General features: G+C 42.4%; 3 protein-coding genes across 9 annotated transcripts in view; 2 read left to right on the top strand and 1 right to left on the bottom strand.

The window, feature by feature from the left end:
• The window catches only part of LOC119496980 (collagen alpha-6(VI) chain-like), a gene marked incomplete at its 3' end in the record, with an annotated part of 47,703 nt that extends 6,949 nt beyond the window's left edge, over positions 1 to 40,754 (top strand). Inside the window, exons 4-41 of the mRNA XM_037784680.1 lie at positions 21 to 575; positions 741 to 1,361; positions 2,695 to 3,249; positions 4,083 to 4,634; positions 5,601 to 6,170; positions 8,178 to 8,717; positions 8,749 to 8,775; positions 8,869 to 9,215; positions 10,563 to 10,641; positions 11,393 to 11,538; positions 12,177 to 12,266; positions 12,514 to 12,567; positions 13,891 to 13,962; positions 14,138 to 14,164; positions 14,330 to 14,374; positions 15,357 to 15,410; positions 15,696 to 15,758; positions 17,160 to 17,225; positions 19,455 to 19,508; positions 21,218 to 21,253; positions 21,856 to 21,918; positions 23,706 to 23,768; positions 24,671 to 24,733; positions 24,968 to 25,030; positions 25,138 to 25,188; positions 31,921 to 31,956; positions 32,052 to 32,114; positions 32,198 to 32,260; positions 32,352 to 32,387; positions 33,981 to 34,017; positions 34,164 to 34,175; positions 35,075 to 35,565; positions 36,162 to 36,252; positions 36,767 to 37,420; positions 37,861 to 37,954; positions 38,602 to 38,762; positions 39,421 to 39,462; positions 40,441 to 40,754. Coding sequence (XP_037640608.1) covers positions 21 to 575; positions 741 to 1,361; positions 2,695 to 3,249; positions 4,083 to 4,634; positions 5,601 to 6,170; positions 8,178 to 8,717; positions 8,749 to 8,775; positions 8,869 to 9,215; positions 10,563 to 10,641; positions 11,393 to 11,538; positions 12,177 to 12,266; positions 12,514 to 12,567; positions 13,891 to 13,962; positions 14,138 to 14,164; positions 14,330 to 14,374; positions 15,357 to 15,410; positions 15,696 to 15,758; positions 17,160 to 17,225; positions 19,455 to 19,508; positions 21,218 to 21,253; positions 21,856 to 21,918; positions 23,706 to 23,768; positions 24,671 to 24,733; positions 24,968 to 25,030; positions 25,138 to 25,188; positions 31,921 to 31,956; positions 32,052 to 32,114; positions 32,198 to 32,260; positions 32,352 to 32,387; positions 33,981 to 34,017; positions 34,164 to 34,175; positions 35,075 to 35,565; positions 36,162 to 36,252; positions 36,767 to 37,420; positions 37,861 to 37,954; positions 38,602 to 38,762; positions 39,421 to 39,462; positions 40,441 to 40,754 — 6,950 coding nt within the window. The remainder of the gene's footprint in view (positions 1 to 20; positions 576 to 740; positions 1,362 to 2,694; positions 3,250 to 4,082; positions 4,635 to 5,600; positions 6,171 to 8,177; positions 8,718 to 8,748; positions 8,776 to 8,868; positions 9,216 to 10,562; positions 10,642 to 11,392; positions 11,539 to 12,176; positions 12,267 to 12,513; positions 12,568 to 13,890; positions 13,963 to 14,137; positions 14,165 to 14,329; positions 14,375 to 15,356; positions 15,411 to 15,695; positions 15,759 to 17,159; positions 17,226 to 19,454; positions 19,509 to 21,217; positions 21,254 to 21,855; positions 21,919 to 23,705; positions 23,769 to 24,670; positions 24,734 to 24,967; positions 25,031 to 25,137; positions 25,189 to 31,920; positions 31,957 to 32,051; positions 32,115 to 32,197; positions 32,261 to 32,351; positions 32,388 to 33,980; positions 34,018 to 34,163; positions 34,176 to 35,074; positions 35,566 to 36,161; positions 36,253 to 36,766; positions 37,421 to 37,860; positions 37,955 to 38,601; positions 38,763 to 39,420; positions 39,463 to 40,440) is intronic.
• An 11,549-nt stretch (positions 40,755 to 52,303) lies between these two features.
• col6a4a (collagen, type VI, alpha 4a) lies at positions 52,304 to 120,512 on the top strand. 6 transcript variants are annotated; one of them, XR_005208741.1, is made up of 43 exons: positions 52,304 to 52,383; positions 63,596 to 63,664; positions 77,609 to 77,711; positions 80,288 to 80,896; positions 82,399 to 82,986; positions 84,040 to 84,609; positions 86,219 to 86,833; positions 87,719 to 88,279; positions 88,559 to 89,116; positions 89,733 to 90,311; positions 91,029 to 91,607; positions 91,703 to 92,058; positions 93,485 to 93,563; positions 93,695 to 93,840; positions 95,120 to 95,212; positions 97,350 to 97,403; positions 97,589 to 97,660; positions 97,765 to 97,791; positions 97,896 to 97,940; positions 99,844 to 99,897; positions 100,960 to 101,022; positions 101,379 to 101,444; positions 103,092 to 103,145; positions 103,616 to 103,651; positions 103,748 to 103,810; positions 103,892 to 103,954; positions 106,483 to 106,545; positions 106,702 to 106,764; positions 108,063 to 108,113; positions 108,194 to 108,229; positions 108,989 to 109,051; positions 109,152 to 109,214; positions 109,493 to 109,528; positions 109,645 to 109,681; positions 109,769 to 109,780; positions 111,955 to 112,448; positions 113,906 to 113,996; positions 114,458 to 115,111; positions 115,541 to 115,628; positions 116,059 to 116,235; positions 118,447 to 118,496; positions 119,192 to 119,611; positions 119,789 to 120,512. XR_005208741.1 is itself a non-coding variant. In XM_037783929.1 (42 exons), exons 3-42 carry the CDS (start codon positions 77,636 to 77,638, stop codon positions 119,240 to 119,242), a joined length of 8,007 nt encoding a protein of 2,668 aa, XP_037639857.1. In that variant the 5' UTR covers positions 52,304 to 52,383; positions 63,596 to 63,664; positions 77,609 to 77,635; the 3' UTR covers positions 119,243 to 119,707. The 6 variants fall into 6 exon arrangements, 4 of the variants coding, with proteins under 4 accessions (XP_037639857.1, XP_037639856.1, XP_037639855.1 ...); XR_005208740.1 differs by having other exon boundaries at positions 119,730 to 120,512; XM_037783929.1 differs by lacking the exon at positions 119,789 to 120,512 and having other exon boundaries at positions 116,059 to 116,213; positions 118,449 to 118,496; positions 119,196 to 119,707.
• Positions 120,513 to 122,421: 1,909 nt separating this feature from the next.
• On the bottom strand, positions 122,422 to 143,046 carry pik3r4 (phosphoinositide-3-kinase, regulatory subunit 4). 2 transcript variants are annotated; one of them, XM_037783935.1, is made up of 21 exons: positions 142,736 to 143,046; positions 140,840 to 141,578; positions 140,218 to 140,351; positions 139,365 to 139,578; positions 138,890 to 139,288; positions 137,554 to 137,688; positions 137,252 to 137,473; positions 135,981 to 136,154; positions 135,417 to 135,562; positions 134,416 to 134,619; positions 131,436 to 131,637; positions 130,070 to 130,164; positions 128,391 to 128,613; positions 127,649 to 127,814; positions 126,725 to 126,889; positions 126,433 to 126,644; positions 125,821 to 125,952; positions 125,595 to 125,695; positions 125,368 to 125,456; positions 124,385 to 124,505; positions 122,422 to 123,626 (listed from the first exon to the last, which is right to left on the bottom strand). In XM_037783935.1, the coding sequence occupies exons 2-21, from the start codon at positions 141,555 to 141,557 to the stop codon at positions 123,456 to 123,458; spliced, it is 4,023 nt and encodes a 1,340-aa protein (XP_037639863.1). In that variant the 5' UTR covers positions 141,558 to 141,578; positions 142,736 to 143,046; the 3' UTR covers positions 122,422 to 123,455. The 2 variants fall into 2 exon arrangements, with proteins under 2 accessions (XP_037639863.1, XP_037639864.1); XM_037783936.1 differs by lacking the exon at positions 142,736 to 143,046 and adding an exon at positions 142,583 to 142,712.
• Positions 143,047 to 144,179: the final 1,133 nt, after the last annotated feature.

Genomic DNA, 144,179 nt, shown 5'->3' with positions numbered 1-144,179 from the left:
ATGTTTGTGTCTGCTTTCAGCTTTGGCGAACAGGTTTGAAGATATTTTCTTCCTGGTGGATAGTGGCATATCTCAAGAACAGCTCAACATATTTAAGAATGACCTTGTCTACCTGATCGATGAACTTAACGTCTCAGCATCCACCTATCGTGTCGGTTTGGCCCAGTATGGTCAAGATACGCAGGTTGAATTCCTTCTCAATACTTATCAAACTAAACAGAAAACCCAGAATGCTGTCAAACGCTTCAGCCTGCGCCCACAACGCAACCAACCACGTAACCTGGGCAGTGCTCTGCAGTACGCCAACACACACTTTTTTACCCGTGAGGCGGGGAGCCGTGTGCACCAAGGCTTGCCACAGACCCTGGTCGTCGTGAGTGGAAAAAAGTCTGATGATTCGGTGTCAAGGGAAGCGCTAAAGGTCAGATCAGCAGGGGTAACCGTTTATGGGATGAGTGCAGGTGCCTCAATGGAGGACATCGACTTATTTGCCAGTCCTCGGTACGCATTTGATACTCCCAGAGTACTTCTTTTGAAGGAATTCTTCTTGAAAAAAAAGGACAACGTTACTGAAGGTGAGAAACAACAATTTTATGCCGTTTTTTAACATTTATAATCAAATCACCAAAATTATGCTTACTGGGTCGGCCTACATAATGAGTGTTCCTGTAATATAGCAAATATATTTGAATGGTTAAGTAGTGGATGGCTCAAATGAACTAATTACACTCCTTCCACAGATTGCAAAGGAGCCAATGTGGCAGACATCGTGTTCATCGTTGATGAGTCGGGAAGCATTGGAACCCCAAACTTCCAGCTGGTGCTCACTTTCCTTCACTCGATTGTGAGCGGCCTAGATGTCAGTCCATCTAAAGTCCAAGTGGGCATCGTGATGTATAATACCCAGGCCACGGCAAGGGCCTACCTCAACACCTTCAGTGACAAGGACTCAATCCTCCAGTACATCAAGATCCTTCCTTACCATGGAGGTGGTACGAACACGGGAGCTGCCTTAAACTTCACTCTGGACAAAATCTTAACTGAGAAAAAAGGCAGCAGGAAAGAAAAGGGCGTCCAGCAGGTGGTGGTGGTGATCACGGACGGGGAATCCCAGGACAACGTGAGTGAAGCGGCACTCAATCTCCGTCGGGCCAATATCACTGTTTACGCTGTAGGAATCGGACAAGCCAACAAGGCCGAACTGATGGTGATGGCGTCTCACCCCCCCGATAGGCATGTTTTTACTGTGAACAATTTCACCGAGCTGACGCCCCTGAAGCACAGCCTGCGGAAAATCCTGTGTGAAAACCTCATTAACCAAGCCATCAAAGTCAATACAAGAAGAACTGACGTCAAACAAGGTCAGAACCAGTGTTTGTTGATAGTGTCTTTGGTTCCATGAATATTGACAACTTTCAAAAACACAAAAAGTCGTCAGGTTTAAAGATTGTATAGATCCTTTTAGTGTTGACGTCATGATGAGGTCACGGTGTTAGCCGGAGGCTAAACAAAGGAAAGACTGGAGGCTAACACTAGCAGTGGACTAAAGTTACACATCTAAAATGTCATCTTGCTGTATTGTTGGGTGCCAGAATCCAGATATCACATACATTTGAGATGACAAACTGTGATTTGAGGCTCTGCCATTGGCTTCGGTTAGCAGAAGGCTAAACTATTAGCAACCCTTTCTCTCCATCTCTAAAACGCTTCTCCGATATTGTATGACTCTCTTTTTGACTGACTTTACTGACGGATAGTTAACTAACTGCAACACAGAAAATTAGGTGAACAAAGTTGTCCCTCATCTGGTGATAGCACTGTGCTTTCCTACATTGTGACAAGAGTGTGTGGATGAAGAATTAAGTTGTTAAATTATTAAATTGTTTAGCGACTGGCTAGTTAGCTAGCTATCTTGCTAATTCCACCATGCTACAGAAAATGAGCCCAACAGCGGACAGCGCTGGGTCACGGTCCCTCTGCCTCACTCCTCGCCGCTAGGAGACTACTTCACCGGGAGGAGAGCAGGCGTTAGCTAGCTAGCTTATCAGTCTCCGGACAAACTAGCTAGCTAACTAGCCAGTTCAGGAGACAGACAATCTAGCTAGTTAACTAACGTTAGCCAGCCGTTTACTCCTCCTGAAGGAGTCTCCAGCGGTGTAGGGGTCGGCTAATCTGGTCTCATTGGTTAATGTTAACTTTCTCAACTAACACTCTTGATCCTGGAGAGTGAGTGACAGAACATATTGAGAGAAACTACTATTTTCTTCGGCCAATGTTAAAAAAACAAACCAACAATACTTGCTAGCCAGCGTTAACTAACGTGTTCAGACAATTATTCTGCCTCCACTTAACGCTCCGCCCACTAAACACCTCATCATGGTTACTAACAGTAAAAGGGGCCATTAGGATTTATGTTAATGTGCAAATGAAATTAATGTAAAGACATAGTAAGCCTAAAAAAACTAAAAAGCTTTTGTTCCCAGAATGAGCAGTGAAAGTTAGAAATCTGTAGTTGGTCATAAACCAACAGCCATGTGTTTGTTGGTGCTCTAGTGAGGTAAAATTGTACTTTACGCTTGTTGAGTATCTGTTCTTTATGTTTAGCCTTAACTCAAACATTCCCTAGAGTTTGAATGTTCATGTTTAACCTTCCTCTCTTTGACTATATGAAAAGCTCTTGCTCTTCCTCTCCAGCATGTGTACAAAAGAATGAAGCAGACATCTACTTCCTGATGGACGACTCAGGAAGCATTGATAACACAGGCTTCCAAGAAATGAAGGACTTCATCATCAAGTTTCTACAGACCTTCGATATTGGGTCAGAACATGTCCGCGTGGGGCTTGTGAAATACGCAGATAAGCCAACTCCTGAATTTGAGCTGACAACCCACTCAGATGTCGAGACGTTGAAGAAAGCCGTCAATGATATTAGCCACAATGGAGGTGGGACAGAGACAGGAAAAGCGCTGGAATTCATGGGCCCACGCTTTGCAATGGCCTCTCGTGATTACAAAGTCCCAAAGTACCTGATTGTCATCACCGATGGGGAATCCACTGATGAGGTCAAGGCTCCTGCAGAAAAGCTGAGATCGCAAGATATCATCATCTACGCCATCGGGGTGAAAGAGTCAAACGAAACTCAGCTGCTAGAGATTGCCGGCGACCCCAAGAGGAATATCTCTGTCAATAATTTTGAAGCTTTGAAATTCATCAACAATGACATCATCACAGACATCTGTTCTGAAGACGGTAAGTAAAAGTTAACTATACTGGACTTTAAAATGCATATTTGGTAAATGGAGAGCTAAAGGGAGAGTGGATCTTCTGGATTATTCTCTACAAAAAAATTACATTGACATTTGTAATATCGTAAAATACTAAAAATACAGTCTTGGAACATAACCCTCGTCAACAGTATGTTGTGTTGTTCAGCAATATAACGGCTTCAGTTCCCCGACAGAAGTCTGACAACGAGGTAAAAGGCTTTCTGACGGCGAGGTAAAGGGCAGTCTGACGGTGAGGTAAAGAGAAAATATTCTCAATATAGCGTACACTTAAACTGATATAATTTTTTTTAGGTGTCTAATATCCTTTTCTCTGCTGCTCCCGTCCACAGCCCTTTACCTCGCCGTCAGACAGCCCTTTACCTCGCTGTCAGACAGCCCTTTACCTCGCTGTCAGACAGCCCTTTCGGGGAACTGAAGCCGTTACATCGCTCTTTACAAAGCCACTAGACTACATTGACTAAACCAGTAATTTTACCTCTCAGAACACAGGAGTATACATACAAACCCACTTCAGAAAATCCGAACCAACTCTTTCAGTTATTTGTGCACTAATTTGGGCACAGCGTTCATTTGAGAAGTGCTCTTTTAAGGAAAGCCTTCCAAAGGTATCAATTTGAATTTAGTGTTTTTAACATTGACCAGGAAAACATGTGCTTTTAAATAAACTAGTCATGAAAAGTTCACACCCCTTGTAGCTTGTCTTGTTGCCCACGATCTCAATGACTGGGCTCTTATGCAGAAAGAGGAGGTATAACAGGAACACCATGTTAACGTTTCTGCGTTCTGTGTCCTCAGCTTGCAGAGATGTACAGGGCGACATCTTTTTCTTAACTGACAGCTCTGAAAGCATCTCTGAGGAAGACTTCCAGAAAATGAAAAAGTTCATGAAATCTGTCATCAGCAAGTTCCCCATCGGGCAGAACAAGGTGCACGTCGGTGTCATGCAGTTCAGCACCAAATACAAACTGGAGTTACCCCTCAACAGCTCCAACAGCATAGATGACATTTCGAACGCCATCGATAAAATGCAGCAGATGCGTGAAGGCACGGACACAGGAAAGGCCATCACAGAGGTGTCGCAGTACTTCGATGCAACCAGAGGAGGGCGTCCTGACCTGAGTCAGAGGCTGATAGTGATAACAGATAGGCAGTCCAGAGATGAGGTCAAAGGCCCTGCCGAGGCTCTGCGGGCCAAGGGAGTGGTGGTCTACGCCATTGGATTGGTGGAAGCCAAGACTATCCAGCTGGTAGAGATCAGCGGTTCAAAGGACCGTGTTTATGCTGAGAAGGACTTTGATGCGCTGAAGGACCTGGAGAGCCAGGTGGCCTTGGATGTCTGCAAGAAAGGTAAGAGCAGGTCTAGACTCTCCCAAAATATAATTTAGAGTAACCAGAGTATGAGTTTATTGAGGTTTTCTCACAAAGGAGTCTGTGTTTTTACCAGTTAGCGGTTAACGGTTGATCAACAACCACTAAGTGTAGTTACTGTATGCCACATCTCAAAAGTCCTGTCGCTATTGGTTGCCAGGTTTGAGGGCTGCCATATCAACAACTACATCCAACATAGAAATAAGATAGCTTAGTCTTTGTGCTAATACTTCCTAGACATATCTCTGTACTGTACACACAGAGGTTAACTTGATTTTATCTTGTCATCTTACTTCTGATTTGACAGCAATCGCATGTATTGTATATATCCAATACATCATGAAAACACAATAAAGCTGGGGACACACCAACCCGACTTAAAAAAACTAGCAGCGACGAAGGCCACCCGTTGTGTCGCCTCACGTCGTCTTTGTCTTGGCCAAAAAGTTGCACTCGAACACACTGCAAAGACTACAGCCGACGGCCGACTACCACGTACATTCTGCGCCTGCGTGAGAGGAAATAACTCTCCACACCAGCAGGTGGCGGTAGTCTGTATTCATCATTCAAAAAGAGAAACCTGAAGACAGAGGACGGCGGATATACAAGCCGTTGTTATGATACGTACATGAAACAAAGCGGTGTCACTTAGCTTCATTCCAGATGTTCATGTGGTTGTGAAAATGTCCGTCTGTTGGAATGATCTTCCATTTCCCTTCTCGTGCAATGATTCGTTTAAGCTGAACAGCCAATCAGAGTGATTTCTCTCAACGACGGGCAGATTCAACATGCTGATTCCGTGTCGGAACATGCTGATTCCGACACGGGCAGACTAGAGCCGGCTTGGTGTGTCAGGACCTTAAGACCTAATCAGTTCTCCCTTTCCCTGCACCCCCCTCCCCCCCCCCCCCCTTTGTTTGCTCTTTGTCTTTTTTCTTCAAACAGAATGTAATATAGATCAAGCTGACATTATTTTCCTGGTGGACAGCTCTACAAGCATAGATTCATCAGAATATGAAAGCATGCGGAAGTTTATGGAGTCAATAGTGAACCAAACTACAGTTGGCGAGGACCGGACTCGTTTTGGGCTTATTTCCTTCGCAGATGAACCCCAGTATCATTTTACTCTAAACTCCTTTTACTCCAAACGAAGAGTTCTCACAGCAATACCAAATGCGAAGCCTTCAGGAGACCTTACCTACACAGGCAAGGCCTTGGAGTACTCGTTGCAGTTCTTTAACATTGAAGCTGGCGGCCGAAAAGGACTCGATGTGCCTCAGATTCTCATGGTGATCACAGACGGGGGTGCCACCAACCCTTACAATTTAAAGGAGCCATCGGATGCACTGCGAAGGAATGGGGTCACCGTCGTCAGTATCGGAGTGAAAAAAGCAGAAAGGAATGAGCTGATAATCATGGCTGGTAACGACACATCCAAAGTTTTCCAAGTGGACAATTTTGAGGGCCTAGAAACTCTCTACACCAATGTGTCTTCTGCCCTCTGCATTAAGCCAGGTAAGAACGTGTCATGGCACATTTGTGGTGCTGACATGCACAGTATAGTTCTAAATCTGTCATTGTGTCATGAAACACAGAAAATGAGGTGAACAAAGTTGTCACTCATCTGGTGATAGCACTGTGCTTTCCTACGCTGTGACAAGAGTGTGTGGATGAAGCATTAAGTTGTTCAATTTTACTTAGCGACTGTCTAGTTAGCTAGCTACCTTGCTAATTCCACCATGCTACAGAAAATGACTGGCTGAAGTTAGTTAGATATCTAGCTTACCAGTCTCCGGACAATCTAGCTAGCTAACTAGCCAGTTCCAGAGACAGACAATCTAGCTAGCTAACTAACGTTAGCCAGCCGTCTACTCCTCCTGAAGGAGTCTCCAGCGGTGTAGGGGTCGGCTAATCTGGTCTCATTGGTTAATGTTAACGTTCTCAACTAACACTCGTGATCCTGGAGAGTGAGTGACAGTACATATTGAGAGAAACTAGTATTTCCTTCAGCCATTGTTAAAAAAACAAGACAACAATACTTGCTAGCCAGCGTTAACTAACGTCTTCAGAGAATTATTCTGCCTCCAGTGCCCATTAAATACTTCACAAAAATACATATTTTACACTTGAACTACTTCACCATGCTGTCAGTTGGAGGTAATTTATTTTTGTCTAGGTAGGACTATGACTCAGGGAACCAATTATTAAGTACACAATTTAGGGGTTATATTTTGGCACAAATCACATTACCACCTTTTGGCGTGATTGTACTTCATAAATATATGAACGTATAGCAAAACAGTATTTATATTTGGTTGCTCAATGCACTCAAAAAAACTGCCTTCCAGATCTTGATTGGTTGAACACACCTGATCCAGCTAATCAGATGTGGGTAGAAAAGGCAAAGATGGAAAACATTCTGGCATGCCAGATTACCCTGCAGACCACAACAGGTACATTGTTGGTCACAATTTGTTACTCGTTAATCTCAAAAAATGGCTGCAGGTGCCCTGAACAGGTAGGAATCACTGGGGCAACAAAAATGAGAACGTCCCTGACCGACTTCCCGCCAGTGAACATTGGTGATTTAGGTCACTGGAACACACAAAGCTGGACATACTGCTACCGGTCTCTGAGATGGGTGAGATTTTGCACCTGTCTCACTTGTGTGTCCAACTTGATCAATACTCGTTTATAGGGAATGGGAATTGCAGAGAGTTCTGGGACGCGTCGCCATTTTTGGAGGGTAGCGTACAGAGCTATGGACTGTCATTATCTGTCACCGGTCTATTTATCTGTCAATCGTTCATCATAAGAAATGTAGCAAGTATGTGCAAAAGACAAATGCCCATATAAAGAGAAGCTGACGAAGACAAAGTGGCGATATAACAAAACTCAAGTTAGTTTATGACATTGAACCTTACGAATTAGGAGGATCTTGACAGTTTGCACTCATTACAGTCACTGATGTGTTGTGGTGTCAGTGAACACCTGTCAGCAGTTCACAATATGTAAATCTTTGGAGGCCGATGTTACAAACGGATAGGTATTAGACTTTAAGATCTACAAGCCAAATGCCAACTACACAATCATCCGGACAAAGATAAGCTAGCTAATGTTATGCTAACGGACTACTAACAAAACGTCGGCTAATTCTGCATATTTAATCTACCGGTATCTTGCTAAATGAAACCCATAACGTTAGACTACCTTTGCGTCTGACTGTATACTACAGTTAGTCTGTTGAATCTCGTTTACTGTGCAGTGTGTTATCTTTTGGCACTTGCAGTTAACAGCCAGCAGATGGCACTCTCATCCTTTATCCTCCAAAAAAGGCCGACTTGCTGTCGTCACATTCCCATTTCCTATAGCAGGGTATGGAGAGACCTAAAACCACAGTAAATTAGGGAGTTGAGAGTGTGGTGTGGCCAAAAATAAATTAGGCTATACAATGATAATTTCACTGCACACTTTATTATTAGTAATGTGGACAAACATCTCTCTTTTGCTTTGCTTTGACAGCTTGCAAGAAGGCTGACCTGGTCTTCCTACTTGATCGGTCTGGCAGCATCAACTTAGACCAATACAAACTCATGATAGACTTCACGATAGACGTAGTGAACAGCTTTGATGTAGGTGAAGAGTTTGTGCATATTGGACTTGCACAGTTCAGCGAAGATCCTAAGGATGAGTTTTACCTCAACAAGTACATCAAGAAGGAGGAATGCATCTCACACATCCGCAATATGGAATACAAGGGTGGAAGCACCAACATCGGAAGGGCCTTGAACCGCACTAAACATTACTTTGAGGTGTCGCAGGGCAGCCGTACGGGGATCCCCAAGAACCTGGTGTTGATCTCAGATGGGGAATCTGATGATGATGTGGAGGACACCGCTGACGTTCTCAGGGCTCTGGGGATTGAGGTGTTCGCCATCGGCGTTGGAGACGTTCACGTTCTGCAGCTCTTACAGATCACCGGCACCCCGGAGAGACTCTTCAGTGTGGGGAACTTCAACGGCTTGGTAAATATCAAGCAAAAGGTGGTCAACACCATGTGCGATGATCCCAACCCCCCAACCCCCCCACCAACCCCACCCCCCCCCAGCCCCCCCAAGTGGTGAGTTGAAAAGTGTGACTTTACCTCTTCTTTCCCACCATATTCCTGTATCTCTGACTGCCAAAGATAAAGACATGTTTCCCTTTCCTACAGACTGCAGCATTGATATCGCCATGGGATTCGATGTTTCTGGAGCTCGTGGTGAGATGCTGATCAGCGGACACCCCAACCTCAAGACCTTCCTGCCATGGATCACTAATTCCGTTTCTTCGCTAAAGAGCCTGTGCTGCGTCGGTCCTGCACCTGTCAGGACCAACATCGCCTTCCGAGTGGTTGGTCGCGATGGACGTTCCCGGGACGACTTCAAATTTGAGGGCTACAGCGGGGACGTGGTGAACAAAGTCATGACTTTGACTTTGACAGAGCCCACTTACTTCAACACCGCCCTGCTGAAATCATTCGGGGAGAAGTTCAAAACTGAGTCCAAAGCTAGGGTGAAGGTGAGAGTGACGCTGGCAACCCTGGAAAATCTTTAGTTTTAGTGTTTTCATTTATTCAGTAAATAGAGTAGAAGAAGAAGTAGAGGTTGAACTGGAAACTAAACAAGCCGGCTTGGTCATCTATCTACAAGAAAAAAAAGGAGAGAGGTCTTCAGGAATTAGTTTTAATAGTTCTTTCATGTCATCTGGTATTGGCCATGTTTCATGTTGTCTGGAGACAAAGACAATATATATATCTGGGAAGACGCCGACAGCAGTAACAGCTAATCAGTCATGTGAGGTAAATGTTCGCTACGTCAGAATTTTTTAGGCAAAGGTGTTTCTATACTCAGCATCAACTCTTTAAAGACAAAAAACACCTCTAGATAGCGTAAAAACTTTTTTTTGCAGTTGATGAGGTTTTATTGAATTTTTCGCAGCTTTTTTAATACGATACTTCAAAATGCAAATATAAATAAGTGAATGGAAACACGGCTAATGGGGGTACGAAAGCAATTTTAGGGGTACCAAATATTTTATAACTGTTACATACCATCACAACCACCATGGTGGTTGTGCTTTTTTAGTTCTTCAAAAGACTAACGATACACATTTAACAATAAACACAAGAACACTCATTTAGTGCTAACGTACATTTTATTTATCGCTGCCCATCTCTGGGGATAATGCTGCCTTCAAATGAAACTGGCGAGCTTGTGTTTACAACATGGAAAGTCATGTAGACGATATTCGTGACGTTCAAGTGGTTAAGTCGTGAGAACACCGCTGCTAAGCAACGGCAATGTTATTGTTACTGTTTGAGTCTAGACGCCACAGAGGCTAACAATTTAGCAAGCCAGCTAGTGGGTTACATAATGCAGGAAATGCAAAGGCATAATGACAGAGGAAAAAGAAGAGGCCATTGGGAATATCAACATTTTCCTCAGACATATTATAAAATAACCAAGAAAAACAATTTATGACTAAAATTACAATATATTCACTTATTATGTACCCAAAATGGACTTCCGTGGCCTCCGCCATTTCTGACAACGTCAACAAACACGTCACAACTTGTGAACTCTGAACTTTCAGAAACTTTCAGAAACTTTCCACTGACGAGGTTGTGAATACGACATGAGGGGGCGTTCATATGGACTCTTCTGGTCAACACGGTAAACAGCACCACATCTGAAGGAACCATTTATGGGTGGTGCTAGAGCAAAAGTCAGGGAATCATCAAAGTTATTAGGATTCATCCTTTGGCCCAAAAAACATGCAAAATGTTTCCTCGGTTTACATAAACGAGGATGTTTTACTAACTGTCCCCCCACTGTGAATGATCTTAACCTCTGACTCCTCCATCAGGTGCTGGTGATCTTCTCAGACGGACTCGATGACGACGTGATGAAACTGAAACAGGAATCAGAGCTGCTGCGACAGTCTGGTAAACACTGTTCTGATAAGTAGAATAGATGAATTATTCCTCCTTTGCTATACTTTATTTATTTGAGTCATCCCAAAACTCTGCTAACGCTTCTTTTCCCTGCTTCCATTTGTCCATTCTTTCTTCTCCTTCATTTTTCCTTTGCTCTTCTCTATTTGTTATTACAGAGTGATGTGAAAATGCGTTGCAGGAATACGGAAAATCTGTGTGCGAATTTTCCACATTGAACCATGCACACCGGTTCCAGTGCGATTTATTCTCCTTGTTCCCTTTTAGTAAAAGAGGCCAAATGAGTTTCCTCCTAAATAGTGCTGTGTCCACTCCACAAAACAAAAGCACAGACAGAGAATATCTAAGAGGCTAATGTTAATAACTATTAGGGCTGTCAAATAATAATATGCGCAATAATAATGCGTTAACGCAAATTAATTTTAATTTCTTTAACACATTAAGGCAACTTGTGATTTTTAGGTTGTAGCGGCTCAGTTTTAAAGCTAGAGTGAAGATGCTTGTCATAGTAAACTAGAAAACCTAATGAATCCATTGGTACCAACCATGTCATACTAGCTTGTCATGAAGGAGGTTAAATAACGCTCCAAACTTACACTAAATTCTGTCGAGGAAAAACTGTCATGTCCATTTTCAAAGGGGTCCCTTGACCTCTGACCTCCAGATATGTGAATGAAAATGGGTTCTATAACATTCTAAACAAACGGCCTCAACAGTCTGTTGATGTGTTTATGGTCTGCAGGAGTCAGCGCTCTATTGACGGTGGCTCTGGAGGGTGTGCATGACCCCGCCCAGCTGCAGATGGTGGAGTTTGGTCGAGGATTCGACTACAAGGTTCCTCTCAGCATCGGCATGCAGAGCGTCAGCAGCACCATCCTCAAACTGATTGTAAGTCCTTCATGTTACTGCTGACCACAGACTCACACCCTCCGTCTGCTGCAGCAAAATACGTGGAAGTCTCTGGAGGTCTCTGGAAGTCTCTGGAGGTCTCTAAAAGTCTCTGGAGGTCTCTGGAAGTCTCTGGAAGTCTCTGGAAGTCTCTAGAAGTCTCTGGGGTTCTCTGGAAGTCTCTGGAGGTCTCTGGAGGTCTCTGGAAGTCTCCCTGATCAACTTGGTGTCTCTGTAGTTTCTCATGAATCGTACAAACGTGAAAAACATCTTCCAGACTGTCTCTCCTCGAAGACATTCATGGTGTTGTTCTCTCACACAGTGACAGAAGAAGGTTTGTGTTTAATGAAAGAAGAGCTTGAACTTTCACACCTGCTCACACCTGCTAATCACCACATGAGCTCCGAATGGTGAACTGTCAGATTGTACGATGAAACCGCCTCTGATTCGGTGGTTTTTAACTTTGGATTTACGTCTCCTGCTCTAAATTGGACAGATCTCTGATTGGACAGATCTCTGATTGGAAAGATCTCTGATTGGAAAGATGTCTGATTGGACAGATCTCTGAATGGACAGATCTCTGATTGGATGAGTATTTCTGTTAATGGTTTTATCCTCTGCTGTTTGTCTCTCTGCAGGACTCGGTGTCAGACAGGGAGTGCTGTAACGTGTGTAAATGTTCAGGACATGAAGGCGCCCCTGGCTCTCCAGGTCCCCCGGGGTCAAAGGTGACCTGAACACAAACACCTTTATACTTTATACATGATGTCAGGAACACTAACGAGAAGTCTGTCTGAGCTGAGAACAAGCTGACGCTGGTAGTGAGGTCATAAAGTCACAGACTTAAATAGTTAAATATACACATGTAGTACTATAACTGTTGTCTCCTGGGGATATTTGATGTATTCAGAGTGCAGAGAGGACGGCGGTAGTAGAAGGTCACATTCACATGTTGTTGTTGTGTTTTATTAACAGGGTCCGCCTGGATCAAAGGGTCAGCTGGGATTCCCCGGAGAGGAGGGAGGTGCTGTAAGTACTTATATATTTATCCACACACTGTTTACTCCGTCACTTTATACCAATGGTGGTCAAGATGGGAGGAAACCCAGAGGAGGAGGAGGAGGAGGAGGAGGAGGAGGAGGAGGAGGAAGAGGGGTGAAAACACTTGAAGCCTGATGCAGCTGGAAACACTTCTGGAAGAAAATCAGTTGAATACGATCTTCTCCTTCTAAAAGTCTGGGTATTATTTGGTTGGAATCAATGAAAATATTACAGTTATCTGCTTCCTGTCCACCTGAGGCCTGTACTACGAAGAGAGTTCATCATACCCAGAGTATCTTCTCCTTATCTGGCTTCACTAACCCTAACAAACGAGACCACACTAAGCGGTCTTACAACGCTGGTTATCAACTCGGTAAATCAACCCAGGGTTTCTCTATCTGGATATGAGCGCGTTCACTTAAAGCGGCGGGGTTAACAGCATCTGACCAATCACAGACATGGACAAGTCTACTGTCAGCAGAGCGCCACATTTTATAAACTATAATATTAGACAAATACGAAGAAGTTAAACACATAATCAGGCTAATAGTAACACAGTTGAAGCTGCCAAATCCAGGAAGGACAGCTGGTGAAAGAAAACATTACAGATATATTTGTTTAGATGGGGCAGTAAGATATAAATAGTTTCAGAGTATAATGGATGAATAGATTATAGTGGTTTATATTAAGATATTGATAATATCGAGGCGTTTGTGACTATTTCAGCCTTCTCTCAGTTGTGTCCCGTTTCCAGAGGTGTGAAACGGACTTGAGAGCAAATAAAAAAATAAATGTAAAAACATAATTCAAAGTGGTAAACACCCACAGTGTAAAGCCAGCTGTCCTTCCTGCATCTGTCAGTTTAAACTGTGTTGTTTTTAGCCTGGATTATGACTTTAACTCCTTCATCTGTCAGTTTAAACTGTGTTGTTTAAACTGTCTTTGTTTTGGTCAGTAGGCGGTGCTTTTATAGAGCTGATCTCTTATCTGGAACATAACCTGGAACATAACCTGCTCCGGAGCTGCTCAGGTGTTCACCATGGTAACCGGTAAGAAGTGAACCACCTTCATAGGACTGAAGACCCTGGTCCAGGCCTCGAATGTCTTTTAATATGTGTGACCATGTTGTTGAGATATGATGCTAACTAACTAACTAATAGACCAGTGGGACCAAAGAAAGAACTCCAGTGATGTCTGAAGTCATGGATTATTATTTGTTGTCCACAGGAAGGACTGCTTATCTATTAGAGATGTACAGTGTGAACCAGTCTCCTCTGCTGGGTCACTGCTGCTGTTGTTGGCTTGTTGCAGGGTGAACGAGGACCTGCTGGACCAGGTGGACCTCAGGGCATCGAGGGCTGTTCTGGACCCAGAGGACACAAGGTGACTAGGAGTTTTCACTCTGTTCACGGTGAAGTACCAGTTTGGTTGAGGCCTCAGTTTGCTGTTATTCATACTCATCAGACACATAAACAAACATGACATTTAGTTTCCTGTGAGACGGGACTGAAACATGCTGCTAATGATGATGGAATATAACATGTGTTTGTGTCTGCAGGGCTACCGGGGAGTCTCAGGCAACAGGGTGAGTGACTCTGGACTGATGGTGTTTAAAGTCAGAAATAAAGTGCATTAACTGCAGAATGTGTTACATACTACAGACTGTAGTTTGATGAGTTTAACGGTAGTTTAAAAGTGAGATGATGATGATGATGATGATAATGATGATGATTCTCCTCTAACGCTGCAGGGCGACGACGGAGACGACGCACTGGAGGGAGTCAACGGAGAGCAGGTACCAACATCTCATCAGTAATAATCAAAAGATGCAGACATCACAGTGAATCTGTTTCTAATGATTTTAATGTGTTGAATCTTCATATTCTGACTCTCTGAGGAGCTTCACAACACAGAGCAACATGCAAGCAGCACTCATAACAACTCTTTTCTCAGATAATTCCTACAACTCATAAACACTCTTTGACTTTAGGATTATAACGCTTTTATTAAATAAGGGATAACCTACAGTGATCGGGTCTGACAGGACGATGCAGCACGTCACGTCGCCCTGTCAGAGTTTATATTATCACAACAATGACCCACTCGCTGTACATTATCCTGCTTATTATACACTAACTTACTCAAGAAATTAATATTTTTTTATAGTATATATTTATATATCATACAGAAATCAACTTCAATAAAAATAAATAACTGATATAACTCGTGCAAAATGAATATTCTGTGCATATCATCGAGAGTTTTTTATTTTTAGACTATTTGTTTATTGTCATATTTCTTTAATTCTCTCAACCCGACAGCTGCTGACAGATGTTATCAGCTGTAATCAGCTCTATTTAATATCAGAAAATGTTTCAAGGGTGAGGACTAAGCAGTGTGTTTGTGTAACGAGTTCAGAGTTTAAACTTCAATCATTTCTAACATAACAAAATGATAAATCATTATAAATAAATGTAGTTTGCTAAGTATGTGCTACTCGTTGGCTTTATTAATAATGCTAGCTTACTACTGTATTAAACTAGAGACGCCATTAAGATATAAAATATATATGTAAAGAATGCTGTAAGGGATCATCTAAGGATTTTTGTAACAGAAATATGGTGATAAAAGCAAAAGGTGTGGAATAATGTGAACTTATTGGTGAGGGTGAAAACAAAAAACAAGCTACGAACACAGTACATCTCTAGTTCAGTGTAGTGGCTTGCCATGAGGCTGTCAGTACTGAGCTAGTTGTGGTTCTGATTCTGTGTCTGCAGGGACTGACTGGACCAGATGGAGCTCGAGGAGACAGAGGAGACCCAGGAAACACAGTAAAACCACTAGAACCTGATTATTGTCTTCATATTTACCAAACATTCAAGTATGATGACGAGAATAAAATGAATAAATATAATAGTATTTATAATAATAGTAATATAATAGTATTTTATACTGGCATTATCATTACCTGTATTTAATATTATGATTCCTCTGTTACTGTTCATGCACATGCTATTGTTGTTATGAATATTGTAATTGTAATAGCCCTTTATCCATCCACACTGATCAGCTGGCAGGCGTTGACCTCTGATCCCTGGTTGAACTGTCATCCTCAGGGTATCCCAGGTATCAGAGGGGAGGCGGGGCTCAAAGGAGAACGAGGACTGAGAGGAGATCCGGTGAGTCCTGATCCCTCACTGGCTTCCCACTCATAGAGCGTGATTAGGCTGATATATATTATATATATATATATATCTATATATATATATATATAATATATATATATTAAAGTAAATATCAATGAATGAAATGTGTTCGCTCTCAGGACAATTTACACGTGTTTTGAGATGTTTTTTATACGGTAAGTGTTACTGGAGTTTTACCTCTCCAGACCTACAGGAAGTAGGTATCCTACCCTCGTTGCTTCAGACTGAAACCAACGTATCCTCATACAGCGGTTCGTATGATATCTTACAAAAAGATATTCCTAATTTTTCGGGATTTTTTTATGTTTAGGAAAAGATGGTGGTTTGGGTTAAAATACAGAAGTTACGTGACAAATAAATCCACGTTGACTTGTGGTTTCACACGGGGCACCAACAGCAGTCTCCTGGTGAAAGTCTGGTGTTTTCTGACCCATCCACCCCGACCTCCTCTCTCTTTATCCTTCCTTATAAATGGTACGATTACAATTACAAATTGATTTTGTGGGATATATACAAATTACAGTGCATTGCTGTTGGTAGGTGTAGCTACGAATTGTGTATGAGAACAACGTGCTGAAACTAAAGCTGGGTTTCCGTCAATAGTTCCAGGACTTTTAGTCCCTGGAACTGCTTTTCAAGAAACTAAAAGGTTCCTTCAGCTCACTGTTGTCTGCGTTTCCAACGCGGTGGAAAGATTTGACAAATTAGTCTGCTGACGTATGAAGAAGCAACATGGCGTGACGAGGACTGCTGGTGGTCACAGCAGTAATAAACACACTCTGCAGCCTGACGTTCACTGTGTCGCCTGGTTACTCTGAAAAACACATTGGAAAAAAATAAACATTAGGTTTTTAGGGGCTAAAAAGTCCCCAGAACTTAATGTAGACCCTGGTCCCTACAGTGGAAACACAATGAGTTCCTCAAACGGTTCTTAGTTCCTGTGTTGGAAAACAGAGCTTAATGTGATTTGATCAGAAAATCTGTGAGCCTCCCTGAATCCAGGTCACAGGTCAGCACACTGCATGTGGGTGTTGCTGAGAAAGAAGGAGAGTCTTTACTCACTCTTACTCTCACGATTCCACTTAACTAAACAGAAGAATTTAAACGGCTTATGAAACCCCAACATCCGACATATCAGATCAACAAACCATAAATACTAAAAGCCGAGTCCAGCAGACCTCAAACAAACCCGTCTGCAACATCTTGAGAGAATTAGCCTCAAGACAAACAATGGCTTTAACATCCATATCCTCTAATAACAACTCTGTCCTCTGTTAGAGAACAGCTGGAGGCTTCACTTGAGGAAACTATGTGGAGTTTATCTTGTAGGATGGACGGAGTGAACACTGAAGCTCTTTTTTTTTTATCTGACAGGGTGAACCAGGAGCTGATAATACCAGCCCAGGAGCCAAAGGAGAGCCGGGGAACCCAGGTCTGCCGGTAAGAACCAGCACATCTGGATCAACTTCAAGTCCCAGAAAGCACTGCTGTAATACTGTGTTCACACTACAAGCAACAAGATACGAGTCATTTTCAATGGAAACTACAGAATGACGCCCGACGCTTGTCCCTTCGTGACGTGCTACAAATAAAGTTGAGCTGGTCTCAACTTTATTCAGCGGCAAAGCATCAACTGATCTTCTGTTCTGTTCCATCTAAAAAACTAGCGTTAGTCAGTCCCCAGTGCTATTTAACCACATAACTACATCAACGAGCGCTGGAGTAACTCTTCAACGGCAACTCGCCAACGATGTAGCTGGCTGTTCTGTGCTTTTGTTGCTCGTAGGGTGAACACAGCATAAGAAACATCCAATCGGATGGTACGATCCTGTCATGATCACCTGACGAAGGTGCTGACCTGAGGTCGTACGAGGACACCTGAGCAAAGAGGCCCATGGGATACATCCAATCAGAAAGCTTCAGACAGCTGATAATAGTGGGTTTGAGTTAGAGGTTGTTGGATACATCAGACCGCCACATACGGTACGTCACTAAAAATCAAGGCCACGCCCCCTTTAGAAGATCTCAGACTTCAATGTGTCTGACGTATGTTTGATTGTAACATTGACAAGTTTATATTCATTCATCTCTTGTTATACAAACGTTTGTTTTAAACACACCTCTAATAATTATTTAGCGACCTTGCCTGAACCTGAGCGTTGGTGATACCTTAATATATGAAGGTTGATCGCCGCCATGTCCCTTCAGTCTTCCCCCGTCCAACAAAGTGGTGGACATTGTTTATCCAGACTTCTCTACATATCTGATTGAATCCCGTTTGGCTAAGTGTTGTCTGTTAATAACCAACGTGTTAATAACCAACTGTTTGATCTATAGGCTGAGATTTAGTTGGAGACAATGCTGCTATAACATTAATGCATGACTGTATTACTGCAGCAGCCTCACACTCAAGCTAACGTTAGCTAGCCATGCTAGTCACTGTCACCAGCATCATTTAGCCGTTTAGCACACTGACAGTGAATATTCACGTATTGTATGAGCCTCGGATCTCAGTGTGAAAGCCTTGTTAACCCGCTACACAGCAGCTTGTCATCATTTTCTCTCCTGTGATGGCGAGTTTCTTTCCCCCAAAAGGGAGCGCAGCCTCGGAGATGACACCATGCTGGTCTGGTCTATAGCTTGGAGCCATGACGCCATTCTGGTCTGGTCTATAGCTTGGAGCCATGACGCCATTCTGGTCTGGTCTATAGCTTGGAGCCATGACGCCATTCTGATCTGGTCTATAGCTTGGAGCCATAAGGCCATGCTGGTCTGGTCTATAGCTTGGAGCCATAAAGCCATGCTGGTCTGGTCTATAGCTTGGAGCCATGACGCCATTCTGGTCTGGTCTATAGCTTGGAGCCATGACGCCATTCTGGTCTGGTCTATAGCTTGGAGCCATGACGCCATTCTGATCTGGTCTATAGCTTGGAGCCATAAGGCCATGCTGGTCTGGTCTATAGCTTGGAGCCATAAAGCCATGCTGGTCTGGTCTATAGCTTGGAGCCATAAGGCCATGCTGGTCTGGTCTATAGCTTGGAGCCATAAGGCCATGCTGGTCTGGTCTATAGCTCGGAGCCATAAGGCCAAGCTGGTCCGGTCTATAGCTTGGAGCCATAAAGCCATGCTGGTCTGGTCTATAGCTTGGAGCCATAAAGACCCTCTATTAGATCTTTTTTAGGACATGGCAGGGGAACAAATCAGAGATCAGCGTTTCGTGATTTATTGTTGGTTCAACCAACTACACAGCTATGGCGTTATTACTATTAGTGGTTTGTTTAAAGCAGAAGTTTGGAGGCATGTTTCAACTTCTTCTGTTTACTATGTTACCGTCTATGAGGGACATGGGATTGGTTTCCCCCAAAAGTGGGAGTGGCCATGAGAGCTTACTCTGGATGACGTATTGGCACTCTGATGTATAAATCATCAAATAAAGCATTGTGGGTACTGTAGTATTTAAAGGCGTTCGACTAAACACAGATGGTCATTAAATGGTCCCATACAGGAGATCTGTGTTCACCTGTATTACAGGTTTTTATTCAGCTCCAGTAGTCGACACATCTGCACCCAGGGTTGGAAACGTTACACACTGTAGAACATCTGAATCTTAACACATCGTATGCAGTTAAAGTAAATGTATTGATCCTTAATCCCAGTTTAAATCCTCAGGGTTTATCTGGACTCAACGGGGAGCCAGGAGACGATGGAGGAACTGGAGACCCGGTGAGACTTCTGTCCTTTTATACACATCCACACTATACTGTGTTGTTTATATCTATATATTTATTTATATATAGTGTTATACTGTATATACATGTATGTAGCTATGACCACTGGTGGAAAGTAACATTAAGCACAAGTACAATGTTCAGATACTTGAGTATTTCCATTTTCTACTACTTTATACTTCTACTTCACTACATTTTAGGACACTTCAGGTAATTTTTCCTGACAATAATTCTGTTCTCGTATGTGGGTAAAGTTTTGAATGCAGGACTTTTACTATACTTGAGTATTTTTACACCATGTTTGTTGTATTTTTTTAAGTACAAGGTCTTAGTACTTCTTCCTCGTCTGGCTGTGATGACTTCTGACTTTCTTCTCATAATATTACAACTTTCTTCTCGCAGGCTTTTTTCTGCGTCAAGCAGAGCCCGACACAGCCTGATAACCAACACCCAACCATAATATTACGACTTTCTTCTCGTAATATTATGCCTTTACTCTCGAAATTTCAGATTTATTTTTTTTCCTCGATGTGGCCCTAATACTCCGTCGTACTATAGGGCTTAACAGGTTAACAGTAGCACATTATTCATGCACATTTGTTTTTGCAGTTTGTGTTAATTGGCTCCAAACTGCTACTAAACTGACTGAAACACTCAGCCGCTAAAAGACCTAAAAGATGGAACAGATCCAGAATGAGAGTCGGTTCCAGCGTCCTCACCAACCTCCAGACCTCAGAACTATAGGATTTCTAACCTGGAGGTCCTCCCTTGTTTCCTGCATTCTGGCGAATTTTAAAGAATCCATCCATTATCCGTAACCACTTATTTCATTCGGGGTCGCGGGGTGTCGCGGGGAGGGGGGCTGGAGCCAATCCCAGCTGACATTGGGTGAAGGCGGGGTACACCCTGGACAGGTCTCCAGACTATCACAGGGCTGACACATAGAGACAGACAACCATTCACGCACACATTCACACCTACAGGACACTTAGAGTCAACAATGAACCTAACCTGCATGTCTTTGTACTGTGGGAGGAAACCGGAGAACCCGGAGAAAAGCCACGCTAACACAGGGAGAACATGCAAACTCCACACAGAAGGACTCTCTAGCTGTGAGGCGACAGTGCTAACCACTGCACCGCCGTGCAGCCCACTTTTAAAGAATGAAAATTGCAAAATAAAAATAATTATGAAGTTCACTGCAACAGCATTTTTATGTTAAATACTTTTAATTTGACTTTTAATTGTCAGGAACGATTACAGAGTAACTGGCCCCTCTGGTGTGAACTTGTATGAATCTCTGGCATCATTAGTTTTCATTCATTCATTAATTTATTCATTCATTGTCTTATTCATTATTTACAACGGTTTGCGTCGCGCCACGACGGCTTTTTGCTGCGTCGAGCAGAGCCCGACACAGCCTGATAACCAACAGCCAACCAGATCAGCCAACCTGATACTCACTGTACAGAGACAGGAACAGACAGAAACCAAAAGGAACAAGGGTGTGAATATCTGGATAATTGTGACCCGGGAGGAAACCTGGTCAAATCAGGAGGGTTGGTTAGTCTGGTTCCAGTGTTGTTGTTAGTAGTTTTGTTCCACTTGAATCATCTTAGTGTCTTTAAGTGTTCATGTTCTGACCTGCATATGAATCATTAAATATCTTTAAATGTAATGATGGACTGTTGTTCTGCTGTTCAGGGTCTAGATGGAAGAAGAGGATTGTTCGGTGAGAAGGTAGGAGAGGAAGATTTATACATCATAGGGCTGCACGATTATGGCCAAAATTATAATAATATAAATAATAATCACCATTATTTGGATCAATACTAAAATCACGATTATTCATAGATTTTAGGGGCAACATATTTGTATTGCACTTTTACATTTAAATCAACAGAGCACTGCTTTTACTTTAACTTTGGAATACATTCCTGCTAATGTACAAATCTTTGGATCAAAATCAGACTATAACTAAGGTTCAGAGAGCAGACGGGCAACACTAGTAATATATATATTATATTACTTACTATATATATATTATATTACTCTTCTACTCTGGACAGCAGCAGCAACATTCAGGAAAGTCTTTCACAGGTTGCTGCTGTCTGGTGCTAAAACATCTGAATGGCCGGCTGGTGGCTGGATGTTAGTTTGATTTGATGTGCAGCAGAGTTTTCTATGAACGGAGCATTTTAAACCTCAATATCACAGTCGATCATGTTCATTTAATTGTGGGAAGACAAAATCGTGATCAGGATTAATATTAGATTAATTGTGCAGCCCTAACATATCTATTACACAGTGAAATGCTCTTTTTAACCTGCGTGTCTTTGAAGGGTATACCTGGAATCCCGGGAGACCCAGGACTTCAGGGCAACCCAGGTGCTTCTGGTCCTCAGGTGAGTGATCAGATAAACGCTCCTCTCTCCTCCTGATCAGCTCTGCATCCAACATCTCATCCACATGTAGACGTCTGAACCTTTAAATCTGTTAAAGTTGGTACCAAAGAGAGGATGAACGTACTGTAGGATGTGCTATTGCTATATAGAAAACATATAGAAAACTCTAATTTTTTGCTTTGTTATTGGCTATTACAATAACAGTAATCAAGGATATGTGTTTAAAGTTAAGTTAAAGCTCTAACTTTCAGCTTCAATCTTTATGTAACAGCTACACATCGACAGATGTTAAAGCTCTAATTTCCAGCTTCAGACCTTATTGTGACAGCTACACATCGACGGAGGTTAAAGCTCTAACTTTCAGCTTCAGACCTTATTGTAACAGTTACACATCGACAGATGTTAAAGCTCTAACTTCCAGCTTCAGACCTTATTGTGACAGCTACACATCGACGGATGTTAAAGCTGTAACTTTCTGCCTCAGTCCTTATTGTGACAGCTACACATCGACAGATGTTAAAGCTCTAACTTCCAGCTTCAGTCCTTATTGTGACAGCTACACATCGACGGATGTTAAAGCTCTAACTTTCTGCCTCAGTCCTTATTGTAATAGCTACACATCGACAGATGTTAAAGCTCTAACTTTCAGCTTCGGTCTTTATTGTAACAGCTACACATCGACGGATGTTAAAGCTCTAACTTTCTGCTTCAGTCCTTATTGTGACAGCTACACATCGACGGATGTTAAAGCTCTAACTTTCTGCCTCAGTCCTTATTGTAACAGCTACACATCGACAGATGTTAAAGCTCTAACTTCCAGCTTCAGTCCTTATTGTGTCAGCTACACATCGACGGAGGTTAAAGCTCTAACTTTCAATTTAATTGTTTGAGGATGTTCGCATGTTCACCAGCTCCCTGAACTCCAACAGACGCTGAACGTCAGCGGTTTCACTCTCACCGTCTTCTCTTGTAATCCAGTGTGATGGACTTTAATATCCAGACACAGAGGCACCACCAGCAGCTGCTCACAGTTCTGTCAGATGTTTCTCATTAACATATTTACAGATGAAAAGGTTTGTATATTGTCGTACATGAGGATTAACAGAGAGGGATGTGGAATCTGGACTGTTCTGGCTAATTAACAGACTTCCACAGAAATTCAGAGCTGAGTTGTGAAAGTGAAACCATGTGTGAGAAAATGAAAACATGAAACTATGACACCAATGAAAATGACTGACTAATTCTATTTTAAGCTTTCCTGTTCTCCCGTTAGATGGTTGATTTCCTCAAAATGAGCTGGAGTCATTAATGAAAACATTTCTGTCTTTTGAGGAACAGAAAATAATCTGCAGCTATCGCTCTTTTGCTTTAACTTTTACACGGAGAAACTGACTCTTTACATCCACCACGGTTAGTAATCAGCTGTCCTATTAATTATCTTCTTCTAATATAATATATTAACTATAATAATACAATAACTATTCTAACAGATAAAACGGAATCATTCAGACACTAAAGGTTTTATTTACATGTGAAATAGTTTGAATGAAATGATTCAAACTTCCATGCCGTGGATGTCCCCACAGTAGGTGTGGGTGGAGGTGGAGGTGAGGGTGGAGGTGGAGGTGGAGGTGAGGGTGGGGGATACCCCGTCAGGTCAGTATTAAGGTGGAGGTGGGGGATACCCCATCAGGTCAGTATTAAGGTGGAGGTGGGAGATACCCCGTCAGGTCAGTATTAAGGTGGAATAACAGACGTCCAGTCTAACCAGTCTGGTGTCTCTGCAGGGACGTAGAGGGAAGGTCGGTGATCATGGACCAAAAGGAGTGTCTGGTTTTCCTGGACCTCAGGTCAGTTCATCACCTCAACGCCATCCTGCTTTATTGGTCGGGTTCACACTAACACCAGAATCCAGGTTTAGACAACAAAACGACTTAGTTAGGTTTAGACAACAAAACTACTTAGTTAGGTTTAGACAACAAAACTACTTAGTTAGGTTTAGGCAAGAAAACTACTTAGTTAGGATTAGACAACAAAAATATTTAGTTAGGTTTAGGCAACAAAACTACTTAGTTAGGTTTAGACAACAAAACTACCTAATTAGGTTTAGGCAACAAAACTACTTCGTTAGGTTTAGGCAACAAAACTACTTATTTAGGTTTAGACAACAGAACTACTTATTTAGGTTTAGACAACAGAACTACTTAGTTAGGTTTAGGCAACACAACTACTTAGTTAGGTTTAGACAACAGAACTACTTAGTTAGGTTTAGGCAACAAAACTACTTAGTTAGGTTTAGACAACAAAACTACTTATTTAGGTTTAAGCGACAGAACTACTTATTTAGGTTTAGACAACAGAACTACTTAGTTAGGTTTAGGCAACAAAAATACTTAGGTTTAGACAACAGAACTACTTAGTTAGGTTTAGGCAACAAAAATACTTAGTTAGGTTTAGACAACAAAACTACTTAGTTAGGTTTAGACAACAAAACTACTTAGTTAGGTTTAGGCAACAAAACTACTTAGTTAGGTTTAGGCAACAGAACTACTTAGTTAGGTTTAGGCAACAAAACTACTTAGTTAGGTTTAGGCAACAAAACTACTTAGATAGGTCAACGTCTGCCAGCCAATCAGGAACAGGTCCTCTGGTACGAACAGGTCCTGGTTACAGGTCCAGAGTTGGACGTGAGCGTAATGATCGCAGTAACAGTTTGGTAGTTCAAGCTCTGACTCTGTTGGTTTTCCTTCAGGGAGGACCAGGACCAGCTGGAGGCCCGGGATTAGAAGGACGGCGTGGTGCTAACGGACAGAAGGTGTGTGACATCACTTCCTGCTGCCTCGTCTTGTGATTCAACAAACACGCCGTGTTCAGACAAGATAGACGGCTGTGATTACACACACATATTAGCTACACGGTTATAAAGACACATTCAGATATTTTATCAACTCAATATGATAGAAACACAGAGGACCCAATCAATCAATCAATCAATCAATCAATCAATCACCCGGCCCATTTATTTATTAACCTGTTGTTGTTGTTGAAGGGTCAACCAGGAGAGCCAGGTGTGAAGGGTGCTCCGGGTTCACTGGGACCTAGAGGGATGCCGGTAAGGATTTATAGTATGTATACGACTAATACTGTGTATTTATAGTATATAAACTACTAATACTGTGTATTTTAAGTTGAACCTCTGAGCGTCTGTCTGTGTCTCAGGGTCAGGACGGCAGAGATGGGTATGGATCTCCAGCACCCAAAGGTGCCAAGGTAATTAAATCTAATAAAATATGACTGAAGTCTGGTTTTGTGTGAATATCAGTATAATATCTATAAACCACTGGTTGCTGCCATTAAACCACCGCAGAAGAAGAAGATGTATTAATGTGATGAAGCTCCACTTATCTCATGTTTTCAGTGTGAAAAACTTTTTATGATATTTTGACTTTCTCTTTTATTACATACAAAGTCAATGCAAAGAGGCGAATAGACGCAAATTTGCACTGAGCGACTGACCTGTGTTTGTGTTGCATCATTCACGGGAGTTGAAATATTTCAACTGGAGTGATAAATGTGCGTGCCGCTGTGTGGTGAAAGCCTCTCAGTGTTGAGATTGTCCTCCTGTCGTCACTGATGTCCTGATGTTGTTGAATCAGAAATGGAGGAAATAAATCTTGTATGTGTCTGGTCACCCAGAGCTACGATAGTACATCATATCTGTACAGAGACCGGACCAAACTCCGTGTAGAAAACACAAACTGTCTATGGTAGAAACAACAACGTCGCTGCCGTATTTATGCCTATATGACTTTGTGTTGATTTTGTGTTGATGGAGCAGCTGCATAACCTGGCGCTGATCCATCCAAACTCCAAACAAGCCTTTTAAAAGTTGTTTGCTTGTCGTCTTGTGAACAGACCTGACAAAGCATGAATTCAGACTTTTTCCTAATCAGCATCATTATGTAGTTATTTCAGCATCATTTTGATCTGTTCATTGATATTAAATCACAGCACAATCTGTTTATTTTGGGTTCATGCCTCAGTAGCGACGTGCGGCTGCTAGATACAGACAGCGCAATGACACTGTATGTAAATACAGCTTGCCGCCGGGTGATGTTATGAACCCAGACACGACGGCGTTTGGTTTTCTGACATATCTGGGACTTCCACAACATGTACAAAGCAGCAACAGTGGTTATTTCTTCCATGGTTGATGGAGGAGATGTAGTTGGTATCTATGGAGACAAGCTCCTCCTCCTCTCCGGAGCGTCTAGAGAGAATGAACACAAATGATACCAGCGGTCTGACTAGTGCGAGTAAAGTGAGGTGAAAATTCACTTCACTCTTAGTGTGAACACAGAATAATAGTCGTTGTGCTTTCGTTAGCTCAGAATGAGTCCTTCATATCTACATAGAGAGCAAGTCCTCTTCACAGAGTCCTCCATGTTTCTCCTCCATGTTTCTTCTCCATGATGCTCCTCCGTGTTGCTTCTCCATGTTTTTCCTCCATGTTGCTCTTCCATGTTGCTCCTTCATGTTGCTCCTTCATGTTGCTCCTTCATGTTGCTCCTTCATGTTTCTCCTGTATGTTGCTCTTCCATGTTGCTCCTTCATGTTGCTCCTTCATGTTTCTCCTCTATGTTTCTCTTACATGTTGCTCCTTCATGTTTCTCCTGTATGTTGCTCTTTCATGTTGCTCCTTCATGTTGCTCCTTCATGTTTCTCCTCTATGTTGCTCTTCCATGTTGCTCCTTCATGTTGCTCCTTCATGTTTCTCCTCTATGTTTCTCTTACATGTTGCTCCTTCATGTTTCTCCTGTATGTTGCTCTTTCATGTTGCTCCTTCATGTTGCTCCTTCATGTTTCTCCTCGATGTTACTCCATGTTGCTCCTTAATGTTGCTCCTTCATGTTTCTCGTCAATGTTACTCCATGTTACTCCTTCATGTTTCTCGTCAATGTCACTCCATGTTGCTCCTTCATGTTTCTCCTGTATGTTGCTCTTCCATGTTGCTCCTTCATGTTGCTCCTTCATGTTTCTCGTCAATGTTACTCCATGTTGCTCCTTCATGTTTCTCCTGTATGTTGCTCTTCCATGTTGCTCCTTCATGTTGCTCCTTCATGTTTCTCCTCCATGTTACTCCATGTTGCACCTTCATGTTTCTCCTCTATGTTGCTCTTCCATGTTGCTCCTTCATGTTGCTCCTTCATATTTCTCCTCTATGTTGCTCTTCCATGTTGCTCCTTCATATTGCTCCTTCATGTTTCTCCTCCATATTTCTCCTCCATATTTCTCCTCCATGTTTCTCCTCCATGTTTCTCCTCTGTGTTGCTCCTCCATGTTGCTCTGGCTCTAGAGAGAGACTTTAGCTGTTTTACGTTACCTGAAGGCCACTTGGACAGGAGGTAGGAGGACTCAGTTGGTTGTAATCTGCAACCTCACCACTATGTCACTAAATCCTATAGACTGGTCCTTTAGATTTCCATCATTTCCTTATTCATTTAATTTTTTACAACCTATCACAAAGACATGACTAAAACCATTGTGTAAAGACAGATATCTTAAGTTGTGTCAATAGTGGATCTGTCAGTCGATTAAAATATTTAATCACAAATTAATCACAGATTTTTATTTGTTCAAAATGTACCTTAAAGGGAGATTTCATGACAAGCTACTATGACATGGTTGGTACCAATGGATTCATCAGGTTTTCTAGTTTCATATGATACCAGGATCTGACTTTTCTTCTGCATTTCTTTCAGACATTATTCAGACTTTTTTGGACTTTTCTTTTGACAATTTTAGGAAATTTTTCAGACTTTTTTCGGACATTTTGGGACTTTTTTCAAACTTTTTCGGACATTTTTCAGACTTTTTTTGGACCAAAACCCTCACACATTCACATATCTTGAGGTCAGAGGTCAAAGGTGTCGTGGTGTGGGGTGAATTTAACATGGAACCCAAACGCAGAGTAACAGGCAGGAAAGTATTTGAAATAAAAGCGAGCTTTAATAAAACTAAGCTGAATATTCAAACAACAACCAAAATGCAGGGAGGGGAACAAAGTACAAGGAAACCACAAAGTACAAATGAAAACACACCAAAAAACCAAACTGAGAACAAAACGAAACTACAAACCAGAAGATACGAGAAACACGGGCAGGAGGAACACTAGGACCAGAGTAGGAGGAAACAAGGAACACGGAAGACAAGGTAGACGGGGCTGGGGAGACAATCAACAAAAGGCGGGAAAACAAACAAAGGAGGGAAGTAAAACCAGACAAGACACAGGAGGAGTGAACTACAAAATAAAACAGGAAACAGGAATGAGAATATAAAAGAAACCAAAACACAAACCAAAATCACATAAACATAACTAATAAAGACTGGCACAGCCAGAACATGACAGAGCCTCCCCCTCAAGGGACGGATCCCAGACGTTCCACAAACAGAACCGGGTGGGCGGAGGGGGGTCCGGAGGAGGGACTCCAGGAACAGCGGGCACCGATTATCTCAGGCGGACGGCCCGAGGGCAAAACCGGGACAGAGTCGGGGAACTCGGGCGGACGACCCGGAGGCAGAGCAGAGACAGAGCCGGGAAACTCCGGTGGATGACCCGGGGGCAGAACCGGGACAGAGTCTGGGAACTCGGGCGGACGGCCCGGGGGCAGAACCGGGACAGAGTCTGGGAACTCGGGCGGACGGCCCGGGGGCAGAACCGGGACAGAGTCTGGGAACTCGGGCGGACGGCCCGGGGGCAGAACCGGGACAGAGTCTGGGAACTCGGGCGGACGGCCCGGGGGCAGGGCAGAGTCAGAGCCGGGGAACTCGGGCGGACAGCCCGGGGGCAGGGCAGAGTCAGAGCCGGGAAACTCGGGGTCTTGGAACTGTGGCCCAGCAGTCACAGGAACAAGGTTTTTGGGCTGAAACCCAGGCGAAACAGGAGGTGACGGTTGCGGCCCAACCGGCGAACCAGGCGAAACAGGAGGTGACGGTTGCGGCCCAACCGGCGAACCAGACGGAACAGGAGGTGGTGGTTGCGGCCCAACCGGAACAGGAGGTGACGGTTGCGGCCCAACCGGCGAACCAGACGGAACAGGAGGTGGCGGTTGCGGCCCAACCGGCGAACCAGACGGAACAGGAGGTGGCGGTTGCGGCCTAACCGGAAAAGCAGGTGACGGTTGCGGCCCAACCGGTAAAGCAGGTGGCGGTTGCGGCCCAACCGGAACAGCAGGTGGCGGTTGCGGCCCAACCGGAACAGCAGGTGGAGGTTGCGGCCCAACTGGAACAGCAGGTGCAGGTTGCGGCCCAACCGGAGAAGCAGGTGGCGGTTGCGGCCCAACCGGAACAGCAGGTGGAGGTTGCGGCCCAACCGGAGAAGCAGGTGGCGGTTGCGGCCCAACCGGAACAGCAGGTGGAGGTTGCGGCCCAACCGGAGAAGCAGGTGGCGGTTGCGGCCCAACCGGAACAGCAGGTGGAGGTTGCGACCCAACCGGAAAAGCAGGTGGCGGTTGCGGCCCAACCGGAACAGCAGGTGGAGGTTGCGGCCCAACCGGAGAAGCAGGTGGCGGTTGCGGCCCAACCGGAACAGCAGGTGCAGGTTGCGGCCCAACCGGAGAAGCAGGTGGCGGTTGCGGCCCAACCGGAACAACAGGTGACGGTTGCGGCCCAACCGGAACAGCAGGTGGCGGTTGCGGCCCAACCGGTAAAGCAGGTGGAGGTTGCGGCCCAACCGGTAAAGCAGGTGGCGGTTGCGGCCCAACCGGAACGGAGGTCGGCCAGACCCCCGACAGGAGACGTGGAACGGAGGTCGGCCAGACCCCCGACAGGACACCTGGAACAGGAGTCGGCCGAACCGCCGACAGGACACCTGGAACAGGAGTCGGCCGGACCGCCGACAGGACACTTGGAACAGGAGTCGGCCGGACCGCCGGCAGGACACTTGGAACAGGAGTCGACCGGACCGCCGGCAGGACACGTGGAACAGGAGTCGGCCGGACCGCCGACAGGACACGTGGAGCAGGAGTCGGCCGGACCGCCGGCAGGACACGTGGACCAGGAGTCGACCGGACCGCCGACAGGACACGTGGTGCAGGAGTCGGCCGGACCGCCGACAGGACACATGGAGCAGGAGTCGGCCGGACCGCCGACAGGACACGTGGAACAGGAGTCGGCCGGACCCCCGACAGGACGCTTGGAGCAGGAGTCGGCCGGACCGCCGACAGGACACGTGGAACAGGAGTCGGCCGGACCGCCGGCAGGACACGTGGAACAGGAGTCGACCGGACCGCCGACAGGACACGTGGTACAGGAGTCGGCCGGGCCCCCGACAGGACGCTTGGAGCAGAGGTCGACCGAACCCTCGACAGGACGCTTGGAGCAGAGGTAGGCCGGACCCCCGACAGGACGCTTGGAGCAGAGGTCGGCCGGACCCCCGACAGGACGCTTGGAGCAGAGGTCGGCCGGACCCCCGACAGGACGCTTGGAGCAGAGGTCGGCCGGACCCCCGACAGGATGTTTAGAGCAGAGGTCGGCCGGACCTCCGACAGGGCGCTTGGAGCAGAGGTCGGCCGGACCTCCGACAGGACGCTTGGAGCAGAGGTCGACCGGACCTCCGACAGGGCGCTTGGAGCAGAGGTCGACCGGACCGCTGACAGGACACTTGGAGCAGAGGTCGGCCGGACCGCCGACACAGGAGTAGGCTTGAATTCGGGTTGAACACTGAGAAACTTAGGAGGACGCCGCCTCTGAGACCCACGCTTCCTTCTGGGAGATCCAACCCCTAGCATGGCATCCGGCTTGAAGCTAGTGTCCTGGATGCTAGCATGGCGAGGATTAGACTGGAAACTTAGTGGGCCTCCCAGGGCAAGGCGGGTTCCTAAGAACAGATCTGGGGCTGATGCTAGCTTAGAGCTAGCTGACTGCTGGGGCATGGGCTGGAAGGTCAGGAAGCCAATGTTAACAGTCTGTAGTTGAGAATGGTGATTTGTAGGCAGAGAGAGCTGATGGGTGTGCATGAACTGGTTTAGTCTCTTTGTTACAATGTCTAAGTGGGGCACAAAATGGCTCACCCATGGCTTCTCCTTAAAATATAGCCTTTGCACAGCAAGCTGTTCCAAAATGGGACTCCAAGCATCAGAATCAGCAGAAAAGAGTCTTTCCACAGTCCTTTCAAAATTACAAACTTTCAAAAAAAACATTTGCAGCTCTGCTGGGTCCATTTTACTGGTCGGTTCGTTCTGTCGTGGTGTGGGGTGAATTTAACATGGAACCCAAACGCAGAGTAACAGGCAGGAAAGTATTTGAAATAAAAGCGAGCTTTAATAAAACTAAGCTGAATATTCAAACAACAACCAAAATGCAGGGAGGGGAACAAAGTACAAGGAAACCACAAAGTACAAATGAAAACACACCAAAAAACCAAACTGAGAACAAAACGAAACTACAAACCAGAAGATACGAGAAACACGGGCAGGAGGAACACTAGGACCAGAGTAGGAGGAAACAAGGAACACGGAAGACAAGGTAGACGGGGCTGGGGAGACAATCAACAAAAGGCGGGAAAACAAATAAAGGAGGGAAGTAAAACCAGACAAGACACAGGAGGAGTGAACTACAAAATAAAACAGGAAACAGGAATGAGAATATAAAAGAAACCAAAACACAAACCAAAATCACATAAACATAACTAATAAAGACTGGCACAGCCAGAACATGACAAAAGGACCCCATTGAAAGTGGCCACCAATGGATTCATTAGGTTCTGTAGTTTCATATGATACCAGTATCGTCACTCTAGCTTTAAAACTGAGCCGCTACAACTTAAAATCACATTGCGTTGACGCGTTATTAACTTTGACAGCCCTGGTCAATATATTGTATACCTGACATCCATTTTTGTTTTGTTCTGTAATAATAAAATGAAAAGTGATAAAATAAAAGTTAAAACAGGAGGATGGAAACGCAGTAAAATCCTCCTGATGTCTTGTCTTGTCTCTACAGGGAGAACCTGGTTTTCCTGGGTACCCTGGTCTACCGGTGAGTCCAAGAACTGAGATCTACATCAACCTACAGAGCAGTCATGAGATCTATCAGCATGTCGGAGTTTGATATGTTGGATGTGTTGTGTTCAGGGAGAGGACGGTCAGGGGGGAACTGAAGGATACCCAGGACCTAAAGGGAACCGAGGCCGACCAGTGAGCAGCATTCCTCTATTGATTTTACATTACATTACGTTATTGATATGTGACTCTGTTTATTTGTGGTCTGATGGATCCAGGGGAACTCCGGCGGGCCAGGAGAATCAGGCGGTCCTGGAGACCCGGGTCATCAAGGACACCGGGTGAGAGGCTCTGAGGGTTTAAACCTGGTCTGTTATCTCAGTGATGATCACAGTATTAATAATAACCAGCATCCGTCCTGTCCTCCATCAGGGTCCCAGAGGTCCTCCTGGAGACAAAGGCATGACTGTAAGTACTTTTACTCAAATACTCTACTTATTACAGATACTTGTTCTCTACTGGAGTATTTCCATGTTTTGCTACATTATACTTCTGGTCCACTACTTCTCAGAGGTAAATCCTGTGAGGCTGTTCCCAACCATTACTTTCATTATCTATTAATCTGTTAATTATATCCTCCATTAATCGATTAGTTATTTGTCTCTAAAATGTGGATCAGAGTTTCCCAAAGAACCAAGATGATGATATTCAGTTTACTGTCACAGAGGAGGAAAGAAACCAGAAAATATTCACATTTTAGAAGCTTTATTTTCTTAACAAATGAGTCAAACTGATTAATCGATTATCAGAATAGTTGGTGATTAATTTGAAGGAGCAGTATGTAGGATCTGGTGATCTGGTGACATCTAGTGGTAAAGTTGTGGATTGGATTCATATATATTACAACCTGAAAGCTCGAAGAACTGCTGTTGGGTTGATTCTTATAATCTATTCATATTTTATTTGGATTATGTAGTTGGATTTATTCTTGTACTGTATTTTTATTTATTTGATATTCAACATATTTTTCTATTATATATTTTTATTATATTTTTCTACGATATCGGAGTTCATTTTTCTATGGTATTTTTACTGTATACTCTTGAAAAGGTTTTTACTGTCTTACGGGGTCATTCAGCTCTTAATGATTCCCTCTATTTTAGGTTTGTTTTTGTGTTTTTAGGCAGTTTCAGCCCACGAGCCACTGAGCATTCATCAAGTTATATTGTACAGTTTGTAAGCATAGATTTCATTTTCTAATATCTTCCCTCTATAGAGGCTATAGATGATGTATATCATTAATGTATTATGGTTGAGTGTGTCTCCATGGTCTGGCTCCTGTCATATTTTTCTGGTCTTGGTCTTTCTAGATATTCTGTATTGCTGGTTGTTTCTGACGGTTGTTGTGAGGCGCTGGTGTCCTGGCGGTTCATTCACAGATGAATCCTATCATGTAATCATGTCGTCTCTTTCCTGATTGGTGTCTGTGCCTCACCTGAACGTGTAAAACACATTGTCAGAGTAGTGGAGGTCATCTGGAGCAGAGTCAGTGCTGATGGTCGTGTCCACAGTGGCGAACGCTTTCCCTCGTGGGCTGCTGCTCCCAGCTATCAAACCGGAACCAACATGGCGGCTCGTTTGGAAACTTTTTTCTCTTATATCATGAAAATAGTTCACGAGACGTGTTTCTGAAAACATGTTTATGTAGAAATAATCCATGCAGTGGATGAATATGTTATTTTAGATCAACGGTTAGTTTAAAAGTTTCTAGAGAGTTTCCAGAGGCAGCGAGTCGCGTCAGACGCCTCTGATTTACGTAAAGTAGCCGAGACCTCAACTTTATGCAAATGAGGAGCGGGCGATGTGCAGTCAGGTTTTGAATGCAGGACTTCTACTTGTAGTGGAGTATTTTCTCACTGTGGTAGTAGTACTTTTACTGCAGTAAAGGATCAGAGTACTTGTTCCCCCTCTTCTGTAATACCACCTTAAAGTCAATTCACCTGCTGACCTTAAGGTGAATATTAAATATATTAATAGTCAACATGTGTCTTGTTGTGTCAGGAGTGTCAGCTGATCACCTACATCAGAGACAACTGTGGTGAGTTTGTGATTATTGAATTCTAATATGAATATTACTTTGTGAAAGCTTCATATTAGTTACTTGAATTTTTATGACAAAAAGTAACCAAATATGTTCTGACCTGCGTCGTGTTAACAACCCGTATATGTTCTCCTCTAACACAGTGTGTTACCACGGTACGTATACCTCACAACAACATGGTGAGTACAACACAATGCCTCTTAATCATCACACAATCATTAATTCACCTTTATTATACCTTATATCATACCTTTATTATACCTTATATTATACCTTTATTATACCTTATATCATACCTTTATTATACCTTTATTATACCTTATATTATACCTTTATTATACCTTATATTATACCTTTATTATACCTTATATCATACCTTTATTATACCTTATATCATACCTTTATTATACCTTATATTATACCTTTATTATACCGTATATCATACCTTATATTACACCTTTATTCTACCGTATATTCTACCATTATTATACCTTATATCATACCTTTATTAAACCTTACATTACACTTTTATTATACCTTATATTATTTCTTTATTATACCTTATATTATACCCTACATTATACCTTATATTATACCTTTATTAAACCTTACATTACACTTTTATTATAACTCATATTACACCTTTATTATAACTTATATTACACCATATATTACACATTTATTACACCTTTATTATACCATATATTATACTTTTATTATACCTTATATCATACCTTTATTATACTTATATTACACATTTATTATACATTATATTATACCTTATATTACACCTTATATTGCACATTTATTACACCTTTTTTATACCTTATATTATACCTTTATTACACACCTTTATACCTTTATAATTAGGACCACAGTACATTTCTGAGTTTCAAAGATGATTAATCATGTGTGTCTGGAGGGTTTCTGGGTCTTTACGGGACCTTTAGAGGTTCATCTGTTGGTTCCTGTTGATGGAGAAGCTCTACAGTCAGAAACCTTTCCAGGTTTTGGTTTGTATCTATTTCTTTCTTCCCACTATGACCTCCTCTAGGTGGATCCGGGTGCCCGGCCTACCCCACTGAGCTGGTGTTTGGTCTGGACATGTCGGCGGACGTGACCCCGGTGGCCTTCGAGAGGCAGCGCTCCGCCCTCCTCACCCTGCTGGAGGACATCACCATCTCTGAAAACAACTGTCCGACGGGCGCTCGCGTGGCGGTGGTGGGTTACAGCGCCTACACCAAGTACCTGATCCGCTTCGAGGACTACCGCCGCAAGGCACAGCTGATCGAGTCTGTGAAGAACATCGCCCTGGAGAAGACGTCCAACCGGCGCCAGCTGGGGGCCGCCATGCGCTTCGTGGGTCAGAACGTCTTCAAGCGAATCCGATCGGGATTGATGATGAGGAAGGTGGCGGTTTTCTTCTCCTATGAGCCGCGACAGGATGTTGACATCGTCACCGCCATGATGGAGTACCGCGGCCTCAACATCGTCCCGGTGGTCATCTCGCTGAGGAGCGCCCCTGCTATTGGTCGAGCGTTGGAGGTAGGTTTGATGTATTAGCAGAGTCGAGGAGCTCAGCGGCCTTCAGACTGACCTCTGACCTGTAGTGTTCTGCTTAACGCCAAAGATCAGACTCTTCATTAGATCAGCGGATTCTGATCTTCTGATGAAGTCAGAGAGTAAAACACAGAGAAACAAACTACATTGAACATTATAGATTTGCTGGATGTACCGAGGTGATCAGGAAGAAGGCGCCTCGCTTCCACCTGATGGCACCAGTCACGTTGTTCCTGTTTGGCTTCGCCATGTTTAGTTTTACAGTTGAAAAGCTCTTCTGTGCTCCTGTCGCTCAACGCCAAAGAACAAATCGTAGAAGGTGTCGATCTCGCTGAGAGAACACAGAAAATACCGCAAATTTAGCATTTCTGGTGAACTCGTTTGGCCTCCAAACACATAAAATCATTCCAACTCCGTCGCCGTCGAATAAATCATGATGTTGGAGAACATACTGTACTTTATAGTCTGTCTATAGTCTATAGTTTTATTGATGTCAGCTGTAGTTTTTCTGTATGTCATTAACTGTTATTTTGTCAGAGTAAAGTGAGTGATGACTAACGAGAGCTGCTGTTCGTTGTCAGGTGGACGACTCAGGACGCTCCATGTTCATGGTGCTGGGGAGGAACATGACTGCTGAGCTGAAGAAGGTCCAGAACTGTGCTATCTGCTACGGTACGCTGCTCTGAGCCTCCTGATACTTTCACATCAGTGATTAGTCTTATTATCAGGAATATTTACATTGATTCAAGTATGAGATTAAGTAGAGAATTAGGCTGATCCCAGATCAGTCTAACTCTCTCTGTCACTACTAATGTAGATCTGTAAAGCTCCCAGTAAAACATACATATCCCAGACTAACCTACTGGTCGACATACCGCTGTCACATCCTGTTATTCCTCACTGGAGGCAGCGACCAGCTCGCTACCTGAAGGGGGCGGTCCACCACTCGGAGGTTCTGACTCTAATGGGCTCATTAGAGGCTGGATCACTCCCTTCACAGTCCTGGTCTGATTACTGGGAACCATCACTCATATCTGTCAGTTCTATGGATTCCTCACAGTTGTTCCACGTTAATGTTTTAAACTGTTCTGTAAAACGAGGCCGGTCGAGTTCTTTCTAGACTTCTTCTTCTATCATAAAGATCAGTGAATCCATCGGAGTCCTGATGGTTCTGTTGTTCCTTCAGACCCCTGCAGACGTTTGGATCAGTGCGCCTTCATCCAGAACCCGGCAAAGCCTCAGGAGGTTGACGTTGACCTGGTCATGGTGGTGGACAGCTCCAGGGAGATGCAGGCTGACGAGTTCGCCGGCGTCCAGCAGCTGCTGGGCTCTGTGGTGGACCAGCTGGCGGTGAGCCCACAGCCCCGCAGGGCCGGCAACCAGGCCCGGGTGGCCCTAGTCCAGCAGAGCGGCACCCAGGTCACCAAGGCGGAGTTTGGCCTTGGGACCTACCAGAACAGCAACCTGATGAGGAGACACCTGACCCGGAACATGACGCTGCAGGGTGGCTCGTCGGCGCTGGGACAGACGCTGGAGTTCACCCTGAAGGAGGTTCTCCTGAAGGCGAGCCAGCCCCGGAAGAGGAGAGCTCTGCTGACCGTGGTGGGCACCCAGACGGCTTACGAGGACCAAGCCAAGCTGCGCTACATCTCCCAGAAGGCCAAGTGTGAGGGGGTGGCGCTGTTCGTGGTAACGGTCGGCGAGCGCTATGACCGGACGCAGGTGGAGGAGCTGGCCAGTCTGCCCATCCAGCAGCACCTGATCCACATGGGCCGACTGAAGGCCGACGAGCAGGGCTACACCCAGCGCTTCTTCAGAGTCTTCCTCTCCGCTCTCGCCAGTAAGAACACACTCACAGATTCACATTTAAATACATCAGTCTGTTTTAGAAATATAGAACATCAAGAAGGTCAAATTCATTCATATTGTTTCTAAGCAACATGATATTCTTGGTGGTTCTTGTTAGCTGCTTTAATTAAATTCCTGTTTATGGTTCAACTTTTCAAAAGAAAATTAGTTTTTAGGACTTTTTGTTCCACGTTCATTTGACAGCTACAATAATACATATATAATCATAAAATATATAATCAGCCTATAAACTGGGATTGTTATGAGTTCCATATTAAAACTGGCTCCACATTAACATTTACTGTATGTTAATGAAAATACTTAAGTAGGATTTTAAATGCTGTACTTTTTACTTGGAATGAAGTATTTCTACTTGAGTTAAGGATTGAGCACTTGTCCATCACTGCATGAATGTATGTGTGTATATTTCAGAGGGAATGAACCCGTATCCTCCTCCTTCAATAAAGCAGACCTGTGACCAGCTGACAGAACCTGACGATGCTGAAATATTCAATTTTCAGGACGGGTAACACTCACTTTCTACACATTTACACACAAGCTGAGAGGGAACGAATGAACGATATTTAACAACGCTTCTGTCACATAACATTTACACATTTTTGGCTGATATGAGGCCGACAGAGCTGAGCAGAGATGAACTTTAAGACTGGAAACAAAAACAGATAATGATCCAGAGTCAGCTGATCCTGATACAGAAGCTGATCATCACAGTCTGTGGTGATGAAGATGAATCCAGGAAACACTCATTTGGTGATAGTATTTGTTTCTCTTCCAGTAGATGTGTAGATCAGATATAAGCTGGATATGAAAGGTTTAGAATTACTGAGGTCCAGATTCCTGCAGCGCCGCTCCTCAACACCAGAACTGTCTAATAATACAAATGTTTTCACATTTTGGTACTAATGGATTCTTTAGGTTTTCTAGTTTCCTATGATACTAGTATCTTTACTCTAGCTTTAAAACGGAGCCGCTACAACCTAAAAAATCACAAGTTGAGTTAATGCCTTAAAGATATTAGTGGCGTTAAAATGAATTTGCGTTAACATGTTAATGATAACTGAGGAAGAATGCGACTCCCTGTCTTTACCACATGTTGTGTTGTTCAGAGGAATAAGAGGATGACTCGGGTAACCTGTGTGCTGTGTGTGTCAGGGGTCAGGGGTCGGCGAACCAGCAGGACGAGGCCCTGGAGGAGCAGGAGGAGGAGTTTAGAGAACAGACGGGAGGACGGACTCAGTCCAGACAGCTGGATGTCTTCAACAGTGTGACCATAGGAGACGGACAGAGTTTCCTCTCAGCAGATCACCTCCACGGTAAACCACAATGACACCGCAATGGAAGAGATGCTCACATCACAGCTTGCAGCGCCCAAAGTTGGGTTTTGCTTGACATAGTGAAAAGCTGTCGTGGCGCGATGCAAACTGTTAGAAATAATGTTTCAGAGGTCAGTGGTGGCGATGACTCGTTATGTCTGAAAGGACTTCAGTGAGAGACGGAGAGAGAAATAAGAGAGAGAAATATTGAAGCAGGAGATAAAAATTTATTAAAAACTGATGAATATTAGTTCATGTCAGAGATTCACACCAGAGGGGAGAATTATGCCTTTCCTGAGAATTCAAAGTCAAATTAAAAGTAGACCTATTTAACATAAAAATGCTGTTCTAGTGAACTTATTATTTAGTTATTTTCACTCTTTAAAAGTCTCCAGAATGCAGAAACAAAGCCTCTGAAACTCAAAACTCCACTTTGGGTTATAAATCATCTCTGGAGGTTTAACGGAGCGTTGGCTGCTGCTCACATTACCGAGACATTATACTCTTCATGGTCATCATCACTGTTTGCTCACTTCCTGCTTCTGTTTACTTCATGTTACTGTTTGAACCTGCTCTGACAGAACATACAGAATATATAAATGATAAATCTGAGTGATGTTTCTGACTGAATATCTGAAGCTGTTGTCGTCTCTGACAGATCCAGACATCCTGATGAAGCCGAGCGTCTTCGTCTCTACAGGTAAAAACTACTGAATCACGATCACCTGATCTTCTTCATGCTGCATCACACAGTGATTCACATTAAAGCCACTATGCAGTTTATATCTGAAGATCTCAACTATTGTACATCTATGCCACTATGTGAGAGATTATTATGGTGATGACTGAGATGGAGGACTGATGAACTGAACATTATCTCTCTGCTACGTGGAAGGAACAACAAAATACATGAAAACATGAACGATTTCTAGCAACAAATATGGAGGACACCAAGAGTAACATAAATAGTAATAGAGCATTTAATTCATTAATAACGAACTGTACAATAAAAATAGACATTAATAAATGTGTTTACAAATTAATTTATTAATCTATGAATAAAAAGACAAAATTACAAAGTAATTCATTATTTGACATTTTAATGGGCAATAAAAAGAAGAATTATGAAATAAAGAATTTACAAATTAAATATTAATCCATCAATAAACAGTTGCCCTTTTAAAAGTCTGATTAAAACCTGTATTCTTAATTCAATTTGTGAATCCAGTTATTTATTTATTCCCTTTTTAAACTGCATTTTCAAAAAGGATTTTAGATTTCATTATTTATTTATGAATTAATTAATGTATTTTTAAATTGTGTACTTTTTGACCATTTTATGGTGATTTGTTGAGAATGAAAATTGCAAAATAATTATAATGAAATTCAGATTTTATGCTAGATGAGGATAAAAAATCTTATTTTTTTCCCATATTTCATCTCCATTGTAATCTCCATGATAATATAGTTTAGTTTACTCACAATTTATCCATATTCATACCTTTCAGAAGAGACCAGATATATGAATCTAAGCCTGATGGTTGAGGAGCTGGTCCCGATGCATTATGGGTAGTTATTTTAGGCGTTTTTTCCGAGGAATAGGGCTAGGACGCAGGAGGTTAACCCAAACAGATGAGTGACATGTTTCCTGTGTGTCTCTGTCTCTGTCTCCGTCCAGACGCCTGTCTCCTCAGCCAGGACGCCGGCAGCTGCCACAACTACTCCCTCATGTGGTTCTACGACAGCGAGCAGGGGAGGTGCTCCCGCTTCTGGTACGGAGGCTGCGGCGGCAACGGAAACCGCTTCCACACTCACAAAGACTGTGAGAAGCTCTGTCTGACGAAGAGTCAGTTAGGAGCAGGAGGAGGAGGAGGAGCAGGAGGAGGAGAAAGAGGAGCAGCACCAGGAGGAGGAGCAGCAGGAAGAGGAGGAAGAGGAGCAGCAGGAGGAGAAAGAGGAGCAGCACCAGGAGAAGGAGCAGCAGGAGGAGGAGGAAGAGGAGCAGCAGGAGGAGAAAGAGGAGCAGCACCAGGAGAAGGAGCAGCAGGAGGAGGAGGAAGAGGAGCAGCAGGAGGAGAAAGAGAAGCAGCACCAGGAGAAGGAGCAGCAGGAGGAGCAGCAGGAGAAGGAAGAACAGCAGCAGGAGCAACAGGAAGAGTCCCAGGTCATCGGCGTCGGTTGAAGAAAACTGTGGCGTTTGACTAACCATGAACGAGGGAAAAGTTGCAGCATCTTGAGGGAGCAGATTGGTGATGTGTCAGCTGGGACATTTAGACTGCAAACCGGAACCCATCAGGGAGAGTTTAAACTGTTCCAGAGTTTAATCATCATCATCATCATCATCATCATCATCATCATCATCATCATTATCATCACTATGGCTGTGTTTCCTTCAACCTGCAGGTTTAGTTCTTCCCAAAGAAGAGCACTTCCTGTCAGAGAATTCCTCCTCCTGGAGCACTGCTTATTAGTCTTCCTGTTGGATGCTGGCCCTCCGTTTACTGTAAACCACCTGACTGGTGCTCAACGCTTCTGTCACAATATTTGTTTTTATATATTTCTGTTTGTATTTCTCGTGAGATCAGGTGCTATGTTGGAAAGAAGGTCACACGGTTCATTTCTGCAGCAACAAATTGTTATATTTTGCACTAGTTTCTGATTAAATATTCAGATAACACCAAAACTCAAGCATCGTCTGTCCTCATCTACCTGTCATCTATCACTCATTGATCACTCATTGATCACTCATTGATCCCTGCTGCTGTTGCTGTGGTAATTATTAGAGAGGTGTGTATGATTTATTAGAGGATAAAGTATAACACTCAGTCAGCTGATCCTCATGACATAAATCCTATAGTAGACATACTATTATTTCTAACCAAAGTAATCTACAACTCTCAGCAGGATCGTCATTCTGACACAAGGTGGCGCCAAATCGTTAGATTAGAGTCTGCAGCTGGTGTCCTCACCACAGATATAACTTATATTATATTATATTATATTATATTATATTATATTTGCGTCGAAAGGAGCCAGTTGAGGTGGTTCGGGCATCTAGCACGGATGCCTCCTGGGCGCCTCCCTTGGGAGGTGTTCCAGGCACGACCAGCTGGGAGGAGGCCACGGGGAAGACCCAGGACTAGGTGGAGAGATTATATCTCTACTCTGGCCTGGGAACGCCTCGGGATCCCCCAGTCAGAGCTGGTTAATGTGGCCCGGGAAAGGGAAGTTTGGGGTCCCCTGCTGGAGCTGTTGCCCCCGCGACCTGATCCCGGATAAGCGGTTGAAGATGGATGGATGGATATATTATATTATATTATGTAATATTATATTATATTATATTATATTATATTACATTATATTATGTTATATTATATTATATTAAACTATATTATATTATGTTATTATATTATATTGTATTGTATTATATTAAATATATTGTGTTAAATTATATTACATTATATTGTATTATATTATATTATATTATATCATATTATATCATATTATATCATATTATATCATATTATGGTCCTCAGTGTCTGGAACTTCAGGATTTCTCACATCTGTGTAGTAATATACAGTGGTGTAATCTAACTAAGTACATTTACTCAAGTACTCTATTGAGTACAGTTTGAGGTACTTGTACTTGCTCCTCCCAAATATTGTACTTTTTACTGCACTACATCTATCTGACAACTTTAGTTACTTTTAATTTTATAATGTACATGTGATCAATGATTAAACTTTTTTTTAATGGAGATTGGCGCAGTGAAAGAATGCTACTTTATGAATCAAAAGAAATGTTAGGAGATATTCTGCTCTGTGTGTAGCTTCACTGTGAGAAAGCCGACATTAATGTGCTGCCCATTCTTCCCAGAATACATTCACACATGGCTAATTATTATGCAGAATGACGTCACCGGATGTTCCGGTCTCTGCCGTTGATGTCTTCCTTCATTGGTTGCTTAGGTTTAGGCAGGAGGAGTGAGATTAGTTTGAAATCATAGTTTTTTAAATGAAGTTTCGTAAGGTGAACAAACGCTACCAACGCAAGACTGTTGAACACAAGTAGTAAGTAAGTTAGCTAACATGGCACCAAACTAACCAAATCTGGCTAACTAGCTACATTACATTACATTTAATTACATTAAATTACATTACATTACATTACATTACATTACAATACATTGCATTACATTAAATTACATTACAATACCATACATTACATTACATTGCATTACAATACATTACATTACATTAAATTACATTACATTACAATACATTGTATTGCAAAAATAAATGGATAAGTGAAATGATTGATTATTTCCCCACTGGAACACCGGGGTCATGGCGGTGTGAGGGCTCTGAAACACCGTTTCAACCTTCATGTAGGAAAATATAAAGAGTAGAACATTTAACTGAACCACTAACTGCAAATAAAACAAGGATAGGGTTCCTTGTATTTATGGGCTCATCCCTATGCTACTGTGTACTTGATAGAAACTAACATGGTAAGCGTTTAAAAGTGTCAGATGGTGTACCACCGCGGTTCAGTGGTGTGCCACCGCGTTGTACTTCAGCGGTGTGCCACCGTGGTGTACCACAGCGGTTCAGCGGTGTACCACCGCCGTGGTTCAGCGGTGTATGTCGGTCCTGTTCCTCCTCCATGTACTGTTTCCTAAAAGCAGGTGTCTCTTGAAAGTAGTCGGTCACTATGAGACTGTCACACCAGCACTGGCTACTGATATTTCTGTCTTTATTAAAGGGACTGTTTGTAACTTTTTAAGCGTATAAATGTACCGGGTCGGGATCCCATGCGCGCTCGCTCGCATATGCGCGCTCGCGTGTGGCCGGAGTCTCGTCTCCTCTGCCTGCCCGCCTTCACTCACACAGCGCGCGCATACATTAATGTTCTGCAATGTGGAGTTTTATATAATGTTAGGGCTATTCAAATAGCAGACCAAATAAAGAAACATGAATGTTTCAGATGCAGTTTGAATGGTAAAACTCTGTTAAGTCACTGTGGAGATATTAATGTCTACAGAAGAAGAAGAAGACTGTCTGAGGTCGTAGGTTCCCAGTGGTAAAACACCAGCAGGCTGTGAGCTGTGGCTGATTTCAACATGTTGATCTTTAGGGAAACACTGAATATTTGACCTTTAGGTGAGAACATAAATCCCTCTGACAGGTCTCATTAATGAGTCATATCAACATGATATTATCGAGCCTCCTGACTACTGTAGGACACTAAATCCATTGTAATGTTCTTCAATTCACTGTGTAAATTCTGAGTGACCTGATACTAAAACGAAGCCCTCTCCTGGGTGTTCTCCAGCTACTCCTCTCCCCACTCACTCCATGGGAGGAACTGGATCCCATTTTACCAGATTTTTCCCAGTAAAACCTGCTCATTGGGAGCCAGAGGAGTTCCCCAGTCAGCCGCTGACCCAGTGGAACAAAAGTAAATTCCTGATACGACTCTGATCACTAATAGTTATAATACAGAGAATAATGTGACTCTGCCTGATGTTTGGTTTCATTGTGTCACAGCTGTGAAAATGACCCGTGATCTGCAACACCGACCAAGACCATGACTCTAATTTGGCTCCAAGACGGTCCACCTGCAGACCCCAGGACCCCGGCTCCAAGACGGTCCACCTGCACACCCCAGGACCCCCTGACCTCCCTGAGCCAATAGGAGGGCTGTAAAGGTTCCCAGGAGGGAGGTACGTCACTATCATTAGTTGCCTTTCTTCTTTTTTTTGATTGTTTCAACTCCTTTTTTTTCCTGTAATAAATTATTGGGAGTAACATCAGATGTACAGAAATAAACAAATAGAGCAGAAATATAAATCCTTGTCCTTCCATATTTGGGTATTTTCCTAAAAGCCCCCTCTCACCCACTGACGATGCAAGAAGGATAAAGAACAAATTACAAAGTTAAATTAAATTTAAAAAAAAGAAGCAAGAAAGAAAGAAAAGAAAAGATTAAAAAATAAATTAAAATAAATAATGATAAATAAAGTACACATTGAGAGTGATATTAATTATTGGATAAATCCAAAAACTACAGATAAAATAGGCTGATAAACTTTACCGCCATGTCTAAATGGACAATTTAACTGTTAGTGGTCATTTCTGTTCACATAAATCAATTAATGATATCATACATTTTATCTGATGGAGAGAAATTCATAAGTCCATTAGTCTGCCCAAATAAACTACGTCTGATTAAAACATCTACTACAAAAAATACAAGTGATCTTAACCACTTAGAAGCAGCAGTCAGTTGGTCGGAATGAGATACGGAGGGCTGCCAGGTAGAGTCACTTTTCTGGGCTTTTCTGCGACTGGCAAATTCAATTTTTTCCAGTTTCCAGTCCTCCATCAGGGATGATGATGAAGGGGGTGCAGATGACTTCCATAGGAGTAAAATATCCTTCTGTTAGCAAGAAGAGAAGTAATGATGTTTAGCTGCGTCGATGTGAAATGTTCATCTTACTCAGGTACTCTAAACGTAGCTACACCAGGACCTCCACCTCAGTGACTCCTGAGGTTTAACTTATCATTTAGACCATGACCAGAACATGTGTTGGGTCAGCTGGGTATTGTGCACAGCGGTCACATTTGTCATCTACCTCGTGGTCAAATTTTAAAAGTTTAAATTTGGAGAGATGAATTAGATGTATAACCTGAAACTGGATCAGACCCAGACGGGCTCAGCTTTTTAACATTTTTAAAGTCCAGAAAAAAACTCCCTGAACATGGTTTCTGTGTTGATCTGGTTAAAGTTCAGAATGCGTTTTATTCTGAGCTTCAGACTGTCAGAGGAGGCTGGAAAGGGTTAAGATTTTATAGAGAAGAAGAGGAGACGGTACTGACTGAACTCCACACACAGCTGATGTGTCAACAAGACCCAACAACTGGCAGGAAATGGACATTTTTGTAATAGAAATCAATTTAAGTGTTACTGAGAGACACTCCGTTAGGCTGACAGCTATTAAAACATCCACAACAGTAAAAAGGTGAATAAGTGAAGTGGAAGTGAGGATATTGAGGTGCTGGAGCAGCACTAACAGGACTGGAGATGGTTTTCTAGTGGAGGTACCTGATCTGTGTTCAGATACTGTATATCATTCATGCTTTACTGATGTTAACCACAGTAACTCTGTGGTTTTAATAGATGTGTGTTACTGAGAAGAATCAGATTCATCTTGTGGAGCTCATGAACATCCACTAGGAGTTTCATAATAATCTGGCTATAGATGAAGAAAGATAAAACTACTATTGTTTAATAGTCCCAGTAGACCAAACTGTATCTGATCCTTTTAAAGCTGCCAAAACACACAATAAAGTGCTTTAACTTCATTAAATCTGCAGTCTATTGGCTGATTCAGTTCAAGCTGCCTGAGACTGAAGAAACTTCACAGGATCATGAGGTGAAAACATTTATTTTAAACTGTTGTTTTGTGAGTTTTGGTCCATTAACTGCAAATCACAGAGGACTTTCCATTACCACTCACTGTAGTAGTAAACCTCATACTATACTAGTGGTAAACCTCACACTAGTAGTAAGCCTCATACTATACTAGTGGTAAACCTCATACTATACTAGTGGTAAACCTCACACTAGTAGTAAGCCTCATACTATACTAGTGGTAAACCTCATACTATACTAGTAGTAAACCTCATACTATACTAGTGGTAAACCTCATACTATACTAGTAGTAAACCTCACACTATAGTAGTAGTAAGCCTCATACTATACTAGTGGTAAACCTCATACTATACTAGTAGTAAACCTCATACTATACTAGTGGTAAACCTCATACTATACTAGTAGTAAACCTCACACTATAGTAGTAGTAAGCCTCATACTATACTAGTGGTAAACCTCATACTATACTAGTAGTAAACCTCATACTATACTAGTGGTAAACCTCATACTATACTAGTAGTAAACCTCACACTATAGTAGTAGTAAGCCTCATACTATACTAGTGGTAAACCTCATACTATACTAGTAGTAAACCTCACACTATAGTAGTAGTAAGCCTCATACTATACTAGTGGTAAACCTCATACTATACTAGTGGTAAACCTCATACTATACTAGTAGTAAACCTCATACTATACTAGTAGTAAACCTCATACTATACTAGTAGTAAACCTCATACTATACTAGTAGTAAACCTCATACTATACTAGTATTGAACTGAAGTCTGGCCCTTCTTAATGTGGCTGTAGACGTTCAGTTATTCCTGAACTCTGGTCCTTCTTAATGTGGCTGTAGACGTTGAGTTAGTCCTGAAGTCTGGTCCTTCTTCGTTCAGTTAGTCCTGAAGTCTGGTCCTTCTTAATGTGACTGTGGATGTTCAGTTAGTCCTGAAGTCTGGTCCTTCTTAATGTGACTGTGGACGTTCAGTTAGTCCTGAAGTCTGGTCCTTCTTCGTTCAGTTAGTCCTGAAGTCTGGTCCTTCTTAATGTGACTGTGGACGTTCAGTTAGTCCTGAAGTCTGGTCCTTCTTAATGTGGCTGTAGACGTTGAGTTAGTCCTGAAGTCTGGTCCTTCTTCGTTCAGTTAGTCCTGAAGTCTGGTCCTTCTTAATGTGGCTGTAGACGTTGAGTTAGTCCTGAAGTCTGGTCCTTCTTAATGTGACTTTGGACTTTCAGTTAGTCCTGAAGTCTGGTCCTTCTTAATGTGACTGTGGACGTTCAGTTAGTCCTGAAGTCTGGTCCTTCCTGTTCAGTTAGTCCTGGTTTAAAGCTCCAGACTGTGTGGGCTGATCAGAAGCAGCTGCAGGAGGATCCAGTGGATATTCAGACACATATCAGACCTCTGAGTGTTGCTGCTGTATGTAAACATTCAGCTGAGGGTCTGGACTGGTCCACATCCAGGACTGAGGAGGACTCTATGGGCCTGTGGGGGCTCAGGGAGACCTGGAACATGTACAGTACCTGAACATGTGGAAACGATCACAGATCTGTGTTCAGTGTAACAAACTGAATATCAGATGATTGTGTTTTACTCTACATCTGTAGATGTTTAAGTGTTGCATTCACATGATGTCAGACATCTTTTCTAAGCCGATCAAATAGTCAAGGCGCTCAGCCAGCACACACTGTAGACCCCCTTCATGGTGTTTAATCTTTGGTTTTAATAGTAAGGCTCTGGACCAGCTGGGAGACTCTCAACATCTATAAAATAGCTCCTAGCTGTTAATGAGGAGGAGGAGGAGGAGGCACTTTCTTATTTCTATAGGACGACACAGTGTTATGGTTGTTACATCATGACCACTGAACTGAGTTCAAGCCAGGTCATCAGTACAACTGGGACAATACACCTAGCTCCTGATTCAATACTATCACAATATTTGGGTGCTGTTTCTACAAGTATTGCGATTCAATATTCTGATTTATTGTGATTTTTGCTAACTTTTTAACACTAGACCATGGGAAAAAGTTGAATCATACACTTCTAGGGACTTTTACTTTGGAAAATCTCTAAATGAAAAATGTTCGATTTTCAGCATGCATGTAGTCAGAGATGTCCTGAAGTCAAATATATCAGTCATTGTCAAGAATTATTAAGTAAATTTTTTCCAGCAACCCAAATATCAAAGAATCAAGACATTTCCCTCACAAATTAGTGGTATTTTCTTTTTAATTTATAAGGGACATGTAATGTTTTATACCTCTGGTGAATATAATCTAATCAATCTTATTTCCATAGATGTATTTTGTATATACAGTTCCCTTTGTTAAGACCTTATTTTGAAAAGCGGACGTAGTCCCATGTGTATACTTCCTCTAACTTCTCCAAGGTCGTCTCTAGCTCTCCCATCAGCTCCGTTCTCTTTATACATCCATGGTCAGCTCCATCGGGGCCGTTTGAATGCATTTAACATAAATGTCAGTATATGGGTGCTCTACAGTTGTAGCGTCGGCCCATTTGATCACAGAGATGAGAGTAACGACCGGCTTGAACGCACGTTACCTCAATACGATAACGTTTCCTGTCCGTGACAGAGTTAGCATGCAGCTTTAGCCGTGATGTCTTGCTCTGCTTTTCCTGCAATGTGTGAAACCCAAAGTGTTTCCATACTTTACTGGATGTGTAGTGTTTACCACTTTGGATTTAACATGTGAGGGTGCAGGTCGTATCCACGCAGACCCTCCACCGTTTTATACTTTCTAGTTTCGGCTCGCTGCGGTTTGTTTTGGTTGACGGATACGGAACGGATATGACGTCACATTACTCAGACTACAACAATAAAAGAAAATATATTGATTCTGGCATTAAAACATCTATTTCAAAATCATAAAAAAAAAATTCCCAATACATAGTGAATAGTAAAAAGTTATTTGGTCATTTTCTTTTTAAATGTTTCTTGCTCTTTATTGGCATAAAATGTACCAAAACAGTAGAAAGCAGGCCAGACTTGAGGACGCGTAGGAGTTGCTCCTGTGGATGATTCAGCATTACTGGACTCTTATGGTGTCCCACTGAGTTACATGGAAGAACATCTGGAATGTTGTGACTGTAACTAAGCTGATTCAGAGCTGAAGCAGCCAGCTGTGGTCAGTTACTGGTCACGATATTATATCTGGAAAACCAATCAAATCAGTAAACAGATGATATTCTTAAAAATCACACGGCAATAACACGTCTCTTATTCCTGTTTTCTGATTTTTTTAACGGTTTCTGATGTTTGTGAACGAAGTAGAAAAACAGAGCTGTATTTTTATTAGTGGGGGGCTCTGGCTGCTGGTTCATTACCCAAACTGTAGAGATGCAAACTTTCCCTTTTAATATTTTGAGATAAATTGCTAAAATTAAACTTTGTGGTTTCACAATATATAATACAGTTCTATTCAAACTAGGGCTTTCAGTCGATTAAAATATTTAATCACGATTAATCGCACGTTTTTATCAGTTCAAAATGTACCTGAAAGGGAGATTTGTCAAGTATTTAATATTCTTATCAACATGGGAGTGGACAAATATGCTGCTTTATGCAAATGTATGTATATATTTATTATTGTAAATCAATGAACAACACAAAACAATGACAAATATTGTCCAGAAACCCTCACAGGTACTGCATTTAGCATAAAACATATGCTCAAATAGTAACATGGCAAACTGCAGCCCAACAAGCAACAACAGCTGTCAGTGTGTCAGTGTGCTGACTTGACTATGACTTGCCCCAAACTGCATGTGATTAGCATAAAGTGGGCATGTCTGTAAAGGGGAGACTCATGGGTACCCATAGAACCCATTTTCATTCACATATCTGGAGGTCAGAGGTCAAGGGACTCCTTTGAAAATGGCCATGGCAGTTTTTCCTCGCCAAAATTGAGTGTAAGTTTGGAGCGTTATTTAACCTCCTTCATGACAAGCTAGTATGACATGGTTGGTACCAATGGATTCATTAGGTTTTATAGTTTTAGATGATACCAGGATCCGACTTTTCATCTGCTTTTGTTTCGGACATTTGCTGACCTTTTTTTTATCCAGGAGAAAATATGTTTCCCTCCGGCGCTCTGGGTGCTGCTTCAGCGTTGTTCATGTGCAGATATTACTCACGCTGTAGAGAGTTTCCTCTGTTATAATGTCGCTGACTTGGCCGCCACAATAACGCCAGTTCACATATTCTTTTATAATCTTCCTCCTCCTCCTCCTTGGTAGCCAAACCAAATACATTCCCACAACACCGTCCTGTTAGTTCAACTCCCCGGCAATCAGTCACTAAGTCTGCTCCTGTTGGCCAGAATAAACACATAGACTCCCTCTCAGAGCTCCAGCTCTAACATTTAACAGATCTGAGTCCAGGTCAACAGTTAATGCTAGAATATGTAACTTCCATATTAAAATGTCTAAAATGTGACCTATGTTATATATGTTTTGGGTTTCTGCTGGAACATGTTTGCATGCTTTAATGATGAAAAAACACTTAATTTTTCTCATAGCCACTGAACTGCAGCTCCTCTTTAACCCTCTGTCTGAAACACTTCCTGTTCACAACCAAGGCCTATGGAAAGGAGGCTGGGTCACGGGCGGACATGGGTCTTGGGGTAAGGGGTATAACACATGGGCAGTGTAACTGAAGCTACTGTCGTGCGTTGCGATTGGCTCAATTTAGGCGAGTGCAGACCAGATTTTACTGCGCATTTGTAATACCCCCAAAGATATGACACGTTGATGACGCGTCACCCAGCCTCCTTTCCATAGGCCTTGTTCACAACCTCTACTTCTTCTTCTACTCGCTTTACTGGTAGATTACAGCCATGTGTAGCCTATAGCGCCACCTGCTGACCACACCTCCTCTGATATGTAGCCACACAACCTCATGTATGTACATGACAGTTTTTATTCGCCAAAATTTTGTGTAAGTTTGGAGCGTTATTTAACCTGGTTGGTACCAATGGATTCATTAGGTTTTTTAGTTCCAGATGATACCAGTATCGGACCTTTCTTCAGCCTTTCTTTTGGACATTTTTCGGACATTTTTCGAACAATTTTCAGATTTGTTTTGGACAAAAACCTTCACACATTCACATATCTTGAGGTCAGAGGTCAAGGGACCCCATTGAAAGTGGCCACCAATGGATTCATTAGGTTTTTGTAGTTTCATATGATACCAGTATCTTCACTCTAGCTTTAAAACTGAGCCGCTACAACCTAAAAATCACAAGTTGCGTTAATGTGTTAAAGAAATTAGTGGCGTTAAAACAAATTTGCTTTACCACGTGATTATCACATTAACTTTTACAGCCCTAATTCATATTATAAACTATTATTATTGTGCCAAATTAAAGTGATTCATAAGCAAAGATAAAAAAACAGCGGATGGAAAAAAAGAAAATAGCAGCAGTTTGTCAGGACCTGGACCAGGACCAGGACCTGGACTGTGTTCAAGTATGAGCTTTTATCTGCAGCAAGAACCATGCCTGCAGACTCAGAGCCCAGTAGGACTGGACCAGACCAGCTTCCTGTGTGGGGCCCTGAGGACAGGGAGCGGTCTCAGGTTCTAGTCTGGTTCACCAGCAGCATAGTCCCAGTGTGTAAATGAGATGTAATGAGATGTACTGATCAGAGCTTAGGCCTGGAGGAGATAGAGGTTCGATTCTTTGGACCCAGACTACCTGAAGAAGAGGAGGGTCCTGATCCACAACAGTCTGCCTCCTTTTTGTCCTGTTTCTATCTATCAGCTGGAAGATGCAGAACTTTCTGTGGGTTCATCACCTGATCCGTTGGCAATACAGATTATTGATCAGTGCAGCTTTAAAGGAGAACGGGTTCTGATCCGCTCCATCATCTACAGCAGGTTTAAATGATAATCAAGCCGGTAGTCTCTCTGTAAGAGACTGAAAACGGGCTGTCCTCGGCGGAGGTAATAACTTGTAGTTGTGTGGTTCTGATCCATGAGTAAATGGTTTCTGTCCTCCACCTCTGCAGCCAGTGTTCAGACCAGTGGGAGGAGCTGGGAGGAGTGGAAGTTCTGGAAGCAGTGAAGGAGATGGGAGGGGTCTTTTGCAGGAACCAGCATGCACCTCCCTACATGGACTCTGGAGGACTCGGTGTTCAGTCAGCAGACGGACGCAGAGCAGCAGACCGGTGAGTTCTCTTTACTCCATAGCATGAATGGAAAACACGCAGCATGCATGAAGACTGATACCTGACTCACCTTTACAGCTCAGAGCTTCTCTATCACCTGAATGTAAACTCTGTTTAGTCCAGTCTGAGCTCATTAGTGTCAGACAGACAGGGACCCCTATAGGGGAGGACCCCCTCTAACACAGACCGGGACCCCTATAGGGGAGGACCCCCTCTAACACAGACAGGGACCCCTATAGGGCAGGACCCCCTCTAAACACCCATGTGCTTACTACTAGGGCTGTGAGAAAAATATCGAAAAAATCTAATATCATGATATCATGTTCTGTGATACTGTATAGATTCTCAAAAACCCTGTATTGATTTTTAATTAATTGTTTACATGCAAAGATAAACTCAGTCAACACTTTATTTCATTTACAAAGAGACGCTCCCTCTCAGAGTATGTATCCTCTCAGAGTACAGTATGTGTCCTCTCAGAGTATGTGTCCTCTCAGAGTATGTGTCCTCTCAGAGTACAGTATGTGTCCTCTCAGAGTATGTGTCCTCTCAGAGTAGTACTGTGATGTTACAGCGACGGAGATAAATACAGATCCTATTGTTCTAATTGCATCAAAAAAAGTGAACGTTATTATATTGTATGCATATGGTGGTGTGGTCTTTATACTACAACAGTTTTCCTAAAACTATATAAAATATCGCCTGCTTACAGTATCGTGATATATCAGTATATATTGAATGGTAACCCCTGTATCGTGATACGTATCGTATCACCAGATTCTTGCCGATACTCAGCCCTACTTACTACCATTATGTACTTTTAGATGCCCCTTTAACTATTAGCAGAGGGTGGTTTTATTCAGATACTTGGCAGCATTTATAACATATATTTCAAGTAATTGATCTTAAAAACTTTCAGAAAATGAACAGTAACAAGACTGACAGTCCTAATAAATCCACACCAGTCTAAAGCTGACTGCCAGTGCTTCAGCTTTAATATAATTAACTTCTTACTGTGTCACAATCATATCTAACGTTGGTGATAGTAATTGACACAATATGCTGGTTTTATTGGTGCTAATAGTCCCATCTGTAGATATGCACTTTTTAATGATACAGCACAATTTGATCATTTATAGCAAATTATTTCGTGGACTCCCTTACAGAGTGCCGCGGAACCCCGGGGTTCCAGGAGACTCACTGGTTTAAGAAAACCACCATGTGCTTAATGCACATATCTTCCATTATATCCAAAATGTCTTAATACAAGATGTGTCCTTTATGGTACAAACGTATGTAAATGAATGTTGGTATGCAGATATATTGTTGTTTTTGGTGCTGTAGAGTCTATATATGTGACATTAAAACTAGTATGAAGTGTTGTCAAATGGAAATACTCAGGAAAGTACCAGTGCATCAAATCTGTATTGGAGTACAGCGCATCAAATCTGTATTTGAGTACAGTGCATTTGTTTATTTAAACTTTTTAAGAAACACTGGTATTGTTTAACCCCTTACCATCCCATCCTCTCTTTTAGAGGTTTAGGGGGGGGGGTACAGGGGGTCTTTAGGGGGAGATAGCAGGTCAACAGTAGATGTCACATAGAAGTGGTGTACATCATCTGAGAGCTGAGAACCTGAGGATTAATTTGAGATGCAGCACTGTGTCAAGTTGTTCTAGTCATAAATCAGAAATAAACATGAATTAATTTGCGTTAATAGCGTTATTGACCCTCCTTCACAACAAGCTAGTATGACCTGGTTGGTACCAACGGATTCATTAGGTTTTATAGTTTCATATGATACCAGTATCGGACTTTTCTTCTGCCTTTCTTTTGGACATTTTCCGGACTTTTTTTCAGACTTTTTTCAGACATTTTTCGGAAGTTTTTTTCCGGCATTTATTGGAATTTTTTGACATTTCTTCAGACATTTTTCTGACTTTTTTCAGACATTTTTTCAGACATTTATTGGACATTTTTTAGACATTTTTGGACTTTTTTCAGACTTTTTTGGACTTTTTTCCAGACAAGCAACAGCCTCTGAAAGACAAAATTGCGGCCGGGCCCACCAGCGGGCCATCTGGGTTTTTAGGGGTTAACAGTATGATGAAGTTCAGAGCTCACTCACTCTCTTTCTTTGTTTTTTTTTATTGACATTTTTTATTGAGGTTCTGGCAGCAATTATAAACTTCAGTTGTGAATATCGGTATGTAGAGAAAACACAACAGTTAAACAGCAGGAGACAACTTTACAAACAACAGCAGGCTGATAGAATTACTGACTGTAGTTCCTATTGTTCATCCCCATGTCTTCATAAACTACTATTGTTCATTAGGTAGAATAGAGTCCAGTCCAGCATGTCCCCATGTCTTCATAAAGTCCTCCACTCTGGGATGAAGGCTGCAGGTCAGTTAACTCTGGTTAGATTTATTACTGAGAGACAGAACAAAGTTGGTCCAGCTGCTCTCAGCTCTAATTATTGATCATTGCAGGTCACATCAGTCCGACCATATTTTAGCTGGAGGTGACGTCTGTCTGTGAAGGAGTGACCAGAGTGTGTTTGTAGTTACTAAAGGACCAGTCCGCTGTTTCTCCATGTTTTAACGAGGGCTGTCAATCCATTCAAATAGTTAATCTCACATTTTTTATCTGTTCTAAATGTACCTTAAAGGGAGATTAGTCAAGTATTTAATACTCTTAATAAACATGGGAGTGGACAAATATGCTGCTTTATGCAAATGTATGTATATATTTATTATTGTAAATCAATTAACAACACAAAACAAGGACAAATAATGTCCAGAAACCCTCATAGGTACTGCATTTAGCATAAAAAATATGCTCAAATCATAACATGGCAAACTGCAGCACAACAGGCAACAACAGCTGTCAGTGTATCAGTGTACTGACTTGACTATGACTTGTCCTAAACTACATATGATTATCATAAAGTGGGCATGTCTGTAAAGGGGAGACTCGTGGGTACTCATAGAACCCATTTTCATTCACATATCTGGAGGTCAGAGGTCAAGGGAACCCTTTGAAAATGGACATGACAGTTTTTCCTCGCCAACATTTAGCCCGACTTTGGAGCGTTATTTAACATCCTTCATGACAAGCTAGTAAGACCTGCTTGGTACCAATGGATTCATTAGGTTTTCAAGTTTCATATGACACCAATATCGAACCTTTCTTCTGCCTTTTTTTTGGACTTTTTTCGGACAATTTTTGGACATTTTTTCAGACATTTTTTTGGACATTCTTTGGGACTTTTTTCTGAAATGTTTTGGATTTTTTTTTCGACCATTTTTCAAACTTTTTTTGAATATCTTTCAAACAATTTTCGGACTTTTTTCAGACATTTTTCAGACTTGCGTATGAGTCTGTCCTCAGGAGTAGAATAAGAAGGACGCTGTTGGTCCTCTAACGTCTTCAGCACCAGACTCTCAATGTAAAACACATGGTGACTCTTTGAAGCCTTTTCTTGTACTGTCAAGCTGTTTCACACTTTCTCTTATGTGATATACAGTATATATAAATATATATATATGATGCTGCTGAGAAATATTTCCAGTCCGAGCCACATGTTTCTACCAGGGCTGTCGACGTTAACGCCATAATAACGTGTTAATGCAAATTCGTTTTAAAAGCCACTAATTTCTTTAACGCTTTAACGCAACTTGTAATTTTTAGGTTGTCATAAGTTGTCAAAAGTCATAATTTATTGAAAAAAGATAAATGTAATCATTTCCAAACCTCACAACATGTTTTTGATGTGAAATATTCTGCTTCAATCCATATTTGTTGCTGTTTAGCCTTTAAAAAACAATATGTTTACTGTTTTATCTCCCACTTGCTGCCCGGAGAGGCTGTGGGAGGTTCAGTTTTAAAGCTAGAGTGAAGTCTGAAAAAAGTCTGAAAATGAAAAAATATGTGAATGTAAATGGGTTCTATGGGTACCCATGAGTCTCCCCTTTACAGACATGCCCACTTTATGATAATCACATGCAGTTTGGGGCAAGTCATAGTCAAGTCAGCACACTGACACACTGACAGCTGTAAATGTTTCACATTTGAAATAGCGTTTAATGTGTGATATATTCACTGTTACAGTATCTGTGTCTGTATTTTAGAGGGTTCGAATGTTCAGATGAAACTTGTTGATATCTGAAAACAATGCAGAACATTTGGTTCCCAAAGATTCAGTTACAGCCGAACGTTTTCTGAACTCAATGTGTTTGTCATTAATGAACTTCCATACATTCAGGCAGCTCTGGTTAATGTAACTGAAAGATCTCCTGCAGACCCCCCCCTATTCTTCTACAGCTCATCTGTTTCTCATTCAGTAGGTTGGATTTCTTCCTTAACAGAAAACACCACAGTGTTCAGTACATAACTCTCCTATAGGATCCCAGAGTTCAATAAATAACTCTCCTATAGGAACCCAGAACATGTCTGAGCCAACATTTAGTGTAAGTTTGGAGCATTATTTACCCTCCCTCCTGACAAGCTAGTATGACCTGGTTGGTACCAATGGATTCCTTAGGTTTTTTAGTTTCATGATACCAGTTTCAGAATTTTCTTTTGCCTTTCCTTCTGACATTTTCTGGACATTTTTTGGATAATTTTCAGACATTTTTTGGACTTTCTTTCGGACATTGTTTGGACATTTTTCAGATTTTGTATTTGGACATTTTCAGACTTTTTTCAGACTTTTCTTCTGCCTTTCTTTCGGACATTTTTCGGACTTTTTTTTTACTCTTTTTCTGACATTTTTTTTGACGTTTTTCAGACTTTTTTCGGACATTATTTGGATATTTTTCTGACTTTTTCGGACATTTTCAGACATTCATCAGACATTTTGTTCGAACATTTTTCTGAAATTTGTTTGGCTTTTGTTCTGACATTTTTGGGACTTTTTCTGACATTTTTAGGACTTTTTTTTCGAACATTTTCAGACTTTTTTGGGGGGGGGATTTTTTTTAACTTTTTTTGGGGGAATTTTCAAAACTTTTTTTGGACATTTTTGGGACTTTTTTTTAACGAACAATTTCAGACTTTTTTTCGAAACATTTCTGGGACTTTTTTTTTGACATTTTCTTTTTACTTTTTTGGACATTTTTTCTGACAAAAACCCTCACACATTCAAATATCGTGCGGTCAGAGGTCAAGGGACCCCTTTGAAAATTGAAGTGTGCTAAACAGAAAACACCACAGTGTTCAGTACATAACTCTCCTATAGGAACCCAGAGGTCAATACATAACTCTCCTATAGGAGTCTATATTTCACCCGAATGATCCACCCTGTACCAACAGGTCTGGGTTTATACAGTATATTCAGAAGAACTAATAAAACAACTGTATGAAAGTGGAGATTAATATTTCAGATTGTTCCCTTCGGAAGCTCCAGGTTAACGGTAGCTACAGTAGAGCTGCTGTACATCTCTCAGCTGTATTTGTACGTTGAAGCTTGCTACTGTGATTTGTAGTCGGATTATTGGAGAGATCATCTTCCCTCATCTGCTCAGCATCTGTTGAATCAGATTATACAGCCTGTCACTGTCTACATCTCTATTTCTACATCCACTAACCAGGGCTGGGCTGTATATCCATCATAACAATAATAAGGCAATACCCTTTATATCCATATAGTTAGATGTTGTATTACATAATGTTTCTTCCGTTTAAACGAACGTAGATTGGCGGGGGTGGATAATTAATCGTCGATTCTGCTTTTGCTTTGGATGGTAGAAATCAGAAGCTAATTATGATGTTTTTCTGATTTAGAATCAAAATCGTGACACCCTTAATAATTAAAAGTGCATATCTATAGATGGGACCACTCATCACTCATCTTCAACCGTTTATCCGGGGTCGGGTCACGGGGGCAACAGCTCCAGTAGAGATGGGACCATTAGCACCAATAAAACCAGCATATTGAGTCCATTATTCCCACTAACGTTAGAACTCTGATATGATTGTGACACACAGTATTAAGCTCATTATATTGAAGTTATTGACAGTCCGCTTTAGACTGGTCAGTTTAAATATCTGGATTTATTAGGACTGTCAGTCTGGTTACTGTTTTTTTTCTGAAAGGTTTTAAGATCAGTCGTTGCTCTTTCATAATGAACCGGTGATAGAGGGTGTTTCTGTCGGTAGCGTTGCCGCCGTGATCAATCAGCTGATCAACTTCCTCGATAATATCCAAAATATCCAAAATATCAATAAAATATTAGTAACATATATGAAAAATACAAGTTAAATATCAGGAAAATAATTATTATAAAAATTTAAATTAAATTAATAAATGATCTGACAAAAAATAATACAATATGCGACAAATATTAGTAAAATATCCCAAAAAGTAATTAAAAGTAGCTCCACCTTTATCAGCTGCAACATTAAAGTGATGAACAAATAAAATATCCCAAAAATATTAGTAAAATATCCTATAAATATAAGTTAAATATCAGACAAATATTAATAAATTATCAGAAAAAAATATGTCAAAAATATTCGTAGAATATCCCACAAATATTAGAAAAATAGCAGAAAAATATGAATAAAGTATCAGACACAAATTTGTAAAATATCAGTAAAATATACCAAAAAAATATGGAAGTTAAATATCAGAAGAAAAAAATGTATGCAAAAAAATATTATATAATAATATAATAATATATCCCCAAAAGTTTGGTAATTTAAGTATATATATATACACTTTTGTACTTTTACTTCAGTAAATGATAGAATGCAGGACTTAACAGAGTGTTTCTACAGTGTGGTATTAGTGTAGTAGGATCTGAGTACTTCTTCCAAGAGATTTAAAAGTGATATCACCTGCAGTCAGCGTCCAGCTGTTAACCAGCTGTTTCGGCATTTCTAAACATATTGCTGCGTTCACAAACACTTCTTATCTCTGATCTGTGAGCACTGCCTTCAGCTGAGGGCAGCACTGCTCAGGTCAAAGGTCAACAGGTAGGTAGGTCCAGCTGCAGGCAGCACATACCACACATCACACAGACATACTAATATCAGCACAAACACACTAATATCAGCACAACGCAGCACATACACACACACTCACACACACTAATATCAGCATAACACACACACTAATGGGGCAGAAACAAACTGTGTTACAGTTTAAATCCTTCTTCATGAGCTGTTTACAGTATTCTCCTCCTGTGTGTATAATATCATTGATCTGTGTGTTTGTGTGTGTGTGTGTGTGTGCGTGTGTGTTACAGACGGAGACTGAAGCCTTATATGGTCACAGTTTATGTTGTAGATGTTCAGTCATTAGCGAGGGCGAGTCAGGGCAGTCAGGCACCAATCAGATGTTCAGATTAGGATCAGAGGATGCAGGTCACGCCCCTCAGATACTCCATCACAGTCTATGTGTTGATGTGATTGAGACGAGACAGTGTTACTGTTAACCCTCTGAGACCAGCGGGATCATGGGTAATTCTGACTGACTTTCCTGTCTTTAAGAGGCTCTATAGGTTCAGGTTTAGAGATAGCGTGAAGGTATTTTCTATATTTCAGTGGTGGCTCCAATAACACCAGAGTGTTGTAAAGTCCAAAAGTCATCATTTATTTAAAAAAGATACATGTAATCATTTCCAAAACTCACAACGTGTTTTTAATATTAAATATTCTGCTTCAATCCATATTTGTTGGCGTTTAGCCTTTCAAAAGCTATATTGTTACTGTTTTAGCTCCCACTTGCTGCTCACAGAGGCTGAGGGAGGCTCAGTTTTAAAGCTAGAGTGAAGATACTGGTATCATAGTAAACTATAAAATCGAATGAATCCATTGGTACCAACCATGTCATACTAGCTTGTTGTGAAGGAGGTTAAATAACGCTCCAAACTTTACATTTTGGTGAGAAAAAAACTGTCATAGCCATTTTCGAAGGGGTCCCTTGACCTCTGACCTCCAGATATGCAAATGTGTGAGGGATTTTGTTCGAAGAAAATGTCCGAAAAAAGTCTGGAAAATCACAGCCCCATGAAACTTTACAGCCACAACTCGAAATCTAGGGCATTCATGGCTTTCCTAGCTAGATTGACAATAAGGGGGTTTCTGAGCAGTTTACACAACAGAAGGGCTCGCCAACTGATTGCCAAAAAATGCAATTCTTGCAGAAATCTCCAAATGTCAAAAGTTTTTGATCCCAAATCACAGCATGGCTTTTTCTATGGTGTTCCTCAAGTTCTTGGTGTCTTAATGTGGTATTTTGGAGGGATTACTGATAATTTTGATCAATTCTCAATTGGTAAAAAACGGTTAAATTTAGCACCAAATCTGTATAACAAATGGTATCAACCCAAAAAATATGAGACACATTGGAGCATGGGGATGACCATCATATACTTCTATCATAATGTTCTAAACCGTTATAAAGTTTCACTATTTATTTTAATTAATTAATTCATGTTTGTTTCTGATTCATGACGAGAACAACTTGACCCACAGGGCTGAGCTGCATCTCAAATTAATCTCCAGGTTCCCAGCTTTCAGATGATGTACACCACTTCTATGTGACATCTACTGTTGACCTGCTATCTCCCCCTAAATACCCCCTTTAACTCCCTAAAAAAGACTAAAATGGGTTTATTGTGGGTCTCAGAGGGTTAACTGTGAAGATAAAATGATACTCAAACACTCGTTCTGGTCCCTGTCCTGCTCCTCTGGACGTAGAAATGATAAAAATGTGTGAGTCATGTTAAAACCAGGCTGACTGTGAGATTTCCTCCCCAGCGCTGGTTGTTTGTTTAACCCTGTGAGACCCAGTTTATAACCACCCTAAACTGTAGATTCTACATATCTATTTTTATATGGATATTAATGAGTGTTAATCAGTGTTTGTAATACACAGACATCTGAACATCTCTCTCATTAAGACTATAAGCGTTTTTACAGAAAAGTCAAACTATTCACACTGCTCAGCTGGTTGGTGTTGTGCTGTAGAGCTGAATAACCACCAATCAGAAGGGATGTGACGGTGAGGAAATGTTCCCACCGGTTAATAAACTTATGACAACAACGATGTTACTGATTACACCGGACATTTTACAAGAATAGATGACGGTCAAATATGTGTAAAGCGCTGACTCTGATCTCTGGGTTTTATTTCTGTAAAAAACAAAGTGCGAAATGACGGCGGGGGCGGAGGGTACGTAATGTCATCAGAGTGTGCCCGACCACCGTGTAACAACGGTAACACCGACTACCACCACAAGCCTCCCAATCAGTTATTATAATTAATTAAAATTAGTACCAGACCAGGTGAGTTGTCCAGCTTCAGGACTACTGTCTCCACCAGTACTGATCCAGTGAAACCCAGAGAACATGAGTTTCATCAGACACATCCGTCAGCATCACCTCAGAGCAGCTGAGCAGGTGCGAATGTAAACTCCTGACCAGATGTTGAGTCTGTTGTGTACTAATGTGAACCCTGGACCACACACACACTGATGAGTCCTCTGCTGCAGATAACTGATGTTTTATTTCCTGTTTATCTGGTCTCAGGGTGGAACCTTTGGTTCTGTTTACTGTCCGTCTGCTCGTTCTGACGGATCATAACAGAAACTTTAGAAACACTCAGTGGGACGGAAACATGGAAACATGGAAAAACACCCTGACGACAACGCCACGACCTTCAGCTTCTTTATGAATAGAGGTGTCACGATATACTGGTATTAACGATAGACGTGATATTTAAAAATGAAATATTACAAGCTGTTCCCATCCACTCTTCGTAGCTACACCTATTAAAAGTAATACACTGTTATTCATACAGTATATATCCCACAAAATCAGTTCGTATGTAATCCATGTAATGGTGAACCAGGAAGTATAAAGAGCAACAAATGCCGTGTAGGGAGGAGGTCGGGGTGGATGGGTGGGTCTAAAACACCAGACTTTCACCAGGAGACCGCTACCAAACTAAGTATAGTGATGAGGGTCCAATAGACCACAGACCATGGATGTAGAAGAGGGTCCAATAGACCACAGACAATGGATGTAGAAGAGGGTCCAATAGACCACAGACCATGGATGTAGAAGAGGCTGTGTCCTGTGCTTTTGCCCTGCGTGTTAGTAAATAGCCTACAACTCCATTAAATTCTGTTGACGTCATGCACTACTAGCTACTGGCCGATAACGTTTTAATTATTCTATTGTTATTTTTACCGCTTATTTGCACCAACGAACCAAAGCAAATTCCTAGTGTATACCCGATACACCTGGCAATAAATAAATAAAGATTCTGATTCCGATAGCCGGTTGTTTGGGAACAGAGACGTTAATACATCCACCATGGTACAGGCTTACAATACAGCCCATGGGTGTATTAGAAGATAATAAAAGTGATGAATTACAGCCAATAGATCCATTATTACAGCCGCATACAGCTAGCAGGAAGCTGGCAGAACCCGATATGTCATATGAGCGTGCAGGGCGGTGCAGTCCCGTGGGTTTGATGCACGTTCATTATGGCGAGGAAAATAACTCTGGATTCAGCTGTTGGTTCATTTTACTACTTTTAGGACATAATGATTTAAATGAGGGCTATTAAAGTGTTTCTACTGGGAAGTTGATTTATATCCTCTGATTTACAGACGTCTCTTTACACATCCATGGACACAGACTCATTGGTGTTTTCAGTCCAAAATGACGGCAGCTCTACCGCAACGCCATCTAGCAGCTGTTGTCAGAAAAGCAGCAGAGCTTCGTCTCTTTGCTTCTAAACTCTTTGCAGCTGTTCATGTCCGTGTCCCGTGTGAAACCTGAAGTCACAGTTTAAAGTTTTGAACCTAAGTTGTTTCCTGTGAAGACAGAATTTTATTTTGAAAAGACTGTATGCATTTAACGAGTATAAGTTGACAAGCGTATCACGTGTTTCTCATCAGACCACACTGATCATAGCTGCACTCACATAAAAACACAACCCGATCTCATCCGTCATATACAGCGGCTTTGTATCGGACGCCTGCGCTGCTATTGGCTGGGGGTTGCACCACAACGTTGGGTACAAATCCAAGCGCCCGAAAGAGTCCTGAACACAGCAGGGCTGCAGGCTCTCAGCAGATACAGACACCGGCACACTGCTGGAGGCTCAGAGAGATGATTATTATCAATCTATTCTCCATATAAAGTCCATATTCTACCTTTAATAACATCTGTATTGTGTCCCTCAGGATCATCAGAGTCTCTGGGCCTCCTGTCCTGCTGAAGATCCTTTGAGCAAGACTCTGAACCTGAGCCAGGTATCACATAATCACTCAAACATCTGTCTCTGTCCTCTGCTGAGTCATAAACCTCTTCCTATGTTTAGTAAGGGCGTCTCTGCAGCAGCTGGACGTTACGTTTCTTCTTCTGCTGTGTTTTAATGTGTCCTGAGAGGGATGAACCTTCTCCGGTTCTGCTGTCTGCTGGTTCTGTGCGTGGTGCTGGGTCGGTCGGTTCAGGTTACTTTGGGTTCTTTAAGCAGCTCAGACCAGAGCTAATTACTAGATCAACTTTCTCCAGCAGCTTCCTGCTTCACAGATCTGCTGAGGAGGAAATCCATAATGAGGAATTTCCTGCAGATACCTGGAGGCCATTTTAACCATCGCTATCTCTCCTGTTTGTCCTTCCGTTTTCTCTTTGACACTAGTTTAGCATGCTAGCATTCTTCATTTACACGAGATGTTTGACCCAGAGGAGCTGCACACATCCAGAATCACATCCTTTAACCCTTTAAGAGCCCATCACAGACCAGATTCCACAGTGATTATCAGGTCCTGAGTGACTGAATCCAGACTAAATAAACCAAACAGAGTTTCTTATCAGGTTAAAGGATCAGACTTTGTCCCGGTACAGCTCCAGACCAGATCCTGTAGAGTCCAGCAGTAAGAACACATCAGCAGACAGGAAACACTAACTTTACTTTCTCCTTCTCACTTTGGTTCTTTTGCATTTTGAGGCTTGAAGCGGTGAAAGCATCTTTGATTTCACCAGAAAACAAAACATAATGTCGATAATAACACGTCAACGCCACTAATGTCTTTAACACATTAACCCAACTTGGGATTTTTAGGTTGTAGCGGCTCGGTTTTAAAGCTAGAGTGACCCCTTTGAAAATGGCCATGGCAGTTTTTCCTCGCCAAAAGTTAGTGTATGTTTGGAGCTTTATTTAACCTCCTTCATGACAAGCTAGTATGACATGGTTGGTACCAATGGATTCATTAGGTTTTCTAGTTTCTTTCTATCTAGTTTTATTTCTGTTATTTTCTGACAATTTTCTGACAATTTTCTGATTTTCTTTTTCTTTTTTGTTTTTTACTTTTTTTGGACTTTTCTGACATTTTCTGACATTTTATTGGACAAAAACCGTCACACATTCACATATCTGGAGGTCAGAGGTCAAGGGACCCCTTTGAAAATGGCCAAGACAGTTTTTCCTCGCCAAAATTTAGCGTAAGTTTGGATCGTTATTTAATTCTTTATTATCTTCACTCCAGCTTTAAAACTGAGCTGCTACAACCTAAAAATCACAAGTTGTGTTAATGCATTAAAGAAATTAGTGGCGTTAAAAACAAATTTGCGTTAACACGTTATTATCACGTTAACTTTTACAGCCCTATGTTATTACTTCTCTTCCAAACATTGGAACCAGTTTTTGAATCCTGTTGAGGTTTTTATTGTAGTTGCTGAGGTTGTTCAGCTCTTTCAACTTTAAATCATCTTCACCTTAGAATCAAAAACGGAGATCCTCAGTGAGGAGAAGTCGAGCAGCGACACATTTTATTAACTCCGCTGGAGGAGACATCCAGAGTTGATTCCTCTCTGTTTCTGTATCTGAGAGGTTTGTAACAGCAGATCATCCGTTATTCTGTGGCGACTAACATCCTCAGAAACCTCAGAGCTTCGGCTGGTTTTCTTCTTCTTCTGCTTCATGGCTGAATGATCAGATCATATTTCAGGAGGACTAATGAGAGGACTTGAGCTCATTAAATATAATATAAATATAATAATTAAAGCTGTCACTGCTTTGTTCAGCTCCATAAACACTTCTTCTGTGAATGTGGTGAACGTGGATGGATGCTGATGGTGTTGGTGCGGTCTGGCGGCCATGTTGGCGTCCTCACTGAACAGCTGGATGTGTCTCTTATCACTTCATATCTGAACATATTTCTCTGGTTCTGACTGTAATGTAATCAGAAGACCATCTGGTTGTCAGCATATTAGCCAACTAATGTGTCTGCTAACACGCGAGCTAACATAGCCGGTTAGCGTTAGAGTTCATGAGCAGAAAGTGTTTCCACAGAGACTGAACGTATCGGGTTAACGTGGTCATTTCAGCATTTCTGAGCACAAATTAGTTTCACACATTTCATTTGTTCCTTTACATTATAATCTAGTTATTGTAGCAGCGTGGGCTAAAGCTAAAGGTCAGTTTAAAGGAGCACTGGAGCATTAGCAGCATTAGCAGCAGGCTAGCACCAAGAGGAGCCCTGATGAATGATACGCAGCACCATAGACATATATACATAGACACATATACTTTAAATAGACATATAGACATAGATGCTGTATTGAATCCTGGATCTGAGTCAACATGGGCGCCATATCGGACCTGGCCAGACTGGCCTGTAACCCTATACAAGTGAACGGGGGAGCTGCTGTCTTTCTGGATAAAAAGCTCTATAACGTCTAAATTTCTCAACCAGTCGTTATTATATTAGATATATCAGATAAACCACACCACCCTTGGTTCGATGGCGGCAGGTTAATGTTGTTAAATGATCATTTTGTTCCTCATCTTGTAGTTTCTATACAGTATATTCAGTTTGCTGGCTGCCAGCTGCTGCTGTGTCAGATGACCAGTCTGAATGAGCTGCTGGGGATTAACTCAGTATATCAGCGTTTGGACGGAGATATGTGGATTAACTTCAGGTCTTTGGAGCAGCATTCCTGACATTTGTTTTAAGGAGTACTGGATTTTGAAGGCCAACCTCTGTTTGTCTGCTGGACCAGGTTCAGGTTTCAGCCGTGGCTGTTTTCCATCAGCGCCGGTCCAAACATGGTCTCCATACGTTAAGAAAATAAATTCCTCCGTTTAGATTATCCAGAGCACAAACATCTGCCTTTCAAACAACAGCAGGAATATCCTCAGTAATGTTAGGCGCCGGGAGGACCTGGGGGGCCACATCCAGGGACCTGGTGGCCCCGGGGAGCTGGGTGTCCTTGGTGTTTGACAGCTGAGGGGTTTCTCCAAACACTGAGACAGAACCAACTCATGCTCAGCCCGGGGTAGATTTACAGAGTTTGTGACTTCTGACTGACCCCAGATCAGTTCCTCACTTTGATTTCTCCTTTTCAACGTTCACCTCCTCATCCACGTTCGGCCATGACATGTTGATCCAGTCTTTTCCACACAGTGAGGTATGCAGCTTATTAAATAAACACTGGTATCGGATCGGTACTCAGAATGGGACATTAGGTATCACTATCAAGACTGAAAAAACTCAGAGTGGTGCATCCTAGGGCTGCACAATTATGGCCAAAATGCTAATCACGATTATTTATCACGATTATTTATCACGACTATTTATGGATTTTAGGGACAAAATATTGGTATTGCTATTTCACATTTAAATAAACAGAGCGCTGCTTCACTTCCATGCTGTGCTTCATTCCAACCATCAAAAACTGTAAATGTTATTATTTTACTTTAATGTCATCTATAGTTTACATAAAAACAAACAATTCAAATGATTAGGAAATAAATGATTTTATTTGTATTTAAAGGGACTGTTTGTAAGAATCAGAAATGCTTGTTAACAGTGCTTGTGCTCGCTCTACATAGACATGAGCGAGCATTGCTCAAAACAGAGAGGCGACACACGTCAGCTAAAACCACAATATCACTCTATATTTCACCTGCTTGGCAGTAATGTTAGCTGACCAGATGAAGGTCTCTCCATGAATCAATGCTGATCCTAGTGTTGGCTTTTCCTGCCTCAGCCTCCCGACCGCGGCCGGAGGGAACAGGGGAGACACCGGAGTTTTGGTAACGTTTCTCGCTGCGGAGCCCCATCACTTCACAAGACACGGTAAACCTCTGTCGGTCTGGAGGAGCTGCAGCATTTATTTCTGCACAAACGTCCACTGTACATTCACTAGATATTCTCAGAGCTAAACTAACTCTTCTGCAGTGTGGAGTGTGCGCGCATGCACGTGAGGTGGAGTGAGCTGAGCGAGAACGAGTGCGGTGTGTGAGTGAAGACAAGCAGGCAGAGGAGCAGAGGAGCAGAGTACAGCAGAGACTCTGGCCCTGGAGACCAAAGCTACGGTCTCCCCAGCGTCCTCCGACCGCGGCCAACACTGTTTTGCAAGACGGGCTTCACTAGATATAAATTTGAGGTTTTGGTGCTTCCGTGTAGTATGTGTTGGAGTCTTGTCTGAACAGCGTAGCCACACGCGAGCGCGCATGGGACACCGACCCGGATTGATTTATACACGTAAGAAGTTACAAACAGTAAAACAGTAAATATTTGCTTTGATTAAAATAAATCTTGGCATTAGCAGTTCTAATTATACTGTATATTATAAGCTGCTCAGAGCTAGTGTTAGGAAGTTAAACAGGTCATAATTCTCTCTATCTGTGAAAACGTCTCCTTCAAACAACTGGATTTATTCAAGTTTCTCGCCAAAAACTACACTTTACAAGATTTTAACACATCATGATAGATAGTTATAATTTACCATCGCCCAATACTCATTTTTACTGAGCAGCTTGAACGCACCATAATGTAACTCAATGTAGCTCCGCGCTGTCGGCAGACGAGCCGGTCACTGTGATCACTATCTGTGGTCAATATCGTAGTCGATCATGTTCATTTAATTGTGGGAAGCCAAAATCGTGATCGTGATTAACATTCAATTAATTGTGCAGCCCTAGTGCGTCCCTAATAGACCCCCATCCCTCAGGAATCCTCTGACCCACAAGAATGCTGAAAAAATGTCGGCCTCTAACCCAAACCAGGACAACGGGCCCAGAACCAGAACCAAAAGACAGTATGTAGTGTAACTGTGACAGCGTGTTGTTTTTTCCTAGTCACAGCTGGAGAGTTTGGCTCCTCGAATGAAGCCAGAATCGGAATCCAGATGGGTGGAGGAACCTGTTGACAGCAGCGTCTTCCAGACTTCAAGCCTCTTCACATGAATCCAGCCAGCGGCGTGAAACACTCGACTATGTTCAGACATGTGCTGACAAGATGTGAATGTGAGCTTGGGGGTCGCAATTATCAGTCTGATCCAGGGTCAGTCCTCATTAGAGCCCCCGGGGCAGCTCTACATCTTGGTGGGTCTGTGAAGGAACATTGAGAGCTGTTGGCCATTTTAGTATGTTTATCTCATTAAATCTGGTGATTTTAACAGCGCGGTTGTTGTGATCTTTTACAGCGTTCACTCACATCTGGTCAAACTGGTTCGAGCTGTGCAGGTCTCCTCTGAGACCTGAAACACCCCAGTCCTGGTTTCTCCTCTGAGACCTGAAACGCCCCAGTCCTGGTTTCTCCTCTGAGACCTGAAACGCCCCAGTCCTGGTTCCTCCTCTGAGACCTGAAACGCCCCAGTCCTGGTTTCTCCTCTGAGACCTGAAATGCCCCAGTCCTGGTTTCTCCTCTGAGACCTGAAACACCCCAGTACTGGTTCCTCCTCTTAGTTTCTGGTGAAAAGTCTTGATTGTTTACAGCTTTTGGAAGATCGATGCCATAAACCATATCTGTGTGGTAGGCGGGGACAGTATGTTGAAACCAGGCTGTATTTTGGCGCCTGATTTTGATTCAGTTTCAGTCACGATGTGTCTCGCTTTGGTCCCGTTTCAGTCTAGTTTTCATCACTGTGCATTTTTTATTTTTTAATTGTTTGCATCTCTGATGTGTTCAGTCGTCTCTCAGCCAGAAACTGGATTCACATGTTCTCTAGAACCTTTTTGGTTCCTGATTTCTTTGTGTTTGTCCACTGCTGTGACCAGTTCAATCAAGGAGGGATTATTTTCTTTGTCTTGTCTAGAGTTCTGTGCAACAGAATATGTTTTATCTGCTTCCAGGTGCTTTAGTTTAGCTGACAGTGATGTCACACTGACGTCCTGTTAATGAGAGAGTACAAAGTTGACCTGCTGCCCCTTTAAAAGATTAAACAGTGTAGTTCAGTCCCACTGAAGCTGGTTGGTCCTGGTTTCACAGAGCAAGAGACACTGAGGACAATAAAAGAATGAGTTCAGACCCCCTGCAGGAAAAACCTGGAACCACTACAGACGAGAACTTGAGCTCTCTTTCATTATTCCCTCTGGCAGACTCCTAGCGTGGCTGAGAGGGTCTGAAGCACGAGAGCCAGATCAGTGACATTCATGACGAGATTTCAAGCTTAATAAAATATGAAAACAGAAAGCAGCCATTAGTTCCAGCACACTCAGCAGCATTCTGCTCTATAACAGCAGTAGGTTAGACTGTCATCAGCTGTACCTTAACAGCTAAACAGCTCCATACAATAACATGTAACTGAAGAAATGGTGTAGCGTGGTAACAAAGGAAACAGGACAGTAGGCTGATTGTGACCGAGCTAACAGTTAGCTCGCCAGCTACAGCCGTTCACCACTAGTCAACTCCATTGGACGAGCTAATGTCTGTTTGTGGTGTTGGGCGATAGGATAACATTTTCCAACTGGCCACCGTCAGACCAACAACCGGCGATCGCCGAGTAGTTTCAGCTGACAGATCAGCTGTTCTAGTGGCAGAAAATCGGAAAACACACTTCATTCAAACTCCACATAAACTAAATTATATCCCCAAAACTGTCTGGGTAAAGCTGGTTATACACTGTAGGATGTTAGAGATGTTGTTGTGTACTTCCTACTCCTGCAATGTAAAGCCAAAGCTCACGAATTATGTGCTCACACTGTCCGGTCGGATCATCAGCTCTGACCTGTTGGTGTCTGAACCTCCAGCCTGATCCTGGCCTCCACCTGGCCTCCACCTGGCCTCCAGCTGGCCTCCAGGGAGCCTCTAGTCAGTCCTTCAGTCTGATCTCAGCTCTAAACAATGAGGCCCCTCGTTGTTTAAAATCACTTCATCTATAGAGCTGAACCAGCTGACTATGGTCCATGTAAATAGAATAAAAAGAGTATGGTCCATGTAAATAGAATAAATACAGTACAGTATGTAAAAAGAGTAGAGTACAGTATGTATGTAAATAGAATAGAGTACAGTATGTATGCAAATAGAATAAACAGAGTACAGTATGTATGTAAATAGAATAAATAGAGTAAAGTATGTATGTAAATAGTGTTGGATGAGTAAACGGAGCAGAGAGCCTCCTCTCAATCATTCTGCTGTGATTACCTTCACATGTTCACCATTAAACTGAACCCGTTTCCTCCTGAAACACTGATTAAACACAGGCCTATGGGGGCGGGGTGGCCGTGCACGCATGTTCATACATGCACACACACACACACACATACACACATACATGCATGCACAGATGGAAGCATGCTCTGACTGAACGCCCTAACATAAAAGAAGGTGTTCTCATTCAACACAAGTGCTGGTTATTGTCACTTTTACTGCGTTGCTCTCTCGGCTTCAGGTTTCAAACAGAATCCCAACACCTTGGAAAAGAATCACTGGTCCTTTTTCTCTGAATTCTGCAGCAGTTGGTACGAAACCAGGAAACTTTAGCCTCCAACTCTCTTCAGCCTTCAGCTGGAGGCTCGTTTCAGCAGAGCGCTGGTACATTATGTGTAATAATGAACGGTAGAGATGCAGAGTGGTGTGTTCTGGCAGCAGAGAGGAGACGGAGTGGGAGAGAAAAAGATTCAGATTCAGGAGAAACTTTCAAGTGTTCATAAAACTACAGGCGTGGTAACCTTTAGTAATAAGTAGTAGTAGTAAAACCTTAAGTTATATTCACTAATGAATCCATTGTATGGCTGGATTTTGATTTAATGTAAACATTAGGGCTGTCAAAGTTAACATGATAACACGTTAACGCAAATTAATTTTAACGGCACTAGTTTCTTTAACGCAATCGATCGAGATTGTAGCTCAGTTTTAAAGCTAGAGTGAAATCACATGCAGTTTGGGGCAAGTCATAGTCAAGTCAGCACACTGACAGCTGTTGTTGCCTGTTGGGCTTGAGTTTGTCATGTTATGATTTGAGCATATTTTAACGCTAAATGCAGTACTTTTGAGGGTTTCTGGACAATAGTTGTCATTGTTTTGTGTTGTTAATTGATTTCCAATAATAAATATATACATATATTTGCATAAAGCAGCATATTTGTCCACTCCCATGTTGATAAGAGTGTTAAATACTTGATAAATCTCCCTTTTAAAGGTACTGTTTTGTAACTTCTTACACTTACACTCTTATAAATCATTGTGGGTCAGGGTCCCATGCTCGCTCGCGTGTGGCTACGCTGTTCCGACACAAACTACACGGAAGCACCAAAACCGCAAAGTTATATCTAGTGAAGCCCGTCTTGCAAAACAATGTCAACTCTTCCTGCTCCAACCCCCCTGACCGCGGCCAGAAGACACGGAAGAGACTGTAACTTTGGTCTCCAGGGCCGGAGTCGATGCTGTACTCTGCTCCTCTGCCTGCCTGCCTGCCCGCCTTCCCTCACACACCGCGCTCGTTTTCACTCGCTCCACCTCTCACGTGCATGTGCGTGCATGCAACACACTGCAGAAGACGGGAGTCTGAAGCAGGACAATACAGTATCAGCATTGATTCATGGAGAGACCGTCGTCTGGTCAGCTGACATTACTGCCAAGCAGGTGAAATATAGAGTGACATTGTGGTTTTAGCCGACGTGTGTCGTCTCACTGTTTTGAGCGATGTTCTTTCATGTCTATGTAGAGCGAGCACAAGCACGAGTGCGAGCAACAGCACGCTGACTTTCGTTGACTTATCAGCCACAGGTGTCGCTGTTAACAAGCAATTTCTGAATCTTACATAGAGCCCCTTTACGGTACATTTTGAACAGATAAAAACTGTGAGATTAATTTGTGATTAATCACAATTAACTATTGTAATCGATTGACAGCCCTGAAACTTATATATCACAATATATTGATGGTAACCCTGAATCACCAGATTCCTGCCAACACACAGCCCTACTACTGAAAGAGAGCAGGAATCAGACGTCATAGCAGCGGTATGTTGCTATTATATCTGGCTAGGAACCAATCAGATTGCTTGATTTGAGCATCCAGTTTCATAACAATAATTTGGGTTTAATGACCTGAAAGAACGAACTGAGGCAGCACTTAATGTTGTTTTTATCTGAACTATCAGGACCGTTGTCCCAGTGGCGGTCAAGATGTTGATGTGAGGTATTTATATATCTCAGATATGTTAATGGTTGAATTTAACCCTCCAGCTCTCTGTGTGATATCTGAGTCAGTTCACAGGACATTTAAATAGTTTCCCGTTGTTGTTGTGATGTGGCCAGACAGCGTCTGCTGCCTACAGATGAAAGGAAGTGGTTCTATCACGCAGAAAGTAGAGCCAGATGGAGGATGCAGGACAGGACAGCTCGTCGTCTCTGTGGCTCAGAGGGTAGAGCAGGTTGTCCACCAATCAGAAGGTCGGTGGTTCGATCCCCGGCTGCTCCAGGTCACATGTCGATGTGTCCTTGAGCAAGACACTTAACCCCAAATTGCTCCCGAAGGCATAGCCATCGGTGTGTGCATGCTGTAGTGTAAAGCGCTTTGAGTGGTCGGAAGACTAGAAAAGCGCTATATAAGTCCATTTACCATCATCTCCTCCTACTTCTGATTTAGTTCTGCTCACTAGAATGAATCACAGGTACAGGAAGTGCTCAGCTAGTGTTAGCCTCCAGTCTTTCCTTTGTTTGGCCTCCAGCTAACAATGTGACCTCATCATGACGTCCACACTAAAAGGTTCTATATGTCCACATAGCTGTTGTGGCTAGCCTCGTTCTGTGACCAACATATAGCGTTAGCCAATACATATCAGCTCCATCACCATCGTTGATGACGTGTATTTCCCAGCGTGCAGCAGGGAAATACACAGGTCCTTGTGCAGCTGCAGAGTTTTAGGATGAAGCTACGAGTCTAAAGAGTTGAGATAGTGAATGTTTGTCCTCATCTGTTTCCACTTGTTGTGCAGCAGGTTTGTCCCAAAACACTGATCTTATTCATGAGGAGGAAATTAACTCAATACGCCGCCAATACGACGACTCTAAGCCCCCCCACCTACAAATAGAGGGTTTGGAGATGGACGTAAAAAAACTGAACTATCAGGACACAGCTGCCTGGGCAGCAGAACATGGAATATAATCAGATTACAATAATAATCATGTCACATCTATTATATATTTGTACAACTTATAGACCCTTTTAGTGTGGACGTCATGATGATGTCACGGTGTTAGCTGGAGGCTAAACAACATCTAAAATGTCATCTTCCAGTGTTGTTGCCTGCCAGAATCCAGATATCACATACATTTGAGATGACAAACTGTGATTTGAGGCTCTAGCGAGCTACAATATCAGAGAAACGTTTCAGAGATGGAGAGTAAATGTTGTTAATATTTAGTCTTCTGCTAACAACAGCTGTGAGCCATTGGCTGCTGTTAGCAGAAGGCTAAACTATTAGCAACCCTTTCTCTCCATCTCTGAAACGCTTCTCCGATATTGTACGACCTCTTTTTGACTGACTTTACTGACGGATAGTTAACTATAGGCATCCAAAGATTTATACGCCCTCAATTTATCTTTACAGCGCTGCCGTTGGCCACCAGCCCGCTGGTCGGACGGCTGGCTACTTAGCTAACTTAGCTTGCTAATTCCACCATGCTGTCATGAAACACAGAAAATGAGCTGAACAAAGTTCTCCCTCATCTGGTGATAGCACCGTGCTTTCCTACACTGTGACAAGAGTGTGTGGATGAAGCATTCATTTGTTAAATTTTACTCATTTAGCAACTGGCTAGTTAGCTAGCTACCTTGCTAATTCCAGCATGCTACAGAAAATGAGCCCAACAGCGGACAGCGCTGGGTCACGGCCCCTCTGCCTCACTCCTCACCGCTAGGACACTACTTCACCGGGAGGAGAGCAGGCGTTAGCTAGCTGGCTCTTCAGTCTCCGGACAATATAGCCAGTTCAGGAGACAGACAATCTAGCTAGTTAACTAACGTTAGCCAGCCGTCTACTCCTCCTGAAGTAGTCTCCAGCGGTGTAGGGATCGGCTAATCTGGTCTCATTGGTTAATGTTAACGTTCTCAACTAACACTCGTGATCCTGGAGAGTGAGTGACAGAACATATTGAGAGAAACTAGTATTTTCTTCAGCCATTGTTAAAAAAAAAAGCCAACAATACAGCTTTAACTAACGTGTTCAGAGAATTATTCTGCCTCCACTTAACGCTTCGCCCACTAAACACCTCATCAAAAGGTCTATATAAAGAGGTCTATATAAAGAGGGCTGTATAAAGGGGTTTATATAAAAAGGTCTATATAAATGGGTCTATATAAAGAGGGCTATATAAAGGAGTTTATATAAAGGGGGCTATATAAAGGGGTCTATACAAATGGGTCTATACAAAGGGCGCTATACAAAGGGTCTATATAAAGGGGGCTATATAAAGGGGTCTATATAAAGAGGTCTATATAAAGGGGTCTATACAAATGGGTCTATACAAAGGGCGCTATACAAAGGGTCTATATAAAGGGGGCTATATAAAGGGGTCTATATATAGGGGGCTATATAAAGGGTCTATATAAAGGGGGCTATATAAAGGGTCTATATAAAGGGGGCTATACAAAGGGGGCTATACAAATGGGTCTATCTAAAGGGGGCTATGTAAAGGGTCTATATAAAGGGGTCTACAAATGGGTCTATAGTAAGGGGGCTATACAAACGGTCTATACAAAGGGGGCTATACAAAGGGGGCTATATAAAGGGTCTATATAAAGGGGGCTATACAAAGGGGGCTATACAAAGGGTCTATACAAAGGGGTCTATATATAGGGGGCTATATAAAGGGTCTATATAAAGGGGGCTATACAAAGGGGGCAATATAAAGGGTCTATATAAAAGGGTGTATATAAAGGGGGCTATACAAAGGGGGCTATACAAAAGGGGCTATACAAAGGGGGCTAAACAAAGGGGGCTATATAAAGACGTCAATGAGGCCCCTGCAAAGCTACAGCAACACATTCATACAACAGATAGTTTCTAACCAGCAATTATTGATTTTTCCGGCTGAAAAGCCTTCGCTGGCAGATTTTATCAGCTGTTATTGATGTTAGCTTCATATCTGTCTGACTCTTTGTAAAGTTATTGTGACTTTGTTTTGAGACATAAATTAGTATTAATATTATTATTCTTAGCATTCATCCTCCTCTGTCTCCAGTACTTTCTAAATTCTTAGTGTAACAGTCCCACTCGCTGTAGTGATTTACTGTCTGTGCTGTGAGACAACGTTTGCGTCCTCTCAGTGATGATTTATCCAACGTATCGCAGCGCTGCAGTTACGTCGATGAGTTTATGGCAGCGAGCAGAATCACATCATTATCAATAATTACACTGATTTAGCAGAAGACGCCCACTTTACCCTCTTCACCCCTCAAATGTTCCCAGATCAGGACGGTCAGCTGTGGAAATCACTGGCAGGCTCTGATGGGAGTATATTATATATATATATATACATATATATAAATAGTTAATCGCAAATTAATCGCACGTTTTTTATCTGTTCCTTTAAAGTGAGATTTGTCAAGTATTTAACACTCTTATCAACATGGGAGTGGACAAATAACGCTGCTTTGTGTAAATGTATGTGTATATTTATTATTGTTAGTATTTTGTACCAATGGATTCTTTAGGTTTTCTAGTTCCATATGATACCAGTATCTTTATTCTCGCTTTAAAACTGAGCCACTACAACCTCCAAAAAATCGGTTGCATTAATGCGTTAAAGAATTTAGTGGCATTAAAACGAATTTGCCCTAAAACGTTATTAACGCGTTAAAGCCCCTACTAAATAACAAAATATTTCTTTTATTTAACATAACTTTAGTAACACCTTAAATTGTTCATTAACGGATTTGTTAAGAAATTCTAAAGTGTAAATTAAGGGAAAAGTCATGTATCCTTACATCTGCTTTATTTGTTTATTCATGGCTTATTAAGTTAAAGGTCCCATATTGTAAAAAGTGAGATTTTCATGTCTTTTACATTATAAAGCAGGTTTAGGTGCTATATAAATACTGTTAAACTATCAAAACGCTCAATATACTGAGAAATACACACAGCCCATATTCAGAAATTATACGTTTGAAACAAGCCGCTAGGATTTCTGTCCATTTGTGATGTCACAAATATACATATACAATATTTAGACCATTACACGGTTTTAAACGTAAATATTTTAAATATGTCCCAGTTTATTTCCTGTCGCAGTGGATGTAATTAGCATCAGCTGACAGGAAGTAAACATGGACCCAAACTGTTGCCTAGCAACGCAATTCCGTTGAAATTCACTAAAACGGAGCGTTTCAAACAGAGGGTAAATACAGGTATATTCAGGTCGACAGTATGAGGAAAATAATGTTTTTTTTTAACATTACAGCATGTAAACATGTTCTATTAGAAACACAAAATGCAAGTATGAACCTGAAAATTTGCATATTATGGGACCTTTAAGGGTTTTTAAAGGGGTTTAGCTTTCATCATGACTCTTTCAACACGACACACATCTGGATTTAATACCGTAAGATTAAAGTAAAATCAGTTTAATGAACCAGAGGAGAGTTTTAAGGTGTGGATGTGATTCTTGTTAGATCAGCCTTAAGTCAGATTTTGACTTAGTGCTTAATTTGAGGGGTTTTCACTAATAAAAAGTCAAACATTTAGCAGCGGTTCTTTTACTGTTGTAACTCCAGTGAATTATCTGAATCCTTCTCCCACCACTAAATACTATGGCTCAAACGTTAAAGCTTTTAGTGAATTCCTCTTTTAATGCGGCATTTTCCAAATGTGCATCTTGTTTGTCATGCAGACCAACGCGCCACAGCTCCGAGGGGTTTTTATTCTCAGAGCGGTGGTGATGGGCGTGGCCTGTCCTCATGTTGCTGATGGGAAACAGCTTCTCTGCATCTTTTATGGTTGTCTTTGTCTCTGTGTGGCAGGACGAAGGAACCTGAGAACCATCCAGCATGGAGGGGAGGCGGAATCTACTCCTCAGCCTCATCATGGCAGCCTGTTTCTACGGCAACGCCGCTCAGATGACAGGTGTGTATCATTATATACAGCTATGACTTCATTTCCTGCATACCAACACATACAGGGTTACGGCCAGCGTACCCCTGCTTCAACATTACATCATCCTACAACATCTGGAAAACCTGCATACAGCTGTGTACTGCTATGTCTGTGAGGACACTCAATGACATAATGCATTCCCTCGCCCCTTACCTTAACCATCACAACTAAGGCCCTGTCTACACCTATACAGATATTTTTATAAACGGATAGTTTCCCCTCCGTTTTAAAAAAAGAAAAAAATCTACCCGCACAACCTTCGTTTTACAAATATAATATAAAAAATAGTCAGAAAAATGTCCAAAAAAATGTCTGAAAAAGGCGAAAGAAGGGCAGAAGAAAAGTCAGAAAAAAATCATCTCTGTCCACACTCGAACGCAAAAACAACTCCAAAAGCTCGCCGTCACATTTACATGTCACCACAAGTTAAAGATCGATGAGTTTAGTTACCAGCCTTCTCTCTGCCTTTCCTTCGGCTTCATTACAGTCAGTGTGATAACAGTTATTGTTAGTGGGGGGGGGGATTCCTATCATCAACTGTCTCTTTACATGAATTAAATGTGTTCCTGCTTCGGCCTCCTGAGACTGGAACATGTTTCTGATGTAAAGTAGGAATCAGTCCGAGCAGTGCTGACAAAACGTAAAAAAGCCGGTAGTCCGCCATCTTTAATATTGTTTCTGGCGCCTGCTCATTACACAAAGCAACAATGGGCGCCTAATGAGGACGTCATCGTTTTACATGTCCACACAGATACAAAGTAACCGGAAAAATCTGCACCTTAGAAGGCGTTTTAGAAAATATTCGTTTTTGTGACCAAGAACGGTGCTAGCATGAGGACGAGAAGCCAAAACGTAGAGGTAAATATCTGTTTTTAAAAATATCTGTATATGTGTAGACAGGGCCTCAATCCCTGACCCTGACTTAATCCCGATTCTAACCTGAACCTTAAAACAAAGTCTGAACCCTCAAACAGGCCTTTGGAGGTCTGTCCTAAGGTAGGGACCGGCCAACATGTCCTCAGTTTCCAAAATGTCCTCACAGAGATAGCTGTACAAGTACAAACACACACACACTGTAGATGCCAACACACACACACACCCACACAGATCAGATGTGTATTTTCTATAAGCCGCTGTGTTACTAACCTGCACTAGAAGGTGTTTTCTGCTGAGCACACAGATCTGAAGCTTTAACTGTTCTCTGATAAGCTGCCTGGTTGCATCAAACATATAGATCAGTATTTTACAACCCGACTGCCAGACCAAAGAACATCTGGATTATGTTCAACATGTTTTCAACATCTGCCTACAGGATGGCTGGGAGAGAGGGAAATACATTATGGTTAAAGTTAGGCAACGAAAATACTTAGTTAAGGACATTTATAGGCAACGGAAATACTTAAAGTGGAAGTGAAGCAAAGTTAATGATATAACAAACATGACAAACGTCAGCATTTAAGAGAAAAAACACAGGACAGAGGAAAAACAAAAGGGGGGACACTAATGTATTGTTCCTGGATGTAAAGATGAGATTTACAATGTTAAAACCAAGAACAAAACAGTCCATCTCATAAACTGAGGCTGAAACAGAGATCAGTAACGTTACTGCAGCGCTGGCTAGTGGCACTGAAAGAGTCCTCCGACCGGCACTGAGTCCAGCTGACTGGACTGACTAACTGAAACTCATCTTTACATCCAGGAACAATACAACAGTGTCCCCTCTTTTGTTTTCTTCTGTCCTGTGGCTCCTCAGTCTCCGTCTTTCACGGTCTCTACCGTTGTATCTGTGTAACTCAACCGAGCCAACTGACCTGGTGATGTCACAGGTAAGAGTACTGCAACATGGTGGCGCTTTTGTCACGAAAGATGTAACAGATCTTCTTTTTTCTCTTAAATGCTGACATTTGTCATGTTTATTATATAGTAGTTCATTAAAGTGGAGATCCATTTAGTAAACTAGATTAACTTGGTCTCATTTCTACTTTAAGGACATTTGTTGCAGGTCTGTGCAGAGACCCTGGATCTCACAGTCACTTTAAGCCTCTCTGAGGTGTTTAACCTGAAGGCATGTGGGGAAAGGAAACACTGAGTCGGTTTTGTGCAGCCAGGCACATGAATATGAGGGATATAAGAGTTTGTAGTGAGATGGAGAAGTTAAAGCAGAGCTAGAGTTGGATCAGCACCACCAACACTGTCTGAAAGAAATGACCTCCGGCTGGAAGCCTCACAGCTTTGTTTCACCTTCCTCACACTGTTGCATTAGCGAGTCCACCTTAAGGTGAGTGCTTTCAGACTCCATCCTGCTCCTACCTGTCCACAATCTGTCCACAATCTATCCACAAGCTGTCCACAATCTGTCCACAAGCTGTCCACAAACTGCTTGTTTTTCCCCTCTGGCTTGCACACATCACAAGCAACCACCACTTCTTTCTGTAAACCACGCTGACATTTTCCCGCCTCTGGCTGGCGAGCTGCTCGGGCAGTAAGAGCTTTCCTTGTAGCACCCAGCTGTGACCTCTCCGTGACCTGACAACCTTCCCTCTCAGTCTGCACTCAAGAGGCTGTAGCCGACATCGTCTTCATGATCGACGGGTCGTGGAGCATCGGCACCGAGAACTTCAAACAGATCCGTCAGTTTCTGTACACACTGGTGGACAGCTTCGACGTCGGGCCCGAGCACGTCCACATCGGCCTGGTCCAGTACAGCACCACGCCACGCACCGAGTTCCTGCTCAACACCTACCAGAACAAGAAGGACATCCTCCAGTACATCAACAGCCTGCCGTACATGGGGGGCGGCACCCAGACGGGGCAGGGCCTGGACTTCATGCTGACTGAGCACTTTGTGGAGGCAGCCGGAAGCCGAGGGGGTCAGAACGTTCCGCAGATCGCCGTGGTGATCACCGATGGCAAATCACAAGACAACGTGGAGTCCCACGCTCAGGACCTGAAGAGGAGGGGACTTGTTTTGTATGCGATCGGTATCAAAGAGGCAGACGAAGACCAGCTGAGAGAGATCGCCAGTGAGCCGCACAGTCAGCATGTCTACAGCGTGTCTGACTTTGCGGCGCTGCAGGGAATTTCTCAGAGCATCGTCCAGACGCTTTGCACAACTGTAGAGGAAGTCAAACGACAACTCCTGCAGTTGTCTCAAGGTAAAACGTGTTGTACCACACAGCTCCTGGTGATCCACTGGTCTCACTTAAGTAGTACTTATATCTAAGCAATGATAGTCGTACTTACTGGTTGTTGTCATAATATTATCCAACAGAATTCACTCTGATGTCATCTGAGTGTCAGAAGATACACCTGTAAACCTTTATTTAGTCAGCCAAATAATATAATTTAACAGACACTAAAGGCCCAGACACACCAACCCGACTTCAAAGAACTAGCAGCGGCGAAGGCCACCAGTTGCGTCGCCTCACGTCACCTTTGCCTTGGTCAAAAATTTGCACTCGAACACACCGCAAAGACTATTACTGGTAAAATTTTAAGCCTTTACGTGTCTTAAAAAAGGCAGTTGCTAATAAGTGGCTAAATTAGACTACTAAACATCTTCACGCCGAACGCTAGTCCACCTTTAGCTTAGTGGTGGCGACGTGAAGTCATTTGACCATGGTGTGGGTTCGCTTATAGCCTAACGTTAGCTTTTTACCTCTGGCGATTGCACTTAGGCTTCAAAAATCATTCATGAAGATTATTTTGCTGTACAAAGCGCGTTAAGGCCCAGACACACCAAGCTGACATCAGAGAACTAGCGGCGATGGAGGCCGACAAGTTGCACTCGAACACAACGCAAAGACTACAGCCGACGACTAGTTAGCACGTACGTTCTGCGCCTGTATGAGAGGAAATAACGCTCCACACCAGCAGGTGGCGGTAATCTGTACAAACAGTGTAGACGAAACTCCAGTGTTCTTTTATACAACAGCCGCTGCCGACATTTTGGACTGAAAACACTTATTATATTTATATTTTATTGTAGGCCGTTTCGGTAGAATATGACAATAGAATTGAAATAATGTAGTTTTCCTTTTGTATGGCACTCTTTAGGCGGACGTTTTACTGGCGTCCAGTAGTCGCTTTCAGTCCAAAATGGCGGAAGCGTAGCTCTGCTGCTGGGCGCTGATGTTGACATGGAACGAACTATTGACTTTCACTTCTTAGTGATATACGTTCTTTGGCCTGTATTTGTCGTTCAAAAAGGGAAACAGGAAGACCGAGGACGGCGGATATACAAGCCATTGTTATGATATGCCTTGACTTTACTCGTTGACTTGCTTTCCTCACGTCCGTTTCTCCTCTCGTGCACTGCTTGGTTTAAGCTGAACAGCCAATCAGAGAGATTTCTCTCACCGACGAGCTCCGCCGCCGATTCAACATGCTGAATTGTCTGAAAGATCTCCGACACAGGTAGACTAGAGCCGACGGTGCGGGACACACCGAAAAAACTAGAGAGACGCTCAAACTGTCCGACGGCCCCAAACTGTGTGACGGCCCAGAGTTGTTCAACGGCCCCGAACTTGTCCGACGGCCCCGAACTGTCCGACGGCCCCGAGCTGTCCGACGGCCCCGAACTGTCCGTCGGTGACTTGGTGTGCCTGGACCTTAACATGTTCCTCAGCTTGTTGACTCTTTTCTTTCTCCTGTCCAGAATGTGCCAAAGCCACCGTGGCCGACATCGTCTTCCTGGTCGACGGCTCCACCAGCATCGGCATCAGTGACTTTGAGGAGGTCCGTAAGTTTCTCCGAAGCGTCATCACAGGCCTCGACATCGGCTCCAACAAAGTTTGGGTCGGCTTGGCTCAGTACAGTAGTGACACTCACCAGGAGTTCCTGCTGAAGGAGCACATGGACAAGCAATCCCTGCTGGCTGCAGTGGACACATTTCCTTACCGAGCAGGAGGCACGGAAACCGGCAAGGCCATCGATTTCCTCCGGACGACGTATTTCACAGAGGACGCGGGGAGCCGGGCCAGCCAGCGCGTGCCTCAGATCGCCGTGGTCATCACAGATGGAGACTCCACGGACGATGTGGTAGTGCCCGCCCAGAACCTGAGGAAGCATGGAGTCATAGTGTTTGGCATCGGGGTGGGAGGAGCCAACATGGAGGAGCTGAAATCCATCGCCAACCGGCCTAAAGAGCGCTTCCTGTCCTCCATCGATAGCTACCAGGCTCTGCAGAGGCTGACAGTAGGTCTGCTGCAAACGGTTTGCATCTCTGTGGAGGATCAGAGACAAGGTAAGATAGCTGAGTGAGTCAATGTGAAATTTAAACGTAAGTTTTGGGTCAAACCAGATGTGAAGATATTTATACTCCGAGATCACAGGCGCAGTCTGCATTGGTTCAGGGGGCTCACTGAACCCCCGAGAAATGCATCCTATATTTTTATAATAACGTATAACTAATAATTTATTGTAATGATGAATAATATCAACCTTGTTGTGTCTTCATATTGACAGAATAAAAAACCCACAAGACAAGAAGATCGATTTGTGGTATTTTTATTTACTTATAGCCTAATAACATCGGACATTCTGTCCACACCGTTAAATATGCACTTCTGTTGCACCATGGACACAAACCACGTACCTATCAGCTGTGTGGTTAAGATCAGACTAGAGATGTAACCACTTAAAAGATGGGCGAGTAATACTTGCTCTCTTCCAATGTTTGTCAACTACACACATCCCAATACATTAGACCTCTCTCACCTCTCACACACATTATATTCCCTCTGGATTGTTTTTGTGAACCCCCGACCTTAGAGTTCAAAATGCGCCTACATCCGAGACCCTGTCAGTACTAAGTCCATTCAGATTGCTGATATGCAAACTGTTGTCAACAATATCTCAATTATCTGCAATTTGTCAAAGGCTTGTTGTAGGATTTCAGTGGTTGCAATACAGAACTGTGTCATCCGCATAAAGATGGGAGTTAAAATTTGTTAGCAAGGACATAATGTTAATATAAATTGTGAACAACACAGGACCCAATATAGACCCCTGTGGAACTCCCTTTGACAGTGGTAACAGCACAGAACGATTATTTCCCAGGATCACAGGACAAAGTGCTGTCGATGACACAGGTAGTCCTGAAACTTAGCTAATGCTAAACGTGATTGCTGACTATGGAAGACCACTCTTGCCGAGATACTAAAACATGAAGAATTATGAATGAGTGTCTTGTAATTCATGAGCGAGATTTACTCTTTTAGAACTGAGAGAGTTTTTATCATTTCTCAGTGCTCAGTCTACTGTAACAGCAGATCTGTTCTTTGCATTTTTCTTTCAGCCTTGGCAGAGAAGTTTGCAGACATCTTCTTCCTGGTGGACCGCGGTTTGACAGGAGCAGAGTTCCAGCAGATCAGGGGTATCCTAAACAGGATGATCAACCAACTTAACATGTCAGCGTCCACCTACCGGCTGGGCTTGGCCCAGTATGGTCAAGATGTCAAAGTGGAGTTTCTTCTCAACACTTACCAAACCAAAAACCAGACGCTGGCTGGTGTTAAGAGTGTCCGCCAGCGCAGATTGCAAACCAACGAACCTCGTAATCTGGGCGGCGCGCTGCAGTACGCCAGGACTCACTTCTTCACTAGTGAGGCAGGAAGCCGGGCGGACCAAGGCTACCGACAGTACCTGGTTGTTATGAGTGGAAAAGACTCGGATGATCAGGTGTATAGAGAGTCACGTCTGATCAAATCATCCGGAGTAACTGTGGTAGGGATGAGCCTCGGTGCATCCATGCAAGAAATGCGTGTCATCGCCACCGCACCGTACTCGTACCAGTCTATAGGCAACACCGTAACTATACTGAGGGATATCGTGGTAAAACAGGAAGCACAGACCGCTCTTACTGGAGGTGAAAAGCTTTTTAAAATTATTATTATTATTATTATTATTATTATTATTATTATTATTATTAATAATAATAATCACCTTTGAAAAATTTATTTTACAACAATTTATTCACAGTCACCCATTTTGAATTTGACCATTGCATGAAGTGTCAGATATGTGAGCTGTTTCTAACTGACAGATGGGTACACCTGCTTGATTATCTTGTTGTTACCTTGATCTATCATGTACTTGAGATCTAAGGTGACCATATAGACCCTTTTAGTGTCGACGTCATGATGAGGTCATGGTGTTAGCCGGAGGCTAAACAAAGGAAAGACTGGAGGCTAACACTAGCAGTGGGCTAAAGTTACTCATCTAAAATGTCATCTTTCTGTGTTGTTGGGTGCCAGAATCCAGATATCACATACATTTGAGATGACAAACTGTGATTCGAGGCTCTAGCGAGCTACAATATCTGAGAAACGTTTCAGAGATGGAGAGTAAATGTTGTTAATATTTAGCCTGCTGCTAACAACAGCCCTGAGCCATTGGCTGCTGTTAGCAGAAGGCTAAACTATTAGCAACTAGGGATGTTAATAATTAATCGTTTAACCGTTAACTGACATTAAGCATTTTAACTGATTAACGCTATTGGTTAAAACGGTTAAAAGAAATGTTAATAATTAATTAAAAAGCTGAGAAAAACTCGTCACTTCAAGGGGAAAAGCTGGTCCACCTTCAGAGCACACCTTAAGAAGCGGAGCCAGCATTACAGATACAGGAAGTTGGCTCCCGTCTATAGCTCGCTTGAGCGGAGGAGTTGTAGCCTCGTAGCATTTATTCACCGACAAATAAACTGTACACACACTGTCTGCTACACCTACGTTCACAGCTATAACGCCACCGACAACACAGTCGGTCGGAAACTCGCTGAAGTCACGCCCCGCTGACAGAGCGTATGTGTGTGGCTACAGTGGGCAAGGAGCCACCGTCAATGCTAGCAGCTGTTAATGTAGGACAAACAGACACACTGTTTGTAGGACAATCGCTATCGTTAATCCGGACAGACAGAGTGTCGTTATGCCGGGCAGACACACAGCGAACAACTGCTAAACTAAACCAAATGTGCGGTGGAGCCTTTTACTGGGGAAGTGGCTGCCTGCTAAATTAAGTCTATAGGAGTCTATATAAAGGGGTCTATATATATATATACAGTATATATCTTATCTTACTGGAGGTGTTGCCTGGCACATTGTTAGAATAGCATCTCAGGAGTCGGCAATCCCAGTTTATTGTTATGGCCATTTTTTGATTTTTTGATTTTAACATTTGACAGAGCCATAGGTGTCACTCAGTACACCTGATCCAGCTTTGATTTCAGCTTTGTACCCAGACTACCTGCGTTTTGACCTCCGCTGAGTCGCTCGACTAGCCTCGTTGAAATGAATAAAGTCGGTCTGAACATGCTCATCTGTCAGCAAGAAATTGCTCACAAAACAGAATTTCCTAGATCGTATATAATGAATTGAGTATTCCTCGTCTCAGTCTGTCCTTCATCATGAAATGTATGTGAATGGTTGAGCAGTTCAATGAGTTGATAATGATTTTATGATGATAAACTCCTCTCACAGATTGCAAAGCAGCCAATGTGGCAGACATCGTGTTCATCGTTGATGAGTCGGGAAGCATTGGAAACCCCAACTTCCAGATGGTGCGCACTTTCCTTCACACGATTGTGAGCGGCCTGGATGTCAGTCCAGCTAAAGTCCGAGTGGGCATCGTGATGTATAATACCCAGGCCACGGCACAGGTCTACCTCAACACCTTCAATGTTAAGGACGAACTGCTGGAGTTCATCAAGATCCTGCCGTACCACGGCGGTGGTACGAACACCGGAGCTGCCTTAACGTTCACCCTGAACAACGTTTTTACCACGCAAGGAGGAAGCCGGAAAGGCGTCCAGAAGGTGGCGGTGGTGATCACAGACGGTGAATCCCAGGACAACGTGAGCACGCCAGCATATGAACTCCGTCAGGCTGGTGTCACTGTTTACGCTGTAGGAGTCAAAGATGCCAACGATGCCCAGCTGGTAGAGATGGCGTCTCACCCCCCACATAAGCACAAATTTGTTGTGGACAGTTTTTCCATGCTGAAATCAATGGAGCAGAGCCTGCAGAAAACCCTGTGTCATAACATCCTCCGGCAAGCAGTCACAGTCAGTATGAGAAGAACTGGCATCAAAGAAGGTCTGAACCACTGTTGGTTTTATAACCGGCTTTGTTGAATACGTTTAAAAATAGGTTTTAATTCAAAGTTTCAAGAGTAGAACAGTATTTATAGAACATTAAATTACTGTTAGAGTTGTTCCGATAACGATACTAACATGTCAGAAATTTGGGATCGGGCATCGGCAGTCTACGCACCAATCACATACCATAATTTATTAACCCAGGAAAAAAATCACCTTGTTTAACCAAAATCAATTCTTCTTCTTCTCCGCTCAAAAACGGTAGTCTTCACTGTGCTGTCACCATGGAGGTATCAAGGCTGCCACTGGCTACTACTGTTTTAGAGCAGAGAAGAAGAACTGACTGCAGACGTGATGATAGCAAACAACAACAGGGTGGCGCTGGTGGAGAATGTAACGGTAGTCAGAGCGAGGAACATGTCAGCCATCTGGTGATATTTCACAGTAGAAAATCTAACAAGTAAAACTGAATAATGACAGAAAGTTCTACTGCGTTCGTTCTCTGTATTTATTAGTTCATGTTTTACTAACCTGAGTCAGATACAGCAAAGATATTAATCATATCACATCCAGACATTGTCAGTAGGAAACAGCTGTTAAATAATAATAATAATGATATATCTTTTTTATCACGCTGGTATCGGATCGGTAAGTTCGGGTATCGGAAATGGTATAGGGAAGGAACATCTCTAATTACTGTAAAGGGAATGTATAGATGATGTCATTGGGGTAAAGGGAATGTTCAGATGATGTCATTGGGATACAGGGAATGTATAGATAATGTCATTGGGATAAAGGGAATGTATAGATGATGTCATTGGAGTAAAGGGAATTTTCAAATGATGTCATTGGGATAAGAACTCATAATACTTTTTTTTTCCAGGCTGTGTACAAACGGATGAAGCAGACATCTTCTTCCTGATTGATCACTCGGGAAGCATTTACCCCGCCGACTTCAAAGACATGAAGAAGTTCATCATTGAGTTTCTTCATACCTTCCGCATCGGGCCACAACATGTCCGCATGGGGGTCGCTAAATACGCAGATTCACCAAATTTAGAATTTGATCTGACAACCTACTCAGATACCAAGACGTTGGAGAAAGCCATCGAGGATATTAAACAAGTAGGAGGCGGGACGGAGACGGGAAGAGCGCTGGAATTCATGGGCCCACTTTTCGATAAAGCAATGGGTTCTCGTGGGCACAAAGTCCCGGAGTACCTGATTGTCATCACAGATGGGAAATCCGCCGATGAGGTCAAGGTTCCTGCAGAAAAGCTGAGGGCGCAGGGTGTCACCGTCTACGCCATTGGGGTGAAAAAGGCAGATGTAGACGAGCTGGAAGAGATTTCCGGCGACCGCAAGAGGACTTACTTCGTCAATAATTTTGATGCTTTGAAGCCCATCAAGGACGACATCATCACAGACATCTGTTCTACAGACGGTAAGAGGAACTGGATCCATATTCTGTATGTAGTTAAAGCATCGGACAGCCGATAGTAGAGAGGTGATGGGGTAGAGAGATGTTGGGATTGTCTCTGGCTGGACGTGAACCGGAGACGGTTTGTGGTTGACATCTTACCTCGTAGGCCACCAGGGGGCCCAAGCACAGATTGTTTTCTTGTTATATTTTGTTTTGATATATTTTTCATTTTTTTGAGGCAAGAAAAGCAGGAAACAAGAGGAAGGCCTCACTACCATGTCCTTGCTTCTTTGTCCACAGCTTGTAAAGACAGACCAAGCGACCTCCTTTTCTTGATTGACAGCTCTGGGAGCATCGACCCAAAAGACTACTTGAAAATGAAAGACTTCATGAAATCTGTCATCAGTAAGTCGGTCATCGGGGAGAACAAGGTGCACGTCGGCGTTATGCAGTTCAGCACCATCCAACAACTAGCGTTCCCCCTCAACCAGTACTACAGCAAGGAGGACATCACAAAAGCCATCAATGTCATGCAGCAGACTGGTGGAGGCACGCTGACGGGTGCTGCCATCACAGACGTGTCGCAGTACTTTGATGCAGCCGGAGGAGGGCGTCCTGGCATGAGCCAGAGGCTGGTAGTGATAACAGACGGCGAGGCCCAAGACCTGGTCAAAGACCCTGCCGAGGCTCTGAGGTCCAAGGGAGTGGTGATCTACGCCATTGGAGTGGTGAACGCAAACACCACCCAGCTGCTTGAGATCAGCGGTTCACGGGACCGGATGTATGCTGAGAGGGACTTTGACGCTTTGAAGGACCTGGAGAGCGAGGTGGCCAATGAGCTCTGTGAGCCAGAGAGAGGTAAGACGAGTCTGGAACTATCCCAAAACATCAAATCATTCTGGTAATAGAGCATAAAGATTTGTAAGATTCTCTCTCTCTTTTCTTTAACTGTTTTTAAACATACCATCTCTTTTTCACTAGAGAGCCTTTATTTTGAAGACTTGCATTGGGAATTTGTCTTGGGAACCCTAACTGGTGCTAACTTCAAGGTTGCAACATTAATTGTATTCCTGGACAATAATATTCCACTGTAACTCATTTTAAAAAAGCACAATTTGGTGGGAGATGTTGGTTACCAAACGTAGCGCAGGACTGTCAACAGAACTCAATTGAATGTCTGAAAAATGTCCAAAATATATGCCGAAAAAAGGCGGAAAAAAGGCAGAACACAAGTCAAAAAAATGTCAGAAAAAATTTCCAAAAAACATATGAAAAGTGTCCAAAAAAGGTCTGAAAAATATTTTTAAATATTTTTTAAAAATCTGAAGAAAGGCTGAAAAAAAGTTAAAAAAATGTCCAAAAAATATATGAAAATGTCCGAAAAAGGAGGAAGAAAAGCAGAAGAAAAGTCAAAATTATAATGTAAATGGTTCGTGAACGTTCATTTGCTGTCTGTCCTTATATTTCCAACCAGAGTGTCAGAAGACAGAAAAAGCTGACATCATCTTCCTGGTGGACGGCTCCACAAGCATAACCCTGAGCAAGTTCAGAAGCATGACGAAGTTCATGGCGTCAGTGGTGAACCAAACTACAGTGGGCAAGGACCTGACTCGCTTTGGGGTCATTCTCTACTCCACTGACCCCAAATCTGTTTTCACTTTGAAAGAGTACAGCACCAAACGGGAGGTTATTAACGCCATATCAGCCCTGAAATCTCCGTACGGAGACACCTACACCGGCAAGGCTCTGGCGTACTCTTCACAGTTCTTTAACGCCCCACACGGCGGTCGGGCCGACCTCCAGGTGCCACAGATTCTCATGGTGATCACAGACGGTGACGCTACCGATCGAAATAGTCTGGTGGCACCATCCGTGGCACTGCGAGACCAAGGCGTCACCGTCTTCAGTATCGGCGTCGAAGGAGCCAACAGGACGCAGCTGGAGATCATGGCTGGTCACCAAACTTCCAGAGTTTTCTATGTGGATAATTTTGATGCCCTGGAAACTCTGTACAAGAACATCACTGATGTTCTCTGCAAAGACACCAAGCCAGGTAGGTGGTACACAGTAGCTCTGAACGTTGATGGTTAAAGATTCATAGCATCATAACACTACAGCAGTTCACACAAGTCACAAAAACCTGGAAGTATTAAGCCATGTCGATGTTTTTACCAGTGGGATTTAATCTGTGCAGCGTCACGTCTTTCCAGCCTCACTGTCTTTCTAGGCAAAGATTGATAGATAAACCTAAATAATAACGCCACTCCCAATTGACTTTTACAAATTGAAAACTCCGGATTTGAGGCAAAGAAGCTTCGTAAGGATTGGATTTTATTTGACAAAATGGTTGCTCAAATTATTCCGATGACAGTGAGCAATAGCATCAGATCACTGTATATTTGTAGTTTATATTGTAAGATGATGTGCTGGTTGGGTACGTTGATCTTGTCAAGTAGCCCATAAAACATGTACTGCAGTTTCTTGAAGCATCTGGCAACATTCAAGGCAACATTGATCAGCAAATACCAGCCAATAATGTCCTAAACATTTCTTCATTGGGCTCTAATGATTGTATTATTGACTCAAGTGATGAATTTAGATGGTGTTCACAATGGAAATATCAACCAGACAGGTCAGAGAGTCTCCAGCCACAGTAAATCTGAGTGTTGAAAGCTACCAGGAATACATTCAAATGAACGTGAAGTGTCCAAGTATATGGATGAGTTATTTATTAGTGATGCGGATACATTTCCTCTCTTCGCTTATGCAGTTTGTGAGAAGCAGAAGTCTGACCTGGTCTTCCTGATCGATCAGTCCGGTAGCATCCACCCTCAGGACTACACCACCATGAAGAAGTTCACCACAGAACTCGTGAAAAGCTTCAAAGTCAGTGAAGATTTAGTGCGTGTAGGACTGGCCCAGTTCAGCAACACTTTCCAGGATGAGTTTGACCTGAACCAGTTCTACAGCGAGCAAGAGGTGACCAAGCACATCTTGGATATGCAGCAGCGTGGTGGAGGCACCAACATCGGAAGTGCCCTGGATTCCATCAGGAATTATTTTGAGGCGTCGCGGGGCAGCCGAAGATCTGCCGGAGTCTCCCAGAACCTGGTGCTGATCACTGACGGTGAGTCGCAGGATGACGTGGAGGACGCCGCCGACCGTCTCAGGGCTCTAGGGATTGAGATATTTGCCATCGGCATTGGAGACGTCCACGATCTGCAGCTCCTGCAGATCACCGGCACCCCGGAGAGGCTGTTCACTGTGCAGAACTTCGGCAGCTTGGAGAAGATCAAGCAAAAAGTGGTCGACACAATCTGCAAATCTAAACCTATCAGAGATCCCAGTGGTGAGTTTGTCTCTCTGTCTGTCTCCTCGTCTTCCCACCATACTGCTCTGTGTCCTTAACTGTCAAAGGTAAAGACGCGTGTCCCTTTCCTACAGCCTGCAGCATCGATATCGCCATAGGATTCGATATTTCTCAAAGAAGCGGAGCTCCTGGTGAGATGCTGATGAGCGGCCACCCCAAGCTTAAGACCTTCCTGCCACAGATCGCCCGCTACGTTTCTTCGGTACAAGGCCTTTGCTGTGTCGGTCCTGCACCCATCAGGACCAACATCGCCTACCGAGTGGTCGATCCGGATGGAAATTCCCTGCACGACTTCGGCTTTGAGGGCTTCAGCGACGACGTGGTTAACAAAGTCATGGCCTTGACTTTGAGAGAGCCCACTTCTTTCAACACCGCCATGCTGAAATCATTCGGGCAGAAGTTCAGTAAAGAGTCCGGAGCTGGCGTGAAGGTGAGACGGTCTTTATGGCGTTGACATCCCAGTCTAAGACACGTTTGGTGAAGGTGCAACGGTGATACGGTGATACGGTGATACGGTGATACGGTGATACGGTGACCTTTTCAGAATAGTGTTAGTATTGTTTACAACATGATTTGTTTGTTAAATAAAGAAATCAGTCAGTCTGGACAGGTTTACACCAGCAATGAGAAGAGAAAGGAATATTTATTATTCCAGCTGTTGTTTCACCCACTAAACTGTCTTCATAACTGTTAAATTCTTCCATATGCTGGTTTTCTACTGAAGTGAACATGTAGCTCAGTCTGTAGCCCAGATTTTAATCATAAATGGAAAATGAGAGCACTTTAACATAATCTTGAACTAGACTGCTTTCTGCAGCTAATGTTGTTAGATTGATGAGGTCTGACTGTGTGGAATTAGTTCAAAATTAAAGCTTTGGACCATTTCTAGAGTCCAGGAAGTGAGGACAATCACTTAGTTGATTGTTTAAAAATTGTGGTTCTCATTGTGACGTTTTCAGTTGCCAAACCAAAAATGTGCTCCCAACATTGGTTTAAACAAACCATGAAAACTATTAGCAAGTGTAAGTTGGCCAGAGTTAATCCTCCAGACTGGTAGACACGTTGCGTTAGGGTTAGAGCTGTGTTCATTATCCAAAACTAATGAATTAAAAAGTAAATAATACTCCACTGAAAAAGCATAATTTGGTGGGAGATGTTGGTTCCCATACGTAGCGCAGGATTGTCAACAGATCCCAGCTGAATGTCTGAAAAATGTCCAAAATGCATACAAAAAACAAGCAGAAAAAAGGCAGAAGACAAGTAAAAAAATTTTGAAAAATGTCCAAAAACATATATGAAAAGTGTCCAAAAAAGGCAGAAGAATTGTCTGAAAAATGTCCGAAAAAAGTTTTAAAAAAGTTTAAAAATATATTTTTTTTAAATTCTGAAAAAGGTAGAAGAAAGGCAGAAGAAAAGTAAAAAAAAAAAAAAAAAGGTCCAAAAAATATATGAAATGTCCGAAAAAAGTCTTAAAAAAGGAGGAAGAAAAGCAGACGAAAAGTCAAAAAAATGTCAAAAAAGTCTTAAAAAAGGCGAAAGAAAGGCAGAAGAAATGTCCCAAAAATGTCTGTAAAAAGGTAATTAGTATATTAAAGGTATATTATGTATTGATTAACATTCAGTCACTATATAATCTGAAAATTGAAGTTTTAATGATGCTAATAACCCCTTCATCTGTTCTCCATGAGAGATTGATTATGGCGTTTAGCGTTGGATCAGTTAGATAGAGGTAAAGTTAAAGTTAGATGTTTCTTTACCGTCAGGTGAATAGTTAGTCAGAATAAGGAGATGATGTAGATTTCTTATGAAGGACTTTATCAATAAAATGAGTCTAACATGTGACTGACCTCCTTCAGGTGCTGGTGATCTTCTCAGATGGACTCGATGAGGACGTGATGAAACTGGAGCATGAATCAGAGCTGCTGCGACAGTCTGGTAAAAACTCGGAGAGGTCGAACGTGACCTTTGTTTATAATTACATTATTATGTTTAAATGATCAAGTAGATGATGTAAATCCTTTATGGTAGAGAAATGTTCTGATGTTTGGTGTGTTTATTGTGTGCAGGGATCAGCGCTCTGCTTATGGTGGCTCTGGAGGGGGTGCATGACCCCGCCCAGCTGCAGATGGTGGAGTTTGGTCGAGGATTCGGCTACAAGCTTCCTCTCAGCATCGGCATGCAGAGCATCGGCAGCACCATCCTCAAACAGATTGTAAGTCCTTCATGTTACTGCTCGTCAGTGTTTAGTTGAGGATAACGTGATGCAGAAACTCTGATTAGTTCAGCAGAGCGTCTCCTGTCCTTGCGTGTCCGTCTGCAGGAATGAAACCAGAACACAGCCTCAGGGACGTGTTGGTTGAAGAAAATATGTAAATTACTCTCCGTGATAAGGAGTCGCCATCGGCAACGAAAACAGAACAAGAATCCAGTTAACTGATAAAATCATTCATAACATGCTTAAAGAAACAAGATTCTGACTCCTCTGTGAATTTATTATTCATATATGTTTATATATATATATATTTGGCTTTACAAAGAATAAAAACAGGCCTTCAGTGAAAATCTGGGTAGCCCTTCATTTTACAGGTGATAATTAGTAACCTATTTGAAATTTCTTTGGAATTACTGCCAAATTACCCCAATATTTACCTCCAAATTTATCAAAAATGACTTTATTATAAACATGATTTAATAATGATATTCCGCTATTTCCCAATAGCTGGTAATTTATTTAATACATTTCCAGGAAAAGAATACAAAATGAATTGATCTGCTTTATTTCCATGTCTGCTGATATATAGATAATAATAAATGTCTTAATAAACTCCCTGAATCATGACATCAGCTACCAGGTTACATCTTTGTAGACAATCAGTCACAATGGTGATTATAAGAGTCTTCTATTAGTTTTGGTTTTCCACCTCCGATGCAGAGCAGCGCACAGCCGCTTCTCAAGACTAAGGGCCCTATTTTAACCATTAGATGATATTTCAGCACATCATTATTAAAAATAATGTTTATAATAAAGTTATTTTTGATAACGTTTGAGGTAAATATTGGGGTAATTTGGCAATAATTCCAAAGAAATTTCAAATAGGTTGCTAATTATCACCTAATTAACATGAAATTTATGGACCTCTAAAATGAAGTGTTACCAAAATCCTTTGTCATAAATTAACTATTGTTTGACATATAAAATGTTTGACAAACTAAATTTGTGATGGAAAAAAAACTCCTACTCAGGATCTTAACTCTGCCCTCAGTGTGTCAGCAGGATGTGATGATACCTGATTTAAAGATAAATAAAATAAATATCAAACACGCTGTAAAACTAAACTGCAGCGCCAGAGTTCAGTGTTTGTTTCAGGGATTTAATCTATAACTATCTAATGTTACTGACTCTATAGTCTTTTATTGTTTTCTATTGATGGTTTTGTCCTCTGCTCTCTGCCTCTCTGCTCTCTGTCTCTCTGCTGTCTGTCTCTCTGCAGGATTCGGTGTCAGACAGGGAGTGCTGCAACGTCATGTGCAAATGTTCAGGACATGAAGGCACCCGTGGCTCTCGAGGCCCATCGGGGTTAAAGGTGACCTGAACACAAACACCTTTATACTCTACATGTCAGGAACACCAACGAGAAGTCTGTCTGAGCAGTTTCCCGATTAAAACTACACATTACCTCGATTAAAACTACACATTATCTTGATTAAAACTACACATTACCTCGATTAAAACTACACATTACCTCAATTCAAACTACACATTACCTCGATTAAAACTACACATTACCTCGATTCAAACTACACATTACCTCGATTCAAACTACACATTATCTTGATTATAATTACATATTACCTTGATTAAAACTGCACATTACCTCGATTAAAACTACACATTACTTCGATTAAAACTACACATTACCTCAAATAAAATTACACATTACCTCAATTCAAACTACACATTACCTCGATTAAAACTACACATTACCTCGATTAAAACTACACATTACCTCGATTCAAACTATACATTATCTTGATTCAAACTACACATTATCTTGATTAAAACTACACATTACCTCGATTCAAACTACACATTACCTCAATTCAAACTACACATTACCTCGATTCAAACTACACATTACCTCAATTAAAACTACACATTATCTTGATTAAAACTACACATTACCTCGATTCAAACTATACATTATCTTGATTAAAATTACACATTATCTTGATTAAAACTACACATTACCTTGATTCAAACTATACATTACCTCGATTCAAACTATACATTATCTTGATTAAAACTACACATTATCTTGATTAAAACTACACATTATCTTGATTAAAACTACACATTACCTCGATTCAAACTACACATTATCTTGATTATAATTACACATAATCTTGATTAAAACTACACATTACCTCGATTAAAACTACACATTATGTTGATTAAAACTACACGTTGATTAAAACTATACATTATCTTGATTATAATTACACATTATCTTGATTAAAACTACACATTACCTCGATTAAAACTACACATTACCTTGATTAAAACTACACATTACCTCGATTAAAACTACACATTATGTCGATTAAAACTACACATTGCCTCGATTAAAACTACACATTGCCTCGATTAAAACTACACATTACCTCGATTAAAACTACACATTATGTCGATTAAAACTACACATTGCCTCGATTAAAACTACACATTACCTCGATTAAAACTACACATTATGTTGATTAAAACTACACATTACCTCGATTTGAACATTGTTGGAAACATTTGGAATAAAGTGAGAACACAACTCAACAACATTTAGTTGTTTTTAATGTAGAAATGTTGCATATTATACTTTTAAGTAACAGAAAAAATACTTGATTCAGTAAAAGTCCTGCATTCAAAATCCTACACAAGTAAAGTAAAAAAATACTAGTACTCTGATGTGACAGTACTAGACTGCTGTTGTAGTTTCACTGCTCTACTACTACTCTTAAACGATGGGAACATGTTTCTGCTACACAGCTGGTTTCTGTTTAGGGACTTTTCTCTAATCTTTGCTTTATTTGGTGAAATGTTGGATAATCAGATGTTTTTGAGTCGTTTAAATGAAACCATGTGATGAATGTGGAGGAAGTGTTTCAGCAAACGAGGAGACACGACTGATTCATTAGTTAAACGGCTGGTTTAACGTGTCGGGCTTTATTAGCGGGTTGTTTTATTAGCGGGTTGTGTAAAAACTACTACAGCTGTCAGATAAATGGAGTATTAGTACAACGAAGCATGAAGCAGAACTATACTAAATACTAAGAATACTGACAATAAGTAAAGTACAAGTACTTGAGTAAATAGACTTAGTTACTTTCCACCACTGCCCTGATGAAAGTTCTTGTCGTCCGTTCACGTGAGCGAGCAGCAGACCGAGCGGCGAGGAGGCAGGGCTAAAGGAAACGCTAGTGGCTCACCAGCTGGTCGATCAGAGAACATGAGGAGGACAGACTCTCACCGAGGCGTCCTCAGCTGTTATTAGTATTAGTATTATTCATTCTGCAGTTCAATAAAAAAACATAAACTAATGCTTTCTATTAGAAACATTCAGCTCTAATTATTATATAATATTTAAATATGATTAACTAGTTGTTATCTGAGGAAAGATGTAGGGTGGAGTGACTTCCTGCCTCTGAAGCTGTTGTGTGTTTCATTAACAGGGCGTCTCTGGACAGAAGGGCTACCCCGGCTTCCCCGGAGAGGAGGGTGGCGCTGTAAGTGTTTCAACTACATATCTGAACTGAGATCAGTTCAACTGGTGGCTGCAGATCCACAACGCTCAGAGAACATGAAGCTGAATTGATCAATAATAATAAAGTATTGATCTATGACTGTATTTACTGAGAGGTGAAGCAGCAGCAGCGTCTCCTGCTGGACTCACTGTGTCGGTGTGTTTCAGGGGAATCGAGGAAGTTCTGGACCCGGTGGACCTCAGGGCGTCCAGGGTTGTTCTGGACTCAGAGGACCGAAGGTATGCCGCCGCTGCTCCTCCTCCTCCTCTTCCTCCTCTACTCGTTACATATCAGTATTATATCATTGATTGGTGTTTTCTAACTGCTGCTGTCTGTGTTACAGGGCTACCGAGGCGTCCGGGGGAACAGGGTGAGTGACTGTAATACATTCTAATAACAGAGACAGAGAGGACGTAGCGTGATGATGTCTGATTAGAGACAGAAGTGACTCTGGACTCTGTTCCTCTGTTTCAGGGTGAAGGAGGAGAAGACGGACTGGACGGAGTTGACGGAGAACTGGTACAAACATCTGCACATCTGGAGAAGGAGTCTAAAAAATAACTGATAGATTCAGTGCATAGATGTGAAACAGGAGATGTGACATTACGTCATAACTAACAGGTTAACTGTCCACCATCTTACTGGGTATCGTTAACCGTCCACCATCTTACCTGAGTGTCGTTAACCGTCCACCATCTTACCTAGGTATCGTTAACCGTCAACCATCTTACCTGAGTGTCGTTAACCGTCCACCATCTTACCTGGGTATCGTTAACCGTCCACCATCTTACCTAGGTATCGTTAACCGTCAACCATCTTACCTGAGTGTCGTTAACCGTCCACCATCTTACCCGAGTGTCGTTAACCGTCCACCATCTTACCTGAGTGTCGTTAACCGTCCACCATCTTACCTGAGTATCGTTAACCGTCCACCATCTTACCCGAGTGTCGTTAACCGTCCACCATCTTACCTGAGTGTCGTTAACCGTCCACCATCTCACCTGGGTATCGTTAACCGTCCACCATCTTACCTGAGTGTCGTTAACCGTCCACCATCTTACCTGAGTGTCGTTAACCGTCCACCATCTTACCTGAGTGTCGTTAACCGTCCACCATCTTACCTGAGTGTCGTTAACCGTCAACCATCTTACCCGAGTGTCGTTAACCGTCCACCATCTTACCCGAGTGTCGTTAACCGTCCACCATCTCACCTGGGTATCGTTAACCGTCCACCATCTTACCTGAGTATCGTTAACCGTCCACCATCTTACCTGAGTGTCGTTAACCGTCCACCATCTTACCTGAGTATCGTTAACCGTCCACCATCTCACCTGAGTATCGTTAACCGTCCACCATCTCACCTGGGTATTGTTTACAGTCTATGAGCAGCAGCTGGTTATCAGCTGTTCAGCATCTAACTACTTCAGTAAAAGGACCAGAGAGACCAGGAGGGCTGCTTCACTTTACACACATCAGTAGAGATAGAGTAAATGAGATTTATTTTTTACTGATGTGTTAACTAAAACTACAAAAAGTTTGTGAACTAGCTAACTTTACCGTTAGCTAACATTAGCAGCAGACCAGATGCCTGTACTACGAAGCGAGTTCAACATACCCAGGGTATCTTATCATAATCTGGCTTCACTAACTTTAACAAACCAGATCCCGCTAAGCGGTCCTACGATGGTGGTTATCAACTCGGTAAATCAACCCAGGGTTTCTCAGTGTGGCTGTGAGCGCGTTCACATGAACGGGGCTGTGTTTGCAGTTTATGACCAATCACAGACATGGACAAGTCTACAGACTTACAGACAGACAGGCAGAGCGGCACATTTAACAAAGGAAGAGCAAACTATATTAGACGAATACGAAGAAGATAAACACTTAATCCAGGCAGAAGTGATCCATCTTCGTAGGACGGAAAACCCTGAAGGGTTAACCCTGAAGTTACCTCGCTAACGCCAAATCCTGCTTCGTAGTACAGGCCTCTGCTGACCTCTGAGTCAAAGTTATTGCTGATTAGCTCGACAGCATCGACCTGTTAGCTAAACGGACGTTGTTTTAATGTTAGCTACGCTAACTTTGCTCAAAGGTAACGTTCAGTAACGTTAACGTTATAACAAAGTTATTAATATTACCCTAACATTTGACATATCAGACAGAAGAGCAGCGCTGCAGCACTCGCACACAGTTTATCCTATACTGATCTACTGATCCTGGATCTTCAGGTTGTTTTAACCTCTTCAGCCCAACGTGTCCTGTTTTATTATTGGATCCTGATCCTGACGCCTCCTCTCACTGTAAACCACTAACTGATAAGATTTCTGTTTTAGTTTCATTATGGAGGAAATGAGCGGGTGTGTTCAGGAAGTGAGTTGATTGGAGGACTTATCTGGTTTTGGTTCTGGTTCTGTGTCTGCAGGGACTGACGGGAAACGGTGGAGGTCGAGGAGAAAGAGGAAACCCAGGAAGCCCAGTAAAACATAATTTTCTCTTTTTAATATGTGATGATCAAATCTTTATCTGTATTAACAACATGATTTAACACTATGAATGTGTTAATATGTGAGCTTTACTTTTAAAACACAGTTAAACAAACAACATTTAAAAAACACAATGTTCTATTTAAATAAAGTGTATTACAGGGATCAACCTACAGTTTATTTTCAGCCGTCGCCTCATTATAATTTAATCTACACTAAGCTCTCTTTAATTTACTGTACTGTATTATAATGTATTTGAATTATATACAGTGCAGTAATTTAATTAGAACAGTAGTGTAGTAGTGTTTGAAACAGTCAATAAAATTCAGTAAATAGTGAAGCTGTCTGTTTCATCACTTTATATTCATGTAATAAATATACAAATATTAATTAAATGGTAATCTACGTGAGAAATAAAGAAAAAGAAAAACATTTAGCTCTAATAATATTCCGTCTATCTTATCGTGATCAATAACTAATAACAGATTTGTTAATTCAAACTATTACCTTTCAGTTAATGATTAAATTAAAGTTTATATTTGAAATGATAGTTTTAATCGGAATGATGAACATTTCATAACAATCATAATTAAATACATTTTATTTTTATTACAATGTAACATTTATTATTGCAGTGACTATTGTACTTATATTTTGTATTATTCTATATTTTTTTTAAATCACAAAATAACAGGTAATTTTATCATTTTAAGTTAAGAGTATAATTTAAGTGCATCTAAATAACAACTGATAGATGAGTCATTTTTTACTCTAAAACATATTTTTATGTCATTATTAATAATAGTGCTACTTTGTATAAATACTTAATATTTACATTTCATTAATTTACATAATTGAACAGAAATTATTATAATATTATAATACAGCTCAATATTCATGACAGCAGTATATTTATATGACATTGTCAGTAGAAATGATGACTCACTGTTGTTTTACTGTTTATATCTGTGTATGTGAATGTGTAGATCAGAGGTCAACGCCTCCTCAGCTGGGTGGCGTTGACCTCTGACCCCTGGTTGAACTGTCGTCCTCAGGGTATCCCAGGTATCAGAGGGGAGGCTGGGCTTAACGGAGAACGAGGACTGAGAGGAGATCCGGTGAGTCCAACACTTCCTCTCCCTCTCTCTCTTAAAAACTATCATATATCAAGTTGTCATATCATGTTCTCTGCAATAAAGCCTGTAGCCAGTTAGCTAAGCTCATTACTGCAAGGAGTGGTTCCATTTCCTTCCTGAAGTCCTGCAGGTTCCAGCCAAAACAGCCTGTTTCTGCTTGATGACATATACAAACAATTTGTGGTGAAAACACAAAGTTTGTTGCCAGAGTGTAAAGGAATTGACTGGTCTGTCAGTCCGTCTAACAACAGCTCTACAGCAAAACACAGCTGGAGCACAGTTGGAGGCTGAAGCTGGTTTATCTTTAACACTGAGGCCCTTTGTGTTTTATCTGACAGGGTGAACCAGGAGCTGATAACACCAGCCCAGGAGCCAAAGGAGAGCCGGGGAACCAAGGTCTGCCGGTAAGAACCAGCACATCTGGATCTGTGTTCACACTGATGCTTTCTCTAGTATCAGGTGATATCAGACACAGGACTGTGTGTGTTGGGTCGACTCAGACACACTGGAGCAATGAGTGTTTCTCTACATTTACAACATTTAATTCCAGACGCATCAGCTCTACTTTACCACCCAGGTTTGAGGAAAAACTCTCAGTTAAACTATAGATTCAGTCTAGGGATGCTAATTTTGAAAAAAAAAGATTAACCGTTAACCGACAAGATTAGTGCCTCGCATGCAGCAGTGCACCAGCCGCAGTGTATGAACACAACAGACAACTGAGTCCCCAGTTCACCGTCAGGAGAGTGTCGCACCCACGTTGCTGCGTCTAGTGTCACGGACATGCAGCCACGTTCCCAGTAAAAGTCTCCACCGCACATTTAGTTTAGTTTAGCAGATTGACCGCTGTGTCTGCCCAGATTAACGATAGCGATTGACCGACAAACAGTGTGTGTTTACGTGCTACATTAGCAGCTGTATCTCTGCTGGTGGCTTCGTGATCGCTGCCACTCTGTCATTGCGGCGTAACTTTTGCGAGTGTCCAACAGACCGCGTGTATGTATGGCAGCGGGGAGTGTGGTTTTGTCGCTGGCGTTATAGCTGTGAACGTAGGTGCAGCAGACAGTGTGCGTACAGTTTATTTTTCGGTGGATAAATGCTAAGAGGCTACAACTCGCTCCGCTCAAGCGAGCCAGAGACTGGAGCCGACTTCCTGTATCTTGCAAGTCCGGCTCCGCCTCTTAAGGTGGGGACTTAAGGTGGACCAGCTTTTCTCCTTAAAGAGACGAACTGCTCTTCTGAGTTTAATATTTGTTTTAACCAATAGCGTTAATCGGTTAAAGTGCTTAATGTCGGTTAACGGTTAAACCTTTTAATTATTAACATCCCTAATTCAGTCTGTAACGGAGCTCTATCTCTGGTTCAGTCTGTAACGGAGCTCTATCTCTGGTTCGGTCTGTAACGGAGCTCTATCTCTGGTTCAGTCTGTAACGGAGCTCTATCTCTGCTTCAGTCTGTAACGTAGCTCTATCTCTGGTTCGGTCTGTAACGGAGCTCTATCTCTGGTTCGGTCTGTAACGGAGCTCTATCTCCGGTTCGGTGGTCTGTAACGGAGCTCTATCTCTGGTTCGGTCTGTAACGGAGCTCTATCTCTGTGGTTCGGTCTGTAACGGAGCTCTATCTCTGTGGTTCGGTCTGTAACGCAGCTCTATCTCTGGTTCAGTCTGTAATGGAGCTCTATCTCTGGTTCGGTCTGTAACGCAGCTCTATCTCCGGTTCGGTCTGTAACGCAGCTCTATCTCTGCTTCATTCCGTAATGGAGCTCTATCTCTGGTTCGGTCTGTAACGGAGCTCTATCTCCGGTTCGGTCTGTAATGGAGCTCTATCTCTGGTTCGGTCTGTAACGCAGCTCTATCTCTGCTTCATTCCGTAATGGAGCTCTATCTCTGGTTCGGTCTGTAACGGAGCTCTATCTCCGGTTCGGTCTGTAACGGAGCTCTATCTCCGGTTCGGTCTGTAACGGAGCTCTATCTCTGGTTCGGTCTGTAACGGAGCTCTGTTTCTGGTTCAGTCCTGTATCACTGTGCTGAATGTGCTGCTGTGTTTAACAGGGAACACCTGGACCGGACGGGCCGCAGAGTGAGAGTGGAATCGTTGGAAACCCGGTGAGATATTCAACCTTCAGTCTGTTAATGTCAGTTAATGTCCACTCTGTACTACAGGAAGTACCTAAAACAACAAATACATTGTTTTCTCAAGAGTGAATGACGAGAGAATTTTTTAATTATAAGTGCCATAATTTAGATTATATCTAACTTTATTAGTAACGTCTGAATGAGCTGAAAAGAGGAATAATGAACGCTGAGCTGGCTGTGAAAACTGTCAGCCTGATATTTAATGAGTTAGATTTAATGATAAATGTTTCACGTGTAACTGCCTGTAAATCTGTGTTTTACTGACCTCCAGTGGTTTAACTGGTCACCTGCTGTAGTGATGTACAGGTGTACTCCACGACACTGTGACTACGTAACGTAACGTAACGCTAGGTAATGTTATGCTAGGTAACGTTACGCTAGGTAACGAAACGCAGCGCTACATAACAGAGTGATTAACATGTTGTTTGTGTGGTGTTCAGGGACCAGATGGAAGAAGAGGACCGCTGGGTGAGAAGGTAGGAGATGAACTCAGACTACACTCAGAGCTGTTAGTGAACACTGAAACACCCTTTAACCTTTAACCTTTAACTTCTGTCTGTGACCTCCTGCAGGGAGCACCTGGACAGCCAGGAGGTCCAGGAGTCCAGGGCAGCCCCGGTGCTTCAGGTCCACAGGTGAGTGATCAGGACAGATGATGAATTTAACGGACGAGTTCAGCTCAGCTCAACTCATACACATCCATGTGTTCTCTGCAGGGTCCCAGAGGGATCAGAGGTCAACCTGGGCCGAGAGGAGTGGCTGGCCTTCCTGGACCTCAGGTGAGCCAAAACAACCAGACACTAGAACAGGTTCTACCATCAGACCGTCACTCTGATGAACACAACCGGACACTAGAACAGGTTCTACCATCAGACCGTCACTCTGATGAACACAACCGGACACTAGAACAGTTTCTACCATCAGACCGTCACTCTGATGAACACAACCAGACACTAGAACAGTTTCTACCATCAGACCGTCACTCTGATGAACACAACCGGACACTAGAGACAGTTTGTACCATCAGACCGTCACTCTGATGAACACAACCAGACACTAGAACAGTTTCTACCATCAGACCGTCACTCTGATGAACACAACCAGACACTAGAAACAGTTTGTACCATCAGACCGTCACTCTGATGAACACAACCAGACACTAGAACAGGTTCTACCATCAGACCGTCACTCTGATGAACACAACCAGACACTAGAACAGGTTCTACCATCAGACCGTCACTCTGATGAACACAACCGGACACTAGAACAGGTTCTACCATCAGACCGTCACTCTGATGAACACAACCGGACACTAGAACAGGTTTTACCATCAGACCGTCACTCTGATGAACACAACCGGACACTAGAACAGGTTCTACCATCAGACCGTCACTCTGATGAACACAACCGGACACTAGAACAGGTTCTACCATCAGACCGTCACTCTGATGAACACAACTGGACACTAGAACAGTTTCTTCCATCAGACCGACTGTCAATAACCCTCCAACACTAAAACACCCGCTGCTGCTCTTGTAGACTTTAATTCTTACAGTCTTTAATGCACATTCTTCTGTAATACTGTGTGTACATTTCATCTGTCAGTTTATGTCCATATTATAACATGTACATACCTATCACTGTAAATATAAATCCTATTCAGTGTACATACAGTATATAGACATGTATACATGTACAGGTTGGAAAATACTGGTTACCCATATAAATATAAATATAAATATAGAGGTCACGAACTGAACTGTGAATTTAGTTTATTTTATTGGTTTCTGTCTCAGCGATGATTCATCATCATCTCCGCGAGGGCGGGAAGTGTAGCTTAATTTTGCGGTTGTCATATTTGACGCTTTAATCGCTGCGTGTCTCAATCCTGGCAACCTTGACTGATGATGTCAGCGCCTGGCGTCTGGGACTCATCTGGTCTCCAGTTAGCATACGTTCCCTCTCACTGGTTGTTATTGACTGAACATAGTTCAGATGTAGTCTGATCAGTGGAAAACAATGAATCAATAAAGCCATGCTGTTATTTTATTATTATAGTTGTAGAGGTTCAGGTTGTGTTTTATAGATGTGACCCTCTAATGATCTTTATTTATGAGCTGTGTGGAGCTCATTAAATCAATAACTGCCCACAGCTGATTCTCTCTAAACACTGACTGTTGTGTAACGGCTGCAGTGCTGATGAGTTATCTCCTTTTACAGCCACAGGGACTGATTAACCCCAACATCATCAGGGAGGATCCGCTCATTATTATAACACTACATTTATATTTGACTCTTCCATAATGAGGAAAAGGCTCAGAGGATTTGTTTACTGTGTCAACTCTGTTTAAGTTCGCTTTCACCAGCCAACATTTAGTCTGTTTTAATCAATTGGTTCGGTTCATTTGGGCGGTCGAACGCAGTAATCGTACTCTGGTGTGGACCAAAACGGACCAAAAGGACCGCTAGGACAGGCGGTCTCGGACCTAGTGTTTACTACGTTGGGTTTAACATGTGAGGGTGCAGGTCGTATCCACACTGACCCTCCACTGTTTTCTACTTTCTGCGGTTTGTTTTGGTTGACGGATACGGAACAGATATGACGTGATGTTACTCAGACTACAACAATAAAAGCAGTAACTTCCTTCTACCTCCACATAGACTCAACTGAAGCAAATATATCGATTCTGGCATTAATAAACCTATTTCAGAATCATAAAAAAAAAAAAATCGCAATACTTGGTGAATCTATGTTTTTTCCCACCCGTATTATTAATGAACAACGCTGAGGCTCAGTTATCAGCTGTGAGGAGCCTGCAGAGTGACTCCATCCAGAGTTCAGACAGTAATAACAGTACTGAGCTCTGAATGCACCGTGTTTATAACGTTGTCTACAGTTAAACAGACGTGTTGCTTCATGTTGCTGCTTGACTTTTATTTGTTAAACATGAGGATTTCTCTCTAAACATCATTCATATATTTAATCCATCACAGTCAATATTTAGTCACCTTTAGATATTTTTCTTAGAAGAGTAGTGAGGGGCTGCAGATCTTCTGATGCTTCATTCTTCAGATTTATTACTCACAGCTCACAGTTTCCTGTTAACATGAGAGAAACCTGAAATGTTCCATGAATAACGGCGGGGGCGGCATTACAAGCACGTCTCTTATCAGTTAGCTGAAGATACAGAGATCCTCCTGCTGGATGAACACTGGCATATACACATCTACATGAATACAGTCATTGTGTGGTGATGCGTTCAGGGACACTCAGCTTCCTGCTCTGACTCTGTTGGTTTTCCTGCAGGGAGGACCGGGACTAGCTGGAAACCAGGGATCAGGTGGACGGCGTGGAGCTAACGGACAGAAGGTGGGTGACGTTATTACATCTCATCGCCTCGTCACCTTTTAGATTGGATTAGATCAGATTTACAGCCTGAATGTTTTATTAACAGCCGTGTCTTGTGATCCCATGTGTACGGTGAGTTTGAAACTAAAGACTAACTAGTTGTTGTTGCTGCTGCAGGGCCAACCAGGAGATCCAGGTCAAAAAGGTGTTCCAGGATCTTTAGGAGTCAGAGGGATGCCGGTGAGGAGCCAACGCCTCTTTCTGATCAGAAATAGTTCCATCTGTCTGTTTCATATGTAGTATATAAATTAAAAATGACCTCAGTACTTCTCTCATATGAACTCTGGACAGTGAATCAGGTCTGAATATTCACTGTGGTTATAATTCAGCATTTTTAGAGTGAAGATACTGGTAGCTTCTTAAATGATAAAACCTAAGGAATCCATTGGTACCAACCGTGTCATACTAGCTTGTCATGAAGGAGGTTAAATAACGCTCCAAACTTACACTAAATTTTGTTGAGGAAAAACTGTCATGGCCATATCCAAAGGGGTCCCTTGACCTTTGACCTCCGGATATGTGAATGAAAATGGGTTCTATGGGTACCCACAAGTCTACCCTTTACAGACATGCCCACTTTATGAAAATCACATGCAGTTTGTGGCAAGTCATAGTCAAGTCAGCACACTGACACACTGACAGCTGTTGTTGCCTGTTGGGCTGCAGTTTGCCATGTTATGTTTTAATTGATTTACAATAATAAATATATAGAGACATTTGCATAAAGCAGCATATTTGTCCACTCCCAGGTCGATAAGAGTATTAAATACTTGACAAATCTCCCTTTAAGGTACATTTTGAACAGATAAAAAATGTGTAATTAATCACGATTGAATATTTTAATTGATTGACCGTTCTAATAAATATGGATAAATATATATAATCAGAGTTTTACAGTGAAAGAGCAGCTGTATTGATACTTTCAGGTGTTGATTAAATGAAGATTTCCCTGCCATTCCTCCCCCACTGTTAACTCTACCTATAGACACTGTTAACTCTACCTATAGATACTGTTAACTCTACCTATAGATACTGTTAACTCTACCTATAGATACTGTTAACTCTACCTATAGATACTGTTAACTCTACCTATAGATACTGTTAACTCTACCTATAGATACTGTTAACTCTACCTATAGATACTGTTAACTCTACCTATAGACACTGTTAACTCTACCTATAGATACTATTAACTCTACCTATAGATACTGTTAACTCTACCTATAGATACTATTAACTCTACCTATAGATACTGTTAACTCTACCTATAGACACTGTTAACTCTACCTATAGATACTATTAACTCTACCTATAGATACTATTAACTCTACCTATAGATACTGTTAACTCTACCTATAGATACTATTAACTCTACCTATAGATACTATTAACTCTACCTATAGATACTATTAACTCTACCTATAGATACTGTGTAATATATGAGCTGTGTATCTAATATCTATATCTGTGTGTCTCAGGGTCAGGATGGTAGAGACGGTCATGGACCTGAAGGATCTAAAGGAGTGAAGGTAGGAACCTGACTGAATGACTACAGACATTCAGACGCTGATGGTGGTTTTATATTGATGGTGGTTTCTTGTTGTTCCAGGGAGATTCTGGTTTTCCTGGGTACCCCGGTCTACTGGTGAGTCCTCCTGCTTTCACTGACTACACATCCCATACATGACATATTAAACATGAAATCATCATCAGAGACCAGATAGGGAGCTGCAGTTTAAAGTTCTGACAGGCTGGTTTTATATTTTCACCTCATTTACACACAACTATAATATTTATTAATAATATTAATAACATTTAATAAGAGGACTGAGTTATTTTACAGTCTGAATGCTGTTATTGATTCATATTCAGATGAGTAGGGCTGTCACCATGAAGGAATTTACCCCACGTTGATAATGTTTGGCTCAACAGCGCCATACGCAGGATTAGCGCCATTGTCTTAATTTTTTTAATTACTTAATTTATCCTGATTTTAGTGCTGTATATGTATAATGGATAATGTACGGCGAGCCGGTCATGGTTGTGAAATAAACCCCGTCATGGCGATGTGTAATCACTGATAGTAGTCGGATCATCTGCGGCGACGCTTCTTCTTATTTCACTTTCTTTTTTTTTAATGATGTGAAACTACTGTCAATAAAACTGAACACTTCCTGCACAGTCAGTGGAGGAGCGTGCATAATGTTTCAGTGTAGAGATACCAGCTGAACTCTTATTGAACTCTTTCCGGACTCATGTTTTGTGTCAAAGAACTGAATTTCTGTTCTGCATACCGGCACGAGATAAGACTCATATTTATTCATTAATAACTGACAGCCTGTTTCTGTCGGTGATAATGTTGTTTGGAAGCCTGTTGAAGTCTTTCCTGTCTTGTTGTGTTGAGGGCGAGGACGGCCAGCAGGGAACTAAAGGATATCCAGGACGTAAAGGGAACCGAGGTCGAGGCGTGAGTGTTCACATCACTTTACATTTTACACTTTACTTTCTCTAACGGAGTTTTTGCTTCATGGTGACTCGTGTTTGTTTGTTTGGTCTGATGGCTGCAGGGGAACTCTGGCCGGTCGGGAGAGTCTGGCGTCTCTGGAGAACCGGGATATCCAGGACACAAGGTGAATCCTTCATTATCATCATCATCATCAGAGGCTACATCCACACTGATAAGTTTACGCCTAGCGTTCACACTACTCCGGCGTTTTCGAGCCCCTAAAACGGTGTCTGGACCTTTATAATCCTACGTGGGATCTAAAGTCTGTCTGCTGATGCCCAGAAGAGTCCTGAACATCAACATGAAAAGAGAAGATCCAGACATACGTACTCTGATTACATTATATATCTATAAAGTAAATGAAGAGAGGAGGTGAATAACGTCTCTTCTTCTACTCTTCAGGGTCCCAAAGGTCCTCCTGGAGGCAAAGGCATGACTGTAAGTCCACCTTAAATCTTTCTTAACCTGCCAACAATAAGACGCATATACCCTCAGTATTTATACATCAGTATTCATACGTCAGTATTTATACAAGATGTGTTGTGTGTTGTCAGGAGTGTCAGCTGATCACCTACATCAGAGACAACTGTGGTGAGTTAGAGCTCAATGAACCGACCACCTTCACTGTTTCTAGAACTAAGACTCTCATTAACTTCTGTCTCTGTTTCCTCTTCACAGCGTGTTCGCTCGGTACGTACCTCCATTTAACAACCTCAGCAGCAGTTTGGTGAGTTCAGAACAAAACGTCATCATCACCAAGCAGCAGCCAAGGTGGCGTCCTCGCCAACCTGGAGACATCAGAAATAGGAAGGATTTCAGAATCAAAGCAGGAAATTAGAGTTTCAGAGACTTTGTTTCCTACATTCTGGTTATAATAATAAATACACTGCAACAGCGTTTTTAATCTTAAATACTTTTAATTTGACTTTTAATTCTCAGGAAAGAAAACTGAATAATTCGTCTTTGTCTCGTTTTTTGACCAAATGCGACTTTTTACACGTAAAAATATTTAAATTTAACTTAGCTGCATTTAAACATCAAAATCAAAACAAACATGCAAATTATAAATAAAAAAAAACAATAAAATGTTTTTTTTTAAATACAAGTTTTAGATGTTGGATTTATGTTAAAGGTCACTTTGAATTATTAACTAATGATTATGTAGTAAAACAAAGATTTTAAATTGGGGACGATTCCGGGAGGATCTTGAAAAACATTATTTGAGAGCTCTGCTCCCGTCCCCGCTACGCTCTCTCTCTCTCTTGCTTCACCACTCACTTCCCTCGTACTCAATGACTCCAGATGACCTTCGCTACTCTGACAGCAGCTCTAGAGAGGAACATTCACGTTTTGGCGTCGGCCATCGTAGCTCTCCAACACGCTGGGCACGCGGGAGATGCTTCAGTTGGTTACAATCCCAACCTCACCGCTAGATACCGCCAGATCCTTCACACTGGACCTTTAAACCAATTACTGTGGTCTTGGTTGGCGCTAAGCACAGGATGCCGCGACGGTGACGGTGGAAAATAGATAGCAGGTAGCAGAAGGGGATGAGAGTGCCGGCCAATAGCAGACTGGTATCCACAGTGTTCATCCAGGTAGCGCTGGTTCAGGGCGCTCACTGAACCCCTTAGTGGCCGTAGACAATATTGTTTATAAAAACACAGAACTAATAATTAATTTAATGATGAATAATATCCAGCTTGTTGTGTCTTCTTCTCAGAATAGGAAACCAATCAGATGCGTGGTCTTTTATTTACTTATAATAACATCAGGCGCTGTCTGTCCACACTGAATCTGTTAAATATGACGTTGCAGTGTCGCAGCGCGCGGCCAGTTAGGATGTTCCAGTAGAAAACATTAACAATGCAATCAAACTGATTTTGTCGCTCATGTCACATTCAGTTCGGTCACAGTGTAAAATATAGACGACACACAAGCATCCCAATAGACCAGACCTCTCTGTGTTTTACACACTACATTCCCTTTAGATCCAACCTGAACGTTCAAACTACTCAACTTCAACTCTCAACCCTGTTTGTCCCCAGAGGACATAGGTAAGACAAAGAGACACCGTAGGGTACATCGGGGGGGGGGGGTCCCTTGATTTTGTCCTCCATTTCTGATCGTCAGTGACGTCAGGAGAACCTCAACGCTGAGTTTTTGTCACACGGCGTCACACGAATGTGTCGTTCAAGTTGAAACATTTCAACGCGTCTTTGCATTGACTTTGTATGTAATTGCGCCACTTTGTGTTTGAACTCACGTTTACGGCTCAAAGTCTGTGAGTGTGGACGTAGGGATTGGCCCTGATGGTTCGTGTCCTCAGCCTCCGTCCTTTCCACGCTTCTCATTCATTGTCTATGTAAGCAGCCGTGCAATGCATTCTGGTAGCGTGGCGGCGCGAATCGAGAGACTGACCATCACATTGTCCGCTTGCATAAAATCTCGGCTACTTTATGTAAATCAGGGGCGTCCAGCGCGACTCGCCGCCTCTGTAAACTCTCTAGAAACTTTTAAACTAACCTTCGATCTAAAATAAAGACGGATTCATCAACATGGATTATTTCTACAATGTTGTAAAAATGTTTTCAGAAACACATTTCGGTGAAGTATTTTCGTGATATAAGAGAAGAAAGTTTCCAAACGAGCCGCCATGTTGGTTCTGGTTTGAAAGTTGGGAGCAGCAGCCCACGAGGGAAAGCGTTCGTCCAATCAGGTGCCTTGTGTCTAGTAGCAGCCCATCAAGCGTACAATGCTGGGAAGCGAGGCGATCCCTCGCCATAAAAAAACGCCCCTGTGGACACGTACCATTAGCTTTACTTTCTTCTCCTCAACATGAACTCTTCTTTGTTGGTTTTCAGATCAGTCCAGGTGCCCGGCCTACCCCACTGAGCTGGTGTTTGGTCTGGACATGTCGGAGGACGTGAGAACGGAGGACTTCGAGAGGCAGCGCTCCGCCCTCCTCACCCTGCTGAAGGACATCACCATCTCTGAGAGCAACTGTCCGTCGGGCGCTCGCGTGGCGGTGGTGGGTTACAGCGCCTACACCAAGTACCTGATCCGCTTCCAGGACTACCGCCGCAAGGCACAGCTAATCGAGTCTGTGAAGAACATCGCTCTGGAGAGGACGTCCAACCGCCGCAAGCTTGGGGCCGCCATGCGCTTCGTGGGTCAGAACGTCTTCAAGCGAATCCGATCGGGATTGATGATGAGGAAGGTAGCGGTCTTCCTCTCTAACGGGCAATCAGATGATGTAAGCGACATCCTCACCGCCGTGATGGAGTACCGCGGCCTCAACATCGTCCCGGCGGTCATCTCGCTGAAGAACGCTCCTAATATTAGTCGAGCGTTGGAGGTAGGTTTGATTATCAGACACGTTGTTTTGATCCTGTCTGAACATCTGGATCATATTTGATCTTCACATCTGCACCCTCTTTTCCTCTTATTCTTTTTATGTCCTCATAAACCGTAGATCTCTTTTCTACCAAATTTCCTGTGGATCATTATTGGACCAAGCTTATTAAAAGTTGTATAAAACTTGTTGATATCTCATTTTCTTTTCGAGATATTGACCAGTGAACTTCAAAAGGCCGTGGCTCAGCACATAAACAGACTTAAATCAACAACCGTCTGGCCAGTCATCACAAACATGCAGGATATGTCCACAAGAGTACCTGAAACATACCCTGAAGGTTTCATTCAAACATCACCAAACCTGCTGGATATTTTTAATAATTGATATAATAATAATAAAATAGTTGAAACATGAAACAAAATGCTTCCCAATTAATATGACTGAGCAATTACTCCTTCTTTAGACAGAATTAAAGTAACTGAGGTGACTTTGTGAAGCATGAACCCGCTAATAGCTGCTTGCGGCTTTCATAGAAGCAATTGAGCTGCTTCGTTCTATTGAGCGGAAAAAGGCTTGAACCCACGAACTGCCGCTTGCAGCTGTAATATTTTATAACATTTTAAATATTATGTTCTTGCACTAGAGGAGGCTGCAGTTTCAGAACCTCGAGTTTTGTTCCACCCAAATACTGCTTCCTGTCTGCTGCTATGTGATGTCACAGAAATAGCTCACGTGAAATGACCACGACTGCATCACGCAGCAGTAGTATTAAATGATGTGCCGCCGCCACAGAAACAATTTAGGTTTAGACAACAAAACTACCTTGTTAGGTTTAGGAAAGAAAACCATGTTTAACACTAAAGACAGTAGGCTTCATGAACAACTCAGGTCCTAGACATGCGCTCCTGATACTGCAGCTTCCTCTACTGCAGGAACATGCTACTCAGCCGTTGCCATGTTGTGGAGGCAATAAAATAGAACACTATGCAGCTGGATCATCACACCACGTCTCCTCACTGTCACTCATATCTGTATCTGTACGACGAGGACAAACCAAACCTTGAGCCAGCTTTGCTTTTGATTCGATAAGGTCAAACCAACAGTCACTTCCTGCTTGAACTCGACTCTGTTGGATGCTAAGCTCCTCATAAGCTGAACATCTGGATCGAGCGGTTTCTGCTGTGATGGATCATCAAACAATCTGTGTGTTTGTTTCTCGACATCCACTCTGAACATGTGAGCTGCCAGGAAGAGGGAGGTTTTTTGGCCCTAAAACACATGACTTTGTTCCAACTCCCTTAACTCCTCTTCTCCCTTTTCCGTTCAGATAACGTCCACCGCCTGCTGCCAGACATTTGTCTTCAGCGTTACTGAAGCTCTCAGCCATGTCATCATTTTCATTATTATTATTATATAGAAAGATGTGTTTAATCTCACCAACACTTGTTTGTTGTCAGGTGGACGACTCAGGACACTCCATTTTCACAGTGCTGAGGGGGGAAATGATTACCGACCTGAAGAAGGTCCAGAACTGTGCCATCTGCTACGGTACGCTGCTCTGAGCCTCCTGATACATTCATATTTATATATAACATGCAGTAATATTTCTGTCAGAAACTCATTCCAACTCATTCTTCACTTTAGCATGTTAGCAGCTTCTGTAAGTCAAGTCAATTTTATTTGTATAGCCAAATATCACAAATTAGCCTGAGGGGGCTTTACAAGCGCTACATGATACAACACCCTCTATCCTTTACAGTACGACCCTCTCATCGGATTAGGTAAACTAAACAAAAAAAAACCTTTTAACAGGGAAAAAATGTTAGAAACCTCAGGAAGGGACAGACAGGACGTTTTGAGTTTACATTTAAAGGCCTCTACAGAATCAGACTGTCTGATGTCTATGGGAGGTTATTCCAGAGGAAAGTGACTCGATAAGATAGGGACTTTGTTGTGGTTAGCAAACGTTTATCAGGTTTCTGGATGAGAGCTGCTTCTTGTTCCGTCAGACCCCTGCAGACGTTCGGATCAGTGCGCCTTCATCCAGGACCCGGAGCAGCCTCAGGAGGTTGACGTTGACCTGGTCATGGTGGTGGACAGCTCCAGGGAGATGCAGGCTGACGAGTTCGCCGGCGTCCAGCAGCTGCTGGGCTCTGTGGTGGAACAGCTGGCGGTGAGCCCACAGCCCCGCAGGGCCGGCAACCAGGCCCGGGTGGCCCTAGTCCAGCAGAGCGGCACCCAGGTCACCAAGGCAGATTTTGGCCTCGGGACCTACCAGACCAGCAACCTGATGAGGAGGCACCTGACCCGGAACATGACGCTGCAGGGCGGCTCGTCGGCGCTGGGACAGACGCTGGAGTTCACCCTGAAGGAGATTCTCCTGAAGGCGAGCCAGCCCCGTAAGAAGAGGGCGCTGCTGGCCGTGGTGGGCACCCAGACGGCTTACGAGGACCGAGCCAAGCTGCGCTACATCTCCCAGAAGGCCAAGTGTGAGGGGGTGGCGCTGTTTGTCGTGACGGTCGGCGAGCGCTATGACCGGACGCAGGTGGAGGAGCTGGCCAGTCTGCCCATCCAGCAGCACCTGATCCACATGGGCCGACTGAAAGCCGACGAGCAGGGCTACGCCCAGCGCTTCTTCAGAGTCTTCCTCTCCGCCCTCGCCAGTAAGAACACACTCACAGATTCACATTTAAATACATCAGTCTGTTTTAGAAATAGAGAACATCAAGAAGGTCAAATTCATTCATATTGTTTCTTAGCAACATGATATTCTTGGTGGTTCTTGTTAGCTGCTTTAATTAAATTCAACTTTTCCAAAGGAAATTAGTTTTTAGGACTTTTTGTTCCACGTTCATTTGACAGCTACAATAATAAATATATAATCATAAAATATATAATCAGCCTATAAACTGGGATTGTTATGAGTTCCATATTTAAACTGGCTCCACATTAACATATATGTTTATGAAAATACTTCTGAACTTAAGTAAGATTTTGAATGCTGTACTTTTACTTGCAATGAAGTATTTCTACTTGAGTTAAGGATCGAGTACTTGTCCATCACTGTATTAACGTATGTGTCTTTATTTCAGAGGGAATGAACAAGTATCCTCCTCAATCATTAAAACGGACCTGCAGCCAGCTGGTACAAAAAGATGCCCCAAAAATAGTCGTAAACAGGTAGGTAACTGACACTGCAGAATGACATATACTACTACGATGAGAGTGTGGATAGGATTTTGTAAAATGAAGGTGAATTACTTTTCAAAAGAAGCGCTGTTGGTGGTCAGCCAATATGGTTAACTTATGTGACTAACTAGCGTACTGCTAATTCCCTACCTCACCGGAAGTTACGTACATAATCATTTCTACAGTAACACCCCTGAGAATGAGGTGGATAGAAGAGCTACTGTAGCTTAAATTGCCAAAAAAGTTAATGCTGGTTCCGATAGATATCAGCCATAACATTATGACAGCACGGGCACCCTGACCGGTCTGCGTAGCCGCAGACCGGTCAGGGTGCCCGTGCTGTCATAATGTTATGGCTGATCGGTGTATATATACTGTATAAACATAATGTGAGTCAGTGATTGTGAATCCGTGTGTCCAGTCAGGGGACGACAGTGGTGGACGAGGACGTATTCAGGGAGGAAGAGGATGAGAGGTTTCAGGAGCAGAGGGGAGGACAGACTCAGACAGGCCAGCTGGACATCATCAACACTCTGACCAGAGGCGACGGCCAGAGATTCATCTCACTGACCAACGGTAGCCCACACACACTCAAACACTGTCATTAACTGTGTTTATCAGAGCTGGGTCACACAGATCATTAATAATATATACTCCACTCCATGTGCTCTACGGTTTGTGACCTGAAAACTCAGCAGATAAAATGAGCCAAAACGATGCTGTTAGTTTACTAAAAAACCGCACACATGCTGAAATATTTTTACATAAAGAAAGGCCTCTAATGTCCTGTGACAAGTACAGTCATCAGCATAAACTCTGAGCAAGCATTCATTTGGCAGCTTTGTTGGCAGTAGAGAAAACGTGGCAAGTAGATAGAGTCTAATGAATATACCAGATTAATATACCAGGGTTTTCATAGGGTCCAAAAAAACATTAAAAGTTGTTAAATCAATTTAGCGACAATTAAGGCCCTTAAAATGTATTAGAAAATTTTAAACTGCATTAATATACATAACATGTGACTTTTTTTATGACTTTTTTTCGACATACTGTACTATGACTTTTTTATGACTTTTTTTTCAAGATGCTATACTAGGACTTTTCGACATACTGTACTATGATTTTTTCGACATATTGTACTAACGACTTTTTACTGTACTTATGACTTTTATCAACATAATATACTAGGACTTTTTTATGACTTTTTTCCGACATAGTTTACTGCGATTTTTTTACGACTTTTTTCGACATACTATACTATGACTTTTAGTACATACTATACATACTATACCAGGGGTCGGCAACATGCAGCTCTGGAGCCACATGCGGCTCTTCAGCTCCTCTCCAGTGGCTCGCTGTGGTTTTATAAAAAATGGAAAATTAATAAAGTTTTTTGTTTACATTTCATTTTTATTTATCATTGTTGTAGGTCTATGGTACGAGGGAGTATTAGTAGGGCCACATTGAGGAAAAAAATTAATCTGAGATTTTGAGAATAAAGTCATAATATTACGAGAATTAAGTCATAATATTACGAGAATAAAGTCATAATATTACGAGAATAAAGTCATAATATTACAAGAATAAAGTCATAATATTACGAGAATAAAGTCATAATATTACGAGAATAAAGTCATAATATTACGAAAATTAAGTCATAATATTACGAGAATTAAGTCATAATATTACGAGAAAAAAGTCGTAATATTATGATAATAAAGTCAAAGGTTTACGAGAAAAAAGTCGTAATATTTTGAGAATAAAGGCAGAAGTTTAAGAGAAAAAAAGTCATAGTATTAGGAGAATAAAGACATAATATTATAAAGTAGTAATTTTACGTGTTATTTTCTTTTTTTATCGTAAAGTTATGACTTTATTCACATAATATGGCTTTTTTTCTCGTAACGTTATGAATAGTAAAGGTTGCTGACCCCTGTACTATACCATTACTTTTTTGTGACTTTTTTGATGACATACTATATAATAAGATAATATAATATTATATATACATAAGAGATCATGTAACCAATGGATGGCCTGTTGACTGGTTTGACTATAACTGTCATGAGATTAGAGGCCTGAAAGTCTTCAGCTCAGCTAGCGCCCCCTAGAGCCTGGAGTGGTCATTACACCCCACAATATCAAAACACTTCACAACATACAGTATGGCCACAAAAATGTCAAGTTTCCTGCCATTTGCATGGAAAAAGTCCAACTAATGAAAAAGCTTGGTGCCTTAAACCTGCAATGTTTTTCTCTCTTAGTTACTGCATGCTTACATGCTTTATATTTCTGTCTTAACCGCACAGAGTGTAGATCACATCTCTTCTTTATGTTAGGTGTCACCTGTATTTTATTGAAACTTTTATTAACATTTTCTTTGTTATATAAATTACTGATTGGTCTTAACCTGTTTGTTTGGAATGATTCACGCTTCTACATTTATTCCTCATCAGAGTGCATGTGTTCTCCTGGAGCAGCGGTTCTTAACATTTATATCTTAAAGACTGTCAAATGAATTAATGACTGTCAAAATAAATAATAATTCATTCATTTTAAGATCAAATATTAATGTTAAGATCAAATCAAACAATTTCTTTAAAAGATAAAATGAAGTCGTTGCAGAGCTGCTGCCCCCGGAGGATTACTCTTAGTGTTTGTAGTAAATGTGTGTGTTCTGCTTTCAGTGCAGGATTTACGCAGATAATCTTGAATTAAGTTTTGACAGAATAACTATCTGGTCGGTGATGTTGATGATGTGTTTATCAATAAATACCTGAAGCTTGTGGTTGACTGTGTCGTCTCTGACAGATCCAAACATCCTGCCGACGCCGGAGCTGGCCAGCTTCACCTCCAAAGGTAAAAACTGCTCCATACTGGTCATCATGATACCACGGTTCTTCTGCTACTGACGGATTTATTCCTTTTAATTTAACCTCCGTCAACATCACCGTCATTAAATCCACAACAATGTACAGAATAATTACATTCACATCACACACAAACTGTAGACACCTAACTGTAAATATGCTCGAAACCTACCTCGCTGGAATGAGTCCACCTAAACACCATCACATCTTCAAAATGGACGATGCTATTTCACCTTAAAACTTCAACTTAAATCTTTGAGCAGAGAAACGTTAACATAGTTCCCATGTAGTCTTAATACAAAGAAATCAATATTCATGAAAATAATCATATAAATAACAATATGTTAACAAACATGTCAAATAATGACATGTTAAAACAGTTTTAGCTCATTAACTACAAAGAATATATTTGTGACAGCCGTGATGAGCTTTTATTTCTATGAAAATACACATGCGGAAACTTGCTGCAGGTAACGCGTCACATTTCAGTGTCCTCACAGTAAATTAATATGTAAGTATTAAGTCTCTGGAAGCTGATTGTCACAGAAAAGAACTGAAACCAACGGCTGCCTGGAGGGAAAGAAATTCATGTTAAAACTGATGGATGAAAAATGAATAGCCACGAGGATATAACAGGCAGGATGCTCAGTAAATGATGTTCACTTTTCCCCCGTCTTCACCCAGACAGCTGCTTCCTCAGCCAAGACCAGGGAAGCTGCCAGAACTACACCATGATGTGGTTCTTCGACACCGAACAGACGGAATGTTCTCGCTTCTGGTTCGGCGGCTGTGGTGGCAACGAAAACCGCTTCAATACGCAAGACGAGTGTGAGGACCTCTGTCTGACGAAGAGTCGATGAGGAGGATGTCTCCGGATCGGATGGAGAAAAATCACTGCTGTACACCAAACATGTTTCAGCAAAACCTTAAAAAATACGCACGCATGTTCAAGGAAAAAAAACCAAAGCGACTTTCTGAATGATTTAAAACCCTTTAGTCACTTAAACTGCTAAAGACCAACAGAGAAAGTTTAGTCACAAGGTAGGTAGCTCTGGGACACTAAAACTGCTAAACACCAACAGAGAAAGTTTGGTCATAGCGGAGGTTGTTCTGGGACACTAAAACTGCTAAACACCAACAAGGAAACATTAGTCATAATGGAGGTTGTTCTGGGACACTAAAACTGCTAAACACCAACAAGGAAACATTAGTCATAATGGAGGTTGTTCTGGGACACTAAAACTGCTAAACACCAACAAGGAAACATTAGTCATAATGGAGGTTGTTCTAGGACACTAAAACTGCTAAACACCAACAACGAAAGTTTAGTCACAGCGGAGGTTGTTCTGGGACACTTAAACTGTTGTCTTTGGGTTTTCCTCTTGAACATGTATGTTTCGTTCCTTTAGAGCTCTTATATTTTTTTTACAATAGAAAACTGTTGAATTGTTGGACGTTGATTAAACATGACAGACGCTCATCGGAGACTGTTAAACTTTACAGGTCACTTCTTGTTTTTCTTCACATCAGGTGCTATTTTTATGAAGCTGGTGGAGACTGATGTATACATGTTTGTTGAGACTCAAAATTAATGTTTGAAGGATTACAAATATTAAAGTGTGTTTAGTTCTTCCATAATCGATCAGAAATCAAATGTTTGATTTGACTCTCATGGGGTTTGAACTCTGCAGGCAAAGATGGTCAATTCATTTTAAAGGCGTTCAATTGCAAAATCGTATTATCTTGTAATCTAAGGATTTCAATTTTCTCTAATTCTTGAAGTTTTTATGATGTAAGATATGAAACTGATACTTCATGATCATCAGCTACAGTATTTAAAAATAACTTTTTAGATTTCCGCAAACATCTTTGTCTTCCTTTCAGAGTTGTGCTCATCTTTATGTTTCACTCAGCGCTGGTTGATAACGTTACCGTTATCACGATTATACATTGATGTTTCTTGCACTTCCACATTTAAATAAACAGAGTACTACTTCCTCTTCCATGTTGGGCTACATTTCTGCTAATGTACAAATCTTCGCATTAAAATAAGACTGGTCCTTATTCACAGTGCATCTTCTAGAAGCAAAATTAAATTGGACAAAAACTTTTGGTCTGGGAGTTGTTCGTTTTTTCATCTTAAAGCTTTAACTCTTTCACAGAGTGTTTTCATCAAAGTTAATTATAACATTTTGGTTGTCTAAAATTGTCTTATTCAGTGTTGGTTGTACCTAGGTCCACCTTCTCTTTTCACTTCTGGTTGCAAAAAAACAAGATGGCGACGGCTTAAAACCAAGATGGTAACACTTAAAACCAAGACGCCGAAGGTCAAGAACCAAAATGGAGACAGCCAAAAACCAAGATGACGACAGCTTAAAACCAAGATGACGATAGCCTGACACGAAGATGCTGACGGCCAAGGACCAAGATGACGACGAGCAAAAACCAAGATGGTGACGCTTAAAACCCAGATGGTGACGGCCAAAATGCCGAACACAAGCTTCACAACGGTAGTCCTCAAAACATCGCGATGACTACGTCCACTTCTTATATACAGTCTATGGGCATGACGGCAGAAAACGTTGGAGTTCCTGTTAAAGGGACTATTTGTAACTTTCAGAAAGGCTTCTTAACAGCGACACCTGTGGCCGTGAAATCAACGAAAGTCAGCGTCGGGCTCGCGCTTGCTCGCTCTAAATATACCTGAACGAGCATCGCTCAAAACAGTGAGGCGACACACGTCAGCTAAAACCACAATATCACTCTATATTTCAGCTGCTTGGCAGTAATGTTAGCTGAACAGACGAAGGTCTCTCCATGAACATGATTTAGATCTGATCCTAGTGTTGGCTTTTCCTGCCTAAGTGCAGGCTGATGCAGCGGGGCTCTGCAGCATGTCTCCTCTGCTCTCTCCGCCCGCAGCCGGAGAGAGCAGAGGAGACACCGGCACCCGGTCGGTAACGAGAAGACAACGTAACTCTCTGAAGAAGACCGTCACTTCACAAGACACGGGAAACCTCTGTTGGTCTGGAGGAACTGCAGAATTTATTTCTGCACAAACGTCCCCTGTGCATTCACTAGATATTCTCAGAGCTAAACTAACTCTTCTGCAGTGTGTAGTGAGCGCGCGTTCACGTCTAGAGGTGGAGCGAGACAGCGAGGACGCGCGCGCATTCTGAGTGAAGGAGAGCATGCAGCGGAGATGAGGCTCCAGCCACACGCAAGCGCGCATATGCGAACGCGCATGTGTGACGACCCGCTACATTTATGCGCATACAAAGTTACAAATAGTCCCTTTAATGAATATAAGTCAGTGAGTGCGTTCCTCCCTCTGTGTTTTTTGACCTCAGTGAAAATGTTGTTTTTGAAAGGCTAAACACCAAAAAATATGGATTAAATCAGAATATTTCATTAGATAAAAACATTTTGTGGATATTTTTTTGGGGGGGGCATAAAAAAAGAGGAAGTTATCTAAATGTTTTGTATTGTTCATAGTAGGTCATTGTTGAGGATGTAATGAAGCCTCGTTTTAAACAACAGGACATGACTAACCTGTCCGTTAGAGCTGATTGATTTGCTGCTTTTTGGTCAGATATTACAGGAATTGAATAAGTTTAAGTTTTGGAAGCTAACTGAAAACATCACTGTGGTCTAACACATTTTTTTTTATTTACATTTCATAGACTAATTGATAAATTGAGAAACTAATTTGCATATGAATCAATAATCAGAATAATCTGCTGTTGAAGATAACATTTTTGTCTTTATCTCTGAGTCTCAATTTGAACAATATAAATTACATAATAATATAAATAAAAAGCTGAAATATTTTACAGTTGATAATTCAATATCTAATTATTATCTGAATCAAGTAATTTCTTATGAAATCAACTGATCAATAACGTGAGAAGAAGTGATTTTTTGCTGCTGATTTTATTCAACAGATGGACAAACACGGACATGCAGGTCACATGGTTCATCTGCAGCTACAAAATGCATCATTTTATATTTTGTACAAGTTTCAAATCAACCTTTATATTACTCAGATTTTAAAATAACGTATGTACAGACACAAAGAGAGAGAGGACGAATGCATGTGTTGGTGTAAATGTTGTTTTTGGCTCAAACATTCAGCTGCTAATGAACTGACTTTAGGGGGCGTAAAAAAACTCTCATAGAAATAATATCCATCACGTCTAAAAGCTGAATCAACTCCAGAATCAGATTCATCATTTATATGATGATGAAAAAAAGGTGCTTCACAATTCTTCTTTTAGGGTGCTTTCAAATCAGGGACCCGGGCCCGGATCCGAGTACTCTTGTCAATCGTACTCGGGCACAGTACGAATCAATCGTACCTAATATGAAAACACCCTAAATATCAAATTAGAACTTTTAATTTAATTTGATGGCTAAATGCCAACAAATATGGATTGATGCAGAATATTTAACATAAAAAAAACAATTGAATTTTGGATTTTAACTATCTAATGAATTAATCTTCCTCTACTAATAGTATAATACTAATAATATTAGTGGAGGCTGATCTTTATCTGACACTGGGCACAAAGACCGGCTTTAAACACAATGAAGAGACGAGAAGAAGAAGCAGCTGTGCATCATTCAAATATCAACGTTATGACTGAAGCAGTACAGCCCTACTATATTTACTAGAATTATTTTATTCCCCCTATGAAAAGACTTAATTTCCCTCTCGTCTCCTTTGTGCACCTCTTTTATCTATTGATGCTGTGTAGATATGACGAATTGAGGAACGGGAAGCCGTGAGACTTTAACGGATCATCAGAAGCAGCCAACGGGACGAGGAGGAGTTAATTAATTCAAATTGTAAAGAGCGAACGGAGGATATCACTTCCTGTCTCATACATGTGAATCACACAATTGTCTGTAAGCTGTGTGTTTGTGTTGGCGTGTCGTTGGCGTGTCTTCACTTCCACACTTTGACGATGCCGTCTCTGGACGAGGTGACGATGAAGCCCTGTGTCGTCTGAAAGGTGGCGATGTCAGTGATGATGTCATGGTGTCCCACAGGGAGGGATTCTGGGCCACGGCGAGGCGAGTCCTCTACGACACCGCTCTTCTGTTTACTGTGGATCTCCTGCAGACATTAAAGGGTTAATAACACACCTACACACCAACTGCAGGCACTAAATATTGAGTTAACGCCATAATAAATCGTTAATACAAATTTATTTTAAAGTCACTAATTTCTTTAACGCAACCAATATTTGGAGGTTGTAGGGGGCTCAGTTTTAAAGTTAAAAAGCCCAAAACCAAGAGGGCGACAGCCAAAACCAACCATGTCATACTAGATTGACCTCTGACCTCCAGATATGTGAATGAAATGGGTTCTATGTCCCCTTACAGACATGCCCACTTTATGATAATCACATGCAGTTTGGGGCAAGTCATAGTCAAGTCAGCACACTGACACCCTGACAGCTGTTGTTGCCTGTTGGGCTGCAGTTTGCCATGTTATGATTTGAGCATATTTTTATGCTAAATGCAGTACCTGTGAGGGTTTCTGGACAATATCTGTCATTGTTTCGTGTTGTTAATTGATTTACAATAATAAACATATACATATGTTGCATAAAGCAGCATATTTGTCCACTCCCATGTTGATAAGAGTATTAAATACTTGACAAATCTCCCTGTAAGGTACATTTTGAGCAGATAAAAAAATGTGAGATTAATCGTGATTAACTATATTAATCGATTGACAGCCCTAAAATCAATATTCCACTAATATTCATGTTTACATATTTGATATAAGTAGTTGACTTTCTTTTCTTTAGGCCATGCATCTCCCCTGCAGCCTAACAGACTGTTGGTTAGCTGGTTTGAGACGCTCACCTGTACGACTTCAGTTCCTTCAATGATCTTCCTGCTGTAGAGGACCGACGGACAGTGCAGCGAGTCATTGGCTCCTCCCGCCACGATGTACGACCTCTCAGGATACGCCAGGTCCCAGAACCTGAACACCACAAAACTCAACTATTAGTACTGTCATTTGAAACACATGAACCAGTGTTCTCTTGATAATGAATCTGCTGTCTGATTAAAGTCAGGGCTTCTAATCATTCAGCCTTCACCTGGTTTTATACCGTGTGTCCTCAGTGGTTAATGAGAGGAGGAGGAGGCTGAACTCTGTCAGTCACTGAACAAACTTTCTCCTGATCTGTTGATGCTGTTTGACACATCTGAACCACAGCGAGCAGCTATTTTAAGCTATTAAGTTTAGTGTCACATGCTGAACACAGATGCTAACGGAGGCTCTGTTTACTTGTTTGTACATCATGTCAATACCGAGGTTCATGAAGCAGGATGACTCTGGTTCCTATTAGACTGAAGAAATAAAAATAAGTCAACTTTTATCACCGTCTGCTGTCTACAAACAGAAACAACAATCCCTAACGCTGTGTTCAGACCGAGAGTGAAGTGAAGCAAGTTAAACCGCCGGTATCATTCGTGTTCATTCACTCTGGACGCTCCGGAGAGGAGGAGGAGCTTGTCTCCATAGACACCAACAACTTTTCTTTCCTCCATTTGTAGATTTGATCATTGTGCTTTCACAAAATATTTACACAATGAGATATTAAAGGGAAATTAAAGAACAGCTAGAAAAAAATCACTTTACTGTGAAAAGACAACACTTACTGTATGTCATATTACCATATCCAACACCTAAGATGATATTTAGTGTCATATCACGATATTGATATAATATCGTGATATTGCCCATCTCTAGTGTAAATTTGCGTCTATTCGCCTCTTTGGATGTTACATATTAATTCTGAGCCTTCAGTGATGGTGCGGTGAGTTGATGTGGTTCAGACCTGATCCTCATGTCAGATCCAGCAGTCAGCAGCAGAGGGTTCCCGTCAGCAGGACTGCAGTAGATCCCATGAACGCTGTGAGGAGACGGCTGCAAAACAAACACAACAGTGACATCGTCACCTTTTAGGTTGATTTTAGTGTAACTGATCAACACAATCATGATCACGGCCAAAAACCGAGATTGAGACGGCCAAAAACCGAGATGGCAACGGCCACAAACACCTACCTGCATCTCAGAGAGGGGAGGGGCGGAGCTCGCCCACAGGGTGAATTTCCGATCGCCAGTCTCCATGTCCCACATCGACACTTCGTTATTCCCCTGGACAGCTGAGAGACAGACAGACGTGATCAATCAAACCCAGACGATCCTCTGATCATCTCTCTCAAACTACAGTTATATTAGATGATGTAATCTATAGTAAATATGACATCATCATTTCTCCTCGTCTCACCTGCGATGACAGATGATTGGTAGAGCGGATGCATCAGCAATCGTCTGATTCGTGCTCGGGCCGGGTGGGAGTGGTTTGAGATGGGCAGCTGGAACCGCATATCCCAGCAGGCCATGGTGCCGCTGCTGGTCCCTGTGGAGGAAACAGGAAGTTGTGATGCAGCAGGATTTTCACAATTTCACCTAAAAATACAGATTTTTACTAAAACAGTTGTAGTCGTATTATAGGCGGGTTTTCATCTACAGTCTGTGTTTGAACATTTTAATGTTTTCAGAATAACAAGTTTTAAATGTATAATTCATATTTTACTCTGCCACCATGTTAAGGTTTTATAGAAACTTCAGTAAAACCATCAGATTACGGTTGATGTAGGGATTATCTCACTGACATAATGCATTACCAAACCATCACAATTAATTATATTAGACTGGATTTGTTCATGTTATATTGAATACAGGTACATTCATTAAATTGACTTATGTAGTGGGACCATATTTGGACCTAAACCTGATGATACTTGTATACGTTGTTTGAAGTAAAGAACGGGTCAACGTGACCTCACTATGGTGGTTTACAGCTGAAACTGGTCCTCACAGAGATAGTAACACAGACCTAAGCAGAGCCAGCATTGGTGCATGTCGACGGTGAAGGAGGTGATGAGGCCGAGGCGGAGGTCGTGGCGCAGCGTCCAGGCGTTGGAGTTGGAGCGAAGGTCCCAGCCGACCAGCGAGCCGTTGACGGTGGCGTACGCCAGCACCGACTGGGCCCCCGAGTTAAAATGGTGGATGTCGACCGCACAGCCGTCCTCCTGCAGGTCCAGAGACCTGAGAGGAAGGACGCAGACAATGATGAGACGCGTGGTCATCAGGACGGAGGTTTACCTGTAGGGGGGGGGCTCAGTTACCTGGTCTGGAACGGCTGCACTTTGGGAGATTTTGGCGGTTTGTTGGCTTCGACTGCCAGCAGCTGGATGGATCCGTTATCTGAGGCCACCGCCAAGTAATGTGACCCCTGACAGAAGGTCAATGTCTTCACGTGACCGCCGATACGAGAATAAGTCAACACCGACCTGCAGGAGCACACAACAGGTTAACATCCGGTCCAGGAGAACATCTGAGGTCTGCTACAGGTGAGGTTCATTATTCTGGATTCATTAATTTAATCCATGAACGTTTCAGAAGGTCCGTATACAGAATGATTTAACCATCCCATAAACCACTGTGACTGAATAGTCAGATATCAATAACATTAAATTATTATTGATATTTGAATGAATAGTTAGATAATAATGTTAAATTATTATTAATAATTGAATGACTAGTTAGATATCTAAAGCAGACTCATGAAGACTTTGATACAGCTCATAAATATGTACATATGGGATAATGTATAGCTAGCGGGTCATTGTTGTGAAAGAATCTATACATAGCAACGGTTTGCTATACATAGCAATGGTCTGCTATACATAGCAACGGTCTGCTATACATAGCAACAGTTTGCTATACATAGCAATGGTCTGCTATACATAGCAACGATTTGTTATACATAGCAATGGTCTGCTATACATAGCAACGGTCTGCTATACATAGCAACAGTCTGCTATACATAGCAACAGTCTGCTATAAAGACATAACAGACCGTAGAACGCCATGATTAACCAATCAGAATCGAGTATTCAACAATGCCGAGTAAGAAATACAGATAATAAACTGTGTTAAGTTGACCGCTGGACGTTATCAGCAGGTGACCTTCTAGAACTTCCAGTAACTGACAGGTGTGACTGGTCATCTAGTGGTTCAGTACCGTGGTGTCTGGTGACTGGTCTCACCTGGTGGTCGTGGTCTTTCCCTCCATCTTCTGACTGTCCCACACTTTAACGGTGCCGTCGTTGGACGCCGTGGCGAAGATGGAGTGTTCGTCCGAGACTCTGATGCGGTTCACAGCAGCTTTGTGTTCGTGGAGATGAGCGACCAGCAGCCCTTTAGGGTGCCACCCTGAAACACACAGGTACAGATCTGGAGGGTTAATATCAGCTGGAACCAGTAAAATCACAGTTTAGTTCCTGTTCAACCTGATCACATGTGGAGGGATCGGACTCAATACAACAGACGGAAGACAAACAATAACAAACACGGACAGAAGATCGGTTTGTCTTTAACAGAAAGGTCCTGTTTCGAATCTGTCATTCTACACATGAAGAGCAGTTTATAATAAATAAGCGTGTTGTTGTAGGTGCTGTTACAACGTTTATCTAATTCTTTATGTTTTTATTGAACAGAGACCATCCAGATCAATAATCAATATTCAGATCAGTAATGCAGCAGCTGTAACGTATATGTACATACAGGCGTCTAGCTGGAGATAATGTCAGGATTATTAAACATATAAAACATATAAAAACCTGCATTAACCCTTCACATAATCACTTCCATCTTAATCAGACTTTAATTCATTAACTAATGAGTAGATCAATAGAAAAAACACAACAGATACAACACACTGTATACATGGGACTGTGTGTGTGTGTGTGTGTATTGAAAAGTGCGTGTTGTAGGTGTATTGTAGGTTACCAGGCGGCGGCGGCCGACTCTCCCACTCGGCGCTCTCCATCATCTGTTTGGCCATGCGCTCGGCGCTGCACTGCTCCCTCTTCTGCTGCACCAGCTGCTGCAGCTCCGCCTTGCAGGTGTTGATGCGCCGCTGGTAGGCGGCGCCGCTCGCCACCGACTGCAGCACGGGCACAGACGGGGCCGCGGCGCTCTTCCTGGTCTGACTCGCCGGCCCATCTGTGGCCTGCAAACACATCATCTCCTTATTTTAGTCACTCTGATGATGGTCAAAGGACATTAGAGGCTCCGCTTCATTGCAAAGATCTGATCTAGTTTCAGCTTTTACAACTCAAAGCTTCTATGTGAAAAACAGGAACATCTCAATAATCAGAAATCACCACAAGTTTCTTATTTTGAAATCAATTTAGATTATTCACTATCTGTTAAATAAAAAAGATCAATCTACACATTGAGTTTAGAAACACACACTCACTGAATTACATTAGTTTTTATACAGTATGTTGTTGATACACAGGACCAAACCTGATCTCACTGATAAAACAATCATCATTCATCACATTCAGAGGCTCTGAGAGGAAACTGGGCTCAGATTCAGACTCCAGGTCAGAGAGACATGAAGACGCTCAGCGTGGCGGTAAATAAAAACCACATGAACCGTCTGAGCCTTCAGCCAGCTAAATAAACACCAGTCAAGCATTCACTAAAGACCCAGACACACCATGCCGACATCAGAGAACTAGCAGCGATGAAGGCCGACTGTTACGTCGCCTCATGTCGCCTTTGTCGCCTTTGTCTTGTTGATTGAATAGTCAATGTTGTTGTTGTATTTCCTGATGTTGTTTGTCTGCTACTGACCAATGCTTGAGTACTAGTATGCATATTTTTGATGTAGTACTTGTTAAATGTAAAGCTTGTTGTGATTGTGTGCCTGTCTGCATTTCTTTTATGTAACGCTTGTAACGCTTGACACGTACAGTATGTAACACTTGTCGTCGCGTGTAATACTTGTCATCGTGGGTAACGCTTTTCGTCGAACGCAACGCTTGTCGTCGTACGTAACGCTTTTCGGCGTATGTAACGTTTTTCGCCGTACATAACGCTCATCACGTATGCCAATACTGTCCTTTCAACTTTTGATATTTCTTTTTCCCCCCTCCCTCAAGAGGCTTTGCCTTTTTCCAGGCTGTCATTGCCAATAAGAATTTGTTCTTAATTGACTTCCCTGGTTAAATAAAAACAAATAAATGTGGAGCGGCTACAACAACCCATTAAAACTGTCTATAAAACCTACACTGTGAGCTCTGTTACGTTTTATACATTTATTTTACTAGTCTTTTACCAGCTTTATAATAACCAATATTAATAAATGCTTAATTGATGGTTGATTAATGATAATTAATAATGTTTGTTTACTAATTATTAGTAAAGCTGTATTTTAGATTATTTTATCATTAGTTTGTGCAACAACAATAAACTGTTAAAATAACAAATTATAGCATTACTAATAATTATTAAACATTAATTATAATGTCATTATTTGCTAACACTATAATAACTACTAACGAAAGTTACATTATCAGTATCAGTATACCACTTCTTGGTGATGGTGCCTATACAGTGTTGTGGTGTTGGTGTGAATGTGCCCGTGGCCGTACAGCACCGGTACGTGATGGCGTTACCGTGGCGGGCTGCTGGGCCGACGGCGGCTCCTGAGACCCAAACATGCTCTTCCACTCCTCGTTCATGGTGGAGTCCTGCTTCGTGTGCTTCCTCGCTGCAGGACAAATAAACACAACAGGTACATCAGGACAGGATGTTGAGGACACGTTTTCTTATCACGTGATCGGCAGATGTTGACACTGCTGGACTCCAGCTCTGGGTCAAGAGTCTTCATTTAGGAACAGATTGAGTGAATAAAACAACTGTAAGTTGATATTTTAGAAAACTGTGATGAGAGTAGAGTGAACCGGAGGACTGTCAGATGTTCAGAGAGCACAAAGAGAAAATGATTAATGGTGGAGATTAGAAAGGAACGTCTCCCCCAGGCGGTAATTTACTCTGCTGACTTCCAGAGAAAAACATCTGGAGCACAGAGCTGGTCGTGATCTGCTCATCCTGATGCACACAGCTGGATTCACACCCAGACAGAAGCTTTAATAACCAGCTCTGTGTTAGTCTTGACTTTAACTGCAGCTCACTAACAACCTCGGATCTCATTCAACCCGTTAGGTTAATATGACCACATGTGCTTTTCTCTAGCGCCATCCTCAGGACTAACTCTCGGGCTAATGATGACTTCATTACTCTAGCAGAAAGATTCATCACTCAACATGACAATCTGACTGAGTCTGTCTCAACTCCATCATAAAAGCAGGTTGTCCAACAAACTGGCAACCACTAGTTGTGAAGTGAATGTGATGGAACGGAGGAAGGAGACATCTAGAGGCTGAATGTTATCACTGTTATCAACAGACCATTAAAGGAGCAGTGTGGAGGATTTAGTGCATCTAGTGGAGAGGTTGCAGACTGCTCCTCTACGTTGACTCTGGTATTTGTGGCCAGTTTAAATTCAAGAGAAATGTTAGACATTAAAGGCTCCATGAAACAGCTCTGAAATCAGACTTTTCTTCTATAAACCTCAATATGAAACTTAAGATGACAGGAGGAGGCTGACCGGGTCGACCCAGCATCTGTCTGGACGTAGGGGCTCATGATAATTCCACAGAAAACAATCACAGCTCTGAGAATGACTGAAGTAAGTTTGTTGACAGGATTTGGGCGTCCGATGAGACAGCCGATGAGGAAGCAGCAACATGAGGTAACAACATGGAGGAAGGCATTTTTAATTTCACGAAAAGTTTGGTACTTTCAAAGCTAGCGTGCAGCTTCAAACTAAAATCACATGATACTAAACACCAGACGCTGCAGCAATGCACTCTGGGAAATAAATACAAAAAACATTTAAACATGAAACAGAAAGCTGAAGAAGAGACAACGCCGTGCAGACATGAAGTGTGTTATAGTGCCAATCAGGATGTGGATTACCTCTCTTGTCCTCGGGCTCAGCTTTGGGTTTAACCAGGTCCACTTGGCGGCCGGTGATGCCGAGCGTGGCCAGGTCGATGACGCCGGTCTGAGCCGCCTCCCCCAGGTGACTCTGCTCGCCCATGTTGGCTTTGGCCTTGTTGGATTTCAGCATGAAGTCTTTGAGCGCCAGCAGCTTGTCCTCCTCGGCCTCGGTCATCCCCTGACACAACATAACCAGAGAGAGACCAGAGGTAGGATCAGGAAACAGGACAGAAGATAACCAGAGACCAGAGGTAGGATCAGGAAACAGGACAGAAGATAACCAGAGAGGATCAGACGTCTTCTTCTTCTCTTTAACTTCAACCATATATAAACATTCATGTTCAGACTCAACCAGCAGTGAATGTGTCCTGATATCAGTGAGCCTCACTGTGCTCCTTCATCACCACCATCATCATCACACTGTAGTTTATTTCACACATCATCCTGTGACAATAACACTCACTACAGCACCACATGTGGATTCACGGGTTGGCAGGTATGTTACACATGGAGAATCCTTGAGTGCAGACTTTGTCTCATCTGTGTAGACAGAGTGAATCTGTGAATAAGGCTGTGAAGGCAGTTTGTGTGGCTGTATAATGTTTCACAGAATGTGGTTTTTCCTCAGAACTTCAGTGAATGTGGCTGCCTGTGAGGCGCTCTGCTCTCCAGATGGAGCTATTACTAAAACTGCTACCCCCCTTCTCCTGTTAGATCTGGAATCACTTTACAAATCGTTTCTAAAGAAACGTTCTGGCCTCGAGGTTTAATTCTGAAGAAGTCTTTATGGTCCTCCAGAGTCCGAGACCCTCATGTGGGAGTCTGAGTCAGCGTCCGTGTGTTTTTAACATTTATCTGTAATGTTGAACCAGAGATAACACTTTGGTTTGGAGCTCTCCTCCTCAGCTTCACCCTCTCAGCTGTTGAAAACCTCTTTGTTTCTGCTAATGGTAAAGGCCAGGATATAGGCGAATACAGGTTGTCATTGAAGTAGGCTATCACTGCTGTGGCAACTCATGTACAACACTGAAACCAAGAAGGCAATGGCCAAAAATCAAGATGGTGACGGTCAAAAACCATGGTGGTGACGGTCAAAAAACAAGAACGAGTATCTTAATTATATTACATTAAACTGAGACAAAGCAGCTCATCCTCCTTTTACCAGCGCTACCTGCAGACAGCCAATCACATCAGGAGGAAGGACTGACACTGATGGAGGACAGGAGGACAGGAGGACAGGAGGACAGGAGGAAAGAGGACAGGAGGAAAGAGGACAGGAGGAAGGACCTTAGAGGTCATTGCCTAACCTTAACTATTAGTGGTCATCTAATCAGACCTTAACCAGAACCAGAGAAACCAGAGTTTCAGAAACTGTAGGGTACCATCTAGACACAACCTCAAGTCGGTACAACAAATATAAAGCCTGTTTTAAGAACATGTGAGACAATGAAATACAACCCAGGAAGTCCTGAGGACTAAAACTTGACGCAGTTTGAGGTTTAAACATTTGGAAGAAATCGGTGGATTTGACACGTTATTTATTCAAATTTAATTAAAGAATTGAGCGCTGCAGATGCTGTTTGCTGTTGTGGTTGTAAACTGGCAGCCTGCACGCACTTAACAACAACAACACCGTCCCAGACAGACACCCCCCCCACTGCCAACCTTTCATAACACCAGATGGAACTATTTCAGTGCAGCGTGGGAAATCTGTGGCACAACTTCACTGGAAATCTGTGCATGACAACTTTACCAACAACAGGATAAAACTGTGGTTCACTGCCCCCCCCCCCCCATCCTCCCCCTCCCCCCTTCTGGTTTAAAACCACCTTTGATCTTCACTGAGGGCACAAATAGGATCTAGTCCCTCTGTGGTGTTCAGGCTGTTTGTTACGGTGTCTTTCAAACCACGTACTTATTACATATACATGTCAGTTGTGTCTAAACAGAGACGAGCAGAGGAGCTGAATGGCTTGTTGATTCAAATAGACGCTGTGATCAGCAGATACATGTGCCAGAAATCCTGATGGGAGCACCTTTTGACGTCCAACTGAAACTTAATTTGAAAGTTAGCTAAACAGGAAATGTGTTATTCTGGTTGTTTTTCTTGACCCGTCATCAGCCAGTAACACTCAGGTCATTTTAAAAAAAAAGAAAAAGAATTTGGTATAAATGCCGTTATTTTTTCATGCTAAAGGTTAAAACATGATTTTGGTTAAACATCACACACATTTTCTCTTTTCTTTGCTGCTGATTAAACTGTGGAAGTGAAAACTGATTATTATTATACTCTGATAATTATCTTTAGTGCAGATCTGTATCCGTCAGCAGCTGAGAAGAGGTGATAAACAGACTGCCAGCAACCCGGCGGGTCCATCAGTCACTTCACTGATTACACAAACACAACCTTCAAACATAAGAACAAATCCAACCAGTTTCTCAGCACGGCTGGCTTCTCCTCAACTTCAGGGACCTCAAAATCACCCAAAACCAGCTAACTGAATATTAATCAGGTTGGGAAGCACATTCTGCTGAACTTCTTTGGTAAAAATCACTCTTGTTCCTCAACTTTCTCAGATAATAATAAGCTTGTTTAGCATTAAAGGAGGCTGCTTATTAAAAAGATTGTTGCTCAGATGTGAGTGTGTGAATGCTTTGTCCATTCAGTGGTCAACATGGAGGAGCGACATTGAGGAGCGACATTGAGGAGCGACATGGAGGAGGGACATTGAGGAGCGACATGGAGGAGGGACATGGAGGAGGGACATGGAGGAGGGACATGGAGGAGAAACACGGAGGAGAAACATGGGGGAGCAAAACATGGAGGAGCACCATGAAGGGGACCCCAAACAACATATCACCAAGAAGTGAAAGTCAATAGTTGGTACCATGTCAGTTGTTCTTTCCTCTCTCTGCTCCCCTGTGTAGATGTGAAGGACTCATTGTAAGTTCTAACCTGTGAGAGCAACTTCTTGAGCAGCTGAGCGATGGCCGGGTCGTCAGGAGTGGGGCATTCTGGGATTGATCCCGCTCGCTTCTTCTGGCGAAGCAGCAGGTGGCGGAAGAGGCTGGCGATGTCTTTGGAGCGCAGAGCGTAGTCGAAGATGGAGCGACTGACCGGCTCCTTCAGCACACTGAGCAGGACCAGCTCCTTATCGATCTGAGGATGACAGGTGAGAGGACAGGTGAGAGGACAGGTGAGGAGGAGGGAGAGAGACAGGTGAGGACAGGTGAGGAGGACAGGTGAGGAGGACAGGTGAGGAGGGCAGGTAAGGAGGAGGGAGAGAGACAGGTGAGGACGACAGGTGAGGACGACAGGTGAGGAGGAGAGGTGAGGAGGAGGACAGGTGAGGAGGAGGACAGGTGAGGAGGAGGGAAAGAGACAGGTGAGGACGACAGGTGAGGAGGAGGACAGGTAAGGTGGGCAGGTGAGGAGGAGAGGTAGGGGGGGAGGAGGACAGGTGAGGAGGGCATGTGGACGATAGGTGAGGAGGGAGCACAGGTGATGAGGGCAGGTGAGGATGACAGGTGAGGAGGGAGGACAGGTGATGAGGGCAGGTGAGGATGACAGGTGAGGAGGGAGGGCAGGTGATGAGGGCAGGTGAGGATGACAGGTGAGGAGGGAAGACAGGTGATGAGGGCAGGTGATGAGGGCAGGTGAGGATGACAGGTGAGGAGGGAGGACAGGTGATGAGGGCAGGTGAGGATGACAGGTGAGGAGAGAGGGCAGGTGATGAGGGCAGGTGAGGACGACAGTTGAGGAGGGCAGGTGAGAAGGAGAGGTGAGGAGGAGGAGGACAGGTGAGGAGGGCAGGTGAGGACGACAGGTGAGGAGGGAGGACAGGTGATGAGGGCAGGTTAAGATGACAGGTGAGGAGGGAGGACAGGTGATGAGGGCAGGTTAAGATGACAGGTGAGGAGGGAGGACAGGTGATGAGGAGGAGGAGGAAGACTCACCTGGATGATGGGCTGGGTGATGAAGGGGTTGAGGTGGGGCATCAGTTTACAGTAGACGTCGGCCACGTTGAGGTGCTGAGCGATGACGGTGATGAAGCCCACCGCCCCGTAACGAATCCACAGGTTGGGGTGACACAGGAACGGCGCTACGGCGAGCCAGATGGGACAAATCACACCGTCCAGATTAGTGACATCACTCACTCTGACCTTTGATGGTTGTTGGTGTGAGTATTTACATTATTATTATTATTATTATTATTATTATTATTATTATTATTAATAATAATAATAATAATAATAATAAATCCTCTGTTCTGCATTTGATCTACTTGTATTATTGTTTTGAAGTATTCTGTATAAATAAAGTTATTATTATGTCTCAGGTGTAAAAGTGAACACTGGTCATTTTATTGTTGGAGCAGCTCATAAAGGATAAAAACAACCATGAAGGTCGGTACTTAAGGTCATGATACTCTTTCAGTGTCGAATCACATGACCAGTACTCACATGACCAGTACACTCACTAACACCCGATACGATCCGTGGGGTTCTCTCTGGTCTTACCGATGTCACTGACGAACTCGTAGATATGAGGTTTCTGCAGCAGACCCAGCTGACACATACAGGTGAGAGAGTTGAGAGCTTTGTAGATGACGAACTCCTCTGTGTCACTGAGACCCTGCTGGAGGAGGGGCTTCAAGATGGAGGAGCTCTGCCAGCCCACGTACGCCGCCACACCTTCAGGACAGGTAGACACAGACCACATCAACAACACACAGTCACCTGGTCTACCTACTAGTACCTGAGCAGGTAGTGAACAGAGTACCCGAGCAGGTAGTGAACAGAGTACCTTAGCAGGTATGTGGTCATGTGATGTAGTGAACTCTGACTATGTCATGTGATGTAGTGAACTCTGACTATGTCATGTGATGTAGTGAGGTCTGACTATAGGCTCGTTCGAGATGAACCAGGCCTGCGCAGAATCGATCACTGGCGATCGCCGCGCAATGCATGCCGGTTAGATTTGTGTCCGACTTGATGCCGACTTGCTCTGACGTCATGCACACGTGGGCAACGATAACCTCACGAGATCGAGGCGGCCGCAGTTTTTAGAGCCAGGCGCCGCAGTTGCTCTCTATCGACTGCAAGACCCAGGGCATCATGTGAAACGCCTGGCTCGCGCCTGATCAAAGAGCTGATTGGCTCTTTGATCAGTAGAAAGTCACAATTTTCTGTGTAATTGTAATATTTAACGCTAGATTGTATTAGTCTCATGTTGTGCAATGAAGGTTTCATCTGTTAAACATATCTTGTGTGGTTGATAATAATAATTATTATAATAATAATGAAGGTTATCTATATATAACGCTTATCAAAACGAGTGCCCATTACAAAGTGCTTTACAAGGTGGACATAAAAATAATAAAGTATAGAATCCAATACCAGATACACGCACATTTCCACATATATTTACAAACAAATATAAATAAATCCCAACGTGGTCTGAAAACTACAAGTGGCCTACAGATCGGATCTAACAGGAAGTACCTTTTTCTGTGACTTCCTGTAATTTCCGTGAAGGCTGCTCGAAACGGCTGGAAACTGCCCGACTTGACCGCAACTTTTAGTCACCACCCCCTGCTGCTACCGCCTGTTCTTCTCGAATGAGCCTTATGTCATGTGTTGTATCAAATTCTGACTATGTCATGTGATGTAGGGAAATCTGACGATGTCATGTGATGTAGTGAACCCTGACGATGTCATGTGATGTAGTGAACCGTGACGATGTCATGTGATGTAGTGAACTCTGACGATGTCAAGTGATGTGTTCTTACCCACGATGCTGTCGAAGAAGGCTCCTCTCAGATGCCAGTCGTTCTTGTCGTTGAGGAAGGTGATCATGTGCGACAGCAGCACGTCGTTAGCTTTCTGCCGGCCGAAGAAGACGCAGAGTCGCGTGATGCCGTTCTCCATCAGCGACTGTTTGACGATGTTCTCCGAGTCGCTCAGCAGCGTCACCACTTTCTGCTGCACCATCTCATGCAGCGCCTGCAGCTCTGGAGACGGACGGCGGGTTTGTTACTCAGATAAACTCTTCTGAGCAGCAGGAATGAGTCAGCTCTGAGTGTTTCTGTACCTGAGTCGTAGTTTTCGTTGGGGTGGAGTATTTCCTCCGTCTCCTCTCCGCACACGTCCTGCTCCGTGTTCACGTTGTTTTCCTGAACCAGCTCCAGGAAACGCAGAGCGCTCTCTGCCAGATGAGCGATATTCTCTAAACATCACCATAAAGACGAGAAGAGAGAAAAAGGCCTAAAACAACACCACTGAACTTTAAAGGCAGATGCCAACGTCTGGATTTAATTTAGAGTTTTAAAATATGTGATAAAGATAAATCAGCTGATATTCATTTCCTTCCATTTGTTATTTAAAGAATTGTGACCAAGATGTGTTCTGAATGTATCACAGTGTAAAAATAAACATGTCAGCGTTCTCTGGTAAACAAACTATGTGATGAAGTCTAAATGAACTATGTTTAAACTTACATTTAGTGCATTCCTTTGTTGCGGTCATGAACCCAAACTATGTGATTTTCCTCTTTTAGCCAGGTCTCAGCACCACAGTAGCTCTAGTAGAATTTAAGAGCACTGTAATACCATTCTGACAAATTCAAATATTCTACAAGTCTTGTGTTGTATTTTTATGCCTTTTATTTCCTCTGAATTAAGCCTGATAACGTTTTATTTTTTAATTTAAACTACATTTCCGTGTTCTGCTTTGAGTAAACATTTCATTTCAAACCCTTAGAGCTTCAGTTTTTGGCATCATTGAGCAAAAATTCCATAATAACCTTTCAGCATATTGTAATTCGAGTGTTCTGAGAGAAAACTAGACTTCCGCACCTCATCATGGCTCTGTTTTCAGGCTTTAGAAAATCTAGTCCTGTGACGGGAAACTTTGACCGATCACAGGTCATTTCAGAGAGAGAGCATTCCAATTGGCTGTGCTCTGGCTGGTGGGCGGTGCTTGGTATTTCCTCAACAGATCTCAACATGGCTGCCGGGTCACAAACTTTCTCATTTTACAGCTAAACAGTACACTACAAGATGTTTCTGAGAACATTTGAGGAGAGAAATAGACATTACAGTAACAGAATACTGATTCATATTTGATCAGCGCTGCCTAGTTTGACGGAGTTGGTGAGTGATTGACAGCTGCTCAGAGGCAGCAGACTCTAGATCAGCTCTGATTGGTTGTTTTCCTCCGATCTGTGAAATCTTCCAGATGCCATTAGGAGCCCCGGAGGACCCAATCTTTTTCAGGACATAGTGACCATTTTATAAAAATAACTTTTTTTTAAATCATATTTGCTCCATTTCTACCCACTGCTGCTGCTTTAAGCCAGATATAGTTGTTATTTTTGAATTTTTCCTTTTGAAGTAAACATGTTATTATGAACCCTAGAATCCACCAACCTGCGTATGCCAGCCTGACGATGGTGGCGTCGTCCTGGGCGAGGTGGGCGATGCCAGGCAGAATGTACTCTGGGTAGATGTTGACGTCGTTCCTCGGCACCTCCTTCACCAGCGCCAGCACTTTGGCCAGCGTGCGCACGGCCTGAGCGCGTACGCGAGGCACGGGGTCGTTGCAGAAGTGCAGCAGGTAGGGCGTGATGCGGTCCAGCAGGATGTCGACGCCGAGCCGCGGAGCCAGGTGCAAGATGAGCTCCAACGCCGCCAGCTTGGAGTCGCAGGAGTGCAGCGTCTGCAGGCAGGAAGAGATGACGGACACCAGCACCATGAGGCCCTGCTCCTCCCTGGAGCTCAGCACGACGTCGCTGCCGTCCGGAGACAAAGACAAGGAGGAAGAGGAGCCTGGAGGAGAAACAGGTTGTTATTTTAGTAAAAAACGGTCATCATTGTGTAACCACCGGGGTGTTCCTCTTCTCACCTCCTCCTCGCAGGTTGTGCAGGATGTTGTCCAGGTCTTTGCGGATGACAAGGACTCGCTCGTCGGCGGACTGGAAGGTCTCTTTGGCGAACTGAGCCATGTAGGGCTGCAGGAAGGTGTAGAAGATGTCGGGGAAGGCTTTCCCTCTCTGCTGCTTCAGATACTCCTCTGCTGTCAGACGCCTCTCTGGCTCTCTCTGCACCATCTGAACCACCTGAGACAGGAAAGGAATTCATTGGTACCAACCATGTCATACTAACTTGTCATGAAGGAGGTTAAATAACGCTCCAAACTTACGCTAAATTTTGGCGAGGAAAAATTGTCATGTCCATTTGCAAAGGGGTCCTTTGACCTCTGACCTCCAGCTATGTGAATGAAAATGGGTTCTATGGGTACCCACGAGTCTCCCCTTTACAGACATGTCCACTTTATGATAATCACATGCAGTTTGGGGCAAGTCATAGTCAAGTCAGCACACTGACACACTGACAGCTGTTGTTGCCTGTTGGGCTGCAATTTGCCATGTTATGATTTGAGAATATGTTTTATGCTAAATGCAGTACCTGTTAAGAGTATTAAATACTTGACAAATCTCCCTTTAAGGTACATTTTGAACAGATAAAAAATGTGTGATCAATTTATAATTAGCACTAATAAAATGACATATAAATTATATAAAATAATAACATTTTATCCATATAGCCAAACCCTAACCCCAAATATGTCTGCGTGTGTGTTTATGTTCAGTATTACAGACCAAACCAGCCTCCATTAGATATAACAGACTGTAGATCTCTGTAGGATATAATGATGATCTGCTGTATAAATAAAATCAGCCGTCAGTGATGATTACCAGCTCCCGGATGCTCCGGTCCTCGATCTTCTTGAGGACGTGCTCCGTCTGGAAGTGTCCTTTACGATACGCCAGCAGCTGGGACAGGTCGAACAGAGGGACGCCTTCCGTGAAGAGCTCCGCTATTACACAGCCTGAAAACACAAACACAGATACTCACTGTTCTAGTCCTTTAAATAGAAACCAGTAAAGGTCTCCCTCCCGTGTACCAAGCATGTAGCAGAACTACACGTGGTCAGCGTGAAAACATGAATGTTCCTCTCTAAAGCTGCTGTCAGAGTAGTGTAGGTCAGCTTCTCTCAACCACTGGGACTCAGAGTGCCATCTAGTGGTCATGCAACACAGAAAATGAGCCGAACAAAGTTGTCGCTAATCTGGCGATAGCACTGTGCTTTCCTAAATGAAAAAGTTATACACATCAGTGCAACCACTGTAAAAAGTTAGTCTGGAGCCCTGATGGGCTATTTATTACACATGTAGAAAATGATTCAGGTGTTTCCTCAGCATTCAGTTCATTTCTGTGTAGCTGCAGTAGAAGTGATCATCAGGAGTCCGATCATCAGTCGAGTTCCTGCTGATCATGGTTTTATCTGTGATGATCTAAAGTGTGATATGTGGTTACCTGCAGAGAAGATGTCCATGGCCTGTCTGAGCTCCCCTCTGCTCCTCTGGTTGTTGTTGGTCAGGTCCACCAGCGGCGTGTTCTGGTCGCTCTCCGTGGTGAACATGCTTCCATCCACGAACCTCTCTGGAGCAATGTAGCACGTCCTCCGCCTGGACGTGTCGAAGAAGTAGTTGAAGTCAGCGGGGTTGTCCTCGGGGAGATACGTGGGCTTGAAGCTGGCGAAGTCGGTGAGCAGCACCCAGTTCCAGCTGGTCACCATCACATTCTCTGTCTTTATGTCGCCGTGGCGGACGCCGGCTTTGTGCGCCTGGTCGACGGCGTTGAGGATCTGGAAGGCCAGCCAGCGCTTCTCCACGTTATTGAGGAAGGGCCGGGTGCTGATGCGGTCGTACAAGTTGTCCCGGACGTACTGACGGAACAAGATGGCTGCCTTCTCAGTCAGGGAGGTTTTCTGGAAGGGCAGGCAGTTCTGGCAGGAGTGCAGTCGGATCTTCAGCTCCTCCAGCTCCTGTTTGTAGCTGGTCAGCGGCAGTGACGGGTCCTGGATGGCGAACACTTTGACCACCACTAAGCCCTCGCGGTGTTTGGCCCGGGCCACCTTGAAGAAGCGGGTGCTGCCCAGACTCTTATCGTACTCATGGTCGTGGATGTCTGAAAAGTAGCTGTCCACAGACAGGATCTGTGAGGGGGCGATCCCCGCCAGCTGGTTCCCCATTACGCCGCAACACGGTGGTGTCTGTGAAAGAGTCAGAGTACAGACCAGTAAACAGACCAGTTAACAGTAAACGGACCGGTATACGGACCAGTAAACAGAACCAGTAAACAGACCAGTTAACAGAACCAGTTAACAGAACCAGTAAACAGAACCAGTAAACAGACCAGTTAACAGAGCCAGTTAACAGAGCCAGTTAACAGACCAGTTAAAGCTGGTTTCCTGTGGTTCTGCTGCTGTTTCCTCTGATTTACTGGAACCAACTTCAGGCTCTGATCACATGATACTGTATGTAGTTACTATGTACTACTACTACTACTACCACTATTACTACTACTACTACTACTAATGTAGTTACAGATACACTGTAAAAATACTCTGTTAGAGTAAAAGTAATAATACCACAATGTAAAAATACTCTTTTATGGTAAAAGTACTAATACTACAGTGTAAAATACTCTGTTAAGGTAGAAGTACTAACACCACACTGTGAAATACTCTGTTACAGTAAAAGTATTTATTCCACACTGTAAAAATATTCTGTTAAGGTAAAAATACTAATACCACACTGTAAAAATACTCTGCTAAGGTAAAAGTACTATTACCACAGTGAAAAATACTCTGTTAATGTAAAAGTACTATTACCACAGTGTAAAATACTCTGTTAATGTAAAAGTACTATTACCACAGTGTAAAATACTCTGTTATGGTAAAAGTACTATCACCACAGTGTAAAATACTCTGTTATGGTAAAAGTACTTATACCTCATTGTAAATATACTCTGTCATAGTTAAAGTACTAATACAACACTGTAAAAATACTCTGTTAAGGTAGAAGTACTAACACCACACTGTGAAATACTCTGTTACAGTAAAAGTATTTATTCCACACTGTAAAAATACTCATTTAAGGTAAAAGTACTACTACACAGTGTAAAGCACTATGTAGTAGTACATCTTGGGAGTAAACCAGAGTCATGTGATTGAGCTCAGCTCTCTGATAATGCTAATATAGCATGCTAGCTCACCGTTAATAACTGTTTCCGTTAAACACTAACCATCAATGTCCCGTTAGAAACGGTGTAAACGTGCTGTAACTATACAGGTAAAGTTACCAGTTCAACCCGACATGTAAAGTGACCAGCAGCGGTTATAATCATCATTATTATTGTTGTTATTACCAGCAGCTGTTGACAGGACCCGTGTTGATGTTCAGCAGGCTAGCAGCGAGCAGTGGACGGTGCTAACGGATGCTAACAGATGCTAAACGGTAACAAACGGTAACAAACTGTAGCCTGACCGCGCAGTAACCGTCTTCATGTCGTCTGTCGGTCCGGTAGCTCCGACAGACGTCCAACTGTCGTTCCGCCCCGCCGCCGGTGAAACGCCCCGCTGCGGTAAACAGACCGTAACCGTGAATGATAACCGTGAAATCAGCAGCAGCCTGAATCACTCAGCTAGCATGTTGTAGCTGTTTACAGCTGTTGTTGTGGTTCCGGGTCAGACCGGAAACGGAGAAGTTTTTATTTTTATTTTTTTTATTTTATTTTTTTTATTGAAGATAATTAATTTACAAACATGAAGGCATTGTAATCTAAACTCAAAACATACAAGGCACAATTGGATAGGAAAGATTACTTAAATTATAAAAAAATATATAATATCAAAAATAAAAGAGGGGGTAGAAAATAATTCAAAGAACAAAAAAAGAATAAATAGATAAATAAATAAATAATAATAAGACTGCACTCTTCCATAGTAGCTCTAGGGTCATCATCATATAATGTTCAGACACTTCGCATGTTGTCCTTTCATTAGTCTTAAAGCACTAAGATGATTATCCACAACGTCCCTTTTGAAAACAGAAAATAGGGGTTTCATTTTCCTCCATTTGGATGCATGGATGAAAAAAATTGCCAGCAGTATGTTGTGTGTTCAATATCAAGTCAATCTTAATGTCCTACATGTTAATACCAAACACAATATTTTCTCTTGTGAGAGGAGCAAGTAGTTGGATTTTGGTTGACAGCCAGTTATTCAAACCTTCCCAGAAGTCGTCAGCGTCCCTGCTGGTCAATTTACATTAATGCAAAGATTGTCTATTAACATAAGATAAGATAAGATAAGATAAGAAGATGAGTCACTCACACACACACACACATTTTTATAAATAGTTTGATTAAGAAATACTACTTCAATCATCTATTTCTACTATAATTTGTCAATTACATACAGTCATTTCATGGTCAATTTATACGTTTTTATGAATGTCTTGATTGCTCATTAAATCGCTACGGACGCATTCCGAGTTATAAACGTATATGTGTACTAGATATGTGTGTTTATTATTTATATACATTTTATTCAATACGTATTTATTTCACGTTTTTATGTTTTTTATTTTCTAATAATTTTTCTTTATTATTTCAATCATTACTTTGAATGTATTTATTATTTTCATTTACTTATATTATTATTATTATTATTATTATTATGTAATTTAAGTATATTTGAATCAAGGATAGGTTCATTATCAATAATATATCATTACAACATTTTTTTCTATAGTTATTAATTTCTTATGTTATGTTATTTTATTTTATGTTATTTTATTTTATTTTTCTG

The sequence above is a fragment of the Sebastes umbrosus genome, chromosome 11, assembly GCF_015220745.1.
Source record: "Sebastes umbrosus isolate fSebUmb1 chromosome 11, fSebUmb1.pri, whole genome shotgun sequence".
Classification (NCBI taxonomy): Eukaryota; Metazoa; Chordata; class Actinopteri; order Perciformes; family Sebastidae; genus Sebastes; species Sebastes umbrosus.
This window is presented reverse-complemented; position numbering and strand designations above follow the sequence as displayed.

Bases quoted from the DNA above. Each gene is read 5' to 3' on its own strand.
- col6a4a (XM_037783927.1), top strand. From the start codon at position 77,636: ATGGAGGGGAGGCGGAATCTACTCCTCAGCCTCATCATGGCAGCCTGT. The intron at 108,114-108,193 runs GTAGGAACCTGA...TTGTTGTTCCAG, and splicing joins AAGGATCTAAAGGAGTGAAG to GGAGATTCTGGTTTTCCTGG. The intron at 109,215-109,492 runs GTGAATCCTTCA...TCTACTCTTCAG, and splicing joins CGGGATATCCAGGACACAAG to GGTCCCAAAGGTCCTCCTGG.
- pik3r4 (XM_037783935.1), bottom strand. From the start codon at position 141,557: ATGGGGAACCAGCTGGCGGGGATCGCCCCCTCACAGATCCTGTCTGTG. The intron at 131,638-134,415 runs GTTAGAACTTAC...ATGTTGTGTCAG, and splicing joins TCAAGAAGTTGCTCTCACAG to GGGATGACCGAGGCCGAGGA. The intron at 128,614-130,069 runs GTAACGCCATCA...ATGTGTTTGCAG, and splicing joins CGGCCCAGCAGCCCGCCACG to GCCACAGATGGGCCGGCGAG.